This window comes from Triturus cristatus, chromosome 3_2 (genome assembly GCF_964204655.1).
Source record: "Triturus cristatus chromosome 3_2, aTriCri1.1, whole genome shotgun sequence".
Classification (NCBI taxonomy): Eukaryota; Metazoa; Chordata; class Amphibia; order Caudata; family Salamandridae; genus Triturus; species Triturus cristatus.
The window spans coordinates 1,213,534,477-1,213,678,655 of record NC_140584.1 but is presented as its reverse complement, the minus strand read 5'-3'; the positions used below and the strand labels follow the sequence as shown (position 1 = coordinate 1,213,678,655).

Here is a 144,179-nt window from a genome sequence, read left to right as displayed (position 1 = left end):
CAGCAGTAACCCTCCACTACCACAAACACTCAGTGCTATAGACACCTCCCCCCACACTGAGCTCCCTTACTGACACCAGGAGCCCTCTACCAGCACAGACCCACATACATGCTGTAGGAAGGTAGATATCTGACTATGGTTACCCCAAAAATTTTGCCTAGTGTCTAGCTGGTTTTTCGACTTAGTTGGCCTGAGATCCTGCCATTCAGGATCTCAGCCTATCTGCTCTCTCTTTAAAATGGACTCCATGCACCCTAGGTGCATAACCCATTGGAACTAGATCACCCTGTGAGCCCCTGTACCAGTGTACACTAGGTACCCAGGGCATTGGTGTATCTAAGGCCACCAGGGGCTGAAGCATGTATTGTGCCACCCCTGGACTGGCCTAACAAATTTGACACAACTGGCTGATCACTCAGCTGGGGTAAGTTGGTGTAACCACCTCTTACTTAGGTGTAGTATACCTATACCTAACCTTAAATGGGACACATGTTAACCTATAAGTCACTCCTATGGCAGGCCTTGACAATCCTGAAGGCAGAGTGCTTGGTTCCATGTGAGATGGTGCTCTGGCATGAGCTGAGCCTGTCTGCAGTGGTCGGAACAACTTCCTTCTACCGTTTCCAGATATCGTCATACCATATACTCTTAAGTGCATTATGAACCTCGCGGTTAAATGCTATCTTTGGTTTGGCTTTATCAAAACATGTCGAGTAAGGTGTCATACGAATTGGAATACTAACCCCTCGCCAATTCTGGCGACGGGGTTAGCATTCCACCCTTCTAGAGGGACACGACATGTACAGTACCTGAAACCCGGGTAAAATCAGACATAGCCTCAGCTCCACAAAATGGATGCTGCCACCACAGACACAAGTCTGCCCTCCTGCTGCTGGGAGTCCTTCCAGCTTGGGAGACGTGGACAAAGGGTTTCCTGCCAGGGGAGGTGCATGCACCACCCCAGACAGGATTTTGTGTATTGGTCAGGTAGGGCTTGAATGGAATCAGACATGCCTGAGGCTCACAAGGAGCCTCGGTGCATATGCCAGTTCAAACCGGTCCTGGGGCACACCAGCCCCGGACCTGGGGCGAGCTGGACAAAGGATTGGGGGTGTAACCACCCCCCTTCCTGGTCCCACCCTTAGGGAGGGACCTAGCAGGTAGTCTGGCCCCTAGAATCAGCTTAAAGGTAGGAGCTGTGTCCTAAGACTTCAGACATCCTGGAATCAACTTAACTACAAGAAGAAGACGGGAACTTCGACGCTCTGCTGCACAGAGGACAGAAGGAAATCTCCCCTATGGTCAGGGAGTGACCATCTTGCTAACGCAAGCACCAACCAGCTATTCGACGTCTGCTTTGCCGCCACCTCCCGCCGGAGCCCGAGCCCAGAGCCCGACAAGACCTGGACCTCCAGACCTCTCACAGCCCGATCCACAGTCCCTGCAAAGAAGGAACTCGTGGAGGCACCGAGACACGTGGAGCCAGCCATCTTGAAAGACCGACGACAAGCTGCAAGCGCAACAACAGAGGCTCCCTCCAAGTTGTGCTTTGGGTCTTGAGAAGCCCAACACCCGAGTAGCATCTGCTCCAAAGGTGAGCCCTCCAGCATCTCCACGATCTGCGTGGGGCCCCTCTGCATTTTGCATCTCGACGCGCCTGCCCGGTCCCTGGCCCGTTGGCTAGTGGCCATTTTGGCGACCTAACTTGAAATCAACGACGCTGGTCTAGTTGCTCCAGACTGGCCCCAGCTGCTCTCCCAAGGAGCAGCCCCTCTGACCTTGCTGGTCAGAACCATCAGCTTACTTCTCTTTCCATGACTCCTGCCTTTGCCAAGGCTTGTTTGCCTCTTTCGAGTCGCCGACACCGCCGACAGCGAGAGCCTGCATGGTAAAGGTCGTGAACCGACTCCTGGACGTCGTCGACCTTCAGGGACCACGTGGCTGCGGAGACAAGCTACACCTCATCACCTGTTTGCACCCGACATCGCCTGGTACCTACCTGGTGCCACGCCGGTCACTGGCTAGTGACTGTGAACACTGTCCCCTCTGCTTTCAGGTCTTCTACAACTCCGATCCACTCTTGGATCCACCGCATCTCTTCTGGACCGGCCGCCTGCAGCATCTTTGTCATCAGGCTCCATTGAATCGATAGAAGAAACCCGACGCACTTCGAGACCTATGCACCCGCTTCCTGTGGGTGAGGTAAAGCTGGCACTCCGGTGCCCAAGTGTAGAGAAACATCTCTAGTGTCTGTGTTTTGAATCTTAAATTCGTAGTCCATCCAGAAGACCCTTCTAGCAGTAACTTTTGAACTTTTACGCACCCATTGAAAACCTATGGGAGCACGCGTGTAACTTTCCTCACTGCACACGCGACCCGTGGACCTCCTGGTCACTAACTGAAGTTAGCTCCTTGTAGGCCCAGCGATTCTAGAGGCCCTAGGCCTTTTCCCTTTCCTGTTCGTGGTACTTATACCACTATTTTAGTATATGGTTTGATCGGCCACCAGGGCCTATCCATATAAAGTGCAACTTCTCTATATTATAACACTGTCTTGTTTAACGATTTGTGCTCCTGTGCTCATAAAGAGTCTAGGGGATACTTTGAGAAATAAATACATATATATTTTGAATATATATCTGTGTGGTGTCCTTTCATTGGTGTAAAGAGGGGTTACCTATGGTAAAACAGCTTGCTTAACACGCTTTAACGAGTTTAGCCTCAAAGACTGCTTAGCCTACGCTACCACTAGGGCAGCTAGTCCGAAAAGGTTGACTTACAACCACACCATAAGGGTTGCTTGGCATGGTACAAGGTGGTCACATTAACCAGTGAACAGCATATACCAGGCCAACTTCTCACACATGCCTACATTTTAGAAGAGGAATGCGGGAGGTTTTGTAAACATAATCGGGAGAATGTATTTTTCCCCACTGACTTCTATTGAAGCAGAGGCAATACCAGGCGGGAGGCTGTGAAAATAAAACCTGAATCAGGTCTGTTGGAATGTATGTGACATACTCACCTCCTCCACACAAACAACACTTCCTGGCACCAGGAACCATCTACCATCACAGACCCTCAATGACATAAACCCTCTCCCCCAACACAAACCACACTTTCAGACAGGAGAAGCCCTCTCCCACCACAGAGCCTCAATAACATAGTCAAGTCAGCCCTTCTCCCCGGTTCACTCAGCCCTCTCTGAAAACCGGCACAGGTCAGTGGTTGAGGGGCATAAAATATAGTATTGGAACTGTGATGCTGCATGTGATGGGACATGGGCGGGGTCAGTGAATGTGTGGGGTGGCAAAAAAAACATATTCTGGATGTTTTACGGCCTTTCACCTTCACGTAGCTACGTATAAAATAACACACAGCTTAAATGAGAAATAAACAAAAAAAAGGTTAATCAGTGGGAAATGCACTATAGTACATTATGAGGCCGCGATTAGTTAATGCACTGCAGAGGTGCGGGTGTACCAGAGACCCACACAATTAGATCTAGGTTGGTGCAGTGGAGAATAGTGGCTTGTGTATTTTTATTTCTAAGAGGTCACAGCCTGTGGCAATAAGCACTGTATGGAAGTCATTATTTTAACCTTGCATTACACACAGTATAAGAGAGGGTGCTTCAAAACGCATATACATGGAAAGGAGAAGCAGCCGGGTCACAGAAGACTGCACCACCAGAATCAGTCACCAGTAACTTAAGATATTGCCCACCTCAAACGCTCTGCTGCCTGTAGAGCGTAAATAAATACTTGAAAAATAAACTGGATGAGAGGCAATATAATGATACAAACAGTTTCAATACAACACAGAACAAATCATGAAAGAGAGATGTGTTATTTCTTCCGTCTTTTATTGTTCTTGTTGCACTTCGCACAAAACAGTCAGCCAACGCGTTTCGCCCAAACACGGGCTTCTTCAGGGCTGAAATGGCATACAATACAAAAACTTTTTTACGAAACACACAAAATAATCAAAGACAGACAAAATTTCTAAAATGTCAAATGTCCATGAATGAAACGCTAAAGAGGAAAAAGCGAAAGAACCACCATCTTATCCACGTGATTTTAGGAAACAGAACACATTCCAAGAAAGATGTGTATATATAAAGCAAAGAAGAAAACGACCCTAACCACACCCGTGAACAGAAGAGAACTTTGGAAATTAGTGACTCTTGTTCCACGCACTCCCAATGGTGACGTGGATGCTTAAAGACTAAGTGAGAGAAACAGACAACCTGTGATCTAAACTAAACATGGCTATATCACCAATGCGTTATGTATTTAGGCTTACCAAAATTATTAAGAGCGTAGGATAATTCTTTGATGATCAGCAACAAGGAAGAGGTCAAGTCCGTCAAGCTATATTAAGTAGAAAGACCTATCCTAAGTGAGTGACTAATATTAAGATGCCAAAAGAAAAAGTAACAAGATATGAGACAAAGATAATCAAAAAGAAGACATACCCAATGTATGGCGAAAATAAGACACAGCGACCTCAGAGACCCAAGGGTAAACGATCTGTGTCTGAGGTCTTAATTCTGTAAGACAAGAGTATTAACTCAATGGTTGCACTTCTCATACCTCATGAGTGCAATTTTGCAACTGCAGATAATGCATTCCACCCTTCATGCTTATCCAATTAAATCTTCCTAAACTGTATATCAAACACTTCGTTCGAATATCCTAAGCCCATGGTTACACACAAAAGCATTGCATGTCACGAGTGATACGGTTGAGATATAAAACAAAAAAGGAAAGAAAACGGAGGAACAAAAAAACTGCCCGCAATCCAAGTCGGGTTTCCCCAACAACAACGCTTATCCAGATAAATTGCTAAACATGTTTGAAACTGATCAAAAAACCAGACACATGCATGTTCAGAACGGACATTGCGGTGACTAATTCACCAATAAACAAGTAAAAAACATGAATATTTATGTTTTTTAAAAACCCGCATCAAGCAAACAAACCACTCAGTGGTACCCGTATACTTTTTTGACATCCACGCCACACAAGCGTTATACATCAACAACGGGGAATGTGTATACTTTTGCACACACAAAAAAACCCATCAATAAGGAACCGGTCATTGAAAGCTACAAGATATACATAACTCGATGCCCCGTTCACGAAAGACCTACAGCGTGTCAGAGCCTAAGCTAAGTATGAGCACCCTGCTTTATCAGCTCACCGTATAGTGGTATTAACCACGTCCGAAATTGGGTGTCCAGCGCAGTCCCCGTATTTCACGTCCCGTACCAGGACTGACAAGTAGTGAGGAAAATACTTCGCCGTACAAGCGTTTTTAAATACCTCGATCAGCGCCAAACCGTCAAAGCAGGAAGCAATTACACTAAGACGCTTCCGGGTCAAGTTTGTTTGTAAGTGACGTACTTCCGGTTTCACGCCCATAGCGCTTCCGGGACAAATTGATTGAGAAAGAAGAAGAACAACTAGAACGGGAATCTAAATCACTCTGGTATTCACACTTCCGGTTATACGCCCGCAATGAACATCCATCTACTAACCCTATTTTAATAACAGTTTTCAAACCCCAGGATCACCAAACATAGTGCTGTAGGCTGACGCCATAATTATAATGCCAATATTGGCCCTTAGCTATCAATCAGCATTAAAGTAGCGGGTACACGAAATTTATACATTTACTGAGTGATGTACAATTAAGAATGCACGAAACTTTATTAAAACGACACACACAAGAGTCATCTAACATATAGACGACAAAGGTTCATTGATAAAAGCAATTAAGCTGATATTGAAAGTACAAAGACGGCTTAATACCCAAAGAAAACAGTGGATCCCACCTATTTTTACTTGCGAATATAGGCGTCTTCCTACACATATTTCGATATATTTCATTGCAAGTGATATTGGTTAAAAACGAGTGTCCAGCAAGAACAGATAACAATGGACTCTATAAAGAGAAACATTGTTATACAGAAGGGGGGTGAATGTTTGCATTACACTCTTGACGTAGTCAAATACCACATTCACACACAATCCCCTATCTTCGCTTAATTTAAAGCTGCACAGAGAAGCGTCTTATTGTGAGGAAAACTATCAAACAGAAGCAAAGCAAGAGCCACCCTCCACCAATAAGAGGAATTAGGGTGATCAGACTGAATAAGGTGTACATGAAAAAGAGAGGAGACGCAGAGAATATCGACAAGTACGTCATATTTTCAACAATGTCAATAATGGTCTGTTGTCTTACAAATTTGAGTAGATTTGTAAAGAGCAGGAACAACTCATATCCAAAGAATATTTTTCAAAATTACATTCGGTACAACATAATCCAATGTATGTGTACTTAGAACAATCATTGGCACAGGAACACAGTACAGGCTAATCACATTCAGCAAAGCATAAGAGAACCTTTAAGTGATTGTCACACACAGTCCAACGTGTATGTGTACAGGACCAGAAATAGGAGACCAGACGTTATATTATTTAGGGCTATGCACTGTTTAAAGAAAATAATGTAATTCCCTATCCGCATTCAGACCCTCAGTAGACGAACGCAAAGTACAGATCCATCTGGCCTCCAATTGTCTCAACCTGAGCGCCCTATCTCCACCCCTGCTGTTATTTGTGACAGTGTCAATTCCATGGAATTGGAACCGAGCCCGGTCCACACCCACTGTACATTCATGCGAGACTAGGGCATACGAAAGGTCTCCATTAAGTGCAGCTCTTCGATGTTCCTGAATTCTCATCTTAAGTTGTCTAGTAGTGCTACCCACATAGACCTTACCACAACCACAAATAATGACATAAACAACATAAGTGGTGAGACAATTAATAAAATGTACAATCCTGTGTTTAGTCTTGCTGTTATAGCTGAATGTGAGTGTTTTGTTGCACCCCAAATGGCAGATGTTACATGTACTGCATACATAAAAACCAATAGGCTTGCTCAACCATGATTGTGGTTTGGTGACCTTCTGCAGAGTGTAACTGGGGCATAATACATCTCTAATAGTTCTACTACGTCTAAATGTCATTGATGGTTTTTCCGTTAGCATGTTACCAATTCCTGGTGTCCCTTTAAGAAGCGCCCAATGTTTACCCAGAGATTTGAACACCTCATGATTCAAGGTTGAATAGGTAGTAATAAATGACAATCTCTGTGAGTTATGGTCAGTCTTCTTTTTATAGCAATTTAACATAGACTCTCTCTTGATGTTCTGTACCTTACTAACAGCGGTCTTAAGTAGTTGCGCATGGTATCCTCTCCTTTTCAGTCTGTCTATAGTTTTTTTAGACTGTTCAACAAATTTGCCATCTTCACTACAATTTCTGCGAATCCGCAGAAATTCCCCATATGGGATGGCTTTCTTTGTTGAAGGGGGATGCGAGCTAGTAAAGTGCAAGATGCTATTTACCGCTGTTTCTTTCCTATGTAGGGTGCTATGAATGGTATTCCCTTTGACATACAATTCCAAATAGGGTTAGTAGATGGATGTTCATTGCGGGCGTATAACCGGAAGTGTGAATACCAGAGTGATTTAGATTCCCGTTAGATTCCCGTTCTAGTTGTTTTTCTTCTTTCTCAATCAATTTGTCCCGGAAGCGCTATGGGCGTGAAACCGGAAGTACGTCACTTACAAACAAACTTGACCCGGAAGCGTCTTAGTGTAATTGCTTCCTGCTTTGACGGTTTGGCGCTGATCGAGGTATTTAAAAACGCTTGTATGGCGAAGTATTTTCCTCACTACTTGTCAGTCCTGGTACGGGACGTGAAATACGGGGACTGCGCTGGACACCCAATTTCGGACGTGGTTAATACCACTATACGGTGAGCTGATAAAGCAGGGTGCTCATACTTAGCTTAGGCTCTGACACGCTGTAGGTCTTTCGTGAACGGGGCATCGAGTTATGTATATCTTGTAGCTTTCAATGACCGGTTCCTTATTGATGGGTTTTTTTGTGTGTGCAAAAGTATACACATTCCCCGTTGTTGATGTATAACGCTTGTGTGGCGTGGATGTCAAAAAAGTATACGGGTACCACTGAGTGGTTTGTTTGCTTGATGCGGGTTTTTAAAAAACATAAATATTCATGTTTTTTACTTGTTTATTGGTGAATTAGTCACCGCAATGTCCGTTCTGAACATGCATGTGTCTGGTTTTTTGATCAGTTTCAAACATGTTTAGCAATTTATCTGGATAAGCGTTGTTGTTGGGGAAACCCGACTTGGATTGCGGGCAGTTTTTTTGTTCCTCCGTTTTCTTTCCTTTTTTGTTTTATATCTCAACCGTATCACTCGTGACATGCAATGCTTTTGTGTGTAACCATGGGCTTAGGATATTCGAACGAAGTGTTTGATATACAGTTTAGGAAGATTTAATTGGATAAGCATGAAGGGTGGAATGCATTATCTGCAGTTGCAAAATTGCACTCATGAGGTATGAGAAGTGCAACCATTGAGTTAATACTCTTGTCTTACAGAATTAAGACCTCAGACACAGATCGTTTACCCTTGGGTCTCTGAGGTCGCTGTGTCTTATTTTCGCCATACATTGGGTATGTCTTCTTTTTGATTATCTTTGTCTCATATCTTGTTACTTTTTCTTTTGGCATCTTAATATTAGTCACTCACTTAGGATAGGTCTTTCTACTTAATATAGCTTGACGGACTTGACCTCTTCCTTGTTGCTGATCATCAAAGAATTATCCTACGCTCTTAATAATTTTGGTAAGCCTAAATACATAACGCATTGGTGATATAGCCATGTTTAGTTTAGATCACAGGTTGTCTGTTTCTCTCACTTAGTCTTTAAGCATCCACGTCACCATTGGGAGTGCGTGGAACAAGAGTCACTAATTTCCAAAGTTCTCTTCTGTTCACGGGTGTGGTTAGGGTCGTTTTCTTCTTTGCTTTATATATACACATCTTTCTTGGAATGTGTTCTGTTTCCTAAAATCACGTGGATAAGATGGTGGTTCTTTCGCTTTTTCCTCTTTAGCGTTTCATTCATGGACATTTGACATTTTAGAAATTTTGTCTGTCTTTGATTATTTTGTGTGTTTCGTAAAAAAGTTTTTGTATTGTATGCCATTTCAGCCCTGAAGAAGCCCGTGTTTGGGCGAAACGCGTTGGCTGACTGTTTTGTGCGAAGTGCAACAAGAACAATAAAAGACGGAAGAAATAACACATCTCTCTTTCATGATTTGTTCTGTGTTGTATTGAAACTGTTTGTATCATTATATTGCCTCTCATCCAGTTTATTTTTCAAGTATTTATTTACGCTCTACAGGCAGCAGAGCGTTTGAGGTGGGCAATATCTTAAGTTACTGGTGACTGATTCTGGTGGTGCAGTCTTCTGTGACCCGGCTGCTTCTCCTTTCCATGTATATGTCAATTTAGGGTCGATTAGCACACCGGACGCACATTTACTAATTATTACTCAAAGCTTTCTCTTCCATTATGAATTTTGATGATGATAGAGAGGAATTAGCTAAAGACCTATTCAAACCAAATAGTGAGATCAAACAAACCATTTCTAATGGAACACTTAACAAAAAAGAAGGTCTTAAAAATAAGTTTCAAAAGCTTGAAAGGCTTAAGAAAAATGAGCTTTCAAAATGGTGGGATGGGGTAACACTCAAAAGATATCTTGAGAACAAAAAGGTCCCTAGAGGACTAAGAATACTTACATTCCCAAATTTTGATGATCTTGACCCAGACCTCCTACAGGATTGGGAGGATAACTTACATAATTCGTCTTTTAACATGATGAAAATTTTGATCACACACGCTGAAAGAAAATGCCTCAAACTTCAGGCTGAGATTAAAACATTAGAGGAGGAAATTAAACAACTCAACTTAACAGAAGCCACAGCAAAGAATTATGTGATTCTTAAGGAACAGATAAACAGTCATCAAATGGCTGTCAAGAATAGGAAACTTAATAAAATCATGCGTGACGACCGTGATTATGATCTAGGTCGCATCTTCACATTTGCCCCAAAGTTTGACAATATACAAGTTCCCAAAGATAAACAAACAGCACCTTCCAACACTGGTAGTATATCTAGTATCAGTTTAAGTTCGGACGCTTCATCCATTGAGGATGCAGGCAGGGCAGATGTTACGGAACCAAATGCCCCAGGAGCCTGTTCTTCTACTTTTTTAGAGGAGGTTCTCCGCTTTCGGATCGGGAACAAAAAACCAAGAGACAAACCAGGAGAGGGGGTAGGAGAAAAAACGGCAGGAAAGGATCGTGTTTTGACAAGATTTCAAAAAAATCAAATGAACAAACGGTAGAGTTAGATAATGGGGATAGTGAAATACATTCATTTGAAACTGTTAATGATAATGACATGTCACATAACTTTGCCCTTACTTCCAAAGGTGACAATTTGGTCATCAATCTTTCTGATTACAATTTGAATGAACATGAATTCAATGTTTTGAATAAAGGTCTTGGATTTTGTCCCGTGTATGGGGGTTTGTTTTCGGACTTGCATGTCGATCTATTCAAGTTTGTAAGGCTTGCCAAACTCAAATGTCACTTTTCCCTTAACAACTATGAACGGTCGACTGTGTCTGTACCCAATGTATGCACTGATGTAACTGTCTCACATGGTAAAAATGTAGCTACATTATTGTCATTAGATTCAGACAATGAGTCTTCCTATGAACATGTACTGGCTAGTTTGAACATTGCTCCAGATTACACATGTGACAGTGGTCTTCGTAATTCCAGTAAATTCATGCCTCAGGGTGCACACCTAAATTCTTTGGATGTGTTTTACGAGCAGGTCACCAAAGAACTATACAACTTGGAAGACAAACATGGTAGTAGTTATAAGAAACACTTACAAGATAATCTAACCCCTTCAGAAAGAACTGCCATGCAGAATCTACGCAAGAATGACAACATTATAATACGTGAGGCTGACAAGGGGGGCAACGTAGTCGTTATGAATAGAACTGATTACGAGAAGGAGGTTGAAAGACAGCTTAGCAATACCACACATTACACAAAGCTTACTCTTAACCCCTGTACTGCGGCTACTGTTAGGATCAATACGCAACTAACCCATTGGAAGGATTTGGGCCTTATTTCTGATACGGAATATAGGTTTCTATCTATAAGTAACCCTAGATACCCTTGTATCTATTTGCTTCCTAAGGTGCACAAGAACATGCCATTTCCACCGGGACGACCAATTATCTCGGGAATTGGCTCCATGACAGAGGCACTGGCTCAATTTGTGGATACCTTTTTACAGCCGTTAGTCATCAACTTGCCCTCATACATTAGAGACAGCACTGATCTTTTAAACAAACTTATAGATCTGGATTGGGATGAGAACATGTGGTTTGCCACATTGGATGTGGAATCACTATACACGTGCATAAAACGAGAGTTTGGTGAATTAGCTGTCGACTCTTACCTTTCTTCTAGACATGCTAGCCTATTGGATCACAACTTGATGATCTTAGGAATGATAGACCTAATCCTTGATAATAACTTCTTCATGTTCAACACCACCTGGTATAAACAAGAGCAGGGTACTGCTATGGGTTCGAAATTTGCACCATCATACGCGAACCTTTTTATGGGGTGGGTGGAGCGGAACCATGCATGGTCTGTAGCGGCAACAGATTGGACCAAACATATCCAATTCTGGGGCCGCTACATTGATGATATCATTATTATTTGGACGGGTACAGGGCCTCAACTTAAGGAATATCACAACTTCCTTAATGATAACACTCTAAATGTCAGGTTCACTCTGGAAATGTCCCAAACAAGGATTCAGTTCTTAGATTTGGAATTGTATGTCAAAGGGAATACCATTCATAGCACCCTACATAGGAAAGAAACAGCGGTAAATAGCATCTTGCACTTTACTAGCTCGCATCCCCCTTCAACAAAGAAAGCCATCCCATATGGGGAATTTCTGCGGATTCGCAGAAATTGTAGTGAAGATGGCAAATTTGTTGAACAGTCTAAAAAAACTATAGACAGACTGAAAAGGAGAGGATACCATGCGCAACTACTTAAGACCGCTGTTAGTAAGGTACAGAACATCAAGAGAGAGTCTATGTTAAATTGCTATAAAAAGAAGACTGACCATAACTCACAGAGATTGTCATTTATTACTACCTATTCAACCTTGAATCATGAGGTGTTCAAATCTCTGGGTAAACATTGGGCGCTTCTTAAAGGGACACCAGGAATTGGTAACATGCTAACGGAAAAACCATCAATGACATTTAGACGTAGTAGAACTATTAGAGATGTATTATGCCCCAGTTACACTCTGCAGAAGGTCACCAAACCACAATCATGGTTGAGCAAGCCTATTGGTTTTTATGTATGCAGTACATGTAACATCTGCCATTTGGGGTGCAACAAAACACTCACATTCAGCTATAACAGCAAGACTAAACACAGGATTGTACATTTTATTAATTGTCTCACCACTTATGTTGTTTATGTCATTATTTGTGGTTGTGGTAAGGTCTATGTGGGTAGCACTACTAGACAACTTAAGATGAGAATTCAGGAACATCGAAGAGCTGCACTTAATGGAGACCTTTCGTATGCCCTAGTCTCGCATGAATGTACAGTGGGTGTGGACCGGGCTCGGTTCCAATTCCATGGAATTGACACTGTCACAAATAACAGCAGGGGTGGAGATAGGGCGCTCAGGTTGAGACAATTGGAGGCCAGATGGATTTGTACTTTGCGTTCGTCTACTGAGGGTCTGAATGCGGATAGGGAATTACATTATTTTCTTTAAACAGTGCATAGCCCTAAATAATATAACGTCTGGTCTCCTATTTCTGGTCCTGTACACATACACGTTGGACTGTGTGTGACAATCACTTAAAGGTTCTCTTATGCTTTGCTGAATGTGATTAGCCTGTACTGTGTTCCTGTGCCAATGATTGTTCTAAGTACACATACATTGGATTATGTTGTACCGAATGTAATTTTGAAAAATATTCTTTGGATATGAGTTGTTCCTGCTCTTTACAAATCTACTCAAATTTGTAAGACAACAGACCATTATTGACATTGTTGAAAATATGACGTACTTGTCGATATTCTCTGCGTCTCCTCTCTTTTTCATGTACACCTTATTCAGTCTGGTCACCCTAATTCCTCTTATTGGTGGAGGGTGGCTCTTGCTTTGCTTCTGTTTGATAGTTTTCCTCACAATAAGACGCTTCTCTGTGCAGCTTTAAATTAAGCGAAGATAGGGGATTGTGTGTGAATGTGGTATTTGACTACGTCAAGAGTGTAATGCAAACATTCACCCCCCTTCTGTATAACAATGTTTCTCTTTATAGAGTCCATTGTTATCTGTTCTTGCTGGACACTCGTTTTTAACCAATATCACTTGCAATGAAATATATCGAAATATGTGTAGGAAGACGCCTATATTCGCAAGTAAAAATAGGTGGGATCCACTGTTTTCTTTGGGTATTAAGCCGTCTTTGTACTTTCAATATCAGCTTAATTGCTTTTATCAATGAACCTTTGTCGTCTATATGTTAGATGACTCTTGTGTGTGTCGTTTTAATAAAGTTTCGTGCATTCTTAATTGTACATCACTCAGTAAATGTATAAATTTCGTGTACCCGCTACTTTAATGCTGATTGATAGCTAAGGGCCAATATTGGCATTATAATTATGGCGTCAGCCTACAGCACTATGTTTGGTGATCCTGGGGTTTGAAAACTGTTATTAAAATAGGGTTAGTAGATGGATGTTCATTGCGGGCGTATAACCGGAAGTGTGAATACCAGAGTGATTTAGATTCCCGTTCTAGTTGTTCTTCTTCTTTCTCAATCAATTTGTCCCGGAAGCGCTATGGGCGTGAAACCGGAAGTACGTCACTTACAAACAAACTTGACCCGGAAGCGTCTTAGTGTAATTGCCTCCTGCTTTGACGGTTTGGCGCTGATCGAGGTATTTAAAAACGCTTGTACGGCGAAGTATTTTCCTCACTACTTGTCAGTCCTGGTACGGGACGTGAAATACGGGGACTGCGCTGGACACCCAATTTCGGACGTGGTTAATACCACTATACGGTGAGCTGATAAAGCAGGGTGCTCATACTTAGCTTAGGCTCTGACACGCTGTAGGTCTTTCGTGAACGGGGCATCGAGTTATGTATATCTTGTAGCTTTCAATGACCGGTTCCTTATTGATGGGTTTTTTTGTGTGTGCAAAAGTATACACATTCCCCGTTGTTGATGTATAACGCTTGTGTGGCGTGGATGTCAAAAAAGTATACGGGTACCACTGAGTGGTTTGTTTGCTTGATGCGGGTTTTTAAAAAACATAAATATTCATGTTTTTTACTTGTTTATTGGTGAATTAGTCACCGCAATGTCCGTTCTGAACATGCATGTGTCTGGTTTTTTGATCAGTTTCAAACATGTTTAGCAATTTATCTGGATAAGCGTTGTTGTTGGGGAAACCCGACTTGGATTGCGGGCAGTTTTTTTGTTCCTCCGTTTTCTTTCCTTTTTTGTTTTATATCTCAACCGTATCACTCGTGACATGCAATGCTTTTGTGTGTAACCATGGGCTTAGGATATTCGAACGAAGTGTTTGATATACAGTTTAGGAAGATTTAATTGGATAAGCATGAAGGGTGGAATGCATTATCTGCAGTTGCAAAATTGCACTCATGAGGTATGAGAAGTGCAACCATTGAGTTAATACTCTTGTCTTACAGAATTAAGACCTCAGACACAGATCGTTTACCCTTGGGTCTCTGAGGTCGCTGTGTCTTATTTTCGCCATACATTGGGTATGTCTTCTTTTTGATTATCTTTGTCTCATATCTTGTTACTTTTTCTTTTGGCATCTTAATATTAGTCACTCACTTAGGATAGGTCTTTCTACTTAATATAGCTTGACGGACTTGACCTCTTCCTTGTTGCTGATCATCAAAGAATTATCCTACGCTCTTAATAATTTTGGTAAGCCTAAATACATAACGCATTGGTGATATAGCCATGTTTAGTTTAGATCACAGGTTGTCTGTTTCTCTCACTTAGTCTTTAAGCATCCACGTCACCATTGGGAGTGCGTGGAACAAGAGTCACTAATTTCCAAAGTTCTCTTCTGTTCACGGGTGTGGTTAGGGTCGTTTTCTTCTTTGCTTTATATATACACATCTTTCTTGGAATGTGTTCTGTTTCCTAAAATCACGTGGATAAGATGGTGGTTCTTTCGCTTTTTCCTCTTTAGCGTTTCATTCATGGACATTTGACATTTTAGAAATTTTGTCTGTCTTTGATTATTTTGTGTGTTTCGTAAAAAAGTTTTTGTATTGTATGCCATTTCAGCCCTGAAGAAGCCCGTGTTTGGGCGAAACGCGTTGGCTGACTGTTTTGTGCGAAGTGCAACAAGAACAATAAAAGACGGAAGAAATAACACATCTCTCTTTCATGATTTGTTCTGTGTTGTATTTAAACTGTTTGTATCATTATATTGCCTCTCATCCAGTTTATTTTTCAAATGCTTCAAAACGCACAAGAAAGTTTAAGACAAAATGGTGCTTCCAAAATATAGCTTTTAGTAGTACCCAGTCTGTACATAATGCAATTTATTTTATATAACTGTCCCTTAAAAGCAAGTACTTCACAGCTCAGCTGGTAACTCCCTTGTACTACTTTTTTTTTTTTTTTATGTTTCTTTTTATTAAACAGTCGACCAATACACCTCAATTGGTTACAGGCAGATTACTTCAACATTTCTCATTGACATTGTATACAATCCAAAACATACACAGTGATTATATTGAATAGATCAAGTAGATTCAAGCGCTTCAGTCTCTGTTTGCCCATCTGGCGGCAGACAAATATCGCCCTTGTAACGATTCCATGCTTCCCACACCTTCTTCCACTTCCCCGGGCATCCCCTGGCGATGTAGACTGATTTTTCCCTAAACATACACCAGTCTAGATCCTCCCTCCACTACTTGAGGCGGTTGACAGGCGCCCCACAGTTGAGCGATGTTACGCTTCGCTACCATGAATGCTAGCGTTGCCCATTGTAAGTGGTGAGATCTGTGGGTTCCCAGACATTTAATATGCATCTACGAGCCTGTGGCTGCAAGTCGACCCCCAGGACCGCTCGCAATGTGTGATGGACCTCTCTCCAGTATGATTGTATATACTGGCAGTGCCACAATATATGAATGAATGTGCCCAGTTCCCCACATCCTTTCCTGCACTCTCCACCTTCTGAATGACCCATTCGAACCAGGCCAGAACCCGTAACATAGGTTCTATGCAATATTTTAAGCTGCACTAATCTCAGCCTGGCCTGGACTGCTACCACCCGTGGGGAAGAGACCGCCTCCTGCCATTCTTCATCGTCTAATTCTTGACCATCTTCGTTCCAGTGTCTTTTAAGGATTTGCAATGGATCCTCCATATTATTAACTAATTTCCTATATATCAATGAAATGTTTTTTTCTGGGAGATGTCCGTCTACCACCCTGTCTTCTAGGGGAGAGGCGTCTGGTACAGTCGTATCCTTAGGGATCTGGGAGAGCAGGGCATGACGAACCTGGAGGCAACAGAAATACTCGGAATTATGCAAGCTGAATTGCTTTTTCCCTTCCCCCAAACATCCTTGATTTGCGAGATCCCGATGAGATCCCACTTGTCAAAGCCCTTAGACTTCCAGAGGTTCCCCAGCTTCTCCGAGTTCCACAGTGGAGTGGCTAGAGTGAGTTTGTTTTCCCACTTCAGGTGTCTAGTGGCGGCGGGCCATACCTGGACGGCGTGCACCGTTGGGCCGGTCAGCGAGAATCTACAGGGCCTGGCATATAATGCTCTAGGATACTCTCCCCCTGGGAGCTGCCACCTATCCATGGCGTACCCCGGATCATCGGGCGGCCATAGATCCCTTGATTAATAGCTGCATGCTGGGACGCCCAGTAATATTTCTTTAGGTCGGGTAATCCTATTCCCCCATCATACCAATTGAGAGTTAGCTTTGCAAATGCTATTCGAGGCCTACCCTACCAGAGGAGCTGTCTCTGGAGACTTTCAATTTCTCTGAAATAGGACACCGGGACCGGGTCCATTGTATTTTGGAGTACATACAGGAACCGGGCAGAGCCATCATTTTGAAGAGTACCGCTCTACCTAGCATGGAAAGCGGAAGGGATTTCCAGTGGGCGATGTCATTTCTCAGTCTCCGCATGGGTGGGTCTAGGTAGTTGGTAAAGCGAAGTTTCAAATCTAGCGTTATGTAAATACTCAGGTATCTAAAACCATCTAGAGCAATCTGGATAGGGCATGTGCTTGGTATGGCAGGTGTGTCACCTCGTAAGGCGTATACCACTGATTTGGACCAGTTTATTGTGAAACCAGAGTACCTGCCGAAGATTGTCAATACGTCCAGAAGGCAAACCAATGATGCTCTTGGGTTAGTAAAATATAGCAGAATATCATCTGCATATAGGGAGATCTTGTCCTCCCATTCCACCGACCACCGCATTCCACGTATGGAGCGGGCCTGCCTTATCCACACCGCCAATGGCTCCAATGCCAATGCAAAGAGAAGCGGAGACAGGGGACAGCCCTGTCGAGTGCCTCTGCTCAGTTGGAAATCCAGGGACTTGCGATTATTCACCACCACCCGGGCCATCGGGTCCGCATACAAGAGGCGAATCCAGCTTGTGAGCTTCGGCCCGAAGCCCAGTTTGCCCAGGACTGCAAACAAGTAGGACCACTCCACCATGTCAAAGGCCATGGTTGCATCTAACGATACTAAGGTTGCCGGTTCCGTTATTGTAGGGGTTCCTCCCAGCACTCCATATAAATGACGTAGGTTGAGGGCTGTATTCCGATGTGGCATAAAGCCCGATTGATCCAGGTGGATCAGGGTGGTGATGACTTTTATCAAGCGCGTCACTAGCAATTTCGCAAGGACCTTTGGCTCCACATTCAGAAGCGATATGGGCCTGTAGGACGCACAGCTGGTCCTGGGTTTGCCGTCCTTATATATTGCCACAATGTTGGCAACTCGTTGGTCATTAGGGAGCTCCCCCTTTTTCCTGCTTTCCTCAAACATAGAACGGAGATAAGGGGCAAGCCCATTGGACCTCAGTTTATATAATTCAATGGGTAGCCCGTTGGGTCCTGAAGCTTTCCCTGACCGCACGCCTCTGATAGCTTGCGCCACCTCATCATCTGTTAATGGGGATTCCAAGAAGTCACGATATTCGCCCGAAAGCGTGGGTAGTTTAATGTCTCTAATCATTTCACTCTTTTCTTCTTCAGTAAACCTGTTATTTCTGCCATATATCACGCGATAGTGGTCAGCGAACGCGTCTGCAATTTCCTGCGGGTCTGTAATGACACTGGAGTCTTCCCCCTGTATCTCCGGCACCAGTCTCGACGCCCACTCCCTTCTGTCCAGCCAAGCAATCAATTTCCCCGCCTTATCTCCGTGCTCGTAGATTATACTTCTGTCCAGCCAAGCAATCAATTTCCCCGCCTTATCTCCGTGCTCATAGATTCTACTCTGGACCTCTCTACTCTGCGCCCTAGCACTATCTCTGGAAATGCTGTTAAACTCGTCTTGTTTTAACTTTAAGATGCCCTCATGGGTGACCGCTCGGGTCGTTTCCTCTTCTAATTTTAGTACATCCTCCTCTGCTCGTTCTAGTTCAGCTTGTCTTTCCCTCTTTTTCCCTGCTATCAAGGAGAGAGCCTCTCCTCGGATAACAGTTTTATAGGCCTCCCACAGGGTCTGGGCTGATTCAACCGTGCCCCGATTTTCTTGGAAGTATCTATCAGTGGCTTTGGCAATGTTCTTTCTAGTAGTCGGGTCTTTCAAGTACCATGGATTTATTGGGGCTACCCTGCTGACACTTACTAGGTCTAGTTCCATCCTGAGCCATACAGGGGAGTGGTCTGAAATGCCACACCCCAGATGACATACCTCACGGAGAGCAGGGGCCTGCGCAGCCGGGACCAGCATATAATCTATTCGGGACAAACTGTGGTGTGCGCCTGAAACATGTGTGTAGTGTGCTCTGCCTGGGTTATGTGCCCGCCAGCCATCCACCAGTCCCATTGTGTCCACAAATTCAGGGAGCCATCGCTGATCGGGTCTAAGTGCACGAGGCGGATGTCGGTCTAGTTCCCCAGCCATTACCGCATTGAAGTTTCCACCCAGCACTAAGTGTCCCTGGAAACGTCAAGAAGATCGAGCTCAGGTCTTTGAATGTGTCCGTCTGCAGGCCTGGGGGGACGTAAATTGAGACAAACGTAGCTGTCTTCCCTTCCCATTGGCCTGAGATCCCAACATATCGACCACGCTTGTCGGACCATGTGGCTTGTAGTGTGAAAGGGAATGAGTTTTTAAGCAGTATGCCCAACCCGTGTGACCCAGAGATGAATCCCGCGTGCGCCACCAGCTTATATCTAGGGCCATACACTTGTTCCCAATTAGATGCATTTCTTGTAACAGAATCACGTCTGGGGCGTGCCTCCTGATGAACTGGCTGACCATCCATCTCTTTATCTTGTCTCCCAGTCCATTTCCATTCCAACTTAACACGCTAACCCCCAAACCCCGTCTATCGCTCATCACTATGTCTGTCCTGAAATCCATCTTGCCCTGCATTTCTCTTCAGTGGTGTCGAAACAATTAAAACAAAAAACAATTCAAAATCAAATTGAAAAAACATTATACACCCCACCCAACTCACCCCCCTCCCTGCACCTGCACCCCTGCTCGCGGTATCCGCACATAACAAAACTGGCAGAGTGCCTGTCGCCCTACACACCAATACTAACAACTAACTAACGGTAGTAAAAAGGAGGAAGGCCGGCGCTCCGGCCCCCCGCCGCCCAAGTCACTGTCCACATTAGTAAATTATTCCCTGAGGATCGAACAGAGTTTGTGTCCAATTTCGGGGCTCCCAACCCCTGTACTTGACCGGTGCTCATTAATCTTCTCTGGCGGCTCTCACTCCTGTTCCTGTCTCTCTCATTCTCCTCCATTGTTCCGAGTCCCAGCGCCACCGGGCTTACGGCTATTTAGCCAGTCAGACGCCACTTCTGGATTGTTGAAAAACCATGCTCTACCCTCAACTTCGACTCGCAGTTTTGCCAGGAACATCATAGCATATTTCAGTCCTTTGTCCCTGAGTTTCTTCTTTACGGCGAGAAAGCTTTTGCGCTGTCTCTGCACCAGCTGCGTGAAGTCTGGAAAGAAAGAGAGAGTGGCGTTTTCGTAGTGCAGAGGGGGTGCCGCTCGGGCGGCTTGCAGAATAGCGTCTCTGTCTCTAAAGTTGCGGACCCGTGCTATCATCGGACGCGGGGGCATTCCCGGCTTGGGTCGCCTGCCCGGTACCCTATGCGCCCGTTCAATATTGAAGAATTTACCAAGGCCTTTGGGCTTGAGGAGTGTCAAGATCCGCTCCTCTACGAACAGGTCGGGAGCCGGGCCTTCAGATTTTTTACATCAGTGGATGTGTACAGGAGTACCACAAAAATTGCGCAGAGGGCATACACAGTTGAAGCATCGATTTAGTTGAATCATATCACAAAAGCAGATCCGGCGCAGTGGAGCGAGGGTGAATTAACCAAAGTGTCTGTTAAAATGGAGGAGCTTGAGCACCTCTTTGAAGATAGCTAGGCAGGTGGTTAGACGGAGTGAGGGAGGCGGAGATTTCCAGGTTCTAGTGGCACTACCAGTGAAAGACTGGTTCGTGTATCGTTCGTGACTGAAGGTGGTGGGGTTCCAGGAGCCCTCAAAATGAATAAATCTTTGTAATCACAAAGCTTTAAGTGATTCCATCAATTAATGACAGTTCTGGCTTTCAAGCACCCTTTCCTTTTACAGATTAACAAGTTGCAAACATGTATATATTTCTTTCAGGCAGCAGCACCCTGGCACGAAGGCTTGTTTCTTATTTAGCTCTCTGCCCGCCCGTTTCACAGCACAGAAGACTCCTTGAATGACACTTCAGCTGAAGCATTGAAATATCAGAATTAACCATCCCGGGACAGTTGTCTTTTCACAAAAAGTAGGAGAACGATTTTATCATAAATTAAAAATGATTGTGCATATTGTGCCCCTCTGACCCCGCCCACGTCGACTTCTGGCAAAGGTGCTACATTTTCTGAAATGTCCAGGGCAGGTGGTGAAAAAGCAGGACTGTCCCAGCATAGCTTGGGTGTCCGGTCACCCCACTGAAAGCAGATCATCTTCTGGTCACAAAGCCTCTTTAGTGACTTTCCTTGGCGGTCAGTTAATTTGTATTTGTATTTGTATTTGTATTTTATTCTTGTAAAGCGCTACTCTCACCCCACGGGTATCCTAGCGCTGGCGTTAATTGATCTCTGTAAAGGCAGGGGTGGCGCCAGCAACAATGTCTGAATTTGTTCCAAACAGAATAAACATCTATCTCAGGCAGTGCTTTAAATGTAGTTTGCTCTCTGGTACTGTCAAGAATTCCTGTCATACAAGGGAAACACGCCCTTATGTAAACAGGAGAGCTGTTACATAACTCAAGGGAAACACGCCCTTATGTAAACAGGAGAGCTGTTACATAACTCAAGGAAAACACGCCCTATAAAGGGAGGAACCGGGAGGTACAAGGCTGTCGGATATTGTGTTTACACCGACGTACCTGCTTCGTGAAGAGCAGTGTTCCGGAGTGGTGCTCCAGTAAGGCAAGAACGGAGGTAGGTCGAGTCGTTACTCCCTGGGCCGTGTCTTGCCCCATCGTCACCTGTGAAGGACCCGGAAGCTCTACCGGTCAACCATTGAGCTTCGCTTTTTGACTCGGCTGAGTCAAAGCGCAGTGGCGCTTTTGCTGGTTGGAGTCGTTACTCCCAGCCCGACCAGAGATACAGGGACTGCCAGCTGTAACGCACACCAGGAGGTGTTTGCCGCGTTACAGACTCGGAAGTCCACAGGATTGATCGAGCGGCTGCTCTCGGTTCAGTCTTCTTGCTTTTGATTGGGGTATCGGTGACGCATCACCAGGAGGTGACTCCGCGTCCCGGTGCAGTCGGAGGAAGAGGTTGAGCGGCTGCTCCCTTCAGGTAGAGACCCCGGCTGGGTGTTTCCCTGACTCCTCGATTCTCCCCAACACTCGTCGTGCCCCTCACAGCCTACCGATTGGCATTGTCGGCCATTTCATTTCTGCCCTCTGTTGGCATACGCCGGGATCGGCGTATATGCAGAGGACGGTTAGGACCATCCGTGCTGTGGGCTGGTAACGTACTTAGCCTGGAGGATTCCAGTGACTATAACTTTTGTTTATTCGTTGTATTGTTTTTGCCTTCATTAAAATAACTAACCCTTCACAAGTGGTTGCGTCCTCATTATCGTGTCTGTTAAACGATCCTGAGACGTTCCGGGCGTTACAAAATATCCGACCGTAATAACACTAACTGTCTCCCGGTCGATAACAGACATGGCAACACTTGATGATGTGCTGGCTGCTTTAGCGACCGTGCAAGTTGAAGTGGCTGCCTCTAGGCAAGAAACAGCCGATGTAAAAGCCAGACTGGATGCTATCCAATTGGACCCGCTCACGCCCAGCACCTCCCTCACGAACCAGACCCCTGCGGTAGTAGTGGAAATGCCGGTAGCCATCCCCTTGGCAACACCAGAGAGGTACAGTGGGGATCCTAACACAGTGCAGGTATTCCTCACACAAGTGGCGCTACATTTATCGTGCAAACCAAAGGCGTTCCCCACGAGTCAGGCTCGTGTGGCTTTCCTTATTTCCTATTTGGCTGGAAACGCGGCACAATGGGCCGTACCTCTGGTGAGCAGGGACGACCCCATCTTATGTGATTGGGGTGCTTTTCGCGAGGAATTCCTGAAGGTATTCGACAGAAGGGCTGACTCGTACACGGCGGACCGTGAAATGCTTGAGTTGAGACAGGGATCCAACGACCTGGTGCAGTATCTCAACGCGTTCCGACGGCTAGTTGCGGAAACCAAGTGGCCTGTTGCTAAACAGACGGCGCTCTTCCATCACGGGCTGTGCGATGAGCTCAAAGACGCCGTGGCTCATATTGACCCTCAACCCAAGACATGTGAGGGCCTTATCAACCTGGTATTACGGCTGGAACATAGGCTGAGTGAAAGAAAAGGGGATCATGGGAGAAAAGGAAAATCCCTTCCATCCTATGTGACGGTGGGAAGTCCTGAAACTTCCACCGCATCCAAGGGAGAACCCATGGACATCGGCGCAATACGAGCGAGCCTCACAGCCACGGAGAAAGAGTCACGCCGTAAACAAGGATTGTGCCTATATTGTGGCAAAAAAGGCCACTACGTACGTGAATGCCCTGCCAAACCGAAGACGTCACGTTATCGGGCCAACCGGTCGGTAACAGCCGTGGTGGACATACCGGCGGAAAACTAGAGGACTCCCAGACCAAAGAAGGGGCATCTCGGAGTCACTCATCCATCCCTTCACTCTCCAACTCGGTCACTAAGGGACACAGACACCTGTTTCTCACGGTGCACGTGGGAGTGCATGACCAGTGGATACCCGTTGTGGCCATGGTGGATTCAGGGGCCACTTGCATGTTTATGGACCACAACGAGGCATGCAGGCTAGGGCTAGTGCTTCTTCCCAAAGCTGTACCCGAAGACGTCTATGCTGTAGACGGAAGGCGATTGGTGACGGGGCCCATCGGGCAGCACACGGGGGTCCTTCCGATGAGATATGGGAGGAACCATTTGGAACAAATCGATTTTAACATCATCCGAGCGCCCCAATACGGCGTCATATTGGGATTGCCGTGGCTACAGAAACACAACCCCTCTGTGGATTGGCCAACACATCGCGTCGAAATGACGTCACCGTATTGCATCCTGCATTGTGGAAAAAGAACGGAATCCCTTGACGCAGATGAGAGCGGGAGTCAGACGGTGGCTACAGCGGCAGAAAAAGATGTGGCTCTCCCCCAGGCTTATCACAGTTTTGAGGATGTATTTGATGAGGTGAAGGCGGAAGTGCTACCACCACATAGACAGTTTGACTGCCAGATCGACCTGGTGCCTGGGGCCAGCGTTCCCAGCGGCAGGCTGTATGCCCTGACGGAGCCTGAAAACGTGCATCTCCGGGGGTACCTGGATAAACTCCTCAAGCTAGGATTCATCCGCCCGTCCAAGTCTCCGGCCGCCTCGCCACTCTTCTTCATCCCGAAAGCTAATGGGGAGCTGAGAGCCTGTGTGGACTTTAGGGCATTGAATGCGATAACCATAAAGAATCGGTACCCCTTGCCTCTCATCAGTGTACTGCTGGAACAGGTCAAGAAAGCTCGTATCTACACCAAGTTGGATTTGAAAGGGGCATACCATCTGGTGCGCATGAGGGACGGAGACGAGTGGAAGACCGCCTTTAAGACCAGGTTCGGCCTTTTTGAGTACCTCGTCATGCCGTTCGGTCTGTGCAATGCCCCGGCAGCCTTTCAGTACTTTTTGAATGAGGTATTCAGAGAGGAGTTGGATATCTACGTGGTCGTATATATCGACGACATCCTCATCTACTCGTCCAGTGTGGAGGAGCACGTACACCACGTCAATGCTGTGCTCCAAAAGCTGAGGGAAAACAAGCTGTTTTGTAAACTCAGCAAGTGTGACTTCCACGTCACGTCCGTGGAATTCCTCGGAGTGATGCTGAGTCCAGAGGGACAGGAGATGGCAGAACGAAAGATCAAGGCGGTGAAAGAATGGCCGGTGCCCCAAAGCGTGAAGGACGTCCAAAGTTTCATTGGCTTCGCCAACTTTTACAGGCGGTTTATAGATGGATTTTCAGGATTGGTGGCCCCAATCACACAGCTACTGAGGAAGTCCAAGGAGTTTGTCTGGTCCCCTGAAGCGAACACAGCCTTTGAGGCCCTGAAAAGCGCCTTTGGTAAGGCGCCGGTGTTGGCTCACCCCGATCCGGATCTCCCCTACGTGGTGGAAGCGGACGCTTCGGATGTGGCGCTGGGGGCTATCTTGTCCCAACGCAACCACGACACAGGGGTGCTTCATCCCGTTGCGTACATGTCCCGCAAACTCAACGACGCCGAACGCAACTACCATATTGCGGAGAAGGAGCTTCTCGCAATCAAGGACGCCTTCACCGAATGGAGGCACTGGTTGATGGGGGCAAGACATGTGGTATCGGTGTACACGGACCATCGGAATCTACAGTTCATGACGGCCACAAGACACCTTTCTCCCAGGCAGCTGCGGTGGATGATCTTCTTTGCGGGGTTCAACTTCCGCATCACATATCGGCCGGGGACGGAAAACCGGAAGGCGGACGCCCTGTCCCGTCAATCTGCAGTTAAGGAACCATTGCCTGCGACCGAGCGTTCCATCATTTCCCCGAGGATGGTATTGGGGGTTATCCAACCGGATACTTTCCTGAGGGGAATAAAGAGAGGGATCAGGTCATTCGCATGGCGGAGGTGGCTCCTCAGTCACAGAGAATGGCAGCTGAAGGACGGGATACCCCTGAAGGGCAGGTGCCTGTTGATACCCACGCCTAGGCTAAGGAAACAAGCATTCATCTGGTGCCATGACTCTCCATGCGCAGGTCATTTGGGCTTTGAAAAAACGGTGGCTAGCATGGGACGGCATTTCTGGTGGCCAACCATGAGAGTGGATGTCAGGAGGTGGGGACAGGAGTGTCCTACGTGTGCTACCATGAAGGCCGACCATGGCCGAACCCAAGGGCTCTTACATCCACTTCCGACCCCGGATAGACCATGGGATAGCATATCACTGGACTTCGTGGTGGGCCTACCGGTAGACCAGGGGATGACGGCAATACTGGTGGTGGTGGATTACTTGACGAAAATGGGGCACTTCATCCCCTGCAAGAGAGTCCCTACGGCCGGGGAATTGGCGTCACTACTCCTAAAGAATGTGGTACGACTGCATGGATTACCTGGGGTGATCGTGTCGGACCGGGGGTCGCAGTTTACTGCGCAATTCTGGAAGACTTGGTGCACTGCGCTGCATGTTAAGACCGCCCTGTCCACCAGCTACCACCCTCAAACGGACGGCCAAACCGAGCGCCTGAACCAAACGCTCAAACAGTATCTGCGATGTTTTGTGGACCAGGGCAGGGAAGAATGGGTCGACTTGCTATGGGTTGCAGAGATAGCCTATAACAACGCCACTCACAGCTCCACACAGTCATCTCCGTTCTATAGCAACTATGGCCAACATCCCAGGTTCTTGCCATTTCTACATCCGTTCAGAGAGGACAGGATTCCCGCCACAGCGGACAGGGTGGCACACATAAAAGACACGTTGATGTGCTCAAGGGCTGTCCTAATAGAGGCCAAGAGAAGATACAAGGCTGCGGCAGATAGGAAGAGAAGGCCCGGGCCACTGTACCGCACTGGAGACTACGTCTGGATATCCACAAGAAACATGAGGTTTCGAAAGAACAGTGTGTTCCATCCCAAGTACATGGGCCCCTATCAAATTACCAAGTGTATGGGTCCCGTGAACGTGAAGGTGTGCTTGCCCCAGTCATTGCGGATACACCCTGTCTTTCATGTATCATTGCTCAAACCAGCACCCTCCAAGCCGTCTGGGACACCTAGGCCGGTATGCGTGGAGTCGGAGGTGGAGTATGAAGTGTCGGGCATACGGGCGTCCAAATGGCGCAGGGGGAAGCTGTGGTACCTGGTTGCGTGGAAAGGCTATGGCCCGGAGGAGCATTCATGGGAACCGGCTGAAGGGGTTCATGCTCCGCGCTTGGTCTCCTTGTTCCATCGGCGTTTTCCTGCCAGCGCTGGACCCGTGGGGAGCCGCTGAGAGGGAGAATGTACTGTCAAGAATTCCTGTCATACAAGGGAAACACGCCCTTATGTAAACAGGAGAGCTGTTACATAACTCAAGGGAAACACGCCCTTATGTAAACAGGAGAGCTGTTACATAACTCAAGGAAAACACGCCCTATAAAGGGAGGAACCGGGAGGTACAAGGCTGTCGGATATTGTGTTTACACCGACGTACCTGCTTCGTGAAGAGCAGTGTTCCGGAGTGGTGCTCCAGTAAGGCAAGAACGGAGGTAGGTCGAGTCGTTACTCCCTGGGCCGTGTCTTGCCCCATCGTCACCTGTGAAGGACCCGGAAGCTCTACCGGTCAACCATTGAGCTTCGCTTTTTGACTCGGCTGAGTCAAAGCGCAGTGGCGCTTTTGCTGGTTGGAGTCGTTACTCCCAGCCCGACCAGAGATACAGGGACTGCCAGCTGTAACGCACACCAGGAGGTGTTTGCCGCGTTACAGACTCGGAAGTCCACAGGATTGATCGAGCGGCTGCTCTCGGTTCAGTCTTCTTGCTTTTGATTGGGGTATCGGTGACGCATCACCAGGAGGTGACTCCGCGTCCCGGTGCAGTCGGAGGAAGAGGTTGAGCGGCTGCTCCCTTCAGGTAGAGACCCCGGCTGGGTGTTTCCCTGACTCCTCGATTCTCCCCAACACTCGTCGTGCCCCTCACAGCCTACCGATTGGCATTGTCGGCCATTTCATTTCTGCCCTCTGTTGGCATACGCCGGGATCGGCGTATATGCAGAGGACGGTTAGGACCATCCGTGCTGTGGGCTGGTAACGTACTTAGCCTGGAGGATTCCAGTGACTATAACTTTTGTTTATTCGTTGTATTGTTTTTGCCTTCATTAAAATAACTAACCCTTCACAAGTGGTTGCGTCCTCATTATCGTGTCTGTTAAACGATCCTGAGACGTTCCGGGCGTTACAGGTACTGAGTACCTGCACTTCTTTCATTTGAGAGGGAGAGTTCCAGCACTTCTCAGCACAACTGCAAAACATTTAATGTCATAGTATCGGCACTACTCAGCACTGCTGCAATACTGTATGTAGGAGAGTGCTGACACTTCTCAGCACAGATGCATTACTCATGGGACAGTAATTGCATTTCTCAGCACTACTCCAATACATTCAGTGGAGGAGCCCCTGCACATCTCAGCACTGCTGCAGTACTTTCAATGGGAGAGTGCCTGCACTTCGCAAAAGTGCCTGTACTTCTCAGCATTGCTGGAATGCATTCAGTGAGATTGGCTCTGCACTTCTCAGCACTGCTCCAAAACTTTCAATGGGAGAGTGCCTGCACTTCGCAGTACTGCTGCAATAGTTTCAGTGGGTGAGTGCCAGCACTTTTCAGCATTGCTGCAATACTTTTAGTGGAAGAGTGACAGCACGTATCAGCACTATTGCAATACTTTTAGTGGGACAGTGGCAGCACTTATCAGCACTGCTGCAGTGCTTTTAGTGGGACAGTGGCAGCACTTCTCAGCACTGCTGCAGTAGTTTTAGTGGGAGAGTGGCAGCACTTATCAGCACTGCTGCAGTACTTTTAGTGGGAAAGTGGCAGCACTTATCTGCACTGCTGCAATAATTCAATGGGAGAGTGCCAGCATTTCTCAGCACTGCTGCAGTACTTCCAGTGAGAGAGTGACAGCATTTTTCAGCACTGTGGGAACAGTCCAGCCCGAACTGCCAAGCCAGATCCTCCCTGGATCGGAAACAAGCATCCTGGGACCGGTTTCAGAGCATCACCCATAATCAGCCAGGCTAGCTTGAATCCAGTGGTGTAGTGACCATGGGATCCACGTCTGGGCATACCCTTCCCACTTAGGGCAAAAGAAACAATTGATGGACGGAATGCTGGACAATGCAAACATTCATCCCCAGTCACAAGGATCTGGGTTAAATCCATCATTCTTTTGCTCACCACACCACCCCAGTTTGGACCCAGCCATATGCAAATCAGTCTTGATCCTGAGCCTCTTGGGAACAGTCCAGCCCAAACTGCCAAGCCAGGTCCTCCCTGGACCGGAAACAAGCATCCTAGGACCGGTTTCAGGGCATCACCCTTCATCAGCCAGGCTAGCTTGAATCCAGTGGTGTAGTGAGCATGGGACCCACGTCTGGGCATGCCCGTCCCACTTAGGGCGACATATGCAATAGAAACAATTGATGGACGGAATGCTGGACAATGTAAACATTCACCCCCAGTGACAAGGATCTGGGTTAAATCTGTCATTCCATGGATCAGTCCCAGGATGCTTGTTTCCGGTCCAGGGAGGACCAGGCATGGCAGTTTGGTCTGGACTGTTCGCATGAGGCACAGGGTCAAGACTGATTTGCATTTGGCTGGGTCCAAACTGGGGTGGCGTTGTGGGCAAAAGGACGATTGATTTAACCCAGATCTCTTGACTGGGGGAGAATGTTTGAATCATTCAACATTCCGTCCATCATTTCTTGCAGTTTTGCTTTTTAAATAAAGCAGTTTTTTTAAATGCAGCCCGTTTTCCTTAAAGGAAAACTGGATGCATTTAAAAAAGAAAAATGAAACTGTTCAGTTTCATTTTTTAAGGGCAGGCAGTGGTCACTGTGACTACTGCCTGCTCTTAAAACCTATTTTCGCACACACTCACATTAAAGTAGGTTGTAAACTGCGAGTGTTTTGCGAAACAATAGTACATGGCATTGACACTCGCTATTAGGAAGGGACTCTTAAGAGAATCCAAGTTTATGTCCATGATGGTTAGCTTAAAGAGAAGAATGCTTAACCTGGGCGTAGTTCGCTTAGTAGTGCTACACGTAGCTACGCGAAGTGCACTTCGCACTATGCGAGATACGCTTAGCACTACGCAAACTGTGTAGTACGCCGTACGCTATGATTGCACAGTGCCGGATGCTTGTCCGCACTGTGCAATCATTGCAAACGGCATCTAGCACAGTGCCAGCGGTCGTTTTCTGCCACTTGAGTAGATTTTTACTCGAGCGGCAGCTTCCTCTATGCGGACTGGTAGTTTCTCATAGCGAGCGGTCACGAGCATACGCAACCACTCGCAATGAGAAACCTGACCTCCCTGCGTTGAGAATCTCGCCGGGAGGTTTATTTTCCACGCTCACGATTGGCAACTTGATGTTGCTGATCGCAAACGAGGAAAAAGTCTCGCCGGGATGTCATTTTGCCCGCTCGCGGTCGCCAACTTGATGTTGAGGACTGCGAGCGAGAAAAAAATGCCAACTACGCTACGCTACATGATTTTGCACTGTGCTACGTGCAATTCGTGTAGCGCGAAGTAGCCCAAACTACGCAAACTTAGCGAGCGTAGCGTAGTTGTCCGCCCAGGGTTAATGCTTATCCAAACATTCAACCTTTTATCAACATTTTTGATGAACTGTCTGTTTTGTATGGTGTTATGTTGAGAGGGGAGAGATAGGTACCACCCACTGATGTCTGTAAGAAGTTGATTCTGAATACCCATGATGGAAATTTGGGTTGCAGACAACTAAGAAAAAGGTCAGGTCTGTTTTTTTGGTGACCTTCCATGGCTAGTTAGATGGATGAGATGGTCAAATGTTGCATCATATGTAGTAGTTCTGAGAAAAAAGTTAGACTGAGCTGCCCTCCTCTTAATCCCAGTTTCCAACTAGACCTTCGAAAAAGGTTGGCATAGATGTTATTGTTCCTATCCAAATTTTGTCACCACAACATCATTATGCTTCACTTTTTTTTTTTTTTTTTTTATTTTTTTAAAAAAAACCTTTATTTTCAAAAGTCTGGACACAGCTATTCAGCCGACAACCCGGAGGTTCGGCAGCTTCGGTAAAGAGGAACAGAGACGCGTCCACAGTACAGTGAAGGAGGAGTGCAAAGATTCCATTTTTTAAATAAACACAAAACCCACAACAACCCCCAGCAAGGCAAGAACACTGAATGCCCATGGTGATACCCCCCCAGGGGAGGCAGGACCCCAATCATCTACCATTTACAGTACCGTGAAAAGAGGAAGAAGGGGGACAGCAGAGGCCAAAGAAGTCCATTAACCATACTGAGCTGGAAAGAAGGTTAGGAGGAAAGCTGTTCCTCGGGGGGATCCAGATCAGGGGCGAGACAAATTCCCCCCCTGTATTGGTTCCACCGCCCCCAGACGGCGTGCCACTTCCGAGGGCGGCCTCTAGCGCAATATACCGTTTTCTCCCTTAGCATACTCCAGTCCATATTTTCTTTCCACGCGGTCAATGTGGGGGGGCCCACGGATCCCCACAATCGCGCTATATCTCTCTTAGCGACCATGTTACCCAGAGTCACCCATTGGGTCTGCGCCGCATTGTGATCAGTGGGCCCCCAGACATTCAGGAGACAACACCGCGCTTCCGGCTGCATAGCAATGCCCGTCACCTCCCCCATCACTGCATGGACTCTCCGCCAGAATTCCGTGATGACACCACATTCCCAAATGATATGCAGGAAAGTACCCACCATACCACATCCCCTCCTGCATAGGCCGTCCTCCGAGAATCCCATGTGAACCAGCCTTGGCCCCGTCACGTACACTCGATGCAGTATTTTAAGCTGCACCAGCCTCAGACGCGACGGGATCGCAACCTCCTTAGGAGAGGAAACAGCAGACTGCCAATCCTCGTCATCCAACTCGAGGCCGTCCCTAGACCACTGGTCCCTCAGCCCCAGAAGCATATCCGCCCGGACGTTGATCAGTTTCCTATAGATGAGCGAGATCGTGCTCTCGGGCATATGACCATCAAGGACCCGGTCCTCCAAAGGAGAGGACTCAGGCACCTTCTCACCCTCTATGAGGACTGATCGGAGGGCGTGACGCACCTGAATATAGCGGAAAAACTCAGATGGCCCCAGCTCATACTCCTTCTGCAACTCTTCAAAGGACTTCACCCTCCCCTTAATCAGGACATCTCCGACCCTGGAGATGCCGATCAAGTCCCATTTGTCAAAGCCTTTTGTGTGCCAAAGCCTACCCAATCTCTCAGATTCAAACAGCGGGGTAGCGAGGGTGAGCCTATCCTTCCAGCCCAGCGAGTCAGTTGCCATCTTCCACACACGCACCGCCACACCAGTGGGCCCCGTGAGGGACGAGTCCAGGGACCGCGAATACAACGCCCTGTAATAGTTACCACCACGCAGCAACCACCTGTCCATGGCATACCCAGGGCTGAGGGCCGGGCCATAAAACCCATGATTAATCGCACTCAGCTGGGTGGCCCAATAGTACCGTCGGATGTCTGGAAGCGCAATACCCCCGTCAACTTTGCAATAGCTATTCGCGGCCGCCCGTCCCACAGCAACGCTCGTTGGAGGCCTTCGACCTCCCGAAAGTAGTTGGCCGGAACCCAATCCAAAGTATTCTGCAGTGCGTAGAGGAACCGGGGAAGAGACATCATTTTGAACAGGGCCGCACGCCCAACGAGGGAGAGCGGCAGCCTCCGCCAGCCCTCCACATCCCGCCTCAGGCGCGCTAGGGGGGGGGAGCAGGTTCCTCTCATATCGCACGGCAGAATCCATGGAGATAAAGATCCCCAGATACACGAAGCCCTGCTGAGCAACCTGGATCGAACAAGTTCGAGGGATCGGTGGAACCTCGCCACTAAGAACATATAAATACGATTTACTCCAGTTGATAACGAGACCCGAGTTCCTACCGAAAGATGTGAGTACGTCACAGACCACTATAAGTGATTTCTTGGGTGAGGCAAGATACAACAGGATGTCATCAGCATAGAGCGATATACGGTCCTCGTGCTCAGGCGACCATCTAAGTCCCCGTATATCCGGGTGCCAGCGTATCCACGCAGCCAGCGGCTCAAGGGCGAACAACAATGGCGACAGGGGACAACCTTGCCGAGTACCCCTCCCAAGCTGAAACGGAGTCGACGCCCGGCCATTTACCACCACACTCGCAAGAGGACCCTCATACAGCAACCTCACCCAGCTCACAAAACCGTGGCCAAAGCCGAACTTGGTCAACACGGCCCACAAATATGCCCATTCCACCGTGTCAAAGGCCATCGTGGCATCGAGAGACGCCACAATAGCTGGTTCACGCAGCGTGCCCGCCCTGGCGATTACACCATGAAGGCGCCGAAGATTTAACGCTGTGTTACGGTGCGGGATGAATCCGGATTGATCCGGATGGACCAAGTCACCGAGTACCCTAATCAACCGGGCCGCCAGGATTTTAGCCAGAATTTTCGGCTCTGCGTTAAGGAGTGAGATAGGCCTATATGAGGCGCACTTATTTCGGGGTTTGCCCTCTTTGTGTATAACCACAATCGTCGCCAGTCGCTGATCCAACGGGAGGGCCCCACTCCCCCGCGCCTCCACGAACATGGCGCGCAGGTGAGGGGCAACCCTATCCGGAAATAGCTTGTACAGGTCGACCGGCAAGCCGTTCGGACCCGAGGCCTTGCCCGAGTTCAACGCGCGGATAGCCCCCGCCACCTCATCGACCGTTATGTCACCATCTAGATCGTACCTATCTATATCAGAGAGACAGGGCAATGTAATATCACGCAGGAGGTCACGCGAGTCCTCGGGCGGCCTGTCCGACACGGAGGCATAAACCATACGGAAATAGTCCGAGAAACACTGCACAATCCTCTCAGGTTCCACAATCACCTCTCCCCCCTCTCCCGTCAACTCCGGCACTACTCTATTGACCCGTTCTTTTTTGTCCAGCCAAGCCAGGAGTTTCCCGGCCTTGTCACCAACATCATACAGACGGCCCTGCTGTTCCCTACCGAGGGTCTTAGCGGCATTCGTCACCAGGTCCTTATACTCGGATTGCTTCAAGCACAGCTCATGCAGTGAGGCCTCTGTAACCTCCTCCTCCAGCGCTCCCTCCAAAGCCGCGATCTCCTCCTCAACCTGCAAAACCTCGCCATCTCTCCGCCGCTTGGCAGCCACTACAAGGGAGAGGGCTTCCCCTCGCAGCACGGTCTTAAATGCTTCCCACAGCGACACTGCCGAGTCCACGGATCCCTGATTGTCCTTGAAAAAATTATCTACTGTCTTTACCAGCGCGCTGCGCATCTTGGGGTCTCGGAAATACCAAGGGTTGATAGGGGCCACCCTTCCCCCTCCCTCTCGACCCAGATCCAGCCTGACCCACACCGGCGAATGGTCAGATATACCACGCGCCATGTGCCTGGCCTCAGACACCAATGAGGCATGCGCAGCCAGAGTGAGTAGGTAGTCAATCCTAGAAAGGCTACCATGCGCCCCGGAGTGGAAAGTGTATTGGCTCTGTGTGGGGTGCCGGAGCCTCCAGCAGTCTATCAGGCCAAGCGTATCTAGAAAGTCTGGAAGCCACTTCTGAGCCCCCCCCGTGTCTCTGGGCGGGTATGTATCCAGCAGGCCGGAGCCAACAGCGTTGAAATCACCTCCCACTACAAGCATACCCCCCGGGAGATCCAGCAGGGCCCTACCCAGATCTGTGAAAGTGGAGGCCTGCAGGGCCGGCGGGACATAAACCGAAACTAAAACCAAAGTTCTTCCTTCCCACCGCCCCGCCACCGCCACAAACCTCCCCCTATCATCAACAATGGTGGAGTCCACCTCAAATGGTAGCGAGGCTCTGACTAGGATGCCCACACCCCTGGACCCAGAGGAGAATCCCGAATGAGCTATGAATTTATAACCCTTCCTATTCAGGGCATAGCACGTATTACCTATAAGATGCGTCTCCTGCAGCAGGGCGACATCCGGCAATGACCGTTTCAAGAATTGCAAAACAATCCCACGCTTAATGCGATCCCCCAAACCATTCACATTCCAGCTTATAACACTTAAACCCCTACCCCCCATCCCCAAACGTAAAGAGGCCCACCCCACACCCGAAGAGCCCCCATGGAACAGTCCTGGAAATAATCACTATGCCTTGCTGAAACAAACCCCCCAACAACACCCCCAAAATCCCGGAAACCCCCCCCACCCTGCACCCCTGCTGTAGCTTACAAAGCCCCCCCAACTTGCAGTGTGCCTGTCGCCCTACCAAACCCATAATCTACAAAAAGTACCCTAAGGGAGGAAAGAGCTCCCCTCGTCCTCCCACAACCTCCGTGTTTACTGCAAGTCATTATCTAAAGTCAGTCCGAGTCAGTCCGGTTCCGAATACATCAACCTTGTTCATCCCGGCCACTGTCCCCGTCTACGGCAGTGTCCTCTTCCGTGCGTCGTCGAGGCAGAGCGTCCAGCCATTCATCCGCCATGGCAGGCGACTCAAAGAAGAATGTTCGGTCTTCAAACACCACACGTAGTCTGGCAGGGAAGAGCATGGCGTATTTCAGATCCCTCTCCCGAAGCCTCCTCTTCACCCCCAGGAAGCCCTGCCGCTGCCTCTGTACCTGCTGGGTGAAGTCAGGATAGAAATTCACCGACGCGTTCTGGAAGGGGACCGGGCCCGTTACCCTCGAGGCCTGCAGGATAGCATCCCGGTCTCGAAAATGAAAGAGCCGGGCGACGATCGGCCTCGGTGTGGCTCCCAACTTGGGCCGCCCACCAGGCACTCTATGGGCCCACTCAACTGCGAAGAACTTCCCTAGACCCTTAGGCTGCAGATGATTGAGCACCAAGTCCTCCACGAGCAGGTCCACTGAAATCTCGTCCGAGGACTCCGGGACCCCGATAACGCGCACGTTGTTGCGCCTGGCCCGGCTCTCGAAGTCCTCCAGCCGACGGGCTGCGAGATCATGCTCGGTCCGCAACTTACAGACCTCGGTCTGCAGGTCCGAGACATCATCGGCGTGGCCCGTGGTCTTGATGTCCAGGGATTTGACCCGTTCATTTGTTTTGCCCAAATCCGCGCGGATCAGATTCACATCCACCAAGATGGTATCCACTTTGTGCGCCAGGGCATCAAACTGTCTCCCAATCGAAGTCTGCAGCCCGTCAAGTGCACCCATGACATCCTGCAGTGAGAGCTCCGGGGCCAAGGGCGAAGCAGTCTTCTGTGTATCCGGGGACTGGCTCGGTGCACCCGGTGACCCCTTCTGCTGGGCATAGCGGTCCATGTTATTGGCTTGAGTGTAGGCTCCCCGCCTGGTGGCCTTGGGCTTCGGCCGATCCACCTCTGCTTTGCCCGACATGGTGGGCTCGAGCAAGTCGGGTCAAACAGGACTGCCCTCTCTCAGCGAGAGAGAGCAGGAGTGCTCCGTCTTACGATGGGTCGCCAATGTGGCATGCAGAGCGTCCAAATGATAATAAAGCAGACGTGAGCACTCCCTGGGCTGGGCAGACAAAGGGCGAGAAAGTGAAAGTGAAAGGATAGGGACCTCCGTCCGGCAGTTCACACCTCGCCTGGCCGCTGTTGTTCAATTAGAGGTCGAGCATCCTGCCAACTCGAGCCCCTGGCATCCCTCGGAGATGGGCCTCAATCTTCCGCCATGCATAACTCCGGTTCCCGGTGGGCGATTCGACCTCGGGTGGCATCGATCGCCTCCCTGACAAGTCATCTACACGATGCCATGCATACAAACAGGATTATATACAGGATAGACGACGGAGGGCACGAGGGTCTCGGGAGCTCAAAGCTCACGCGGCCATCTTGGTCAAGCGCTAGGCTCCTCCATTATGCTTCACTTTTAATGGATTTTTACAGTAAATGGTCTGAAGTGAGATTTGCTGCCGAGTCCTCTGCTAGAAAAGCAGCTTTGAGAGATGTTTTTGTGGGAAGGGTTCCCAGAGTACTCAGTCTCATATTAGACATGTCCGAACCTGCAAATGGAACCCCATTTTTATGTAGGTTCGGACAGATCAAAATGTTTTAGAAAAATCTGGGGTTAACCATCTCAGGAGTTCTCTCTATCATCCCCAAACGAATGGCCAGATTGAAAGCTTGTGCTGAATGAATGCATAATGTGGGCTTAGAAAAATAAGTATGCTTTTGAAGAGTCCGTCAGGTCCATGTTGTGGTTTTATTGTACAACACCTCAGTCAGTAACTAAAGTGGCACTGTTGGAGTTGTTTAGAGGTTCTAAATCCACGTCTGTCCTTTTTCCAGCATGGGTGACTAAGTGGCTCAAGAAAAGGAATCTACAACACGATGTAGATGAAATTCTCTCCAAAAGAGTGTTTGAAGCTCAGGAGATTCAAAGATCTGATTACAATATTAGAAAACATGTGAAACAGATTGATTTCTAGGTGGGAGATATGGTATGTATCAAGAAACCTGGCTTTGTAAAAACAAGAGGAGGAAGTTGGCCAGTGGTGGAATGTTGAAAGAGTTGTGAAAGCTATGCGAAATGAGAAAGATAAGACTGACAATGATTGTGGGAGAGTTCAGGGCACTTCTTATGAGGGAACACTGGGGAGATCTTCCCGTACGGCATGGGTACCATTGGGTGGTTTGTTGCTGCTCATGTTATTCAGTATCTTTCTAAAGGAATGTATAATTTTGTCAAATTCAATTCATTATATTTTATGTTTTTGATTTGTTGTACGTGTAGTTTTGTTTATGACAATTTAATTTGTTTAATAAAAGAGATAATGTTGTAATATAGTTTGAGCTAATAGCTTTAGTAGCTTTGCAGTATGTCTGTAGTAGTTTTCAAATGTTAAGGGGCAGGAGGTCGAGGGTACAAGGGGAACGATGAAATGGCGTCAGTTACTTCAGAGCTGAACAGCGGTGACTTATTAGAGGCTTCCTGAATAAAAAAGCCTTTTCTACTTACTTGGTGTCACCTGATGATTACAACATACATCCTAAGACCGAAGTGTCGGAGAATGACATATCAGGGCTTGACCCAGACGATCTTCTCCGGCGTGGTTGTCTTGCCTCGAAGGGCAAGGCACCCTTGACACCAGAAACAGAAAGCCGGAGGCCATGTTTCTAGGAAAATATGTTGGAGACCCTAAAAAAGGCATCCACTGTTTATAACTGTCTTGTTAACATAAATTACTTAACATTACTGGCCCCATCACTAGGATTTTGGACATGGTCCAAGTGGGCAAACAATCTAGGTCTTTTATCTCCCTGGATATCCTGTCATGGTGGGCTCAATGAATAATCATATTCTTGGACATCCCGATTTGTGCTTTTCCCACTGAGAGGAGCAGGTCTCGTTTGATTCAAGTTTACCTAAGTTTGAAGCTCTGGCCTCCTCGGAGGCTGGGGTGATTGTTCAAGGGGGGCTGTTTGGGGACCCTTTCATGAAAGAACTGGGGAAGTTTGTGGCAACATTTATAACCCTGAGCAAAGTGCAAGCTTTCATGAGAAAGATTTTCAACCTAAGGTTTTCCCAGATGGCAGTCGTGGTAGAGGCAGCTGGACTGCCTGTTTCCACTTCCAAGTCCAAAGTAGAGGCAAAGGCTCCCAACGTGGTACACAGCAAGAAAAAACTAATTTCAGGGCTTTCCTCCCCTCCATAGGTTCCCAATTTCACCAGGGATCCCAGGGCTGTTTCCAAGGACATTCACAAGGAACCACGTCTGATAAGTGTTCTCCCTTCTTCCCAACTAAAAGTGTCCGGGAGGTTGGCAGGCTATATCTACAGTTGGAGCCGTCTTACTTCCGATGCAGGGGTCCTACAGGCGTAAAAATTTGAATTCTACAGCACTCCCAGCCAAGCCAACAATCCTCAACCTCTCTTCTTTTCTGGTCAAGAAGCAAGTTTATTTCTCATGAGGTTTCGTCCATCCCGGAAAAGGCGCCATTTCTTCAATGGTCATCCACCCAAATGGATTTGTCAGAAATCTTTTTGTGGTGGACAAATGAGATGGAGGCCAACGTCCCATCATAAACTTGAAGGAGTACTTCAAAATGCAGGGTATCTGTGAGAAAGTGCCATCTTTCTTGCATGGTATGCCCCCACTTTTTGCTGAATTGCTGAATGTACTTTGACTGAGTGTGCCCTGGACTCCTGCCAATCAGGTGCCCAGGGCCTGTGTTCCTTCCCTAAAACAAACCAAACCCAAATTGGCAAACCCTGGCCACATGTCAGCCCCTGGTAAATGGTACCCTAAGTACCCAGGGCTTTGTGACCCAGGGAGGCCTCTAAGAGCTGCAGCACTCATTGTGCCACTCTTAGAGGCCCTGTACCCTAAGTACCCAGGGCTTTGTGACCCAGGAAGGCCTCTAAGAGCTGCAGCACTCCTTGTGCCACTCTTAGAGGCCCTGTACCCTAAGTACCCAGGGCCTTGTGACCAGGGAAGGCCTCTAAGAGCTGCAGCACTCATTGTGCCACTCTTAGAGGCCCTGTATCCTAAGTACCCAGGGCCTTGTGACCCAGGAAGGCCTCTAAGAGCTGCAGTACTCATTGTGCCACTCTTAGAGGCCCTGTACCCTAAGTACCCAGGGCTTTGTGACCCAGGAAGGCCTCTAAGAGCTGCAGCACTCCTTGTGCCACTCTTAGAGGCCCTGTACCCTAAGTACCCAGGGCTTTGTGACCCAGGAAGGCCTCTAAGAGCTGCAGCACTCCTTGTGCCACTCTTAGAGGCCCTGTACCCTAAGTACCCAGGGCTTTGTGACCCAGGAAGGCCTCTAAAAGCTGCAGCACTCCTTGTGCCACTCTTAGAGGCCCTGTACCCTAAGTACCCAGGGCTTTGTGACCCAGGAAGGCCTCTAAGAGCTGCAGCACTCATTGTGCCACTCTTAGAGGCCCTGTACCCTAAGTACCCAGGGCTTTGTGACCCAGGAAGGCCTCTAAGAGCTGCAGCACTCCTTGTGTCACTCTTAGAGGCCCTGTACCCTCACACACACACACTGCCTTGGCAGGCTGAGTGTTTGGGTGCAAGACAAAAACAAAGTCGACATGGCACACATCTCTGTGTGCCATGCCCATCACATACACTGCCATGGCATACATCAGTCACCCCTCTAGCTGGGTGCCTTATGCCAATGGTGTGGGCACAGGAGCAAGAGCCCTGTGCCCCTACAGTGCCCAGGTCCATCCCTTAGCCCTGTAAGTGCAGTGCTGCCATTTAAAGAGTACATGCTGCTGGGAGCTCGTCAAACACGAGCTCCACAGCACCATAATGGCAACACTAAAGACTGGGAAGTTTGGTATCAAACTTCTCAGCACATTAAACCCACACTGATGCCAGTGTGGGATTTAATGTACCCAGCACCCCAGAGGGCATCTTAGAGGTGCCCCCTCGAACCTAACCTACAAATCCACGTCTGCTCTGAGGCTGCCTAGGCTGCCACCCAGCAGACATGTTGCTGGACCCCTGGGTAGGAGAGCCCCTGCTCTCCTGGTCCTGCAACAATGCACATCCTGGGCGAGATGCTAAATCTCCTCCCCCAGGATGGGCAGGGGGAAGCTTCAAAGGCATGCCACCTCTGTGAGCTTCCCCAGGCCCCTGCAACCCCCCACTCTGGCGGGAAGCTTTGGCCGGAAACCCCAAATAAGGACAGGGGATGTGCCAGCCTGCCAACCCCACCCCTCAGGTGGGGGAGGCGAGGTGAAGCACATCTCCGGGCTCTCGCCATCTTGAAGATGGGGAGCCCTACCCTATCAGGACTAGGCTACTGCCCCCCTCCCACAGGAGAGAGGCAGGATAGGGGGTGTACCCACCCCAGGACGGGGACCCATTGGTCCCTGCCCTTCACCTACCTGTAACGCCCCTAAATCTAGTATTTAGGAGCACCCTGAACCTTCCTTCCCCAGATTCCAGATCCCAAACTACGAAGAGCAAGAAGAAAGAAGACCTGCCCTGCAGCTGCTGAAAAGAGGAAGACACCAACTGCTTTGGCCCCAGCCCTACCGGCCTGTCAACCCTCGAACCTGCTCCTGCTCCAGCCCGGCATTTCTTGTGGCTAGCAACCTCACCAACCCCGGAGGACCTGGCTACCTTTTGGCTCTAAGCCCCTGGGACTCCCATGAGTAGAGGCTCTACTCGAAACCTATCTCTGACCCCTGGCAGCAGCCCGGAACCGCGAACCCAGCACACTCTGCACCAGCCGAGCCAGGCCAGTGCCGGAGTGAACAAAGACCCTGAGGACAACCCCACGGCGACGGTGACCCCGAGTCCGGCACCCAAGGACCTCCCTCGACACTCCTGAAGAAGCCTGCAGCCTCAGAACCAGGTGCCCCCCCCAACCGCGATCAACAGAGGGTAAGATTTCCCGACACCTAAAGGCACCCCTGCACGCGGCGCCCCACGGCCCCCTGTGCCCAATCCCGGGGTACCTACCTATCCTCCAACTACCCAACTTACCTCTCGAAGTGGTGGTGGCACCTGAAGAGTCCTCGTCCCCGAGCTTGCAGTCTTTTTCCTAACCGGAGATTTCCCAGTGAAATCCATTGAGCGCCCGAAGGCTCAAAAGCACCCTGCACCCAGCCGCCCGAGTGGCCCTGGCAGTGAAAACTCTACTCCTACCTACTTCCCCACTTGCCCTGAGTAAGTGACCAGGAGCCCAGCTCCCACAGCCGCGTGGCTTGCCAGTCAGCAGCCACCAAACAAGGCCCCCCTACCCCTCATAGGATAACATTGGGCCTAACTCTCTCTGCACCCGGCCGCCCTAGAGCCGCTGAGGGTGAACCAACTGTACCTACCTGACCCTGGGAGACCCCTGAGTCTGTGCCCAGAACCTCAACTCTGCCAGTCGAGTACTTACCCTTAAACCGCAAACTCTATTTTCCTCATAGGGTAACATTGACTGGCTTTTTCCTGAAATTTCTTCTAAGTGTGGACTTTTCAAATCTTCAAAAATTCACCAAAAATCAGCCGAGTGACAAAACCGAATTTACTCACCTGCTCTTAGGTGAGCTCCCAGTGCTGGATCTTGGTGCCCAGCACTGACTCTGAAAAATCTCTACAACTGTACTTACCCTTAACTCAATTTTCTTCCTTAGGAAACCATTGACTGTTTTTCTGTGAAATTTCTTCCAAGTGTCGATTTCTGCAATCTTTAAATATTCTTCAAAAATCGTATAATATCTGAAAACGTAATTACTTACCTGTTTTGGATAAAGGTCCCAGTACTGAGTCTAGGCACCCAGTACTGGATTACAAAAGTAACGAGAACATACTGTACCTGTAACCTGCATTTTCTTCCATAGGGAATCATTGACTGTTTTCTCTGAAATATTTTCCAAGTGTCAACTTTTAAAATAGCTAAATATTAGTTAAAAATCATTACATTACTTAAGTCGACTTTCATCACTTGATTCTGAGAACTGACCCAGGACTGAATCTAGGATCCAGTCCTGGAATTCCAAAAGTAATCTAAAAAGTAATCTGTTGCAAATAACTTGAATTTACCATTGAGCTCAATGTATTGTTGTGTTTAAAAATAGAGTTGCCTACTGCAACCACTTGTAACTGTTTACTAAAGTCTATTGCATATTGCAAAAGTATTTATATGAAACATCTACTGTTGAGAAAGTATATTTTAACTCCAAGTGTTGGTTCTAAAATAAAACAAGCATATATTTTTTATATATAAACCATTGGCCTAGAGTTCAGTTATTGAGTGTGTGAAACCATTTGCTGACTGAGTGTGTACAACAAATGCTTTACACTGTCCTCTGGTACTGCCTTACTGCTTGACCAAGCTACCACTTTAGAGAGTAAGGTTATACCTAACTTTAACCTCTGTCAAACCCTGGGGGACTGTGGACTCTGTACACCCAGTACCTATTAAGGAACAGTATATACAGAGCCACTTTCTCACAGTATCCATCTCCACAGATATCTTCTGCAAAGAAGCATACTGAAGTAAGTGATAGTAGTAATAACACTGGAGTCCTCTGAAGATGAATAGTAGATTTATTGTCAGAGCGTAAATAAAGCGCACACCGCTCCAGCTGACCAGACACCAACTGCCTCGTCTGGAATGCAGCTTGGATTCGAAGCAGGTACTTAGATCACAACAAGAATTCCAACAAGAGAATGGGGAACGGACACAAAAGAAGGGCTAGTACAAGAGGGGAAGATCAGTGAGTACATTGAGGATAATAAATATTTACAACACATCTTCTTCCCTTAGAATTAAAACAATTGAAACTACAATAGACAAAAGTACCCATCTGACACATTAACATAAACAATCATTCAAATGAGCAGGAGGTCTGCGAGATCTCGCAACTCTAGATCCATCAGATTGATGAGAAGCATAATTATGAGAAACTTGACTCTGCACATCACTGAGGTTAGAAGCATCACCACCACCTTCCTCCCTATGACGAACAACATCAGGAGAAGAGTTAGAAAACTCCGGGGTAGATAGGAAGTAACCACTGCTGGGTTGGACAACTTTAATTGACTTATTGGTATCACTGGAAGATGTGGACTTGCAATAAAGTGCTACCCTGCGAAGTTTCCACTTCTCACCATTGTCAAGTACAGCATAGTGTGGAAAAATCTTCTTAACCAAATGTGGACCTCTAAATTTGGAAAGACCTTTGGTCACTCTACCTGTTTTAACTTTAACCAAGTCACCTACAGAAATCATTTTGGAGGCATAACCACCTGATTGAGAATGACTATTTTCAACTTGACAATTTTTAATCCAGGAGGGCGCAAGTTTAGTGCCTGGACGTCTGCCACGCATGAGTTCGAAAAGAGATTTACAATCTTCTTTATGGACAGTGGTCCGGTAGGCCCACACCATATCCTTGACCATCTCACTGGCAAACCCTCCCAAAGCACATGTCATTTGAATAATTCCTTTAACCACTCTGTTAGCCTTCTCACACACACCATTAGCTTGTGGGTTATAGAGAGAAGTAAGATCGTGACTCACTCCACACCCAGATAAAAATAATCGCATTTTCTGAGAAGTAAGCTGAGTGCCATTATCCGTGATTAATACTAAAGGGTAACCCTCATTAAGGAATATGCCTTTAAGAAAGTGTATGGTGCAATCAGTGGTTATGTCTTTGACAAATTTCACTGCTAGCCATTTGGAAAAAACATCAACAATAACTATGGTGAAATGTTGACAGACTGGTAGTTCATCCATCGGACCAATGAAGTCAAGACATACACTATGCCACGGTAAATCTGGAGTGACAATGTGGTTCAGTATTGAACTAGAGCCAACTTTGAGTCTCTTCTCACTATCTTTACAAACAGGGCAATTTTCAACCCAGGATGCTACTTGAGCATCCGTGGCTGGCCACCAAAAATCTGCTTTGAGTTTACTTGTGTGAGAGTTTGTCCTAAATGCCCTTCATGAGCTAGTTGCAGAAGTTTTTGTCTTACGTTACATGGAGGAATATACCAGTCACCCCTCGTTAGAATACTATCACCGCATGTTGATAATTCATCCAAGACTTTAAGAAAGGGTCGTACTGGGGGTTGGACGCAGATTTCTCGTCTGGAACCTAATTTTACTAGCTCAATGACTTTAGTAAGGACTACGTCTTTTTCCATCGTGTCAAGCCATTCATCCTTGGTAAAAGTACCATCACTTAGAGCTACTACATCATGAATAATGGCAACAGCACCATCAGAATGCACATCAGCAAACTCATTTGTTGTGTTCTCTACTCTGATTGGGAGTCTTGAGAGACAATCAGCTTGTATATTTCGCCAACCTTGCATATAAGAGATGTTCTACTGATGTTCTTGGAGTCTGGAAGCTAATCTTGCCAATCTTGGTGATCCTATACCAGCCCCACCTGGCGACAAAACCTTTACCAAAGGTTTGTGATCAGTTTTGAGTTGGAATTTTGTACCCCACAAGTATGTTCTGAAATATTGTACTCCCCAGGCAGCAGCTAATGCTTCTATTTCTATTACCGAATAATTTAACTCAGAAGAAGAGAGAGTGCGTGAAGTAAAGGTGATAGTCTTCTCTCCTTCCTGACATTTTTGCAATAGAACTGCTCCTATGCCTGTGGCACTAGTATCAACCATCAATACAGAAGTGCGCCTGATATCAAAGGGAGTCAAAACCTTAGCCTCACACATTTCTTTTTTCATCCAATTGAAACATTCAGCGTGGTTATCATTCCAACAACATTTTGCCCCTTTTTTAAGCAACAATCTCAAAGTCAAAGATTTGTCTGAGAAGTTCTTCACAAATTTAGAATAAAACTCTATAAGCCCCATGAATGACCGAAGTTGTTCTTTGTCTGTAGGACATGGTGCTCGATTTATGGCCTCTAAGAGATTTTTCTTTGGTTTGACTCCCTGAGCTGAAATCTCATAGCCTAAATATTCTGTGTGTTGAACAAGAAAACAGCATTTCTCTTTACGTAGAGTCAAACCAGCTTCATCTATTCTTTGTAACACATTTTTGAGCACCAGATTGCTTTCTGATATGGTATCACCGAACACAAGTATATCATCTTGAAAGAACACAGCTTTCTTTATTCCTTTAAAATTTCTGTGACCATGCGTTGAAAGACACTCGCAGCGGAGATTAAACCAAAAGGGAGTCTCGTGAACTGAAATGTACCCTCTGTGGTTATAAATGCTGTTAAATGCTTTGAATCATCGTGGAGGCGGATTTGATTATATGCACTTTTCAAATCTAATTTCGTGAAGAACTTTGCCCCTTGTAAAGTAGAGACCAACTCTCCTATGTTGGGAAGAGGAAAGGTGTCTGCCACCACATATTTATTTAGAGACCTTAAGTCCACACAGAACCTAATTTTGCCATCCGCCTTCTGCGTGATAACGACCGGAGACACCCATGAAGAGACCTCAACAGGTTCAATGATACCACCCTGTAACATTTCATCAATTACTTTTTTTACCTTATCTTTGACTGATAGTGGAATTCTTCTTACTTTGTGTTGTACTGGGATGGTGCCTGTCTTTATAACAATCTTATGAACATACCCTTTTAATTCTCCTAATTCATCTCTAAACACATTTCTGGCATCATACAATATGTCGCTAAGAGTGTGGTCATCTACTACCATTACTTGGTTGGGTGCTCTTGGATTTACTATTATATGCAGATCATATTGATGGATCCACCCAAGGATTGGTGGTCTATCTATGGCAACATCTATCTTCCCTTTAATTGCCCTGTCTTTGAAGTTAATGTCTGCATCAAAGTACACTAGCAATTCCATACTCTCACCTTGGTACCCAGTTGGAGAGATATCCCTCTCCTTCAAGGCTGTGTCACCCCACTCATCTTTGAATAGGGACTCAGGAATGATAGTGTGTCTTGAACCGGTGTCTACCATCAGAGTTACTGTGCGACCATTAACCAAAAACTCTGCCTTGGTTCTTTTTTCCCTTTTTTCATTGCAATTATTGGTATCACAATCATCCACAATCAAAATCTTGTCCTTTTCTCGTCTCCTTTCTATGGGTTTATCTTCAATAACAGCCACATTAGTATTACCACCTTTACTCCTGCACATTCTTGAGAAGTGACCTAACCTCCCGCACTTGAGACATTCCTTGTTGTTCGCAAAACAACATTTTGCATCTGAGCTATGAGTATTACTACCACATCTTGAACAAAATCTGGTGTTGGGACATTTCCCAAAATTGCTTTTCTTTAGCGGGGTTTTCCCTTTAGACTTTACTATACCAACAGCTTCTTCATTTCCAGACTCACACTCATTCTTTGCCTTCTCAGACACGACCGAAACTGAAACTTGTTGAGAACTATATTTCTCTAACTCTTTCATGCATTTTTCTGACTCTTCCACAACCTTGGCTAAATCAATTGCTAATTTCAGTGATGGATTCTTAGCTGCCCACAATTGCTCTTGAATTTTCCTATTGTTGCACTGTACAATTAGCTGATCGCGTATCAACTCATCACTCATTGAACCAAAATTGCATTTGACAGATAATTCTCTAAGGCGTGCTACAACATCATCGATTGATTCCTCAGGACGCTACCAGTGAGTGTAGAATTTATATCTATTCATGAAAAGAGTCTCTTCTTTGCCAAACCTTACTTCAAGTCTTGTTATGGCTTCCTTGTACTCCTTTGGAATAGGCTGTCCGCTGCCTTGCAACGCTTGGGGAAGATACTGAAATTCGCATTGACCTTCTTTAACCAAAGCACTTGATAATAGCGCTTTTTTGCGTTTAGCAGAAAACTCTTGTCCATCCAAAGCGTCTAAATAGTTGTCGAAGATGAGTATCCAGTCTTCCCACGAGATTGACGGAGTGCCTGGTTCACTGAGAAATTGAGGAGGTAAAGACACAGTGACTTGTTGATTTGATTTTTGAGCCATGGTGTTGTTTTGCAAACAAGACAAAGTATACTGGAAAACATTTTGCACGCAAATTCAAACGTCAATTATAACAGGAATGAGATTGTATTTTGTTTCAATATAATTAGTATACCTTTAACAAAATGTGACCTGGGCAATAAAAAAATAATAATAATAATAATAAACAATACTGTTGCGAATAACAATTCTTTGTCTTTGCTTTCCTTTCTTCTTTTCTGTTGGTGAGTGTATCACCGTGTGAGGGTAACACTCAAGAGTGTAGCACTTGCCGAAGAGTCTGTTTTCTACTGTATATAATTTGCTTATTTTATGATGCGTACTTCGTTTCACTACCTGTTGAGTGAAAGCTTCTTATTGTCTCATTATGCGCGCCTCATTATTGTGTGGGTATGCGCTAGCACAATAATGTTGCGAAACTCAAACGAGCACAATATTGTGGCCAAAGTGAAAGTACCTAGACACTTCAATACGATTTCCTAAACCAAAATGGCTGCCATATGTAAAGAAGGTACTTCAATACGTTGCGTGGCTACGCGGTGAGCTGGAATGCAAACGCGTGTTGAAGCTTTGAGGCGCTGACACCGGCTAACGCTGCTGCCTAGCAACGTTCAGCAATGGCGAAGCTTGATGCGCTGTGAGTGTACAACGCCGTTGCTTTGCAACGACAACAGCATAAAGCGTTCGCGCATGCGGGTAACAAACGCACAGTGACTGACTCACGGTTTGCTGGGTGACATCAGCACTGTTCCGAAATCTCGTGAATTTCCATCAATTTTCTTCGGATGCGTTGATTATGGTCGTGGTATTGGGAAATCGTCGAAAGTGCGGTATGCTGTGGACTCTTCTGGAGGGTGTCGCTTTGTGCGATGTCAGCTCTGCTGGAGATTCACACTCCTGTCTGGTCAGCACCAGAAATCGTCGCCAAATTGAAGTAAGTGATAGTAGTAATAACACTGGAGTCCTCTGAAGATGGATAGTAGATTTATTGTCAGAGCGTAAATAAAGCGTACACCGCTCCAACTGACCAGACACCAACTGCCTCGTCTGGAATGCAGCTTGGATTCGAAGCAGGTACTTAGATCACAACAAGAATTCCAACAAGAGAATGGGGAACGGACACAAAGGAAGGGCTAGTACAAGAGGGGAAGATCAGTGAGTACATTGAGGATAATAAATATTTACAACACATACCTTACTGTCCTTATAGGCCAGTAAACCATTGGTGTATGCTGTGGCTCTCTGTCACGATCCTGGAACGGTTACGGGGGTCAGGGGGAGATGGGGCGTATACTCCCTCTTTCCATGGTTGCGCATGTCAGACAGAGACAGCAGGAACCGGGGCGCCACCAAGGGGTGGAAAGCAGGGCACGGACTACAAGTCCCAGAAGGCCATGGGATGTAGACCTTTGAGCCGGTTGAAGCACCTCCTCCCGTGAGTCAACGGCTACAAAGCCCCCCCCCCCCTTCCTTGGGGCGGGGCTTGACAAACTTCCACATTTTCAAGGAAGCAGCGCTAAGTGGATGGTGTTCCCCACTGGAGGATGAGCGCTTGCCAACACCACGAGTCACCTGCGTGCGGAGCCTTGAACAGATTGAGTCCGCAAGCTCTGGCCCGCATTCGGAGTTGAACGCAACTCTCAGAGGAGCCGACCCGGAAAACTCCGAACTCTCGTCTGGGGCACTGATGCCCCCTCAGGTGTTTAGGTGCGCTGGAACTAGGCACGGTCGCACTACTCCCACGGACGTTGCTGCGACAGTGAGTGTAACTGTCTTGGGCGGCTAACCTGATTTTACCCCACTGTGTAGTTTAACAGCGGATTCCTGGGCTGCGCGGCATGCAGAGCAGGAACTTGGCTGTGTCCAGAACAGCGCTCCGTGTTCGTGCTGTGCAGTAAACAGCACCGTGACATTTTGCCTGTTTATTTTTTGGGAAGTGAGGATTACGTATCTACTGAACCCTGTTCCTCCTAGAAGGTATCCTGTCCCTAGTCCCACGTTTCCCTGAGTGATGGTACAACTGCAGTAAGTACTGGGCCCTAGGGGTGGGGGATATGTAGCATGCCTAGTAATTCCACCTCCCCTGTTTGATGCCTGTATTCCTGTTGTTTCCCTCCTTCTACAGTGTGCCCACGAAGGACCTTATCCCAAGTGAAGTTGCTCTCTCCCTAGTGAGGTCAGGTGACACCGCTGATACCACAGCGTTATTTGCTTTCTCCACTTCCCTTTTTTCCCCCGGGGTGCCCCCTCTACGCTGTGGTGTTTTGTAGCCCATTGCGTGGGGTTGCACACGGGAGAGGAAGAGGGCTCGCTACGCGTTATCGTTCCGGCTGGCAGACCTTTGAGGTTAGTGGCATCTTGGTCCTTCGGCTACTGACAGCCTGACACTCTGTTGTGCTACCTGCCCAACTGCAAACACTGGTTGCTTGTTCTGGTTCTGCGGTTGGGCCTGTGTTTCAGTAGACACAGAGTGGTTGTATCAGGCACTGCAGGAAACCTGCTGCCAACACAGTCTCTGCTGATCTCAGGACAGATCCTCTCCACGGATGTTTCTCCATTTCTAAAGTAATCCTGACCCTTTGTTAGCCACAATTCCTCCACGAGCCTTGCAACTTGTGTGGGCAAGTCTTCCATGGTATTCTGCAAGCTCTCCACTATGGCTACCAGGCATCGGAGCGTTGCTAAGATGACCAGGGTAGGATCATCACCGGTAGCAGGTTCCACCCCAGGATACCCCTGAATGTCCCCGCGCCAGCTCAGCGCTGCACCGGACTTCCACAGCTCAATCTCTTGATTCTTTTTCGGATGCCGAGTTTGGGGGAGACCTTGAAACGGCATGGATGTCACGGTTAGAATGCCACCCATCTATTTCACCTCCTCTTATCTTAGTCCCTTGCTTCCAGCAGCTCCAAGCTCGGAGAGAAGTTCAGGTCCTGCTCGCCCACCAGTAAGAGCAGGTACTGGTGAGACCAGCTGGCTGTTTTGTTCCTACTGTCTCAGGCAAGTGCCGCACAGTCCTGTATGGACAGCTTTCCTACTCTCAATTCTCAGCGGTCCATGTCTCGGGGATCTACAAAGAGGAAAATACGAGAAATTAAAAATAGTTCTGTTGTAACCGAGCTACCAAGATGGAACCATGGCAAGTCAAAGTTCTGTGTTATGACTTGGCTTGCCATAGTTACAGGACAGAATGGTGGGGAGAGTTCCTGAGAGGAGCTGTGGAGGCTGGGCTGCTTCTGCTGGTGGATATTAAAAGAAGATTTGAAGTTATCATTGCGTCCATCGTACTTCTCATCCAGGTCTTTGATCGATATCAGGTATGTTCAATGTTAGATTCACTGCATCTTGCACCTGGTCTGCGTGTTGAATCGATGAAACTTTACTCAGTGTTTCTACTTCAATCCTTGTTCCTTCCTCGGATTGCCAAAGTTTGCATTTATTACATTTTCTTAAAGACTGCAGGACTACTTGTTGAAAGTGGTCCTGCCAAACCCATCCCTCATTGCTGCGTGATGTCACCAGCCTCAGCTGTGGTCCAATGTAGTATGGAGGCTTCCAACTTAGTCAGCAAAAAAGGGGAGCAACATTTAGGGGCTGTGCACAGGTTTAGTCCTGTGCCCTGGTGTTTCATGTATGCCTATACATTTACGGTCCATTCATCAATACCGCACCACCTTTCTTAACTTCTCAGATTTATTGTTCTTTGCAGAGCATAAGGCACTGAGCATAAAAGTACTCAGTCAACTGATGTAACGCCCTAGTGACCGTCAAATGCTTTCATCTCATTCAACCCAGGAACAACTTGCCCATCTGCAATCATATGGAATTTTCACCCGTAGTTTACTTGGAATGAAGCTGGTGCACTCTCCACCAAACTTCATATCTGTGCCTCAGGAGCTCTTCTTGAGCTAAAATGCATGCCTGAAGAACAACTAAACCAAATCAAAGGGAGTTCTGTATTTATATTAAGAGCTCTGTCACACACACACACACAGATGTGTATTTACATTATAGCTCTGTCTCTCACACACACACACACACAGATGTGTATTTACATTATAGCTCTGTCTCTCACACACACACACACAGATGTGTATTTACATTATAGCTCTGTCTCTCACACACACACACACAGATGTGTATTTACATTATAGCTCTGTCTCTCACACACACACACACAGATGTGTATTTACATTATAGCTCTGTCTTCCACTCACACACATGTGCATTTACATTAGGAGCTCGGTCATACACTGGGAGTTGTGTATTTAACTTAAGAGCTCTGTCACACACACAGGGAGATATGTATTCGCATTAAGAGCTCTGTCACACACACACAGGGAGTTGTTTATTTACATTAAAAGCTCTGTCACACACAGGGAGTTGTTTATTTACATTAAGTGCTCTGTCACACACAGGGAGTTGTTTATTTACATTAAGTGCTCTGTCACACACAGGAAGTTGTTTATTTACATTAAAATCTCTGTCACACACAAGGAGTTGTGGATGTACAATAAGATCTGTGTCACACACAGGCAGTTATGTATTTACATTAATAGCACTAACACACAGGGAAATGTATATTTACGTTAAGAGCTCTGAAACACACACAAGAAGATGTGTATTTATATTTAGAGGTGTCTCATGCTCAAAGGGAGATTTGTATTTACATTAAGAGCTCTGAAACACACACAAGAAGATGTGTATTTATATTTAGAGGTGTCTCATGCTCAAAGGGAGATTTGTATTTACATTAAGAGCTCTGTCGCACACAGGGAGATGTATACATACATTAAGAGCTCTGTAACTGTCAACTCTGTGATTCCTCGGGAATGGTTCGATGCTAAAAAGGGGTCCACCGCTGGGCAGTCCCAACCCTAAGTTCTATATTAGCACAGGTATTTGGGATGATCAAGCGGGGGAAGGAAAGGGAAGGGATCAGCAGGGAGGGAGATCTGAAAGGCAAGCAATATTGGTAAGGAGTGGTTTTCTGCAATATCCCTCCAAACATGATCTATATTGGCTTTTCGTACCTGTAAACAAAAATAACAACCCCCGTCCTATTTGGTGGAAGAGTTAACCATCAATGCAGCAATGTCAATAATGGTAGGTGCTGGACTAGGCCCTTTTGGCAGGTTCACCCCTAAACTTTTTGCCTTTTCTCTGACATGGTGTTGGTGGTTTTAGGCCTCTGGGCACTTTAGCACTGTGTTCCAGTGTAAAGTGCGTGCGCTCTCTGTGCACTTTTGGCGAGGTTGGCCTGCCCTCCCATAGAAATGCATGGGGGATTCCCTGATCAGGGTATCGGTGGTAATTCCGGAGATGAGAGGAGCAGCGTGGTCAAGATTCGTATGTATGAAATTGTAATAAGAAATACTGCACAATGGTGTACGCAGATTTATGATGATTATTTAAGAAATGCCACTTTTAGAAGTTGGCATTTCTGTGTGCTGTGTGCCTCCCTGCCTGATGTGAATTGCATGTCTGGCTTGTGAGTGTCAGGTTCCTCGTTCCGATGTCCCCGGTGCTGTGTTGATGCTCTATGGGGGCCCACCTCTGGATGACCCCAAGTCCGGCTATTGAAACCGCGGACTTTTGGGGTGATCGAGCGGGGGAAGGAAAGGGTGGGGACTGCAGGGAGGGAGATCTGTGAAGGCAAAAGAGACAACACAACACAGCATAAGACGTTTTGTTTCCAGTTTCTCTCAATGGAAAACACCCGCGTTATTTTAGCACGAGGGTAAACGCGAGCTTGCCCTCACCTGAAAAGGAAAATAAGGTAGTGCCGGACATATGGGGGAGAGCTACAGGTCGTGGTCTTTTCGTTTGCAGGCACTAATATAAACGACAAGGAAAGGCACATGTGGGGAGAATGACAAGGATCAACATACAGACACAAACACCATATATAACTTTGTGGAGTAATACCCACTTGTGACTGCCCAGCTCACTCCTTGCCTTCGGCTTTGTAACCACCCCTCTCTCCTGTCTCGCACATATGTCTAGGAATATAAGCAGAAGAAATCAAAAGTGTAAACCAGGCCACCGCTGGGTGCGAACGCTCACTGCTAGTGTCTGCCTGGGAACTGAGGTCTGTGAGGCTGGCGTACGATACGCCTATGCTTTCCTATGCCTCCGATTTGTCGGACGATTGCACTAGGTCTCGTTGTCTAGAGTAATGTTCGGGCTCGCTCTCTGCCTGTCTTGAACAGCGAGGCTTGCCCCCTTAAGTCTATTCACTCTCTTTATACTTGGTCGCTCCCCTGCATGAGACCAGCCGGTCTCGCCAACAGAGGGGCGGGTCTGTGATTTCTCTATGACTCGGAGAGCTTGTCTCCGACTATGATGGGTCGAGCTCCGATGGAAATACTGCCACAGTACTCCTACCTCGGTCACGACGAACCTCCGGGTTTCACGGGCCGCTACCTGGGTGATGAGCTCGTCCGAACCTTCGTCTCTCGGCGTCTCCTCGTCTCGTCTCCCTGGTCGAAGAATTATCGGCTCCGTGTGCAATGACCTTTCGCCTTTTGACGTCTTGTGGTGGGGCGTGGCGCGCATTACGCATCGCACCTCCTGCGCTGCCCCTCGGGAAGTGTAGTTCTTCACGCAGTCCTAGTGTGTCGCTAGTATCGGCCGGCGTGCGCTGATAAGTCTGACAGTGAGGGACAGGGGCTGAGTGGTGTGTGTGGCTCCAGGAGGGGCAGGGTGAGTCAGCGCTAGGCTGAATGAGACATCTGCCTTGGGAGTAGTGAGAGGGATAATCCCCTGACTCTGAATAGGACTGTGCCCAGCCTGGACAATTCTGGCTCCGCCCCCTGTGGTGTGTCTGATCACCTAGCCTGCACCTGACAAAGGGGAAGAAGAGCTTGGAAAACAAAGTGCTCCAAATCCCCCCGGAACCAGTTGCATCTAGTTCCCCCAAGCCCTGCACTAAAGTCAAATAGATTATGTGGTATAAGTTAAGGGGCTGTGACCCCATGTTTTTGTGTGCTGGTGTGCTGTTCCTGACCTTCCTGCGGCGTGCTGCTGCTGGGGCCTACGAGGAGCCACCATGAGGGCTTGCCTCCCTGGGCCCAGCATTGCCCCCTTGATCCCTAAGGACTTTTTGCTGCATCTTGCGCCCTGTGAGCGCTGTTCTTTTTATTTTTCATGGACTTCAGGGCTCCTAATGCCTCGGGAGCGCTTTATGTCTATTTGCCAAAGAAAAGGAGCACGAGGGCTCCGCAGCGCTGAGATCTTTCCAGAGGGAATCCCGATGTGGGGATTCCCCCTAATGAAGGGGAGAGAAGCGGGAGCCCACCCCACATTTTGCCGCCGAGCGGGAGCCTACCCCGCTTTATGAGTATTGAAACAGTGGGTGCCCACCCCGCGTTTGGAATGTTACTTCCGCCTTCCCCCGTCCAGGAGAAGGTGACCCGGAAGACAGGAAATGTATAGCGGGGCTCCCGTTAGCTGAGGGAAGCCCCGCGTATGCTGAGAGAAGCTGCGGCCAGAGAGGAAGTCCCGGGTCCCAGGAGGGGGCCCGATGAAGGGAGCAGAAGCCAGGTGGGAGCCCACCCCACACTGGCGAACCAAAAAGGAGAGCCCGAACGGAATCCTGAGGGCTCTCCCGGCCCAGCAGTCTGCAGTGCCGTCGGGAAGGAGAAGTGCTGAGGGAGCCCAGCGGGGCTCCCGGGGTGAAGGAAGAGCCCCGCATGTTGCTGCACGACGAAGGAGACGGAGTCTGCAGGCAGCAGCCCGGTGAGTGGGACTTTCTAGAGGTTCTCTGTGTGTGCCGATCGAAGCACAGTGCGATCTCCAACGATGGGGGCATTTGGATTTAGAGGGCCCCAGAGCGCATTTTCTCGCCACAGCTGTGCGCAGTGGTGGTGCCTGAGCGGTCCAGCCGTTGCGGGCCGCTCCAACAATGGGGGCATTTTTGATAGAGTCCCAGTGGGTGCTGGAAAGGCACAATGGTGCCAGGCCCCTGTACTATATTCACAGCTGCACCACTGTAGTGGGCATCTGCAACGTTGGACGCATTTTGTTGTAGAGTCCCTGAGTGGAACAGAGGAGGCACAGTGGTGCCAGGGCTCATTTCTTTTCCCTGCTGCACCGCACCAGCGCGGGCAGCTGCGACGATGGCGCACATTTGTTGAGAGAGCCCCAGTGGTAGCCCAGAAGGCCCAGGGAGTGCCATGCCTATCGCGATGGTCACAGCTGCACAGCAATTAGCGGCAGCTGCAAAGTTTAGGCTAGTAGTTCTTTGGGGGCATTTTTGTATGAGATAGGAGTGAAGTACACTCCTCTGCCCCAGCACAATTGCACACGTGGATTCTGCTGCATTGGCAGCCGCCCTGACATTTGGGACATAGGTCATTTGAGCCCTCTGAGAAGGCCAGTTGGCCAGGAGCACTGTGAGGTTTGTAGGGCGCCAGGCCCTAATATGATTTATGTGGTGCTAGGAAATGTGATTTACGCACTGTGATTTGTGCCGCTAGTATTTATGTTTAGGAGGTTAGTCCCTAATCTAAGAGTTCTGCATATAAGGTTACTGCATAATGTATTTATGCTTGTGAGGTTATTGTCTACTGCGTTTAGACTTATGAGGTGATTGCATAATGTGTCTATGCTGGTGAGGTTATGGCATAATGTGTTTATGCTTATGAAGTTGGCGCAGAATGTATTTCACGTCTAATGTGATGCTGCTTGCATAATATGATTTATGTTGCAGGAGGTGATGCCAATTACAGTATTTTGCCAGTAGTTACTGGTTGTGTTCTACATTTATTATTGGTTCTACATTTATTATGTGTACTTGTGATGGTTCTGACAGTGGCCCAATCGGCCCTGTCGTGTGTAAATAATCCCCTGTAAATATTGCCTAGTGCCTGTTGGCACAGTGTATATTGTGTGATTACTATTCTAATGTGTTTATGAGAATACAAAGGCTATTTTTGCCTAGTGGGTTGCTGCTGTGTGCCTTCGGGATAAGCCTGACTGCTCGTGCCAAGCTATCAAGAGGGTGAGCAGGGGTTATCTTGGGCATGTAACTCCCTTGCCCTGACTAGAGTGGTTGTCTCTGCCTGGCTTTGGCGCAAGCCTTAGCCAACCAGAAATCCCCTTTCTAACAGTGGGGTTTTGTTCTGAAAAGGGGTTTAAACAAAAGAGAGTCTTAAATCTCTTTTCCAGAGGATTTTGGTATGAAGCACATAGGGATTCTCCTTACATCATACATATATTTTGCAGGTAAACCTACACACCACCATATAATTAGGGGTCCGCTTCACAGGGGGGAAGAGCAGAAGGCCGCCTCTTGTAACCGCTGTTAGGGGGCAGCAAACGGCAATCACTACAATGCCTCACTGTATTGCATATAGCATTTTCTTATTCCGTGGTACCTAATCACCTATAACTCAAGTCAGTGTATTCACATGACAAGGTATTGGCTTTGTAACATTCTGCCATACCGATAAAGAACTCGGCAGCAGACGAGAGCAAAAGCACTATAGTCTAGCATTCCATGCAGAGCCGGTCCAGGCACAGCTAGCGGGACACCAAGAGTTGGCGCAAGTGCACCCTTACCAGAATGGAAGCAGGGAAGGGCAGCGTGAAAGCACGCTGGTCTGTCGAATTATCAGCAGCGTCTTTCTCCTGGAGGCTCCTTAAGTACGGTCCTCCTCTTCCGAGTCAAATGACAAGGTTTCCCAGGCAAATGTGGCTGCTTCCACTTTGCCTCATGGGATATGTAGTTCCCTAGCTTCTTCTTTTTTTTGTTTTTACTGAGTTTTATATAGCGCGAACTTGACCCGGTATCGGGTATCAGAGCGCTTTACATAGCACCAGTTGCGTTACATAAGGACACATTCATTTTTGTTAGGCACGGGGAGATATGGGGGCATATCAACAAGGGCTTTATCTCTGCTTTTTTGGCTTTAAAAGCCAAAAAAACAGAGATAAAACTAGCACCCTATCAACAACAGGGTGCTAACACGCAAATTTGCATGTTAGCACCCTTTTACTCTACGCTTCCCCTTGCATCTCTAATGAGATGCAAAGGGGGCGTTCCAGAGTAAAATAATAGGAGAAATGTCGCTAAGTGACATTTCTCCTATTATCAAGAATGTCGCTAACCCTGTTAGAGACAAAAAAAGCAGCGCTAACCGCGGTTAACGCTGCTTTTTTACGTCTGCTAATTTTCAGACTTAGCCATGATATCCTATGGAAGGAGGATATCATGGCTAAGTTTGCCTGTCCCTATCAACAAGTTAACGTGTGATTATCGCTGGGTTTCCAGCGATAATCTCACGTTAGCCTGTTAGCGTGTAGATTTTTATCGCTATTGAGATAAGCGTTGCTAATAGCACGCTATCTCAGCGATAAAAATTCACGCTAGCCGGCGATAATTATCCTCACGCTAAGAGCGCTGAGCGATAGTTATCGCCGGTTGTTGTTGATATGCCCCTAAGTGATTTACCCAGAATCACAGGATGTTCAGCATCTGTGCCGAGACTCAAATCCGGTTCCCCAGATTTGAGGTCGACCACCCTTGCCATTAGGCTAACTCCTCTCCCCTACCTTTCTAGCTTCCTTCCTACATTGCGCGTAGAACGCCGACTGCCAGGAAGGACAGAGGTTTGTTTGCATTCGTGGGGGCGCCCCACCCTGTCCACCACCCCACTAACAGGGACCACGCCTCTTCATACTGGTTCTCCACCCAGGCTGCATTACAGCCTAGGTGGAGGACATGCCCAGGCTCCCTGTACCCGTCTGGGCGCCAAACCACGGCGATAAGACCAATCACAACGCTGCATTGTGGAGACACAACGTGGGAGAGACGGAGGAGAGACGCAGCAATCCGATAAGTGAATTTTTCATTTTTTCTCACCTAGCGTAGCACATAGAAGTAGGTTTTAGGGTGTCTGGTTTTAAATGAAATTTTAACTGTGTTAGAAATATTCATTTTATTCTCTATGTTCACACCATGCCTATTTGCAGTTTTTATGATATTCTTTGTGATTATTTTAGATGTGCTGAGAAACAGGTTCACTCTGTTGCAATAAATGCTTTTAGTTAAAAGTGTCTACTCTTCTTAGTTCCATTTCTGTGTGATGTTGTACAGAGGAAAATAGGTCTGTTTCTAGTACCACTGTGCCCCAGATCCTGGCTTAGCGATCGTTAGTAACCCAATAGCAATGATTCCACTTCAGCAATCTATTGGGTGGGGTTCTGTAGGGCTACAATAACCTGTCTTTCACATTCAGCGTTAGTACATATTGCGGAGCAACTATCATTTAAGTTCACTCGTGGGTGGAAAAGTGAACCTTGTAGAGGTACGCCAGAGTCGTAGATTACGCAACAGGGGATCATGGAACCATTGACTGCCCATCGATTTAAAGAATCTCGATTCCTTAATCCTTTATCAGAGGCATCTTGTTTAAAATGGATGCTGAATCATATTTATTTTGTTTTTATATTTCACGCTTGACACCACTTGCAGCAAAATATGAATTATTTCTGTATGACACCTTGTTTTTGAAGAACTCGCTAGAGGAAGCCTTTTGCTACAGCTCACGGCTTTTACAGCTAACACACAAAATGGCATTAATTCACAATGGTTCTCTGTTAATTATTTAACCATTTTTTTCTTACACCTTGGGCTGACATTAGCTCATAAGGAGCCAACAATATTCATGTAGTGGGTTAGTGCTAACATGGTAGGATTATGCAATTAAAAAAAAATATATAAATTGTGATTCATTGTAATTATGTTTGTGCCATGCTGACTTTGCACTTTTAATAATTCTCTATGCAAGAAAACTGTATATTAACCCCTGAAATTGGGGGTGAGCCAAAGACCTTTTCCAACCCTCTAGAGATGCTATCCAATTTCATGCTGATTTTGCTGCACATTTGAGACTTAGCCTATTACGGTTCTATTATTTTGTACTATTCCTAATGCTGAGAGCCTTCACAGCAAATGGTTTATATGTATTTTAATGAATTTGCTGCTGCATTTGTATTTTTCAGATTTCTGTATTAGACTTTAAACTTTAATAAACTTATATGGGTTTTTCTAAATTCAAAACTGAACTCCCTTTTTGAGTCCGTCCTTACTTATTGACCGTAGTTTGAAATGCTGATATAAATCTTGTTTCTTAGGACACATAACCTCATAGACTTCGAGATTAACGCCGTCCCCGATTCGCTAAATGTTGACCATGCCACTGTCCTTCAGATTTTCTATGGGTACAGCGTGCACACACACTCTTATTAGTTATTTTCCTAACAGCACCACACTGAAGCATCCCCCCACACGCCTGCCCTCATCTCTCTCACACACTTCATGCAAGTGGAGGCAAACAACTAAGTAGGCAGGACAAAACAACCCCTTATGGATTCCACTGATCAGAACATATTTTAATATACTGAGCCGCCATTTTCTTCTTTACCACATACAAGAGCACCTTCAAATACCCGATTCCAGCATGTCTGCTGTACACAAAACACTTTTGTTTAATTTAATAGACTAAACTTTTGCTCCATATATAATACAAATCTAGCCACTTAAAGCATACACATGACTTCTGACTTTTCTCTTAGTTTGTTAACAGCATTGTCATCAGGAATGTTTCCTTTCTCAAATCATGTTTAAAAACTGTCACTTTTATTAAATACATAACTAAAGCATGAAGTGGGACCACACTCATTTGCAATAAGCAGATTTTCCATTGAAATGGCCACAAAAATATGCACTGACGTGCTACCTACTGATAAAACTGTAGAGTGTACAAACAATGTTTAGAAATTGAGTTTCTTCATGTCACTTGCACATCACCAAGTAACGTGTTCTGATTTGTTTTGTTCCTATTTAAAAATCTTTGTTTGTAACACACTTCTGAGGTACAAAATAATTTGGCTTCGTAATTACTGATATTTTTTTAAATATCTGTACTATTCATTTAAAAGCTTGTCGGAGGGATGGGCGGAAACAGAAGCGAGGAGGCCGTATATGTGTAATATTGGGGTAGTTTATTGTAGTCAAGGAACTCAATTGTGGTTCATGAACTCAAAGTATCAATGATGGTGTCTCAGTCACTTCATTCTTTTGCTTCTTCTCTCTTCTAGGTGTTCTAGCTCTCTGGTGGGGTCCTGAAAGCTTGTGAAGAGGAGCAGAAGAACAAGAGGAGGGGTAAGTCACTAGGGTATATCCGTGGAGGGTAGCATCAATCCCGTCACCACACCCAGGTGGAAAGCAGTGTAAGAAAATGGAAAACAAGACAATTTGTCTGTTCTTCTTGTGCCTGGATCCCGGTTCTCTGTTAGTGCCTGGGTTTTCACTATGGGTCTCTTCCCCTCCCTTGTGGACGATGAACTCCCTTTGATATTGTGGGGTGGAGGGACTGGAGAACAACACAAAAAAATGGTAACTGTTTCTTTCTCTCGCTATCTGGGCTATGGAAGAGAGAGGAATGGAGGAGAACGGGGGGGATGAAACCAAATACAATAGGAGTGCAATCAGAGGGAGTCAAGGAAACCCTTAGACACAGCAACCACAAGAAGAGGATAAATCACCCGCTAGTCCCCAACCCTACTCCCAACCTCCCCAAGGGTGCTCCCTCTTATGCCACATACCACCTCTGCCGCAACTCTTCTGAGTTGCGGCAGCTCCTGCGCATCCACTCCGGGGTAACACCACTCCTCGCACCACTCGTCTGGGGATCCCTCGGTCCCGTTGTCTGCTTCTCGTGATCCTACACTTTCTCCGGTCGTCTCTCCTTCCTATGGGGATGTCTCCTTAGAGCGCCTCACGTCCAACGAGTCTTCTTCCTGCTTCCTCCTCGGCTCCTTTTCTCCTCCCCCGGACTCTTCTGATTGGCCTCTCATTCATCATTCCTTGTTCCTTTCCTGTGGGGCTGAACAATAGTCAGTCTTCACTGTTTGTTCCCTGCTCCAGCCCCTGGGGAACAATCGGGACCGGGAAGTAGCGCAGACCATAGCGGTGCACTAACAGGTAAGTCGGAGTCTTGGGGAGGAATGGGGGCGTCCTCTCACATCCCCCTTCCCTAACTTTCTTGTCCTCATGAAATTGTTCACGGGGGTATCTTGACAGGTAATACGCGTTTGTTTGTTCTTTTCCTTTTCTATGTATGATAGTGAAACGGAAGGGTTGTAGTGTTAGAAACCACCTTAATATTCTGTTGTTGTGTCTTTTGTTTCGTGCTAACCATTCTAACAGGGTATGGTCTGTAAGAAGTAGGAATTCTCTACCCTCCAGGTAGTAGCGCAGTGATTCAATGGCCCACTTGATGGCCAGTGCATTCTTCTCTATGACTGCGTACTTTGCTTCTCGGGGAAAGAGCTTATGGCTAATATATATAATGGGCCTCTCTTGGTTTTGGTCATCTGTCTGAGACAATATGTCCCCGAGTATGCGCTCGGAAGCATCAGTTTGCAATAAGAAGGGTTTTTGATAGATGGGGTTCAACATAAAGGGTTTTGATGTGATGGCCTGTTTTAGCAGGTGAAAGGCACGTGTTTCTACAGGGGATGGTTGGCGAAGCAATTTCTAAGTCCGTACATTCTTTTTTAGGAGATCAGCCAAGGGGGCAGCTATGTGAGAGAAGGGATAAATCTTCTATAATACCCCAGTAAACCCAAAAGGGCTTGGAGATCTTTTCTGGACTTAGGGAATGGTATTTGAGAAATAGTGGCTACCTTTTCCTCCTGGTGTTTGATGTACCCCTCTCCGAGAAGATATCCCAAGTATTTCACGGACCTGGCAGCTAGATGCTTTTAGCGGGGTTGATGGTCAGACCACTGTCATATAAGGCTTGAATTACTTTGGTCTAATGGTCTAGAATTGTAGTTGATTATGTAATCCATGTAGGCGGCTGCGAAGGTTTCACAGGGTCGCAGCACCACATTCATGAGTCTTTGAAATGTTGCCGGGGCCCCGTGCAACCCGAAGGGGAGTACTTTAAACTGATACAATCCCCCCGGCGTAGACAAAGCATTTTTTTCTCAATCCTGTCCCTTTAAAGGGACTTGCCAGTACCCTTTGCATAAGTCCAATGTACTGATATACTGAGCTTTGCCTAATCTCTATCATTTCATCAACCCTTGGGAGGGGGTAAGTATCGAATCGGGATATTTTATTGATTTCCCGAAAATCGATACAGAAGCGAATGGAACCATCCGGTTTCAGAACAATCACTATAGGGGCGGTCCACTCACTTTTAGATAGTTCTATGACCCCTAGTAGCAACATTTGTTGGATTTCTTTCTCTCGCTTCCCGCCGTGATTCAGGGATACCATAAGGGCGTAACCTCACTTTTTTGTCTGGAAGGGTGTGTTTTTCGTGCTCTATAAGGGAGGTTTTTCCAGGCATCAGGGAGAACACTTTTTGTAAAGGGTGTAAGCGGTCCCTTAATTCCTGTTTCTGGGGACCAGGCAACTCTACATCAATGCTTTGTTCGGCTAGGATTATGGTGGTTCCCATTAAGACATGATTTGGCCCTTCCCTTTTCTTTAACAAGTTAATATGAAATATTTGAGTATGATGTCTCACCGGATCCATTTCTAGTTGAAAGGGTACCGGGGTTACCTTTTCTATGACCCTATAAGGCCCCTGCCACTGCCCTAGCAGTTTGTGTTCGGAGTTGGGCATCATAAGGAGTATCATGTCCCCTACAGTAAGAGATCTTTCTTTTGTCTTTTTGTCGTATTGGTTCTTTTGGGATGCTTGGGCCTGTTCGAAGTTGGTTCTTACTACGTGTCTTATTTAGTTTAACTGGGTTTGTAGATTGGTGATGTAGTCCAAAAGGGGTCTGAACTCGTCTTTCTCTTCCTCCCTCCCAATCCAGCATATCAAGTGCTGGGTTGTCTCTCGTATAGTATCTCAAAGGGAGAATATCCCAGGCTCTTTTGCTGACCACACCAAAAAGAAAATAATGCCAAGGGAAACATATCTTTCCTTTTCCGTGCTTCTAGGTTTAACAGTTTTTTCAGGGTGGTTTTCAAAGTTGCTTTGTACCGCTCTACTAGGCCATCCATCTGTGGATGATATGCAGGGGTGTGAATCTGTTTAATTTGAAGTTGCTGGCAGACCTGTGGCATCAGTTTAGATGTAAAAGGGGTTCCCTGGTCTGTGATGATTTCTTTTGCAAATCCCACCCGAGAGAAGATGGAAATCATAGCCTTGGCCGCCTGGGTTGTGTTGGGATGTCTTAAGGCCACAGCCTCAGGAAAGCGGGCGGCTTAGTCCACCAGGACTAACACATAGCTATAACCGCTGGAGGAGGGGAGGAGTGGTCCAAGAATGTCCATCCCTACCCTGGTGAAAGGTTTGTCTATTACTGGTAAGGGTCGTAGAGGGGCACGGGGTGGAATGTACCAACTATTTTTCTGACAGATGGGACAGTCCTTGCAGTACTTCCGAACCTGTTGGTAAATCCCTGGCCAATAAAACCTGTCTAGGATTGCCTTTTCTGTTTTTTCAGCCCCAACAGATGACTGTGTGCCAAAAATAGTACCTTTTCTCTGAACGGTTGGGGAACTAAGAGCTGGGTTGCATGGTTTTTCCCCCTTTCCTATAAAGTAGACCACGTTGGATAAAAAAACTGGGGACCTACTTGATGGGGGTCTTCCTTTTCTATGGCTTGATTCCATGCCTCTCAGACTGTGGGGTCATCTCGTTGGGTTGAGTGGAAATTTCTGTCATGTTCCCACAGATCATATCCAGAATTGGTCAAAACAGTACGGGTCCAGTTCTTCTTCTCTGCTCTCCTCTGTTTGAAGCTTTTGAAGGTCTTTCCTGTATCCCAGTGAGGGTCGGGTATTCGCGAAATGGGTGCCTTTTGTATCCAGTCGGTTTATTCTTTGCGTTCCTCACTGAGTAAGCTATCCATGTGGGGGTAATCATTGCCCACAACTAATAGTTCGGGTAGTCTTGGAATCAATCCTACCCGGAGGGGTACAGGGGAAGCGGTTTGCTATCTCCGTGGATGCACTGTATGTTAATGACCCTCGTCATGTGCTGGATCCCTCCTGGTATGGCTTGGGGTCTCATGACGTTTTGTTCGCATCCTGTGTCAATCAGGGCTTTTTGGGGTTCCCCGTTAACTGTGACCTGCAGATGATACCGGGAGATATCTCCTGAGGTTGCACAATAGAGGGCTCGGGCGTACCCTACATCCATAAGTTCTTCTTTCTGGGGGCATGAACGGGCTATAAGGCCAAAAGTGCCTCAGTGAAAGCATTGAGGTCCTGCAGTAGAAGGAGGTCGGGGAGACCCGGGTAGGGGTCCCAGCAGCAGGGTTACGGTCTCTGGTTTTCTTGTGTTTGAGGGAGGTTTGATCAGTCTGGGTGGGGCTCCCCCTGGGTGTTTCCATGCCCCTTCTTCCCACCCTCTTTGCAACTCTTGGGCTCTATTAAATGCATTAGCTATCTCCACGGCCCTCTCCAGGTTGAGGTGTGTATGTTGGCGAACCCATTGTTGAATGGAAGGGTGTAAGGAGTTAAGAAATTGCCCTAAATAGACTTTCTCCAGGATCTCTTCTTTGGAAGACATTAAAGGTTTTAACCAGTGCTTGGCCAAGTCTCTCACCCTGTAATACAGGGCCCTGGGGGTTTCCTGTGGGCCCTCTCTGATTTGTCTTAATCAAATCCTATATGTTTCCTCATCCACCCCAATCCGTTCCAGTATACTCCTTTTTACTTCTTCTGACAATTTCCCTATCACAGATTCCTGGGTTTGGCTCTGCTCAGTAATGGCCTTATGGAGTTTTTCCCGGTCTTCTTCCACAACGGATAGGATTTTTGCCATAATCCTTTCAAGTCTCTCCTGCCCTGCCGCCATCTTGGTTACAACGTCCTCCATTTCCCCCGATCCCACTTCTGACACCACCTGTCGGGGGGGTTGTTGTCAATTATCGGAGAATATGGCAAGGCATATTGAGTTGTTGTCGGACATCTCCTTTGATGTAGTTAGGGCTTCCATCCTAACTATTGGAGCTTCAATTGCAGCCAGACACAATTTGTGTTTGAAAGACTGGAATACTGGCGCGTCTCAGAGAGCTGCTGAGCTTAAGATACCTTTTGAGGGTCGCAGGGCATTCAGAGGAGAGTTGGAAAACAAACTTATTTGGTTACTCAAAGAAAGGAAACACTTTATCTTTTAACGGGGATACTCCTAAATGCTCTAGAACTTTGAGATGGAAATCTTTTCGGCAGCCATCAAAAAGTCATGCTTTTGACCAATCAGCTAAATTACAGGGTAAATCTTCTCTGTCTTCATTTCAATCTTTTTGGAAGCAGGAGTCACTATCCAGACCTTTATAATTCCTTTGTCTGGAACACCTCTCCATTACAGTTCTGGGTTTGGATCAGACGATATTTCTCAGAGTGGATGAAAGTATCGTGTCACCAACTCCTCAGGATCGGAACGATGCTCAAATATGGTCCACCTCTCGACAGCTTCAAGTCTGTATGCTGTAATAGCACAGATCATTGAAGTGGTCGAGCAAGGGAAGGAAAGGAAGGGGACAGCGGGGAGAGAGACCTGAAATGACAACAAATAATGCTCTGTAAGAGGCACGTTTTGAATACACAATTCGGTATATGTAAAGCTTCTAATGGCAAACTACCTGAAAAGGAAAATAACAAGAACTTGTCAGATGCGCCCAGGAAGGATACACATCTCCTATTCAATCCTCATTGCACCAGACCCAACGTGTTCAGGAAAGGGCACATGCTGCATGGTACACAAATAAGAACAAAAGAGGTGTGTGTGAACAATACCACTCGTTGACTAAAGGATCCTTTCTACCATAACATTCACCATGGTATTATTGGTCTCCCGACCTACCCTTTTTCTCACACGACCTTTCTTCACAGGGTGGTAAGAGATACCAATAAGACTCTTCCACCAGTCCCTGTTCAAACAGCCTGAACTTGGAGAAAAATAATCATCAAGCGATTTGTATACATAAATGATTCGCTGTTGAACAAACGGTGAATCACGAACACTGCAGTGCATAGATACTTATGACTGGAATATTTCCATCACACACATTTGACAATTAACGGACATAACATAGAACATATAGTGACTGTAAGTGTCCAACTCTTCAGGACACCTGCAAGGCCACCTTGATAGTTTGGGCTTGTTTCTTAAAGTAGGGCATCAGATAATAACTCTTTTCCAACACGTGACCTGTGTCTCCCCAACCGTGAAAAAACAAGTGGTACGAAATCAAAAACACTGCCTTTTTGATTACTAAATTATATACATACTGCCGGTATCCCTTCTACCTGCATGAGAACACAAACGTGCGTCTCGCCAACTGGGAGGGACACCGCACGTATGGAATATGAGATTGTTCTTAACTCAGGAAATGCCAAACAAGCAAAGTAGCTCTGTAAGTCAAGGCAACGCCTCCCAGGATTGAGCTGGCGTTTAGGTGGTGTATCAACACCCTTACTGGACCTCCACAAAAAGCACAGTGACGCGTCCTTACTCCAACGCTCCAAAACCAGAACTTCAGAATTATCGGCAGCGCTGCAGGGAGGCGGAAACGCTCTTAAGTCCTTCCGCTTCCCTGGGGAATGCGCGTCTGGGCAGAGGATCATGGGAACTGTAGTCCGGATCCCTGCCTTTCATGGAGATGCTCGCAAACATGCACGCGTCCGACAATCCGGCTGCGGTTGCCGGTAAGACACGGTTCAAGTCAGATGCCCGGGGGGGAGGGCGTGACAGAAAGTCACAACAGACAAATGGCTACGGAACATCATCGTATCAGGTTATCGGATCGAACTTCACTCAACCTTGATCCTGTGCAGATATTTATCTCCTTTGGTTTTTGACCAGGTGTGGGTCGTACAACTGGGTCTACTAGGAAATCAGATATTGTTCAAGGAATAGCTGTGCATTTGGTCCCTCCACACGTTCTAGGAACCCTAAGGCAAATATTATTGCATCTCGAGCACCCTTCAGCATCTTCCGCTCTCAACTTAAGGCTGTTAATGTCAACCCTCATGATCTGCAATTGGGTCTGCACCTCCTTTAGCATAGGGCATGTCTTAGTGATAATGAATTCTGTGTCCTTTAGGCTTTTGGCCAGTTTCTTATGGTCAGCGCAAAGTAAGTTCACCTCTAGTCAGACTGTGTCTTTCTTGATCTCAAGGACGTTTTTGGGTTTCAATGATTGCTTATTAAACTCCTGTCGAATTGCCCAAGTGTTTTTTTCAGGGTGGACCCAAGTTGACTCCTAGGAATTGACGGCTTGGATAAAGAGGTTTTATAGAGTGCGAACGTGATCCGTTAGGGTATCAGAGCACCTCACAGGGATAACACGTTATGTACAGGCAAAACACAAAGATGGGGATTAGGAGTCTTGTTCAGCATCTGCATGAACCGCTCTGCCTCTCCATTTGTTTGTGGCCATTGAGGCGTGATTTGGCAGTGTAGGATCCCCAGGCGTTTTAGCAAGTCTTGGAATTCAGATCCGTGGAATGGCGTCCATTGTCTGTCTTTTTACTTCAAGTTAGGCCAAAGAGTGTGGATGCCCTTTCCATCCGGGGCTACATTATTAAAGGCTGTGGAGTCAACAACTTCGACAAGAGGGTACTTGGAGTAACTGTCGACTATGACTATGGTTGTTCTCCATCTGGGAAACTTCCTAGTCTGGACTAACTTTGGAGCCCGGCGTGGCACTTGGCTCTTCCATCATGACAGGTGCAGGCACCTCTTGAGAGCTGGTAAACCGGCCTGAAGGAAACTGCTTTACCATCTGGTCACCCGCAGCTCTGAGACCAGGGAACCAGGCTTTTTCTCTCATGCTGGATTTCATCTTCGCTGTCTCCTGATGTACACCGTGAGCCAGCTCTGTCACGCTGTGCTGTAGTCTCTCCTGGATTACCAGGCATTGTCCTCTCAGGATGAGCCCACCTGCTGTGGCACATAGGTCATTGCACCACCCAAAATATTTTCCTTCTCCGGGCCTTACCATCTATTGGAGTCTCGTAGGAAGTTGTGACATGAGCCATTTTGTAGCACACCCATCACTTTCTGTAGCACTGGGTCTGTTGCGGTGGTGTGTCTGATTTCCTGTAGGCTTGGAGCTTTTGGGCAGGCCATTTGGGATACTATGCTGACGTATGCTTTGGTGGCATCCATGTTGTCATTGTTCTTGTTAACTGGCTGGATTGGATGGTGTTAAAGAAAGTCTGCTGGGTTTGTTCTGCTTCCCCTGTGAGTTGATGGCATCTGCATGCTCAACTTTCACTGTGGGAATTTTCCCAGGCTATTGCATGATTGTGAAATCTATTTTGGCTGCTCGTGCCGCAGATAGGTCTGGGTGTGGAAGCTTGCTGTGCTGTACTCTGAGGCTGTGGGATGGTGCTGGTTATGGGCCTACCTCATGTGGGGTCTCTCTGCAGTGTTGAGGCTGGGAGAATTGTTGAATGTATTTAACATGGGCACTATTGTGCCTTGCTTGTCTGCCCTCTGCTCTCCTCTATAATTTGTGTTGTTCTTCTTTTTTTTCTACTTTACTTTGAGTTCTCAGGCTGCAAATCTCGTTGGGGCTAACGCTCAGGCAGTGCAGACGAGCAGTATAGAAGGGAGAGTTAAAAATTTGCGAATAAGTCGTGACAAGAATTTTCAATTCTATTAAGGACACGGAGGCGAGGATTATGCTTCTCATTTCTTTGCATTTATTAGACAGCAGCCAATAAAAACACTTTTTTATTCATAAATTACAAATCCCGTGAGCACTAGGTGCCCTATAACCATAGAGAGTACCCTATATAAGGTCTCACAGAGGTAATCACTTCCTCTTTCTGTGCGTGATTCTTTTGAAAACCATTAAGTCCAACTTCTTTGAGATAACCATTCAATCTCGAACACTGTCCTTAACCAGACAATCCAGCACTATAACCAAACATTCTGAAGTCCAACATGGACACTTCATTTCTCAGGGAGGAAATACTCCACGTCTTAAGATCGGCGATCGACTGCAGAACCTCAAAGGAGAAAGAACACTCCCAACAAACCATTGAAGAAGAAGGCAGAATTCCTTACTTGCCATTCGTATCTGAAAACAAAGAGAAAAATCCCGTAATAACGGTCACTCTAGAAAGTATCGTAGATATTAAATCCTTCAAGACCAGGGTGGGAAATAAGTCAATAATACAATCAAAGTAACATTGACAGCGAGCACTGTAATTCATAACATATGATTCAGTTTAATACATAATCGTGGGTGGGATAATCCTCGCCTCCGTTTCCTTAAAATAATTGAAAATTATTGTCACGACTTGTTCACAAATCTATAATTCTATGTCAGGACCGGAGGCTCCGATTATGCTTGCTCAAAGCTTAGCCACCACTACTGATGCCACATCCACCACCGGTTTCTAATAAAAAAGACTTAAAGGTGGACTCTGTTGACCAATCAGCCGCCGTCATTATATCAGCAAGCGTTACTCCCAGAGCATGTGACTTAGAGGCCATTGCCCCTCGAACAGAGTGAGCCCCAAATTTAGAAACATCAATACCTGCTTCGCTCATGAGCCAACGCATCCAGCGAGCTAAAGTGGCCGGGGTTACTGGACGAAAAGGCTTTTGTAAAGCAATAAACAGTTGACCTTGCATATTAGAACAAAACTCAGCTGTACTTACCTCGTACGCTTTATGGCATTAGACCACACATAACCTTGGATTATCCGGAAAACTAGGATATGAAACAGAGGTGGTATTACACTTGGTACGCCTGGAGATAGTAAAAATGAACTCTTCAGGGGAAATACGGTGACCTGCCAAATCCAAAGCTCGGATATCAGACACTCTCTTGCAAGAGACCAAACATAACAACATGGCCAATTTGGTGGAGATGTGCATGCGTGATAGATATTTGTTAGCAGACGAGGTTTCTAAAAATCGTAAAACCACTGTGACGTCCCATAGGAGCGAGTACTTTGGACACGGAGGTTTGACCATCCTAATTCCTCTAAGCAACTTGCAAACCAAGGGATGTTCTCCTACAGGTTTGCCATCCAGCTGAACATGTCCCACCGATATCGCAGACCGAAAGGTATTAACCGTTCTGTACGCGAGACCCAATGAGGCCAGGGAAGACATGGAGACATTTGCTGTAGTGGGATCGATATCCCGTTGAGCACACCAGCTACATCATTTGTTCCATGCTGATGAATACCGCTTGTGGGTATTATCGGACCATGCCTGTTTAATGAAGGCGTTAGCGTCTCTCGAAAGGCCATGGATCTCCCATCTATCCCTGAAACTCACCATGCCACCAGAAGGAGTTGCCCTGCTATTACCAAGGGATGAGGTTGCTTGTGAGGGTCCAGCAACAGGTTCCAGAACTACTGGGAACCAAGCTTGCGCTCTCCACAACGGAGTGACTAGAGAAAGTTCCGTTTGCTGACGCCTGGCCTGCGCCAGGACTCTGGGTATCATAGCAAAGGCCGGGAGGCCGGACCTGCAGAAATGCATCTGAGCCGATCGCCTCCGGATCCGGACGCCAACTGAAAGATTTCGGGAGTTTATTTGTTCAGGCGAGATGCCAACAAATCTAATTGACAAGGACCCCATGTTTGATTCAGTAAGCGAAACATTCGAGGATGAAGCCTCCTGTCAGGACTCGCTATGAGCGCTGTCCTGTTTATAGCGATTCAGCGCGGGAGCCACTAGCCTTGGGGATCGAGGGGCTACATATCCCATGAACCCCAGCGGCGGCACGTCACACTTCGTCCCGGTGGCGCTGCCGAGTATTCTTTGTTTGAAGCGAGTGGAGGTTCGGGTTGCGTCTTTCCCCCACTATTGGTTTTTGGAGCCCTAGCACGGAACTCAGCTATTGGCGCCCTGGTGCGGGGACGCATTACTGGAGATTCTGGCGTGGAGTTCGAGTATCGGAGCCCCGGTATGGGACACAGGCTGGGAACCTTTGAACAGTAACAAGTCCAGGTCCGGTAAGGGTGCGGCTGCACCATCTCTGTTGTTCAAGTTGTTACTATAGTCCTACCGAGAAAGAGTATACATTTGATCTACCCTTGGGAAAAAGCATCACCGACTTACCTGTGTTTGATGTAATTCTTTTTATTGACACGCCTAATGAATCCCTTGTGCTAGGTGTTCCTCCTCGTTGGTGAAACACACGTTTGTGGTTTCTTGCGAGTCGTAGGGATACCAGTACTGGGTTTAAGGTGTGTGAGGTACACGGATAGTACCAGCCACTTACCGGATGTGTACTTTGCCGGTGGGCACTGGTGCAGTGCGTTTCCCTCACGTTGGAGAGTCAAGAACATCCTTTGACTCATGCGGAGGGGAACTTCTACATTGGTCCCAAACCTTGCTATGTTCTGAAAAGTTGTTTCTTATGCCATGACCGGCAGTTACCCAGTTGGGTAAGAATGTACAGAATTCCGATAAGTTACTGAGCACTGATCAGTAGTTACGCTATATGATTTAACCTTGAAGAATATTTCTACTCCCAAACTTGGGTCCATCTAAACTTCATTTTGTATTATGTATTTAAATAGCAGGGGAATGTGGCAGAGCCAGGTTCGATCTCTTACATCCTCTGTGAAGCAAGGCTCGAAAGGAACTTGGGAATGTGTACATATGTTTATTGATTCACAGAGGGGGTTGATGTAGCCATGCTACTAGTGAGATACATACAGGCATATGTATGACAATATGACATCTCCTTTTCTGTAGTGCCTTCTATGGTACCTTGCTCACGCTGGGTCTGACGCATACCCGCGTTCTGTTCTTGGGAGGTACACGTTAAGCTGGATCAACTAGATGGAACCCGTCGTTCTTTTCCTTTCCAGGTAGTTTGTTTGTTCATATACCTAATAATTACAGGAAGGAGAAGAGTAGTGAGTTAGAAGATGTATATTGATGCCTTTTTGTTTCGTGTCATTTCAGGTCTCCTTCCCCGATGTCCCCTTCCTTCCCTTCCCTCGCTTCACCGCTTCAATGATCTGCGCTATAATAGCACTCAGACTTGAAGCTATTGAGAGGTGGACCATTTAAGAGCATTGTTCCAATACCGAGGAGTTGAGGAGCCCGACAGAATACTCGGCCCACGGATTTAACTCCTCCTGATCGATTCCTCTGCTCGGACATGGCTACCCTTGAGGATGTGTTGGCCATATTACAGGTAGTCCAACAAGAACTGACGGATTCTAGGTTAGAAAATACGGCATTACAGGCCAAGGTGGATCGCATACAGTGAAACCCTTTTGACGTTGAGGTAGGTTTTCCTTACCAACCCCCTCTTTTTACAGTAAAGGGGCCTACTCCTATCCCCTTAGCACCCCCTGAAAGGTATCATGGTGACGCAAATAAGATTCAGGTGTTTCTTACTCAAATCATGTTACATTTCAATTGCAAGGTCAAGGCATTTACCACTAACCAGGCGCGGGTGGCGTTCCTCATATCCTATCTGGTGGGGGATGCAGCTTTATGGGCGGTCCCGTTAGTGCAGAGGGATGATCCTCTCCTTTATGATTGGGAGGCTTTCAGGGAGGAATTCGAGAACATTTTTGATCGAAGAACCCACACACTTTCAGCAGACCGAGAATTGCTTGAGCTTAGGCAAGGAAATAAAGAACTTGAGGTATACCTAACCACGTTTAGACGGTTAGTGGCAGAAACCAAATGGCCCGAGGAAAAGCAGTTTGCGATATATTATCAGGGCCGGAGGGATGAGTTGAAGGATATAATTGCACAGATCAATCCACAACCAACCTCTTGTACCGATCTCATCAACCTAACGTTGAGACTGGAACACCGAATGAGTGATAGAAAGGGCGATGCCCGGAGAAAGGAACGGCTACCTCCGAGATACGGACGCCCAAGTTCAGGGGAACCTATGCGGACCAGTCAGGAACCAACGGAGATAGGCACGGTGAGAGCGTCTCTGACCTCCGAAGAGAGAGAAATGCGTAGGAAGAATGGTCTATGTCTCTATTGTGGGAAAAGGGGCATTTTGTCTGAGACTGCTTACAAAAACCCCAAACCAACAGAGGAGGTTTCAGGAGAAGCGGGATCAGCCCTACCAAAAGGGATACGGAAAACTAGAAGGCTCGAGAGCAAACAGAGGGGAACCCTCGAGCAAAACATTCCTACCCTCTTTGGGCGCTGCAGACACGAAACACTTCTTTTATATCTCTATCAAGATGAAGATCCGGGAGGATTGGAAGGAGTCCCAAGCTTTGGTTGATTCAGGAGCGAAGGGGACTTTTATTGATGAATCGGTAGCCACGACAATGGGGTAGGGCTACTCAAGAAAACCGTTCCAGAAACCGTGATAGCAGTGGATGGACATGCCTTAGAATCTGGACCTATTCGCTATGTATCCAACCAGTTGGAAGCCTTGTACAATCAGGAACACTGGGAACGCATGATTTTCATTAAATCTCCCCAACACAGGATTATTTTAGGTCTCCCGTGGCTACAAAAACATAACCCGACAATAGACTGGAGAAACAAAACGTTACAGTTCAACTCCGAGTTTTGTAGTAACCATTGTTTCTGTCAGCATGAAGTACCCTCACAAGCTTTGTCCACAAGTCATTGGATCGCCACCACTGCTGAAATAAACATAGTGCTACCTGATCAGTATTCAAAGTACCAGGATGTCTTCAATGAAGAACAGGCTGAAACCCTTTATTTATTTATTTATTTATTTATTTAGAAAGTTTTATAGAGCGCGAACAAGATCCTTGCGGATATCAGAGCGCTTTACATAACAGCTGGATGTAAGTAGAACAATACAAAATATGCAGGTAAACAATAATAACAAAAAAGCATAGTTGGTGCACATAAAGTAGGAGGATTACAGATTGGTGCTGCCTATTATAACGGGAAACAGGAGAACTCAGGTCTGAGAAGAGAGAGCTCATGTAAATTTAGCCATGAGAAACGCTTTGACTTCTTTTTTGAAAGCGGCGTAGGAGGCGTTCCGTCTGGTTGCGGGGGGCAGAGCGTTCCAAATTCTGGGCGCCATCCCCGAGAAGGATCGATTATAAGTTTTCTTTTTGTTGAACCTTTGGGGTTTCAGTAAAAGATTTTCAGCACTCCTGGAGGACCTTAAACCCCCAGAGATTGTCAGTTTCTGCGCGAGGTAGCTGGGAGAGCTGTGGTGTAAAGCTTTATGGGTCATGCACGCCACTTTTAGGTGGATTCTAGCTTCAAAAGGAAGCCAGTTCAGGGATTTTAAGTCCGGGGTAATGTGTGCAGTTCTTTTCGAGCCAGTGATGAGTCTAGCTGCAGCGTTGATCGACGCTCTTAAGGGTGCTGTTGCAGCTTTTGGGAGGCCACACAGGGAGACACTTCCGTAATCAACACAAGGGATAACTAGTGCTTGTACTGCTAACTTGAGGTCCTCTACTGGCAGGAAGGGTTTCAGTTTCCTTAGGATACTTATCTGGAAGTTAGCTCTCTTAGTGGCGTTACTGATGTGTTTTTGCATCATGAGGTTGTTGTCGAGAGTGATCCCCAAGGATTTTGCTGAGTCCACGATAGTTGGTTGTATGTTGAACGCGGTGAGCTGTTTGATCAAGTCATGCATTAAAGGGATCTTGGCCGGTGGTGCTATGAGGAGGAATTCTGTTTTTGATGCGTTCAGTTTGAGATGGTTTTCTGATAACCAAGAATGGGTGATCGTGAGTGTGGAGTTGAGCATATTAATGTCTTCGATGGAATTGATCTTGAGGTATAGTTGTGTGTCGTCCGCATACATATGAAATTGCACATTGGATGATTGCAGGATTTCAGTGAGAGGTTCCATGAACAAGTTGAATAGGGATGGTGAAAGTGCGGACCCTTGCGGCACCCCCAGAGATACAGGAGAGGAATTGGAGAGCGCGTTGTTAACCTTGAATTTTTGTGTACGGTTATGCAGGAAGGATGCAAACCATTCTAGCAATGTGCCAGACAAACCCATCCTATGCTCCAGTAGGTCTAATAGTTTCTGGTGTTAGGATGAGTAAGCGCGCACCATTCTGGTCAAGGATTTGTAGCGCATCATTAAGAATGTGTGTCATGACCGATTCAGTGCTGTGACCCGCTCTGAAGCCTGATTGGTGTTTATTTAGTAGGTTGAAGTGATCTTTGTGAGTGGTCAGTTGTCGGAGAACACATTTTTCCAACAATTTGGCCAAGGTGGGGATATTGGAAATGGGGCGGTAGTTGTTAAGGTCGGTAGGGTCAGCAGTGGGCTTCTTTAGAATAGGTGAGACTTGGCCTACTTTGAGGGAGTCCGGGATACAGCCTTGTTGGAGTGAGCTGTTAATGATTTTGGTCCAGGGTGGAAGAAGCCAAGGGGAGAGGGCTTTGACTGCATTGGCCGGGAGAGGGTCAGTGAAGTGATTGGCCGGTTTCAGGTTGTTGAGAATCTTGCCTAGGGTGTCTTCAGTGTACGTCTCAAAGGAAGACCAGGCTGCCTCGTTTTTAAGGCAGGCCTTGGGGGGGAATGACATGTGATGGGTGTAGGTAAGGGGGTGGTTACCGTATGAGGGGCAGTGTGTAGTGCTCTGTCATTAAGGAGATCCTTTATGATGTTGTCAGTCTTCAGATTGAAGAAGGTGGAGAATTCTTGACAATTAGGATGTGGGCAAGCTAGGTCTCGAGCCCGTTGGGGAGCTTCCTTGGATTGATTTTTGACCAGCTCGAAGAGTTTTTTGGGCCGGTTCTTAGCTTGGTCTAATTGGTGGCTGAAGAGGTCAGCTTTAGTGTGCTTAATTTTTTTGTAGTAAGCATTTCTCTTTTTCCTAAGGAGATTGAGGTGGAGAGCCGATGGGACTGCTCTCCAATTGCGTTCAGCGGACCTGAGGGCTCGTCTGTCCTCATTAAGTAGAGCGTTGAACCAGGGCTTGGAATCTTTAATGGGAGCTCTCTTAAGTTGCAGGGGGGCTGCCTCATTAATTATTGAGGTCATGGCGTTGAGATAAAGATTTGTGAGAACATGGACGTCTGAGGTGTTTACAGGGGGCTGGAGCAGGTGATAACTGGAGGCGGGTAGTGAGTTGGGGTTGATTTTTTTCAAGTCTCTTTTCCAGATCTTAGGTTTCGTGGGTTGCGATGAATTGAGTTTAAAGGTTTCTTTGATGTGGAAGGCAATAATGTGATGGTCCGACCAGTCACATGGTTGGATCGAATCCACCTGGATGACGTCAGCTTTGGAGATAATGAGATCAAGGGTTGATCCTTTGTTGTGAGTCGGGCTACTACAAGATTGGGTGAGGGCTAGATCATCCAGGAAGTTTTTGAAGCTGTTGACCCCTGAGTCATTAATGTCATTCCAATGGAGGTTGAAGTCACCTAGGAATATTTGGGAGTTTTGACGCCCGTTGTTAGCGGAGATCAACTCCATGAGGTGTTCGATGAAGAGGAGGTTGTCACCTGGGGGATGGTAGATGATGTGGAGTGAGCATACCGGTTTGCCCTTGCAGCAGATGTTTAGGCATAAGTATTCGCAGGATGGGAAAGAGGGTGAAATGGCTCTGTTTATGGTGATGCTGCTGCGATGTATACAAGCTATGCCACCCCCTATCTTGTCCGATCTATCGAGTCTAATGATGTCGTAGTTCGGTGGTACAAGGATGTCGAGGAGCGGAGTGGATGAGTCTGTTAACCAGGTTTCAGTAAGAAATAGGATGTCAAGATCCTGTGAGATGATGAGGTCAGCTATGTCGGCAGCATGTCTAGAGGCTGATCGGCAGTTTAGAAGAGTGCATTTCAGATGGGGAGCAGTGAGGGAAGAAGAGGGGTCTTGAGGGACAAGGATTCTTCTAAGGTTATTAGCACAGACTCCTCTGTTGTTGTGTGTGGCGGGTCTGCCAGGGTTGAGGGGGATAGTCGGGATGGTTGTCTGAGAGGGCGGAAGTGAGATGGGGGGGGGGGAGGTTCGTAAGAGTGCAGAAGAGAGAGGAGGTCGCTCTCCGAAAGCAGATTGGAGGTGCGAAGAGGGCGTGTACGAGCGTTGTGTGAAGGAACTGTTTTCCAACAGGGAGGGGGCATTTTGGAGGCAGGAGGAATGAGGTCCAGGTGCTCGTGTGATTTATAGAACTTAGATTGCGTGTAGCGCAACGAATGTCTCGACAGCATCATCTTGAACGAATGTAGCTCCGCTTTAATTTGGTGCAAGGTGATCATAATTTCGTCTAATCTGGGATCTGATGCGGCTGAATGAGAGATAGGGGGGTATGTTGTGCCTGAGGGAGGCTGAGTGGGGGGATGCAAAGTAGTGGATGCGGCCTGTTGTGCAGGCATGGTGAGAGGATGGCGGGTGGTTTGTTCAGAGAGAAGAGTAGTATCCGAGAGGGGGTGGGGTGAGACAATATTATCATGCAGTCTCTGTGGAGGAGGGAGACCGTGTTGAAGGGAGTAAGTGTCCGGTGAGGCCGGGTCATGCGATAGGGAGGTGGCGGAAGAGAGCGTGTCAACGGGATAAAGATTGTGAGGGGGGAGAGGAGCGCTTCAGAGGAATAGGTTCCTCAGCTAAGGGGGGCATATAGGTAGATGCATTCGTGCTGGGCAGTAGTGGGGTTAGTGGGTCAGGTGCCGTGCCAGGGGGGGTGTGGATGGGAGGGGTGCACGGGGGGGAGAGCTATAAGGCAAAGGTGTCAGTGGTGACTGGGGCGTGAGTGGGGCAGGGGAGTTGAACGAGATAGGCGTTGAAGGTGAGGTTAAGTGCTGAGTGTGGGAGAGGGGTGTAGGTTGAGTGTGGGGGAGGGGGGTAGGTCGAGTGGGGGAGGGACTGGAGCCAAGCGGAGAAGGGGAGATATTGTAAGTAAGGATGGGGGGGTTAATCCGGTCAGAGATGCCACGGGGGGCGGGTTGAGAAGGCAGCTGTGATATAGACACCCGGTTTTTAATGATGGGGAAGATGGTATCGAAGAGATTTAGATTATGATCCGAGGCCTGAATGAGGATGGTGCCGTTATTGTAAATGGTGATGGTCGCTGTCGCATTAAATAGTTGGGAGGGGGAAGTAACGAAGGCTGTTCCATGTGCGGTTTTCCTTGTAGAGGAGATCGTGAGAGAGGCTAGGAATGCTTTTCTCCATTGAGCTCTTCGTTTAGTGTGGAAAATGAAATCTGTGGTAGTGACTCCACTACGAGGTGAGAAATAAGGGTCCGCGAAGAGCGTTTCAGGGTGGAGTTTAAAGAATTATGCTTGAAGCGTTTGGCTGATTGTTTAGATAGGTTAGGGGGATAAATTATGCTGTAGGTTACCCTACCACCAAATCGACAATACGATTGTCAGATTGACCTCATCCCGGGAGCCGCGGTACCCTGTGGGAGGATTTATGCCCTTACAGAAATAGAGAACGAACACCTCCGTCAATACCTAGAGAAATACCTGGAGCTAGGTTTTATACGCCCTTCTAAGTCACCCGCAGCTTCCCCTTTATTTTTTATTCCTAAAGCCAACGGAGAGCTCCGCGCATGTATCAATTTCAGGGCATTAAACGATATAACAGTCAAGAACCGCTATCCGCTACCGTTGATACCTGTTCTGCTGGAACATGTTAAGAAAGCTGTGATTTATACTAAGTTGGATCTCAAGGGAGCTTACCATCTGGTCAGGATGAGGACTGGAAAACCGCTTTTAAGAAGCAGTATGGGTTGTACGAATATCTAGTGATGCCCTTTGGCCTTTGCAACGCCCCTGCGGTGTTTCAATTCTTACTAAATGAAGTGTTACGAGAATTCATGGACAGGTATGTGATCGTATATATCTATGCAATATTGGTCTATTCGTCCTCCAAAGAACAACATGTACACCATGTCAGCACAGTTTTACAGGCGTTGAGAAATACTAACTTATACTGCAAGTTTAGCAAGTGTGAAGGAATGGCCGGAGCCGCAGAATGTTTGAGATGTGGAGCCGCAGAATGTTTGATCTGCGCAATACTTGTTGGGGTTCGCAAACTTCTATAGAAAATTTATCAACCAATTCTCTAGGATGGTGAGCCCCATTGCCAAGTTGTTACGTAAGAAGAACAAGTTCTTATGGTCATTAGAAGCCCAACTCGCTTGCGATGAATTAAAGAATGCCTTCATATCCGCTTCTGTTTTGGTACATCCCAATCCCGACAAACCCTACATCGTAGAAGCAGATGCTTCCGAAGTGGCCATTGGAGCAATTCTATCGCAACAAAATGAAACCACAGGACAGATGCATCCTATTGCTTTTATGTCTCGGAAACTGAAGGAAGCAGACAAAAACTACACTTTAGCCGAAAAAGAGATGCTGGCTATCAAAGCAGCTTTTTCCGAATGGCGTCATTTTTTGCTAGGAGCTAAAGAAGCGGTGACTGTATACACAAACCACAGAAACCTACAATATATGCATTCAGCCAGGCATCTTACACCCAGACAACTGCGTTGGATGTTGTTTGTTGAAGAATTTGATTTCATTGTAACGTTTAGACCAGGAAAAGAGAACAAAAAATCAGATGCCTTTACTAGACAACAGTCCATCAGAGAGGAAGAAGGACACCAGGAACATGCTATCATTCCTCCGCAGAGAGTAGTTTGTGCCATACAAACAATTACCTTCCTACAAAAAGTGCCGAGAGGAACTCGGACCTGCAAATGGAGAACATGGCTGAAATATCATACAGAATGGAAAGGGAAACAAGGCGTCTTCGTCAAAGGACATACGATTCTGGTGCCCACAACAGAGTTACAGAAACAGGTCTTCCGTTGGTGTCACGAGGTACCTAGCGCTGGGCATCACGGGTTAGAAAAGACCTTGGAACGAGCTGGAAGACAGTTCTGGTGGCCTAGCATTAGAAGAGATATTGCTATATGGATCAAAGCATGCGAAACCTGCATGCACATGAAAACCAACCACGCCAAATCACAAGGACTGCTCCAACCTCTCCCCACACCTACTGTTCCCTGGGAGAACACTTCCATAAACTTTATAGTAGGCCTCCCCAAAGATCAGGGTTGAACCACAGTCCTAGAAGTGGTGGATCACCTTACGAAAATGGGGCATTTTGTTGCCTGTCGTCAAGTACCCACAACAGGCCAACTAGCAAAGCTTCTATTACTACATGTCGTCAGGTTGCACGGTCTCCCTAAGAAAATTGTGTCAGACAGAGCTACACAATTTACCGCTCAGTTTTGGAAGGTGTAGTGTTCTGCTCTACAGGTTCAGGTAGTTCTATCAACTAGCTTTCATCCACAAACTGATGGACAAACAGAAAGAGTAAACCAGACGCTTAAGCAGTACTTGCGCTGCTATGTTGATTCCAATACAGACGCATGGGTGGATCACTTATGGATAGCGGAAGTGGCCTATAACAGCGCCAAACAAAGTTCCACAAAAAACACTCCCTTCTACACTACATATGGGTTTCATCCACGGTTCCTTCCCTTTTTGCACCCCTGTTCTGAGGTTAACGTACCAGAAGTACACAATAGGGTTGCCCACATCCAGGAAACATTACGGGAAACACAAAAACAGTTAAAAATAGCAAAAGAAAACTACAAAAGAGGGGCAAACAAACATCGCAGACCAGGTCCTGTGTATAATATAGGGGATGTGGTATGGCTGTCCACCAAAACCATCCAGTTTAAGTAGAACTCAGTGTTCAACCCCAAATACATTGGACCCTATAAAATTGTGAAATGTATCAATCCAGTAGCAGTGAAATTAGCCCTGCCTGCTTCTTTGCGTATACACCCTGTGTTTCACGTATCTTTACTTAAGCCCTCCGTAACACCTGTAAAGAAATTGCCTATTCCCATCTGGGTTGATAATGAGAAAGAATATGAAGTCTCTAAGATCCTAGAAACCGAAAAGAGAGGCAAACAAAGGTTTTATTTGGTTGCATGGAAAGGTTATGGGCCGGAAGAAAATTCATGGGAACCCGCCAGTGGTATGCACGCCCCACGATGGCTTGCCGCTTATCACAAAAGACATCCGCTGCAGGAAACATGACAGGGCTCCCCATAAGGGAGATGTACTGTCAGGGCTCGCGATGAGCCCTGACCTGTTTATAGCGATTCGGCGCGGGAGACACTAACCTTGGGGATCGAGGGACTACATATCCCATGAACCCCAGCGGCGGCACGTCGCGCATGCAGGGCAACGGAAGGGATTTATACACACTTCGTCCTGGCGGTGCTGCCGAGTATGCCTTGTTTGAAGCGAGTAGAGGTTTGCGTTGCGTCTTTCCCCCACTATTGGTTTTTGGAGCCCCAGCACGGAACTCAGCTATTGGCGCCCTGGTGCGGGGACGCATTACTGGAGATTCTGGCGTGGAGTTCGAATATCGGAGCCCCAGTATGGGACACATGCTGGGAACCTTTGAACAGTAACGAGTCCGGGTCCGGTAAGGGTGTGGCTGCACCATCTCTGTTGTTCAAGTTGTTACTATAGTCCTACCGAGAAAGAGTATACATTTGATCTACCCTTGAGAAAAAGCACCACCGACTTACCTGTGTTTGATGTGAGTCTTTATGGACACGCCTATTGAATACCTTGTGCTAGGTGTACCTCCTCGTTGGTGAAACACGTTTGTGGTTTCTTGTGAGTTGTGGGATACCAGTACTGGGTGTAAGGTGTGTGAGGTACACGGATAGTACCAGTCACTTACTGGATGTGTACTTTGCCGGTGAGCGCTGGTGCAGTGCGTTTCCCTCACGTTGGAGAGTCAAGAACATCCTTTGACACATGCGGAGGGGAACTTCTACATTGGTCCCAAACCTTGCTATGTTCTGAAAAGTTGTTTCTTATGCCATGACCGGCAGTTACCCAGTTGGGTAAGAATGTACAGACTTGCGATAAGTTACTGAGCACTGATCAGTAGCTACGCTATATGATTTAACCTTGAAAAATATTTCTAATCCCAAACTTGGGTCCATCTATACTTCATTTTGTATTATGTATTTATATAGCAGGGGAATGTGGTACAGCCAGGTTCGTTCTCTTACGTCCTCTGTGAAGCAAGGCTCGAAAGGAACTTGGATATGTGTAAATTCATTTATTGATTCACAGAGGGGGTTGATGATGCCATGCTACTAGTGAGATACACACAGGCATATGTATGACAATATGACATCTCCTTTTCTGTAGTGCCTTCTATGGTACCTTGCTCACGCTTGGTCTGACGCATACCCGTTTTCTGGCCTTGGGAGGTACACGTTGAGCTGGATCAACTAGACGGAATCCGTCATTCTTTTCCTTTACAGATAGTTTGTTTGTATGTATACCTAATAATTACAGGAAGCAGGAGAGTAGTGAGTTAGTAGATGAGTATTGATGCCTTTTTGTTTCGTGTCATTTCAGGTCTCCTTCCCCGCTGTCCCCTTCCTTCCCTTCCCTCGCTTGATCGCTTCACTGATCTGCGCTATAATAGGACTCCGACTTGAAGCTATCAAGAGGTGGACCATTTAAGAGCATTGTTACGATTCTGAGGAGTTGAGGAGCCCGACACCTCCAATCGCTGTAATCGCGTAGGTACCGAGAGTACCAATCCGCCACCTTGTTGTTGCGCCCCGGGAGATATTCCGCCACGACTGGTATTTTGTGTTGCTGACAATAGTGCCAAAAATCCTTGGCGATTTCTGCAAGAATCCGCGACCTCGTTTCCCCCAGCTTGTTCACGTTTCGGACTGCCGATACGTTGTCCATCCATAATAGAATACAGCAATTCGTCTTCTGGGGAGAGAGACTGCGAATTGCAAACCAGCAGCTCCAGACAATTTATGTGCAGGGAAACCTCCTCCGAAGACCACCGACCCCCCTATCAAAATTGGACCGCAGCGGGCTCCTCAGCCCCAGCTCCTGGATTCCGATTCGATCACTATCTCAGGACTGGATCCGAATATGGCTATTGCCATTCCACGACCCCATGTGGTCCAACCACCACAACAATTCCCACCTCGCTTCCTCGGAAAAAGGAATCCGTTCTGCATATCCGAGGCCTTTGCGGAGATGTTGAATCTTCAAACGCTGGAGTGCGTGATAATGCAGAGGTCCCGGAAAGATAGCCTGGATCGATGAGGCTAACAGGCCCACCACTCAGGCCACCGACCTCAAGGACACAATCCGCTTGTTCACAACCAATCTCAATTCCTTCTTGATTGCTCTGATATTTTGCGTGGTAAGGAGAAGTTGGCAGCTTCGAGATTCGACCTGAAAACCCAGGAATTCAATAGATTGCGTGGGGAACCGAATGGACTTCTGAGGGTTCACCACGAAGCCCAGGCTCTAAAACAAATCGATGGCCCATTCTAGGTGCATGAGTGCTATGCGAGGGAAACGGGCCATGATAATGATTTGTCTAGATAGACGATAAAGCAAACTCCTCGAGCTCGCAACGACTCCATGACCGGGCGCAGGAGTTTCATGAAGCACCAAGGTGCTGACGAAAGTCTAAAGGGAAGAACTTTGTACTCGTAGCAGACACCTTGCTAGAGAAACGGAAGAAACCGCCGGTGCGGAGGGTAGATGGGCACTGGAAGATATGCATCTTTCAGGTCCAGACGGCCCATCCAATTCCCTTCCTGCAGAATGTCCCGTAACAAATGGATGCCCTCCATTTTGAAGTGTCGGTAAATGATCCACCCGTTGAACTCCTTCAAATTCAGAACCAATCTGGATCCGCCCCCTTTTTTCTGGACTAAGAAAACCATGCAGATGAAACCTCGAGGATGGCCCTGAGTGACAACGATAGCTCCCTTCTTGAGGAGGGATTGGATTTCGTCTGTAATGAAACTTTGATCTTGACAGGAAAAATGTATGGGAAGGGAAGAGGAACCCTGGGAGGGAGTACTGTACAATTCCAGTTTGTATCCCTAAACCGTCTCCAAAACCCAAGTATCCTGTGAGATCGTCTGTCAGACCTGTAGGAAAGATTGAATCCGTCACCCCAGAACTACTTCTGAACACAGAATTAGTCTCACCTGTATTTCCGATGTCTTGGTGATTGCCCTGGTAGCCATCAAATCTGCCTCTTCGGAAACGGTTCTTTCCTCTGCAAGAGGGATAGAAGGAGGAGTTGCCGGAGCTATGATCCTGATAGCCTCTTCTTTGATTCTGTTGGCCAGGTGGGGCGCCTTGATTGTATCCACGGCCGAACGACCGCCCTCGATTTCGTCCGGCCCTGGTGAAAACCGGGCGAAAGGCGCGCTTGAGTGATTCCTGTGCATTATCCAAGCCACTAAAGGTGGCCACGAACTTTGTTAATTCCTTCAAGAAAGGCTGTCCGAAAAGGAGACCCTGGGCTACAGGTCCCGCCTCCATAGAGGACAATTCTGCTAGCTTAGGATCTAACTTGAGGATAGATTGCCACCTCTCACTCGACATGGCGCAGTTGGCGTTGCCCAACTGGCATACTGCCCCGCTGCGTCCATTCGATCAAGTCATCTGGGTCTATCTGAGAACCGGTCTCTTTGGCCTGAAAACCCATTTTGAGTATTTTGGTGAGTGGTCCTGATAGGTCTAGTAATTTATCCTGGCAAGACCGCCAGGCACAGTCTATTCTTTTTTTGGGGTCTTTTGCGTATTTCTTTAAGTAGGTGATCATTGTAGGATCCACCTCGGGGGTTTCTGCAACTCGAGCCGCTAAATCCGGCCTTGGGCACTCTGACCGCAGTCGTGCCCTGACGTCCTTGTCAAAGGGACGTCGGAGGTGCGATTGCACGTAATCCGCCACCTCCTGCCATGGGAGCGACGTGGTGGAATTAGGGTGGACAATGTCTACCGGTTCAAATGTAAGGAGCTATATCTTCGCCAGCCTGGGCGCTTCATCTTCGTCAGAATCCCTGTCTGATGAGGAGTCTCCCTTTTCTCCCTGAATGGAGTATGTAGACTCCTTTGGCGCAGTATATGCGTGATCGTTCGCTAAAGCTCTGGAGAGCCGTGCAAAATCCTCAGAGTGAGATTTGGAACCCTTTTTGCTACTGGTTGGTGTTCGGGCACTTGTTGCAGGGACCCACCCTTGCTGGAGCGCGTATTTATTTAAATGGCGCTTGAGGGGTGCAATCGCTCTTATTAGGGCTGTGTTCACAGAATGTTGCACCTCTGCATCTAGGGGCTCTACGAGGTCGCGTTCCAGAAAGCCAGACGGCTCCTCCTCCAAATAGTCGTCCTCAAAAAAGAATTTGGCCATTGTGTATGAGCCGTAGGAGTAGGGCACTATTATACACCCAACCGAGTGTGTCTCAATTGTTATGGAGGAATCAGGGGGAGAGGAAAAAACATTAGGCAAGCCAGGCAATCAAAGTATATTTTGTGGTGGAGGGAGGGCATGCCATACCTCTCTAGGCAGAGTCAATGCTGTATTATGCTGCCCTCAGCATCTCTTGAGCGTCGGGCGACAACGAAGTATAGGACCGACCGAAGTATTTTTCAAATCGACAGAGTTATCCCGCTCTGGCAATATCTCTAATTTTGCGCCAGAGAATGAGTTAAAATGGCCGCCGCACATGCGTGGTAGTGGCCGTCCGTCGTTACAGAAAGAGGACTCACGCAATCGTGCGACGCGCGGTCCTCGCCCCTGATGGAGCAAGGTTTCGTATTCTAGAAACTTGCTTGTATGCAATCCTCTCAAATAACATGTAACAACGTAACCAACAAGTCTTGTAAATACTAATATTGCATTACATACAAACATACTGTATCTAGGGGATGCTTGCCTATGTGTAATACTAACAAGTAACCCGAGTGTCCTAAAAATGGCGGCAAAAACGCGGAAAAGTCTCTGCGCATGCATCTACTGCATCTACATATTATGATGTCTTCTTTCGCTTGGTGGGAAAACTTTATAGCTGCGCAATAGCTTAAAAAAATAGCCGCTCGAAACTCACATGATAATGCACATGCTATCGCTTAAACTAAACCTATAAGTTCTACTAAGCACTAATGCGAAAAGATTAAAATAAGTAAATGGGGATAGAGTAGAGATAAGTGGTATACAGTGAAATCATGTATTGTCACATTCTAATGTGTCTTTTTCTGACTTCATTAATAGTTCATATTTGGGCCTCGGAGGGTGACTGAAATCCCTACCCCACCTGATCCGCACGCATGTGCATAGAAACCTGTCGGAAACTATGATGGCACATTTGAATCACAGTTAAAAGAAATGTTCCCTTTGGGTAGGACCTGTATTCGCCTGATCACTCTCAACAGTCTTTCATACTTGTACACCACACACAAAGGGACTCAGCAATGATTAAGGCACTTATAAATCGACTGCTTATTTTAGTCAAAATATAGATATATTTTAATCAATAAAAAAGGTTTTCCAAATTTATATAACATACAATATATTTTTGATCACATCATTAAAAACACATACATTCATATATATTGAAATGCAATAGTCTAAAACCACAACTCAAAAAGGAGACCTATAAAAAGACAATCCACTATGTCTTTAGTATGTTAGTTTGGCTTCCTATGTAGACAGCATAAAGCATGGGTCAGAATTCCCTGTCTGTAATTTGATGCTGACGCTTCCAAATCTAACAACTTCTATTGTGGGTGTTGACACGTTTCAGTGGCACATTCGCAATAGGACCACCTTCCTCAGGACATTAACTTTTTTTCTCTCCTTTACTTTAAAAAAGTGATCATATATCAACCTTATTTCAAACTGGTGCCATAGCACTCAGTTCTTAGGTATTTGAAATCACTGCAACTGCTGGTTGAATTTGAATGATTGTTTTTCGCAGAATCTCCATATCATGTTCAAGTGAGTCTTCAATATGGAAGAGGTTAACTCGGTGTGTTCACTCTACCTCCAAGGTCATAAATCCCTTGAATTCATGAGTCCAAGACCTCTCTCCAAACGAATGGGTTCTGTTTTTAAAAACCGAAACTGCCCTTAGTTGCGTTTCGTCTTTCCAATCACGGGTATCATTATTTTCCCAGCCTTCCTAACAATAGGGTAGATTGTTCATGGCTTTTGATTCTGACGACACCGCTTCCCCTAGAGTTTTCCTTCCACCAGGTTTCATTTGAATCACAGCCAAGGCCACATTGGGCGAAGATGTCTGGGAAACCAAACTAATGACCTGGACAAAAGCAACAACTTTGAATAAAATGTATAACTTGTATTGATCATAATGTGAAATGCGGGTGGGAATAAAGCTCTGGGAAAGTAAATTAAGGGGCGGAAACATAGAACAATGGTCCAAAGAGAAAATATTACTTTTTTTTTTTTAATTTTTTTTTTTGGAAAACCTTTATTTCGAAATTCAGGACACAGCTATTCAGCCGACAGCCCGAAGGTTCGGCAGCATTGCAAGTTAGATACAGTAATGCGTCCCGGATACAGTACGAAGAGTAATGCAAAGGTCCAATTTTAAATAAACAAAGAAAAAACACACAACAAACCCCAGCAAGGCAGAACATTGAAATACCATGGCGAAAGCCCCCAGGGGAGGCAGGACCCCACTCATCTACTAAGTATAAGACTGTGTGCGGAGGAAGAAGGGGAACAGCAGAGGCCCAGAACGGGTACCAAAACCAAACTGTGCTGGAAGGTAGGTCAGGGGGAAAGCTGTTCCTCGGGAGGTTCCAGATCCGGGGCAAGACATATTCCCCCCCTGTATAGGTTCCACCGCCCCCAGATGGCATGCCACTTCCGGGGGCGACCTCTAGAGCAGTAGACCGTCTTCTCCCTAAACATGCTCCAATCCATGTTCTCCTTCCACGCGGTCAGTGTAGGCGGACCCGAGGAGCCCCATAATCGCGCGATATCCCTTTTAGCTACCATGTTACCCAGAGTCACCCATTGGGTCTGTGCCTCATCGAGATCAGTGGGCCCCCAAACGTTCAGGAGGCAACACCGCGCTTCCGGCTGTACCCCAATGCCCGTCACCTCCCCCATAACTGCATGGACTCTCCTCCAGAACTCCACAATGACACCACATTCCCAAATGATGTGCAGGAAAGTACCCACCATACCACATCCCCTTCTGCACAGGCCATCCTCCGAGAATCCCATGTGGACCAGCCTTGGCCCCGTAACATACACCCGGTGCAGTATTTTAAGCTGCACCAGCCTCAGACGCGACGGGATCGCAACCTCCTTAGGCGAAGAAACCGCTGACTGCCAGTCCTCATTATCCAACTCGAGGCCATCCCTGGTCCACTGTTCTCTCAGCCCCAATAGCAAGTCTGCCCGGACGTTTATCAACTTCTTATATATGAGCGAAATCGTGCTCTCGGGCATATGACCATCAAGGACTCGGTCCTCAAGGGGAGAGGACTCGGGCACCTTCTCACCCTCCACTAGGACTGATCGGAGGGCGTGACGCAGCTGGGTATACCTAAAATACTCTGAAGGCCCTAGCTCAAACTCAGTCTGCAACTCCTCGAAAGACTTCACCCTCCCCTTATGCAGCACATCCCCCACCCTGGATATACCTATCAGATCCCACTTATCAAAGCCCTTCGTATGCCAGAGTCTTCCCAACCTTTCCGATTCAAACAATGGGGTAGCGAGGGTTAGCCTGTCCTTCCAGCCCAGCGAGTCGGTCGCCATCTTCCATACGCGCACCGCCACACCTGTGGGCCCCGTGAGGGACGAGTCTAGGGACCGCGAATACAACGCCCTGTAGTAGTTGCCGCCGCGCAGCAGCCACCTATCCATGGCATACCCAGGGCTGAGGACAGGGCCGTAAAACCCATGGTTGATCGCGCTCAACTGCGTGGCCCAGTAGTACCGTCGGATGTTGGGAGCGTCAACTTTGAAATAGCTATTCGCGGCCGCCCATCCCACAGCAACGTCCTTTGGAGGCCTTCGACCTCCCGAAAGTACTTAGCCGGTACCCAGTCCAAGGTGTTCTGGAGGGCGTAGAGGAAGCGGGGAAGAGACATCATTTTGAACAGGGCCGCACGCCCAACAAGGGAGAGTGGCAGCCTCCGCCAACCTTCCACATCTCGCCTCAAGCGTGCCAAGGGGGGGAGCAGGTTCCTCTCATAGCGCACAACAGGATCCATGGATATAAAAATCCCCAAATACACAAAACCTTGCTGGGCAACCTGTATCGAACATGTTCTAGGGATCGGTGGGACCTCGCCACTAAGAACGTACAAGTACGATTTGCCCCAATTAATCACAAGCCCCGAGTTCCTACCGAACGATGCGAGCACGTCACAGACCACTATAAGTGACTTCTTTGGTGAGGCAAGATACAGCAGGATATCGTCGGCATAAAGCGAAATACGGTCCTCGTGATCAGGCGACCACCGAAGGCCCCGTATATCCGGGTGCCAACGTATCCACGCAGCCAACGGTTCAAGGGCGAGGGCGAACAACAGAGGCGACAGGGGGCAGCCCTGCCGAGTACCCCTTCCAAGCTGAAACGGAGCAGATGCCCGACCATTCACCACAACATTCGCTAGTGGCCCCTCGTACAGCAACCGGACCCAACTCACAAACCCGCGACCGAAACCAAACTTGGCCAGCACGGCCCATAAATATGCCCACTCCACCGTGTCAAAGGCCATCGTGGCATCGAGAGATGCCACAACAGCCGGTTCACGCAGCGTGCCCGCCCTGGCGATGACGCCATGAAGACGCCTGAGGTTCAATGCTGTGTTTCGGTGCGGGATAAAGCCAGATTGATCCGGGTGGACCAGATCGCCAAGTACCCTAATCAGACGGGTAGCCAGGAGTTTGGCCAGAATTTTCGGCTCAGCGTTGAGGAGTGAAATGGGCCGATAGGAGGCGCATCTATCTCGGGGTTTACCCTCTTTGTGTATGACCACGATCGACGCCAGCCGCTGATCCAACGGAAGGATCCCATCTCCCCGCGCCTCCAAAAACATGGCGCGCAGGTGAGGGGCGACCCTATCCGGGAACAGTTTGTACAGATCGATCGGCAGTCCGTTCGGTCCAGAGGCCTTACCCGAATTCAGCGCGCGAATCGCCCCCGCCACCTCGTCAACCGTGATGTCGCCATCCAAATCGTCCCTATCTATGTCAGAGAGGCAGGGCAACTCTATATCACGGAGGAGATCAGACGAGTCTTAGAAAATATTACTTTTAATATGGTGTGATGAACTCACCTCCTCGCCCTGACCAATCAGAATAAGGGAAAACACGAATATTGAAACTTTTGGGGGTGGTACACAAATACAGAATAGTATAATTGAGGTAAGTTAGCTAGAGACTTTGTCAGACTTGTCAGATCCGTCATTCCAACTCGTCACCGACCCAACACGTATGCTGCTACAGATTCTGTCCAAGATGCTGTTTCAGACCCTGCTGCTGCCAGAAACTCTGCTCGAGAAAATGAGATACTGATCGATAACCTAATCTAGAAGGGGATTTCGGAAGAGGGACATTCGAGGAGAGTAGCTCTCTCTCTCTCCCTCTCTCTCTCTCTCCCTCTCCCTCTCTCCCTCTCTCCCTCTCTCTCCCTCTCTCCCTCTCTCTCACTCTCTCACTCTCTCCCTCTCTCTCACTCTCCCTCTCCCCCAGGTACCGTCTTCATTGGTCATAATAAATCATTATTATGACTTTGCTATATTTGACTTATATCTTGCCTCTTGAGAGAAGGTGTTCAAACTGTATTTGATTCTGACTCACAAAATTATTGATTTAGATGAAGATTTTAAAAAACTTTGAGTTTGTGGTGATTTCAAGCTCAAGTTAAATGTCATTTTCTCCCTTAAACTATCTCAGCAACCTGATTCATTGAGTAAAGGAATTATTAAGGAGATCAAATTGGTAAGACTTGGAAAAGGTGAATATCAAATTACAGGTAAAAATCAAAATTGATGACAGCAGGGTTTACTAGCTTATCTGTGTGAATGTTTTGGGCCCAGGTGAGTATTAGGTATGTGTGTGTGTAACCCGAGCTGGTAACCCACGCTCCATCACCCCGTACTCCCACTTAACCTGCCTCGGGCACAAAGTGCCCGGCAGGGGAGGCCAACGCGCTCCCAATGATATCGCAGAACAAGCGCTACAAGTAAGACGATGCGCTGACCAGCGCCGCTCTGAAACAATAAAACCCCACAAGGAGGTAACTAGTAACTGTAAACCTGCACTCGTGCAAACAACATCACAATCACCTTACATACAGTAAGCAGAGATAAGCATAAATACTCAATCTTAACGCTATGACCCAAACCCATACACTATCACACAAAAGAGAGTAGTAAGGGAAAGGCACTTAACTGGCTGCGGAGCTGCAAAGAAAGAGGAAGTGATTACCTCTGTGAGACCATATATAGGGTACTCTCTATGGTTATGGGTCACCTGAGCTCATGGGATTTGTAGTTTACGAATAAAAAAAGTGTTTTTATTGGCTGCTGTGTAATAAATGCAAAGAAATGAGAAGCTTAATCGGAGCCTCCGGTCCTGACATAGAATTCAGGGCTCAGTTAGGCCACTCTCCAGGCTGCCGTAGCGAGGAGGAACCCTCTGAGGCAGGTCAGAATGCGAGGGAGGCCTGTGACGCCAGGGCGTGTCACGCAGTGCACATAGAGGCACGGTGCCTCACAATGATGTGGAGGTCAGTTGAATAGTGGCATGGTGGTGGGTGACAGTGCTCTTAGGTGCCGCAGGCCGAGGCGCCAACAGCGGGTCAGCGCAGACGGTGCAGCCAGGCGGGTGAATACTGTGAGTCTCGGGGGCACATCACCTGGTACTACAGGCATGGCGAGGTCCACCGTCGTCCCCAGTGTCATGGTGCTGCAGAGTCAGCATGCAGGAGGTCCTAAGCGCTTCACGGGCCCAAAGAAACACACACACACACACCGCTCACTGTGTGGGCCGAAAGATCTTGAGCGGTCTCCGCCTGTTTATTATATAACCTCTGGCCATGTCTGGCTAGAGGACGTACATGGTGCACTTCCGGGACAGGCCGCCACCGCAGGGGAGGATCATGGTGGCCATTACAGACAGAAGTCACTTTAATTTGTAATGACTGTGACGAGTACAAGTTTATAGGTAAGTAATCAGAGCATGCAGAACCATTAAGGGAGCTCTGGAACTAATTTAGAGTGATTTCTTGTTATATTTTCGGTTTTTAAAACGTGTACTCGTAACAAAAAAACATAATATCATCTGGTGATTTTCCTTATTTGTTTACCGGCCAGGACATTAAAATACTGATGAAAGTAGTAACAAGCATTTACAATGCAATGGTCTCGGCATTGGTAAAGTTAGAGCTATTGGCATTGCTCATGACATTATTTTTGTTTATGTTTTTGTTTTTAAAACATTTAAAGAAACGGCATTGTCATGAGCAATGCCAATAGCTCTAACTTTAACAATGCCGAGACCGTTGCATTGTAAATGCTTTTTTTTGTTAAGCAGGGGGTTGGAGGGTTTAAGTGATTTGCCCAGAATCACAGGATGTTGGGCGTCATTGCCGAGACTCGAACCTGGTTCCCCAGATTACAGATCGGCCGCCCTAGCTGTTAGGCTACATCCTCCCCAGCTGATCGTTTATTGGAGTTTTGTGATGGCATATCGTTGAAGCATCTTAGATATCATTAATAACTATACTAATACGTGTAACAAGAGGGCCCTTGAATTAGGTAACAGTAGCAAACGTCACACGGGTGCAAGGGCGCTGACACAGTGGCATGTTCTAGGGCAAAAATGTAATGCTATTATTTATTTTTATATTCTTGATATTGTCATCAAATGTATTGCAGAGACACTGAAATGAAAAGGGCAGTGAAAGGTAAAAAGGAGAAGAATACAATTAAACCACTGTGCCGCTTACACCTGAGCTAGGTGCCACGTGCCGCCGGTCCCCGACTGTGAATGTTGAATTACTCCGAGATATGTACCGGTTTATAGCAAAATGTATATTTGTGGTACAGAGCAGGTCGGTCGCAGGAGCCGTGCTCCATTAGGGGAAGCAGCATGAGCCCGGTGCACTATCTGACCACAGCCTGCTGCATAACACTGGGAAGCACTGCAAACGAATGGATCAAATGTTAAGAGTTGCCACTCAACTCATGCGCTACGGTCTATGGCCTGGCGGCATTCAATACACAGTCTCACTCTCAACACGCCTGCTGGGGGCGCAGCCAATCAGTGAGAGAATCACGTGCAGCAGGTCTGCACTGAATGTATTGGGAGGCGGCGCGGTGCGGGGGGGGGGGGGCCTGCGCACGACCATCAGTGCTGTGAGTATAGCCAATGAATGAGTGGCGGGCAAATGAAACTTTCATTTATGTTTTCTTATGCCGCTGCAGAGTGAGAGAGTGTGGGGCTTTCATTCTTAGGTGCACGTGACACGTAATTATTGGAAATGCACGCAATGTATGTGCTAATGTAAAGAAGCCTTTCCAGGTCGTTGGCGCACGTGACTAGCATCCCTTGTTTTGCTATCAAGCCAGGAAGGCATCACTGCTGGTTAAGGCGGGCCCGTGGCCGGAAAACAACACCCACTCTCGGTGAGTGCCACTGACATCTTTTGGTTGTCACTTTCCGCCTGCCGCATAATGTGCAGAGCTGTTCTGTGTATTGATAAGCAGTTGCAGGTTTGGCTGGGACCGCTTACTTTTGATTTGCCGGTTCCGTCTGCGAGTGCGAATGACATGGCCCTTTTAACTACAACGATGTAGGGCCGCCTTTCTCCTCAAGTGCTGTGTTTTCACAAATAAAAAACACCTTCTGCCGATTCTTGTGTCCCCAGGAGTTTTCCGGCAACAGTTAAACAAATGCCAACATAACTTTGATGCCCCCATTGTTTCCGACACACGCTTAGGTTACCCCCTGCACAAAGGGGCCGGGTCATTTGTATTAATTAATTCAGGGCACAGTGAAAACGAGGCACGTTCCCCATCTGTGTACTCCGAGCAATAATCTCCCTTACCACCGCCCCAATCTTTCAGGACTTTAACAAGCACACCACCGCCTTTCTCCGAGGCAAAGCAGAAATGCCTCGGAGAAAGGCAGCGTCGATTTCGGATTCGGGGGCGTGTTCTCCTCTTGCCATTGGCTGGAGGAGATAATTAGACTTTCTGAAAAAAACACGCCCCCCCCCGATCCGAAAAGGACGGGGCCTAATCGGAGTGACGGGACCTCTTCTCCAATGGCTGGCCAGCATTGAAGAGGCCAGCCAATGGAGAACAGGGGAGAAGAGGGGCAGGTTCAAGCCCCTCTTCTCCAAGTCATTAAATCTCGGATTGAGACTGCGCAAGCGCAGCCTTCGCGCCGAGACCTAAAAAATGGCCAGGTGTCACCCCTCTTGCAGGTGTCTGCCCAGTAGAGAGGGGGGAGGGGGTAGAAACAGTTTGAAGTGAAATAAATACACCAGCTCTTTCTAAGTGATTCAGGTTTACAAACGTAAAGGAGAGAAAGAGGATGGCTATAAAAGTGCGCGCATGCGCAATTAAAGATACAGCTGGCACTAGGATCGAGGTGCCCTCGCGGCGGCCATGTTTGATTGGGAAATGCACTGCTCCTTATAGGCCTCAGGCGGAGCTCTGGGGGGCTCGCGGCTTCACCAGAACGAATGCCCTCATTGGAGAGCGTGCGGGGAGTGGAATCAACTGAAACGAACATCACACAGAACTGCCAGTCCCAAAACAAATGGAGAGTCTCTCCTCAAACCTGCAAGCGCCGTTGGCGCTCCGGGCGGCGTGACGTATAGCCTCGTTTTCACCCGCCAATGGCGGGCGGTCCTGATGCTGCTGAGAGGTGCTCTTTTGGGCCCGGGAGCGCGCGGCGCGTGCACGAGCATCCTTTTGTGTCTTTCACCCCTGGCGGTGTTCACTGACCTCAGCGGTTCGAAGCGCCGCCAGCAGGAGGCGCTACATGCCTGAAGAGGGCAGAGGGCAGAGGGCAAGGCATCCCTCCCGAGGGGTGCAGCAGCAGGTAACCGATGGCTGTGCATGAAACCAGGCCCCCAGCAGGCCTTGAGTGGGCCGACAGGAGCTAAAATAGACTTTGAAACGGGTACCTTTCAGGCACTGCTATGATGGCCTTAACTGGCAAACGACTCAATAGTGACTACAAACACTCTTGAGGCATAGCATCTCAGTGATGCAATCTCTGTTTACATTTCACCTTTTATTTAATCTTGCATTCCATTTTTATTCAATATGTTTTTTGTACTCTTGTATAGTGCATTTTTTAAACTGAGCAGCCTCCAGGTGTCTGTGTGAGTTCAGATTGTGGATAGATACGTATCAAGGGCCACAATTGAGAATTGACAGAAGGGTAGTGTGAGATTCTTTAAGGTCGTGTCAGTTGATCATAGAAGAGTACAAACTATATGCACATACAATCTTGGGCCTCTCTGCAGAGTGCACAGAGTGATAGTTGCATATGCGCCAACAGCAGTTGTGGGAAAGAGTTTGATTGGCACATGGAGAATTTGAGAAAGATGTACAGAGAAAACGGAGAGACTGTAGTAGCAAATGGCATTTCCCCAGGACGCTGGAAGGATGTGGGGGGAGGCGGTTTTGTAGCAGTGCAGCAGTTTTGAAAGCACCCGCTGCAGAGTTCCTTGTTTATCCTGTAGTTTTCAGGCAACCATAAAAGCGTCACAATAACTCTGTTGATCAATGTACCCGCTTGTCTAGTGGAGGTTTTGACTCATCTAAGGTAGCAAAGGGGATCCATATGCCTGGTGCAAAGGATGTGTACCATGCAGATCACAGAATGTGCATAGCTTAGTAGGTTACTGCTTTGTCACAAAGACCCTTCTGTTAGTGTGCACGTCATAAGTTACAATCATAATCTAGCTCGGTGAGCTATGAAGTGTCATCAAAGAGCTGCATGCAAACTACATGGTATATGTTGGAAAGTTATATTTTTATAGAGTCTTTCATTATCCCAATGGTGCTGAAAAGGATTTGTTTAAGAAGAAATAATTTCTTATTAATAGAGCCAATCCTAACCACTGTTACATACAGAATTCAGAGTTTCTTCCTCTCCAGAAAAAGCACTCTCAAAAAATGTCTACTGGTATAGATGACATGAATCCTAAACCTTATGTAACATTTACTATACACTGATTTACACACATATAAATCATTGTCTCTGTATTTGTGTAACGTAAAGTCCCCTGACACCCTACACTGGTATGAGTGGCGCTATAAAACAAATGAAATACATGTGAGAGATGGTTTTATGAAGAACTGAGGGACACCATTGGAGCATGATAGTGAGGGAATCCTTGAAGAGCCCTAACAAAGATAGTTGGATTCTGGTGCACTGTCGGGTCATTATTTACTATGCTTTAAAAGTTAATACAATTGAATATATAATGAAAAATTGGCTGTAGATTTTGCCCTTTTTGCTCATATTTTCTGGGGGTCCAGCCCCCCACCCCACCCCCACAAACACTCCTTGTAGTGGTCAGGCTTACTCGTTGCACTCACTATGCACCGTACGAGGGCTGGAGTGACCAAATTTGCCACGGCTGCTTTGGGTTCCCAGTCCACCCTGGTGTTTACAACCCTCTAAATGCCCACGCTCCTTCCACAGAAGCTAGTAAGAATTACATTGTTATTCATTTGTCTCATACAGCTAATATCCCAAAGCAAAGCCAATAGAGTTAGCTTGCTTTAGGTATATGTGTTGTGTGACTTGTCTGGGTGTATTAATAGAAAGTTCACAGAAAGGTTGCCAAATATTGGTCAGCCTGCACGCTGTGTGAAGCACATGAGTTTAGTTTACATGTTGTATGCCACATGCCTAATTAAATTGACTTCACCTCTGGGATAGGATTCCTAATTATGTTTTTCTGGCCACACCCCTTTTGGAGATCCTCCTGCCCACTATTTTTATCCCCTTAAAGTTCTGCCCCTTCGGACCCAAGCACAGGAGACTGGGATGGAGGTGCGGAGGACATTATCTGTACCTATGTCTGCATTGTGCATGGATGAAAGCGACGTTATCTGTGTCTGCATTGTGCTTGGAAGGCAGGGACGTTATCTGTACCTGTGTCTGCGTTGTGCATGGAAGGCGGGGATGTTATCTGTACCTGTGACTCCACTGTGCATGGAAGGCAGGGACGTTATCTGTACCTGTGACTCCACTGTGCATGGAAGGCAGGGACGTTATCTGTACCTGTGTCTGCACTTTGTATGGAAGGCAGGGACGTTATCTGTACCTGTGACTGCACTGTGCATCGAAGGCAGGAACGTTATCTGTACCTGTGACTGCACTGTGCATCGAAGGCAGGGACGTTATCTGTACCTGTGACTGCACTGTGCATGGAAGGCAGGGACTTTATCTGTACCTGTGACTGCACTGTGCATGGGAGGCAGGGACTTTATCTGTACCTGTGACTGCACTGTGCATGGAAAGCAGGGACGTTATCTGTACCTGTGACTGCACTGTGCATGGGAGGCAGGGACGTTATCTGTACCTGTGACTGCACTGTGCATGGAAAGCTGGGATGTTATCTTTGCCTGCACTGTGCATGGAAAGCTGGGATGTTATATGTGTCTGCACTGTGCATGGGAGGCAGGGACGTTATCTGTAGCTGTGTCTGCACTGTGCATGGGAGGCAGGGACGTTATCTGTACCGGTGTCTACACTGTGCATGGAAGGCAGGGACGTTATCTGTACCTGTGACTGCGCTGTGCATGGAAGGCAGGGACGTTATCTGGACCTGTGACTGCACTGTGCATGGAAGGCAGGGACGTTATCTGTACCTGTGTGTGCACTGTGCATGGAAGGCAGGGACGTTATCTGTACCTGTGACTGCACTGTACATGGAAGGCAGGGATGTAATCTGTACCTGTGTGTGCACTGTGCATGGAAGGCAGGGAAGTTATCTGTGTCTGCACTGTGCATGGAAGGCAGGAACGTTATCTGTGTCTGCACTGTGCATGGAAGTCAGGGGCGTTATCTGTACCTGTGACTGCACTGCATGAAAGGCAGGAACGTTATCTGTGTCTGCAGTGTGTATGGAAGACAGGGCCATTATCTGTGTCTCCACTGTGCATGAAGGATAAGGGTGATTATCTGTAGATCTGTCTGCACTGTGCATGGAAGGCAGGGACATTATCTGTGTATGCGCTGTGCATGGAGGATAAGGGTGAATATCTGTACCCTTGTCTGCACTGTGCATGGAAGGCAGGGTGATTATCTGTACCTGTGTCTGCACTGTATATGGAATCCAGGGTGGTTATCTGTACCTGTGTCTGCACTGTGCATGAAAGACAGGGACGTTATCTGTGTCTGCACTGTGCAAGGGAGGCAGGGCCATTATCTGTGTCTGCAATGTGCATGGAAGGCAGGGACGTTATCTGTACCCATGTCTGCACTGTGCATGGAAGGCAGGGACGTTATCTGTACCTGTGTCTGCTCTGTGCAATCAAAGGCAGGGACGTTATCTGTACCTGTACTGTGCATGAAAGGCAGGGACATTATATGTACCCTTGTCTGCACTGTGCATGGAAGGCAGGGACGTTATCTGTATCTGTGTCTGCACTGTGCATGGAAGGCAGGAACATTATCTGTGTATGCGCTGTGCATGGAGGATAAGGGTGAATATCTGTACTTGTGTCTGCACTGTGCATGGAATGCAGGGACGTTATTTGTACCTGTGTCGGCACTGTGCATGGGAGACAGGGACATTAACTGCATCTGTGTCTGCACTGTGCATGGGAGGCAGGGCCATTATCTGTGTCTGCACTGTGCATGGAAGGCAGGGTGTTTATCTGTACAAGTGTCTGCCCTGTGCATGGAAGACAGGGACATTATCTGTACCTGTGTCTGCTCTGTGCAATCGAAGGCAGGGACGTTATCTGTACCTGCACTGTGCATGGGAGGCATGGACGTTATCTGCATCTGTGTTTGCACTGTGCATGAAAGGCAGGGTGATTATCTGTACCCTTGTCTGCACTGTGCATGGAAGGCAGGGACGTTATTTGTACCTGTGTCTGCATTGAGCATGGAAGGCAGGGACTTTATCTGTACCTGGGTCTGCACTGTGCATGGAAGGCAGGGTGATTATCTGTACCTGTGGCTGCACTGTATATGGAATCCAGGGTGGTTATCTGTACTTGTGTCTGCACTGTGCATGAAAGACAGGGACGTTATCTGTGTCTGCACTGTGCAAGGGAGGCAGGGCCATTATCTGTGTCTGCAATGTGCATGGAAGGCAGGGACATTATCTGTACCCATGTCTGCACTGTGCATGGAAGGCAGGGACGTTATCTGTACCTGTGTCTGCTCTGTGCAATCAAAGGCAGGGACGTTATCTGTACCTGTACTGTGCATGAAAGGCAGGGACATTATATGTACCCTTGTCTGCACTGTGCATGGAAGGCAGGGACGTTATCTGTACCTGCGTCTGTACTGTGCATGAAAGGCAGGGTGATTATCTGTACCTGTGTCTGCACTGACCATGGAAGGCAGGGTCCTTATCTGTACCTGTGTCTGAACTGTGCATGGAAGGCAGGGACGTTATCTGTACTTGAGACTGCACTGTGCATGGAAGGCAGGGACGTTATTTGTATCTGTGTCTGCACTGTGCATGGAAGACAGAGTGATTATCTGTACCTGTGTCTGTGCACCTGGGTGGGGTAGATTAGGGAGGAGTAGATTGGTGTAGGATAGATTGGAATGGGGTAGATTTGGGTAAATTGGAGTGGGGTAGATTGAAGTGGGACAGATTGAAGTGGGGTGGATTGGTTTGGAGTGATGTGGATTGGGGTGGGATAGATTGGGGTAAATTGAAGTGGGGTAGATTGGAGTACATTGGAATAATAGATTTGGGTAGATTGGATTAGATTGAAGCGGGGTAGATTTGAGTAAATTGGAGTGGTTTAGATTTTAGAGTGTACATTGGGATGGGGTAGATTGGAGTTGGGTATGTTGAGGTTGATTGGAGTGTCGTAAATTGGTGTAGTTTGAGTGGGATAGATTTGAATAGAATGAAATAGATTGGGGTATATTCGAGTGATGTAGTTTGGGTTAGATTGGAGTGGGGTAGATTGGTGCAGACTCGAGTTGGGAAGATTGGAGTGGGGTATATTGTAGTAGGTGAGATGGGGTAGATTGGAGTAGGGTAGATTGAAGTGGGGTGGACTGCAATGTGATGAAGAAGAGGAGAAGTAACGCGGGGGGAAGGGCAGAAGCAGTGCCATGAAGATGGATTAGCAGTAGTGTGATGAAGAGGGAGGGGCGGCAGTGCCATGAGGTAGTGTGAGCTTTATTCCGATTAAGTGCACGTTCCGCTCTATTATTCATAGCTGTGCAGCCAATTTAATTTGAAAAGTGAAAAAGACCGACTTTTCCGGTCCAAGACACATTTATCCCATTGCAGGTACACGTAGAAAAACCCAACTGTCCAGTTTCAGATGCTTGGCAGCTGTTTTAAATAGATGCATTTTATAATAAAACTTGTTCATTTTGTGTATTTTTTTTGTTTTTGCATAAAATTTGTGTTGCTCCAGACGAACAACTGCAATATTGACAAATTCTGTTTCACTGCAAGTCCGAATCATTTCTTATAAGTCTGTAACTGCAATGTCGAGAAAGCCATTCCAGGGTAATTTGCTTGCCCATAATACCATTGGCTCTCATTGCTGGTTTAAGATGCTTCCTCCTTTTTTTTCTTTTAGCCATGCCAGCGATACGTTTTAAAGTTGCCAGTAGGCAGCACAGAGTGCATGGGCAGTGGACCGTAGTTTTCAAACTCACTCTCCATTTTAAAATCTTTTTAGATCAAGGCATTATAGTCTGTTCTGTTCTAATTTGCTGATGCTCATGTTCTGCCTGCAAAACATTGCAGCTTCTCCCGTTAGTGCTCTCTGTAGTACGAAGGGAAAACAACAACCGTGATTGAGAAGGAGGGTATGGGGGTTGAGGGGAGCAACACAGAATACTGAGTCAGTGGCATTTGCTTGTTATTGTAAAAGAAAGAGGAATGGAACCTAAGTAGCAAGAACGTATGCAGTGCTTAAACACAATTCTAGGGTTGGAGGTGGTGGGAGAGGTAAAGAAGAAACAGATATGGGTAAAAGGGGGAGACAGAAAAGGAGCAACAGGGATGGGATGGGAGGGGAAAAGAAGCAGCATGAATGGGGGCTGGTGGGAAGGGAAAGGAGCAAATCAAAACACAAGCATTCATATGTAGAGCTTGAAGCATTTTTAAAAGTAGCTCCAAAAACGGGAGCAGTGGATGGACAAAGGTGCTTGGTCCTTGCTCTAGGGGCGGGCCAAACACAGGAAGAGGCATGACACGTGCATGCAATCACAACCTGCAACAAAGGAAATGAGAGCGACGTTGAAGCGAACATATGGTAAGCTATGGGCGGGCTGTAGCCCACTAACTGTAAACAACATGTCTCGAAGAGACAGCGCATGTGCTGTCTAACCGAGATCTAAAAAGGAGAAGGAACATTTTTATATGTAAAAGAAGCCCAGTGGCACCAGTTGTAAGTTAGATTTTGCAACTGAAATTAGCTGTATCATGATTATTATTATAATGCAACCTTTTCTAACATCCTCTTAAAAGTTATTCAGATGTTTTTAAATAATAATTGTTTAAAATATAAGTGCACGAGCATTCGATTTTAAGCATGGTAGTTTGGGTCTAATATTTTGATAACATTGCGAGTATGTGGCAAGGTAGCATAAAAGATTAATTTTAGTATTGCAAAAGACAAAATGCCAATTATTTGATTACCACTTTGGCATTAAAATACAGTGGATAAAAATGTTTTATTGGTTCTTGAACTTTCAACTATAGACAAGAACACAGTTCAGCTGATACGACACAGCTAATTTCAATTAACTGCAGCTTGATGTAGTCACTGTTGATTCCCTGGCAGCTTACGTTGATTTGAAGCCATGAGGAAGCACAATTATCTCTGAAATGCATGTCTGTAGTCATTAAGGTAATTAATAATTGAATTTAATAAACATTAAATTCACTTGAACCTGGTGTCTCTGGACAATTTGACAATCTAGGTACTTTGGGCCTCTTGTGCCCCCAGACAGACTGGCGCCGGGATAGGGAGGCAGGCAATTTCAGGCACCTCTGTATGGGGAACTCCAGAAGCTTCTCCTACTTCATAGGTGGCACCAGATATAAAAATAGGACCCTCAGACCAACACTGTGCAAGACTTAAATGGACTGCCCTGCTGCCCTGTTGCAAGAAGGTCTGCCCAGCTGCTCTACTGGACTGCTACCCTACCTGTAAAAGTTGCTCTGTCAGCAGAACTGTGTTTCGATTAGAATTGATGCAGTGCTATGTAACCCGATGCAGAACCTTGCATCGCGGCCCTCACTACTCCCCATCTGAGCCGACGCAGCTCAACTTGATGCGCACCTCGCCTTACAGCTCCTCATTGGAACTGACGCAGGGTGATGCAATTCGACATGGGACCTCTCATTGCTAATCGGAAGTGACGCTGCTCGGCACAACGCCCCACAACAAGAGCATATGGTACAGTTCTCAGTGGACCTAACCTGGTCCATGTATCCGGCTCACGCTCCATCGCAGTCGGCCTGAATTTGTGACTTTGTCCTGGTCTGGTGCGACCAGATGAAAACAGTTGGTGCTTTGTGCTTCTAAGCACTATGTTTTACCTAAAGCTTTAAAATTACATATCTCCGATTCTAAAGATTGGGTTTTTTTGATGTTGAATAGTTTATTGAAATTTAATCTGTTTTCCAGAGTTGTGCATTTATTCTTGTGTTGTGTTTTCACTTTATTACTGTTTGCGTGCTGCATAAATGCTTTACACATTGCCTCGAAGTTAAGCCGGACTGCTTTTGTTCCAAGCTAACAGAGGGTTGAGCACAGGTCAATTTAGTGACTTTTAGTGGTTCACCCTGATGGGGATAGTGGCTGTTGCTTGAGAAGGGCTCACACCCTCCTCATCCAAAGACCCTATTTTCCACATTGGGGTCAGCAGTGGGATACACGATTTGTGTTTGTGCAGTACCATACAGTGATTTTGTGTAACACTAAAATCCCATATAAAACATTTGATAACATAGTCCACTTCTTTAAATTCTCCCTGATTGACTAGTTTTTGCTTTTCCACACTCACTCTCATTCTACCTTACTGACTGCGCTTGTGTCCCTAACTGCAAGGATGGGCTGGAGCTCCGCCACCCGGAGAGCAATGCTGCAGCTGAGCTCAGGACATTCTACATTGATAGAGGGCTTCCAGCCAAGAAGAGCTACAAGAAGGAGGAGCTCCAGAAAACCCTCAGAGCCTTTGAGGTACATCAGAGAATAAGGAGGGGGCAATAGGGGAGCGACCTGGAGACGGGTCTGGAGCTATAGCACCCAAAGGAAGAGAACAGCTCACTCCTAGGAGAGGTTCCCTTTGTCAGGAAGGAGAGCAGTCAGTTTGTCTGTCCGTGGTCTGCCCCCAAAGGTGCTAGAGGACAAAAAGGCAGAGAGGGAGCTCAATGTATAGCTGGCCAAGATGAAACTGGAAGCAGAGTTGGCCATGGAGAAGGCTGAGGCTGAGAGGGCCTAGATTGAAAAGAAACTACTGCTGGAGTATGAGATAAGCATCAAGGAGCTGGAGCTCAAAGCCAGGCAAATCTCAGAGCCCAGCAACAATGTTAGCAGCAGAACCCCAGTGTCCAGTGGAGAAGAGAAGGTTCACATCCCCAAGAATCTGGTACCTAATTGTGTTGTAGGGGATGACATAGATACTTGGTTTGAGGCATATTTGGTTGCTCTGGAGTTGCACAGGGTACCTGAAGAGGATTTGGGGTCAGCCTCTGTAAGAACATTCCCAATGAAGGGAGAGATGCCCTGTTAGCCGTATGGAATGGGGACAAAATGATGTATCCCCTCATGAAGGACACTCGCCAAGAAATATGGGCTTACCACAGAGAGAGACGGGCAAACATTTAGAGACAGCCAGAGGCTACTTCAACAGTCCTGGGTAGATTTTGTAGACCACTTTTGTTAGGCACTGGATGGTTGGGCGAAGGGAAGAGATGTCAGTGATTACAAACAGCTATGCAATTTGATTGCCAAGGAGAACATGTTCAGCCTTTGTTTTACAGAGCTGCACCCACACCTAGTGGATAGTCGGACCTTTGACCCCAGGGAGCATGCTAAGGAGGTAAACTGCTGGCTCAGCACCAGGCTTCACAAGAAAGGATCTGGAGGGGGGTCTGAAAAGGGTGGTTAGGGTTCCCACCAGAATAAGGAGGGGGATATAAAAACAGGAACGATTTCTCGCAAGGCCTCCAAAATGGTTATCAAATTTAAGGGTGTCAGCCCGAATATGACTATAAGCAAACTGGGCTTTGGGACAGGGGTAATGGGAACTTTGTGCTATGAGTGCTAGACGTTTGGACACTCAAAGGGTGATCCCAGGTGCCCTAACAGGGCACAGCCCCCCTGTGGTGGACAGACCTAGGGGTTGGCCAGTGTAGTCCTTGAAGAGGAAGAGCCCCCAGTTAGTATGGGGAGACAGCTGAAGTTACCCTAGTGCCCCTGGGTGACAAGAGAGATAGTGCCAAAGTTTACAAGCCTTCCAATACTTCAAGTATAGGCAGTAGATCACCATCAATGGGCAGAGGGTGGAGGCTCAGAGACACAGGAGCCAGCATGGAATACAGTAAGGTGTCATCTGGTGTCCTCAAAGCAGGTAATACCCAATACATTCCACACAGTTGTAATAGCAGACGACCATAAGAGGCATTATCCAGTGACTCTGGTTCCCTTTGAGTGAGGGGAGGGTCTTGGGTTCTCTTAAGGTAGCTCTGAGCCCTGCCATGCCTGTGGAGTGTCTGTGAGGCCATGACCTAGAGCACCATACCTGGAAGGAGGCGAAACTCAGGTCACATCTGGAGATTTTGGGGTTACCCAAGTGGGTATGCATGACCACATGATCCATGGTGGCCACTCCTACAACACCCATGGAACGGGATGGTGGGAAGCTGGAGCCAGCTGTCCCAGAACCTACAGGAGAGAAAATGTGCTGCCCTGGGAAACCTGTCTGAGCTTGCTGGATGGCAAGTTGGGAGTGGGCCCACCAGCGAGGAATTCTGTAAGGCATAGGGAGAGTTCCCAACCCTAGAGTACGTGAGGTGGCAACTTGGAGTCCAGGTAGCTAGTGACACCTCTCGAGATAACCTATTTTATTGGGAGAATGACCTCCTGTAGAGTGAGCCTAAGCCACCTATGCATGAGGCAACCCGTGTGTTGTGGATCCCTAATGCTACAGAGCCTTCCTACTATTGCTAGCGCATCAAATACCTTTTGCAGGCGTGTCTCCCCCTTTTACTGGCCCCGGATGAAGACATCCTCAGATACTTTCTGCAGGACTAGTCTCACCTGCCTGGCCAGTGGGAAAACAGGGAAATGACTTAAGGCTCTCCAAATCCTTTACTTGTCCTTGGCACTCCTTTTGAAAGGATGGGCATCGACATTGTTTGGACCCCAAAACTGCTTTAGGCAACAGATTCATCCTGGGTTTGGTGGACCATGCCAACAGGTACCCAGATTTCAACTATCTGAGGACTGTGACTGAACCTGCAGTGGCTGGGCCTTGATGGGGATTTTCACCCAGGTGTGGTGCCCCAAAGAAGCGGTGTCTGACGGGGCACCAACATCATGTCAGCATACATGAAATAGATGAGGGAAGAGTGTGGGGTACTCTACAAGTTCTCCAAACCCTACCATCCCCAAACCAATTAGCATGTTGAGGGATTTAACAAGGCCCTAAAAGACATGATTATGGGCCTGCCTGAGACCATAAGGCGGAAGTGGCCCATCCCCTTACCATGCCTACTCTTTGTCCACAGGGAGTTATCAAAGAGAGGAGTTGGATTCAGCCCTTTTGAACTCCTGTATGGACACCCTGTTAGAGGACTTCTCAGTCTAGTCAAGGAGGGGTGAGAGCCCGCTCCCAAGAACCTTACCACCCTTCATCCGCCCCCCTGCCTCCCAGCAAATGGTTAGCCATATGCTGTCTTCAATGCAGAAGTTCTTGAAAAAGGCTTTTGGGAATTTAGAAGGCAGCCAGGCAGTCATGATTCTCTGGTGTGACCAGAACGTCACTCCGGTGGAGTTTCCGCTTTGCCAGCAAGTGTAGGTGATGGAGCCAGTGGAGCCAGAGGCCCTCCAAGACCGTTGGACAGGGACCTATGAGGTGAGGAATAGAAGGGGGAGTCCACTTACTTGGTGGACTGCAAGACCCCAAGAAACCCCTTCAGGCAGAGGTCTTCAAACTTTTGTAGGTTGAGCCCCCCCAGCTGTTTTCTTTTTAAATGTCGGGCCCCCCCACCACCTGACAGAAATTTCTGGAATCTGGTACACTAAATAGCCGATCGCCACCCGCATATCCCGGGCCATATCCTGCAAATAATGTTCAACACAATAAGAGTGTTTAGTTAATTGCATGTTTGTGAGTGGGTGTGGTTAAATGACAGAGGCTTATTACACAGCTCAAAACAACATTTTCCAAGATTACTCTTCTTACTCGGAACATTAAGGACAGGCGCGGACATTCACATGAACGAGGAACGGGCTTCTGGTGATTTATCAAGGCAATGCTCCGTCAGGGGCAGTAAACGCCATATAAACACAAGGCTTCTGGCCAATAATTTGTGAGCGATGCATCACGGAAAGGAGTCACTGAACAAACAGCTGATAATGTTCACAAACATGTCCATGAGTGCGCTGTGTGTGCACAACATGGGGCAGTGAGCAGCTATTGTAAAACATTGAATGATTATGCAAAGGACAAACAACCCGCCTACCTCCACTGGCCCCGCCCCTTTTCTTGTGCTTTTCCGTGAGTCGTGCCCTGACGATTGCACAATTGTTTATGACAAATGATAGAGGTTTCCAGAATTATACAAAACCTGTGCAACTTGGCGCTCTATTCTTTGGAAAGTGATTATTAACTCAGTATTAAAATACATTGACAATAGTCAGGAGCCTCACACCTAGATGCAAATGAAGCGGAGGGGAAACAAAGGTTAGCACTTCACACATACTTAAGAAATGCAGCTTTTCACTTTGTTCAGTCCCTGTTTAGGAGATATGCATGCACTGTAAGAATGTCAGATGCGTTGGTCTTTCCCAGTATTTACACACAGCAAATTGCATTTATATAGAGCTTACTACACCTGAGCAGGCGTTGTAATAATTTAAGTACCACAATCTTTTCTTGTATCGCCCTACTCATCCCAATGCAGGGTGTCAGAGTACTTTACATAAATACACACATATTACATGTGCAATACATTATATAAGTGTGTAAATGAATGTACAGGATGTGTTACATAAAACTGGGGGATTGCAAGGTGTAGAAGTCGCATATCATCTTCCATAGCTCACTGTGCTTGAATCTGGTCGTGTAGCGAGCACGGGGTTCACGTCTGGGCATACCCTTCCCACTTCGGGCGACAAATGCCAAAAGAACAGATGATGGACGGAATGCTGGATTAATCAAGCATTCACCCCCAGTCACATATCTGGGTTAAATCCATCTTTTTTGCAGCCACACCATTCCAGTTTAGACCCAGCTTTATGCAAATCAATCTTGTTCCTGTTAACAATGGTAACAGTCCAGCCCGGACTGCCAGGCCAGATCTTTCCTGGACCAGAAGCAAGCATCCTGGGAACGGTTTCGGGGTAACACCCCTCATCAGCCAGGCTAGCTTGAATCTGGTGGTGCAGCGAGCACGGGACCCATATCTGGGCATACCCTTCCCACTTAGGGCGGCAAATGCTAAAAGAACAGAGATGATGGACGGAATGCTGAATTGATCAAAAATTCACCCCCAGTCACAGATCTGGGTTAAATCCATTTTTTATGCACCCCACGCCATTCCAGTTTAGACCCAGCCATTTGCAAATCAGTCTTGACCCTGTTCCACATGGGAACAGTCGAGCCCGAACTGCCAGACCAGGTCTTCCCTGGACCAGAAACAAGCATCCTGGGACCGGTTTTGGGGTAACACCCCTCATCAGCCAGGCTACATTGAATCTGGTGGCATTTTTATAATTGTGATTAAAAAAGCAGACTTTACAATTAAATAAAACTTTACGCCACAATTCCAAAGACACCAAACAGGACACCTACCAGCTCCCAATTGGGAATTCCAGCTTATTATAATTTAATAAGGAACCCCCAATGGGAGGGGTATGCCTCACAGTAGTGAAAAATGAATTTAGGAGTTATTCACTGCCAGGACATGTAAAACTTAAAAGCACACGTCCAACCTTTTAATTACACTGCACACTGCCCTATGGGCTACATAGGGCCTACCTTGGGGTGACTTATGTAATAAAAGGGGAGTTTAAGGCTTCGCATGGTGATTTTAATGCCAAGTCGACATGGTAGTTTAAAACTGAATTCAGGCTGCATTGGCAAGCCTGGGACATGTTTTAAGGTGCTGCTTAAGTGGGTGGCACAATAAGTGCTGCAGCCCCCCCTAGTAGCATTTAATTTACAAACCCGGGGCCTATGGTATACTGCTCTCCAAGGGACTTACAACTATATTATATATGGCAATTAGGTGTATGCCAATAAAACCAAGTTTAGGGGAGTGAGCACAAACACTTTAACACTGGTTAGCAGTGGTGAAGTGTGCCAAGTCCTAAGGCCAATAACAATAAGTCCAGTGAAATGTGGAGGGTTAAAGGACAAAAAGTTTGGGGGTGACCCTGTAGCCTTGTAGGTGGTTCTGTCAGTGGTTTTGTGGCTTGCTCTCAATTTTCTTGATTGCTGTTTGCAGTGTTGTTTGGAGACTAAAAGTTCCTCTGAGTTCCAGCTGCCCTACTTGTTGCTTCTTCTTCTTTGCCTGTTAGGTTTGATGGGTGCGAGAAGGTCTGCACAGTTCTTGATCCAGTTGGTGATGTCCTCGTTGAGGTGGTCTGTGGGGTTTGGTTGAGCCATGCTGAGGGCGTTTAGCCAGTCTGCTTCAGAGATTTTGCCCCAGCTGCAGCAGGGTAAGCTGACACTTGTGGGTTTGTTTACTTGCGGTGTGTTGATTTGAAAGTGAACGATGGAGTGGTCGATCCATGTGAGCAGTGAGGTTGAGTTGTTCTTGAAGCTTCACTGGTGGTGAAAATGGGGTTCAGTGTGTGTCCTGCAATGTGTGTGAGTTCTGTGGTGAGTTGGGTTAGTTCAATATTGTTCAGGCTTTCAAGCAGTGCTGCGGAGCCAGGGTCTGTCCTGTCTTCTAAGTGGAAGTTGAGGTCGCCAAGGAGTATGAAGGCTTTGGAGTCGATGGTGAGAGGGATAATAGAATCCATGATGAGGCTAGTAAAAGTAGCTTGCAGTCCGGGTGGTCAGTAGATGAAGGTTCCGTTCAGGGTGAAGTTTTTGAAGATTTGCAGCTTGAAGTGCAGATGCTCCATGAATGGGGTAGTGCACTTTGTGGACGCAGAGGACTTGACAGAGTCTTGGTAGATGACTGTGAGTCCTCCTCCTCCTGGCTTGCGAAGGTGGTCTTGTTGTGCAATCTTGTAGCCCACTGGGATTCCCGTGGTGATATTGGGTGCTGATCTGGAGTTGAGCCAGGTTTCCATCAGGAAGAGGACGTCTGGTGCATCAAAGCCTTAGGGCACATGAGTAACAAGCGCTTAAGATAGTACTCCGAAACCTTTTTATAATGTGCACAAGAGGGCCAATATAGATGTTAGAAAATACAGATTAAAGTGAGGAACCCTGAACCAGTCAACCTGGAATGGTTTGGAACGATAAAGAGGATGAAAAAAGGGACTGTTTTCTGTCTGAGGGAAAAGGTGTGACACAGGCTCGGGCAATCTGTGATATACCCACATCTTTGATTTCGTTGGCTACAATAGACCGATCAACTTTATAAAATATGGCCTACAGGTCAAGTACAATGATGTTGGTGGTAGTAACTTTGGTATAGAGTCATAATATCGATGTTTAAATATTGATATGTCGTAATATCTATGTTTAAATATCGATGTGACACAATATCAACCTGCAAGAATATCGTTGTCCAGAATATCGACATGCAGGTAGGAAATATCGTTTTTGCTAATATTGAAGTTAGTAATATCGTTAGTCAAAATATCGTAGTTAATAATATCGAAATTTATTTTAGTGTTTTTTAGTTTTTTTTTGTTTTTTTATTGATGTTCCACAACAAACATTCAATTACAAATTAACCAACAGAATTAATATAATACAGAAAACAAAAGAAATAAAAAAACATAATAATTAATCATATGCTTATCATATATAGCAGGGCTAAACATAATTATTTACTCATCAAAATAATCTTTTAACGGACGCCAGATAGTGAGACCAAATCGCCTCTTGCGTGGTTTTTTCAACAGATACATACTACTTTCAAGATTATACAAATTAAATAACTTAGTACGCCATATATCAAAACTCGGCGCCTGTGGCTGCAGCCATGCCGTGGCTATTGACAAACGTATCACAGCTGCTATAATAAAGAGAAAAAAACGGTACTCAAAAAGAGGATGCCCTTGGGTAGCTTCATCCCCAATACCCAATAAAATTAAGTTCGATGACAGTGAGATAGATTTACCAAGAACATGAGACAAAAAGCTTGAAATTTGATTAAAAAAAAATATTAAAGAAGGACAAGTATAAAAAATATGTACTATATCAGCATTACAAGCTCTGCAACGAAAACATTCACCCGAATTAGAGTATTGAGAAGAGCTACCCCACTTCATCATCACCGCCGGAGTACGATATAGATTAAAAATAGTTTTATAAATTTGGGCCTTTAGTGACGCAGAATAAAGAACCATGTGGGCCATCTTAATGGATTCCTGAATGCTAATGGACGAAGATAAGAGCCGGCATGACCACTTCTCATTTGTTTTATCAATATCATCTGTACGACGTTCTAAAAGCTCCTTATAGATAGTTCCAATTCGTGATTGAGATCTAATAGCGTCAATAATGCGGATTGATAACAGCTGCGTAGTATGTTTATAGAGAAAGTCGTGGATCTGTAAGAATTAAAAACATTGGTTATTAGATAAATCAAATTTCTGTCTAAATGCATCAAAAGAAAGAAAAAGACCCTCCGCAGAAACAAAATCATCCAAACATGTAATACCTTTAGAATACCAACATCGCATAACTGAATCACCAAAAATAGGGGGTACAAAATATGGTGCACTAAGAGGAGTATATATTGTAAATTTAGGTATATTACAAATTTTCCTAACAGATTTCCAAACATTAAAAGCAGACATAATAATTTTAAACCGAGTGCGTTTGTAATAGCTGCCTTCGATATTAGAGATCGAGCATGCACTGCTTAAATTGCCCTCGGGTAAGGCGGCTGGACCTGATTCTCTTCCATCAGAGATTTATAAGATCTTTTTTCCAGAACTTCGAGAGGATTTGTTGAACACTTTTCAGGCAGCTAGACTAGGATTCCCTCCCCAGTCATGGGATGCAGCTCATGTAGTTGTATTCCCGAAGAAGGGGAAACCTCCTGATCAGCCAGGATCTTACCGCCCGATATCTCTGGTCAATTGCGATGGTAAATTATACGCTAAATTGCTGGCAAACCGTATGGCCCCGCTTGTTGCTGGTTTGGTATCGCCGCAGCAGCATGGTTTTGTGCCAGGTCGGGGGACGGTTGATCACATTAATAGGGTCATTGCACTTCTCGACGTCGCGCAGGTTGATTCCAGATTTCTGGGTCTTGTCCTGCTCGACGCCGAGAAGGCATTTGACCGTGTGTCTTGGGGCTTTTTATGGGAGATCATGGCACGCTTAGGGTTTAATCCAGGTTTTCCTCGTGCCCTTCAGATCTTTTATCGGTCCCCTACGGTAAAGATATGTGCTATGGGTCTTAAATCGGAGGAGGTTCAGATTAGCAGAGGGACCCGTCAAGGCTGCCCCTGTTCCCCAATTCTTTTTGCTTTCTACATCAATCCTTTCATTAAAATGCTTGATCTTAATTTACAAAACCCTCCCTTTATAGTTCAAGATACGCAGTATAGCGTTCTCGCTTACGCGGACAATATAGCTGTCACGTCCAATTTAAATATCGCTCTACCCGTTATAGAACAACTAGCGGAATGTTTTGGTAGATACTCCGGTTATAAGCTCAATAAAGCCAAGACACAATGTTTGTGTACGGATCAAACGACAGTTTCTGACAGTAGGATTGTTGAAGAAATTTATTTTAGTGTTCTGTATTTTAATATATGTGTTACAAATATAGTTTATTTTTCTAATGTATGTTTGAAATTTTTAGAAGTAATTAATTTTATGTTAAGTAATTTCTGCATATTTTAGTTCCGTAGCGGGTTGTGGATTTATAGGGGGATAGAGTAGGAAGTAATTTAATTATAATATATTTATTAATACATTTTTAGATATACATTTTTTAAGAAATTAAATATTGCGTTTTAGTTCCGTAGTGGGTTGTGGGTTTATAGGGGAATAGGGTGAGAAGTAATTTAATTAATTATAAATGTTAATTAATATTTTTGTATTTATATGGTTAATTGTGTTGATTTGCTATTGATTATTAATTGGTTATTAATAATTAACTGGTAAATATGTTAATTGTGTTATTTTTTTAGGAGCTTGTGGGTTTATAGGGGAGTAGGTTGGGAAGTAATTTAATTATAATTAATTAATAATTGTATTAATTTTTAGGTATTTAATAATTTGTTTGTGTTAAATATTTTGTCATTAATTAGTTATTAATTGGATATTAATTATTAATAATTAATTGGTAAATATCTTGTGTTATTTTTTAAGAGCGGGTTGTGGGTTTATAGGGGAGTAGGGTGGGAAGTAATTTAATTATAATTAATTAATCATTTTTATTAATTTCTATTTGTGTATTTAATATTGATTGTGTTAAATAATTTATTTATTATTCATTCGTTAGTAATTATTAGTAATTGGTAAATATGTAAATTGTGTCAATTTCTTATGAGTGAGTTGTGTATTTAGAGGGGAGTAGTGTGACGAGTAATTAAACATTAATATAATAAATTGTTTCAGGTGATATTTATTTATTGTTATTTTATAGTCTTAATAGTATTAATTAATTTCTTACTCATTTAAAAAAAAAAAGTATATTGTTATTAGTTAATTAATTGTTAAGCACTTATGTTAATTGTGTCATGTTTTACAATAGGGGTGGTGTTATTTATAGGGGTATTTGGTGAGAGGTAAATTATTTTTTATTATTTAAGTATTTGTTAATTAATGTTTATTATTTTGCTGGAGTGGGAATAGTAAATTTATTCACCTCCGCTATCCAACATTTTCCCTATTTTTGCAATTGTTGGATTGGGAATAGTAATTTTATCCCCTCCACCATCCAACACTTTCCCTACTGTTGCACTTGCTGGAGTCGAATAGTTAATTATTCCCCTCCACTATCCAACACTTTCCCTCTTGCTGGTGTTAGAATAGTAAATTATTCCCTTCTGCTATCCAAAACTTACCTTACTATTGCACTCCCTGGAGTGGGAATATAATAGTAAATTATTCCTCTCCGCTATCCAATCAAATCAAATCAGGTGTTTGTTAGGGTCTCAAGGTGCTGGGAGTGTGGGGGGTGTTCGCAGGTTCCAGTCCATCAAGGAGGGGGTCTGTCGAAGAGCCAGGTTTCGAGGTTTGTTGCGAAGATGGCGAACGATGTTATCTGAGATGGAGCGGAAGGTCGTTCCAGGCTCTGGCCGCGAGGAAGGAGAAGGAGCGGCCTCCCGATCTGGTCTTTCTGGTGCGGGGGACCACTGCGTAGGAGGGCTGGGCTGATCGTAGGGTCCTTTGGGGTGCGTGGAATTTGAGTCGGCTGTTCAGGTATGCTGGTCCGGTGTCGTGGAGGGCCTTGTGAGCGTGGGTTAGCATCTTGAAGGTGACTCTTGCTTCGATGGGGAGACAGTGGAGTGTTTGCAGGTGCTGGGAGATGTGGCAGTGTCTTGGAAGGTTGAGGACCAGTCTTGTGGCAGCATTTTGGATGTTCTGTAGCTTGCGGGTGAGGTTTGTGTTTATTCCGGCATAGAGTGCTTTGCCGTAGTCGAGCCTGCTGGTGACCAGGGCGTGAGTGATGGTCTTTCTGTGTTCGAGGGGGATCCATTTGAAGGTCTTACGTAGGAGGCGGAAGGTGTGAAAGCAGGAGGACAAGACGGAGTTGATCTGGCGGTCCATTTTGAGTTCTGAGTCCAGGATGAATCCCAGGTTGCGTGCGTGGTCCGTGGGGGTAGGCGGGCTTCCGAGGGCGGGGGGCCACCAGGTGTCATTCCAGGCATCTGGGTTTGGGCCCATGATGAGTACTTCCGTTTTGTTGGTGTTTAGTTGTAGGCAGCTGTTTTTCATCCATTTGGCGACAGCTTCCATGCCTTCTCGAAAGTTGTGTCTGGAGGTTTTGGGTTCGTTGGATAGGGAGAGGATGAGTTGGGTGTCGTCTGCGTATGACACAATGTTGAGTCCGTAGGTTCTGATGATGGGGTCGAGCGGAGCCATGTAGATGTTGAAGAGCAAAGGGCTGAGGGAGGACCCCTGGGGGACTCCGCAGGTGGTAGGTGAAGGGTCTGAGAGGAAAGGGGGGAGTCTGACCCGCTGCGTTCTGCCGGAGAGGAAGGAGCGGATCCAGTCGAGGGCCTTGTCTTGGATCCCTGCGTTGTGGCTTCTGCGTATTAGGGTGCGGTGAGAGACTGTGTCGAACGCCGCTGAGAGGTCGAGAAGGATGAGGGCTGCTGTTTCTCCTTTGTCCAGTAAGGGATGGATGTCGTCTGTTGCGGCGAGAAGGGCGGTTTCCGTACTGTGTTTTTTTCTGAAGCCGGATTGGGAGGAGTCGAGGATGTTGTGCTCTTCGATGAATGTGGTGAGTTCGCTGTTGATGGCTTTCTTGATGACTTTCACTGGGAACGGGAGCAGGGAGATGGGTCTGTAGTTTTTGAGGTCGGTGGGGTGCGCCAAGGGTTTCTTCAGGAGGGGGTTGATCTCAGCATGTTTCCAGTAGTCGGGGAACGAGGCGGTTGCCAGGGAGCGGTTGATGGTGTGGCAGAGCATGGGTGCGATGGTGTCGACGGCTCTGTTGACAATGTGGTGGGGGCAGGGATCCGTGGGGACCCCGGAGTGGATTGACTTCAACGTCTTCAGTGTGTCTTCGGTGGTGAGGGCTGTCCAGTTGTTGATCGCTGGCTTCAGGGTGTCGGGGTGGTTGGTGAGGGTTCAGTGTGTTGGTTGTCTTCGTCGAAGTTGTCGTAGATGCTCTTGATTTTGTGGTGGAAAAAGGTGCTGAGTTTGTCGCAGAGGTCTTGTGAGGGAGGGATGTCGGTGGACTCGCTAGTGGGTTGGGCGAACTCCTTGATGATGTTGGTGGTGGGCGTTTGTGGCGGCTCTGAAGTTGTTGTGGGCTTCTGTGGATTTGGTGTTCCTCCAGGCCTTTTCGAGGCAGCGGCAAGTGTGTCTGGACTCTCGAAGTTCGGTGGTGAACCATCTAGCTTTCTTGGCGTGGGTGTTGTTGTTTTTCTTGAGGGGGGCTATGGTGTTGGCGCTGTCGGAGAGCCATCTGTGCAGAGTTTGGGCTGCGGTGTTGGCAACGTCGTTTTCTGCGATGGTTGGGGTGGAGTTGCTGAGTGATGAGGTTAGCTGGTCATCGGTAATTCTGGTCCAGTTTCTTCGTGGGAGCAGGTGCTAGTGTCTGTGGATGGTGGGTGTTCTGAAGGTGAAGTGGACGCATCGATGGTCAGTCCATGGGAGTTTGGTGGTGTGGCTGAAGGTGATGGAGTTTCCTGTTGTGAAGAGGGGGTCGAGGGTGTGTCCTGCTGAGTGCGTGGGTTCGGTCACGATCTGGCGAAGTCCAATGTTGTGGAGGTTGTCCAGGAGGGATGTGGTGCTGGGGTCCAGTTTGTTGTCGAGGTGGAAGTTGAGGTCTCCCAGTAGGGTGTAGTTGGTGGACACGATTGCATGCGGGGAGATGATGTCCGTGATAGAGTTGGTGAAAAGTCCGTGGGGTCCAGGGGTTCGGTAGATGAGGGTTCCTCGGAGGGTGGAGGTAGGGCTGGCCAGTATCTTGAAGTAAAGGTGTTCCATCAGGTCTGTGGGCTCGTCTGGGAGGGTGCTCAGGCGGAGGGTGGATTTGTGGACGATGGTGATTCCTCCTCCTGGGCGGGTGGGGCGGTCCTTCCTGGAGATCTTGTATCCTTGGGGAATGGCGAGGGCGATGTCCGGTCCCGAGGTGGTGTTGGTCCAGGTTTCGGTAAAGAATGCTATGTCTGGGGTAGTGCTGTCGAGGAGGTCCCAGATTTCGGTGGCGTGTTTGTGGAGCGATCGGACGTTGAGGAGGATGCATTGCAGGGTCTTCGGTTCGGTTGTGTTCTTGCGGGCGGATTGCGCTGGGTCCGTGGTCTTGGCAATGCTGCAGGTGTGCCGGCAGCAGTGACAGCTGAAGGGTCCGTGAGTGTCGGCTGGTGATGCTAGCTTGCAGTTGTTGTTGCGGCCTGGGTTGAGAGCGTGGAGTGCCGCTGGGTCGCAGCGTTGGCGGTGCAGAGATCCAGCGTTCCTGGCGCTGGTCGCAGTCGGGTCGCGGACGGGCGCAGACAGGCTTGCCTTTGGCGCCCCGGCAGCGCGGCCGCGCAGGGGCCGCCATTAAGTAGGGGACAGGGAGGGCTGGACAGCTGGGAGGATGAGAGCTGGATTTGGCAGGTCGCACTAGTCGTGCTGGGGGGGAGGGGCCGCGGGGGCAGCAGCGGCGCGGAAAAACGGGCTGAAAAAGGCAAAAGGAAAAAGGCAAAAAGAGAGAGAAGTGCAAATAAGGCAGCAAAAGTGCAAGAAAGAGTGGAGGAAAGAGACAGAGGACACAGGAGAGTGAAAGGGGGAGATTGAGATGAGGGTAAAAACGAGTGAAAATGGAGGAAAGACACAGAAGGAGAGTGAAGGGGGGAGCTTGAAATGGGGGGAAAACGACAGAAAAAGTGCAAGAAAGAGTGGAGGAAAGGCACAGAGGACACCGGAGAGTAAAAGGGGGAGATTGAGATGAGGGTAAAGAACGAGTGAAAAACGGAGGGAAGACACCGAAGGAGAGTGAAGGGGAGAGCTTGAAATGAGGAGAAAACAGAAAATGGAGGAAAGACCCAGAAGGAGGGTGACGGGGGGAGATAGAAGTGAGTGAAAGAGGAGAGAAAAAGCAGAGCGAGAGAATGGAGACAGAGGTCCACTGGACCGCCAGGGATGAGGCGCAGTTGAAACCTGCGGGAAGAGGAGGGTCTCGAGCACAAACACTCGAGAGTGCAGGAGGTCGGGGGAAGGCCTCACTTAATGGTGGAGCTGGGAGGGAGGGAGAGCAATATCACTGCTAATGAGTCAGTGGTCTTGCTATCCAACACTTTCCCTATTGTTGCCCTCCTTGGAGTGGTAATAGTAATTTTATGCCCTACGCTATCCAATATTTTCCCTACTGTTTTAGTTAATGTGGTGTAAAATGTTGTTTTAAAGATAAATATTTATTTTAATATTTTATTTTATTATATATATAATTTGTTATATTTATGTTACAGGTTTATGTATATATATGTATGTATTTATAATTTTTATTATGTTTGTAACATTTTATTATTTAATAAAATAATTATTTATTAATATTATTAAGGGTGTATATATATATATATATATATATACTTTTGTATATATGTATATTAATGTATTATATTTATTTATCATTTTTAAATAATTCTAACTATGTTATATTATATTTATTATTTCATTTATTTTATATTATTTTTAAGACTTTAAAAAAAAAACAATATTTTAAACAACGATATTTTGGTTTTGATATTTTTATACATACCTTTGTAGAGATAGGATGTCGATATTTTGTCCATCGATATTCTGGTAGGTCGATATTGTTGTTGTCGATATTATGTCAGTGATCCAGTAAGTTCATCAACGTATATTCTGAGATCTCTTCTGGGTCTCTGTTCTGAAAAGAAAATGTAACTGGAACAAAATGTGGTGGTTTGGGTCTGACATTTAAACTCTTTTAGCAGATAGGGCATCTGAATTCACGTTCAAAGGCCTAGAACCTACTTAAGTTTGTTTATATATAATTTTGTTGCTGCAGCGCAGATACAGCCTTTGTGCAAGATGATGGCTCTAATGGTCGGTAGTTTACGAGGCTGGCTCCCTGCAGATGTATGCAAAATATGGCTAAAATGAAGTTTAAATGCAATGTGCCCTTTTGGTTACAAAGTCCATATTATTCCTTGGGAAGACCTCAAGCATAGGTGGCTTGCTTTCTCTTTGCTCTTTGTCCAAACTCTCTGAAACAAGTTAATTGTTTTGTTGCTTGCTGGTTCAGTTGTGTTTTTGCCACCTCTTCTACCCACCTTTCTTTCCATTAAGAAGCATTTTTTGCCTCCATTTACTACTTGTGATCTGCTTTCTCCTTTGGGTATACCTCCTCCACTGTGTCACTCCCTTGTGCTGTGTTTTGATCCCCTATCCTGTAGCAAAAAATAGAGCTAGTCTAAAAGAGTGACCCCACGCTTCGCTTTTTCTCGTTTCTATTTGTCATTGAATTGTCGAGATCAAAGATTCCATGTATCATATATCACTCACTTCCAAACTCGTTTCCGAGGTGCGTTCTTTTTGCTCTGCTTATTCTGAGCACTTTCCTGAGCCGATTAAAATAGTTCTGAAATAGGAGCACTCACCCTTGCTCATAGTCCTGTTCGTCATGATTGAATTGCCTCAGTTTTCTACCTTTCTTTTCCTCCTCAGATTTTTGTAGTCTTTTTTTCCTTGCCATCTTTAATTTGTGTCATGGGCAGGATGTTGCTTTATCACTTCCTTCAGTGCTTTAATCTCCTTAAGGGTTGCATTCTGGTCAATTACTGCATACATAGTTGATATCTTCTGATATCTCGCTGAACAGCTGTTGGTCCTCTCTAGCCACTCCTCCAGCATAGCGAGATTTGTGTTTTTTATAATGGGGGCTCGTCAATATTGTCAAGCCTCCGTGTACGCAGTGTACATAGACATACTCACATCTGCCAACACTGCAGGTGTCTTTGCTGCAAGATACCCAATGCACTGCTGGTCGCACATTTCTCAGAGAAAGGACATATGGAGGATGAAATATATTGGCAAGTCATCCCCGTGGTCAAGCCACTACCGAGAGGAGCCGACATAAGCTTTATCCTGAATAAGGAGGAACTGAAATTGATACTGCGAACCAACAGCCTTAAGCCATGGCTGAACGGGCTAGAGGATTGGGCCTCATTAATCTAATGTTGTTCAGGATAATTTGGCTCTCTCACCACATTTGCATATAAAACTACATGGATGTTATTCTATTCCTGGTTATTGCCACTTTGTATATTGGCGTGTGGTTTTAATTTTACACCATGCACCCTGAGTGTAGATCTTCCTTTCCCTTTTATTCTCGACCAACTTCTCTGGCCCTTTACCCCATACGTGACTCTTTGCCTCAAAAACACCTCTGTAGGGTTTCTCACTACCCTTCTGATCTCCATGTGCCCCATTGCATGTTGCCCCCAATACTACTCCACGGGTCCTAACCAATATGACCACCATTTTTGAGGTTTCCTGTGCCTGTTCGTATCTGACTGCTGCTATCACCTATTTCTACATCCAATATGTCCACCGCCGCTAATTCTGCAACGTATTAGCACGGCCCGCGACAGCATCACAAACCACCACATATATGATACTAATCACTTTCGTCCGTCAGCATTTTCCCCCGGACCTCTGCGAGCCAGCTTCGCATGGACTTACCCGCTGTCTGCACCGCTGGTAAGTGTTCGGCAATTCACACAGGCCACTGTGGTTACTTTTAGGTGCTTTCATTTCTGATATAATTTTCCTTCATGCCCATAGGTACCTTAATTCCTACGTTGACTTCATCCTGCCCATCATAACCCATTCCTACATATTGAGGTAATCGCTTGCCTGTCCCTTTCTTGTTTTTCCACACGCATTACGGTTCGTCATTTGAACTTCAGTTTGCCTTACTTCGCAGGCAACCCATAGGACACCAATTTTCGCACAGATTCAGGTATCCCTTGTACACCACCACCAACGTCCATATTAATTTCTGTATTGCCTGGCATCAGACACACAATACGCCACGAGGAAACCTCCTTTCCTACTATCAACTTCAGGCCCTCTGTGCTTATTTATACATATGACCACTGACACACCCTGGACCACCGTGGTCTTACACACTGCAATTTCTGCTTGATAAGGTCAGTTACCGATCACCAGGCATTATCACTACCCACCTGATACTATTAATTGCGATTATATCACAGAATCTGGGACTCGATATCCCAGTTGACTACCTACACTGTAGACACTCTCCAGCATGTTTGTACCCCATGCCTCACCTGCTTTGCTCCCGCAATCGATTAATTTTTAAAGTCTAACTTTTTCCTTCCTTTTTCCCCTTTCCCCTCCCCTTTTCCCTTTTCTTTATTCCTCATTTCAGCAGGCATTCGTCTCAGGCAACACACCCTTTTGTCATGATGATGATCCCTCTATCCTTCTATAGGATCGAAACGCTGTCGACTCTAGCATCTTTACACAAAATTGTTCAAAATAACTACTACATACTGGGGCAATGGTGCTCTTACTATGCTCTTTGGCCTAACTTTTGATTGTGTCTTGGCCATGTTTGTTTGTTTGTGCCTAAGTTTGTCTAACTCTATTTTTCGACACTACCCTACTTTCTTTTGTGGTTTTTCCTTGTTCTTTATGATGTAAAATAAAAAAAAATTACTCTCCCCTAAGAATTATATGACAGTCTTTATTATCTCTGTGTTGATTTGTTCTACATATCTGTGTTGAAAGGGACCACTGTTCCTTGTAACTAGTCGTAGCCAAGGTCCCTCTCAGAACCATTGGATTCCCTTGTCTCTTGAAAATATATTTTTACTATGTGAGCACCAGCCACTACTCTGTGATTCTGCCACTACAGTCTGATTCTACCACATTTGAAAAAACTATTGTTAATTGCTTTTTCAAGGCGTATATGTCCTTTATTAATCAGATTTTTACTGTTCATAACTGAGAATATGCTAATTAATGCAAATTAATTAGTCCATAGTGAAGCATTGTTCCTGATTTAACGTTTACCCAGGTGCCTAGCTGACATATTGGGTCGCCCTTTTGTTGTTGTACTTCTGTACTATGCTGAAGCCTACTTTCTGTTGACCACGGCCTTCAGCTGTGTGCAGCGGGGGTTGGCGACAGAGCTTGTGAAATCTACCTCGAAGTCAAGCATCACTGCATGTGTCTGTCTTTTCAGGCCAATTTGTGTGACGAACCAGAAATATCTGGGTTTGGATGTTACTGGAAGCCTGCTAACTCTAGTCGGAAGAGACTGCCAATGGGCTCACTTTGATAAATAAGAGCCTAAAATAGTGCTCAAGAATCCCTGTGAATTGAATGGAAAAAGAGTATGGATATGTACATGTTAGGGGAGAAGAAGACTTGTAAAGCATGGGGCTATCCCAAAAACGTTTTGGAAAATATGGAAGCTGTGGCTCACACACTATGGGTGCTCGCTCTTTGATTCACAATGATTTCCTAAGATGGGGTGTACAGGTGGAGGGAGAGGAAGGGGCCCGCAATGATGTTTTGGTGCATGGCACAGCTATTTGATTGTCTGCCCCTGCTGTTTGGATATGATGCTGACATCAAACTGAACATGCTTATATGTTTTGCTGATGAACAATGTTTCTGTAATGCAATGAAGAAAATGCCAATAAACATATTCCCCAAAAAACAAGAATTCCTGTGAATGTGTTGGTATTTTTCAGATCCCAAACAACAATATGAAGTATTATGCATCAATTGGTTGTTTGGTGGTGGTTTGACGCACACAAGACAACCCCCATGTGGTCTTTCACTAGCTGCACAGGCTTTAGTAAGTTAAACTCAAATCTGGTAACTCCGTTTTCAAGCAAATTCATCACACGCTGCTAGCTATTAGCAAATCAAAGCATTCTACCAACCTCCCCCCTAACTATACCCCTTATTATCAGGTCTGCATGAAACATGGGGATGCCTTCACTAGGCTTAACTTGTCATATAAGTAGAAAACTAAATATGTAAATTCCCAATAAGTTTTGTGCAAACTTGTCAAAGTGATTAGCAAAGTAAAATATATTTTACTTTCCTTAACCATGCCCACCACCAACGGATCACAATAAAACTCAACATATTAGAAGTAAGTTAAACATCCCAAGTGTATAGCACATTTTCTGCAGACATGAAATGACACCTAATTTATTACCAAAACAAAGATTTTGTTGATCCCTCCTTCCTTTACACTTGCCCACTCCCCCATCATGTTTTATTAAAACCTCAAATCCCAGCACTGGGCTGAACTTGCGAACGGTCTGCAGAATTTGATGCAGATTCATCAAACATTGCCAGCAAACGAACACTTTAGTGACTCCTCCCACCCCCTTTTTTAACAATGCCCTCCTTTGTTGGAGCTGTACAAATTTAAGTATACCAAGCGTAAGATAAACATGTTAAGTATCAGCAAATTTTGTGTGAAAACAAAGAACACCCCCTTTCAACTTTCAAGATAGCTCTACCTTTTATTCCTTTGAAGCCCATCCAACATATTTTTTGTAATTATAACTTCTCATAAACTACTGAATGGACTTGCACGAAACCAGGCAAAGGCACTCCTTTGAGGAAAGTTCTAGTTTTATGCCAAGTTTAGTGTTTTTTCTGTAGCAGAGTAAAGCTCATATGGGAGTAGTATTGAGAAAATGTGCTTTTTGGAGTGGCCCCTTGTTCTAATGTCCACCCCAGTACCAGCCCCGCATCTCCATTGTCAAATGTATGTTCTTACTACTTTTCTAGGACTTTATAACAGATCTTTTTTAACAGCTAAAGAAAGTTTGAGAACTAATGATTTTTCATTTTTAGTAGTGGCCAAGACTGTAAGCTGCTTTTTATCCCTTCTTCTCCCACTGCCCAACCACTTGTATCTAAATACTAAATGACTGATTTTTCATCTCTTTCCATCCAACAGAGCGGACCCATGAATATTTCTACCAATGGTGAATTATAATGCAAATCCATCAGACATCTACAGGAACAAGTAAGGACAACACATTCAGCTGTGAGAAGGATAAGACTCTGTTTAGACATCAAGAAATTCCAATTCGAGGAGGAGACCACCGCAGAAAGAAAGGAAAAACAATATAGTGGCTATAGGAGTCAGAGTACAGCATCCCTTGGACTCGTGAAAGACCGACAAAATACAAACAAGGCAATAACGGGGATGGGCTCATGCAGTATGAGCAGTTGCCCAACACCAATCTTGGTCCCAAGATCTGTAGAAAGTGCTAATTTCTAAATATGTTCATAACCCTACATCTGGCTACATTTACAATGCATAATAATAGCCTTGCATGCACTGGCTCTGCAGCAAATTCCTTCATCGCTCACATGACATGCGTTTGATAAGAATTTGAGTGACTATTAACCAATAAAGTTAAATTACTGAAAACACATCATAAAATGGCAGGCTCGTGCAGCGAATGGGAAAATATTTTCCGAGTTTCACCAACCTTGATGGTCCATCAGAAAACACAGCCCTGGGATGTATACAAAGACATACTTGACCACAAGGTGCTACTTCCAAAAGAAAAGCCATACGCCTGTAGTGAATGTGGCAAGAGTTTTGGGTGTCCATCAAATCTAAAACGCCACCAGGACACACATACCGGAGAAAAACCATACAGTTGCAGTGATTGTGGGAAGAGATTTAATCAACCATCGTATCTGAAGGCACACCAGCGAAGACACACAGAAGACAAGCCCCATATATGCAATGAATGTAATAAGGCATTTAGGTCTTTATCACATCTTAAAGTTCATCAGCGAGTACATACTGGAGAAAAGCGTTACGTATGCAGCGAATGTGGAAAGGGCTTTAGTCGGTCTTCGAGCCTATTGCACCATCAGCGAGTACATAGTGGAGAAGAACTTTACTGGTGCTTTAAGTGTGGGCTAGGTTTCAGTGACTCTATAACACTAAAATGCCATCGACAAACACATGCACAAGAAAATAAATATAGGTGCGGTGAGTGTGAGAAGACCTTTGATCTTCCCTCAAAATTGAGACTGCATCAGTATATACACACAGGAGAAAAACCATACAGATGCAGTGAATGTGGGAAGAGCTTCAGTCAGCCATCCTATCTGAAGGCCCACCAGAGAACACACACAGAAGAAAAAACCCACATATGCAGTGAATGTAAGAAGGCATTTGGATGCTTATCACATCTTAAAGCTCATCAGCGAGTACACACAGGAGAAAAGCGATACATATGCAACGAATGTGGAAAGAGCTTTAGTCGATCTTCAAGCCTATTACATCATCAGCGAATACATAGGGGAGAAAAGATGTACAGGTGCTTTAAGTGTGGAATAAGTTTCAGTGACCCAACAATCCTAAAATACCATCGACAAGAACATGCACGTGAAAAAAAATACAGGTGCAGTGAGTGTGGGAAGAGCTTTGATCAGTCTTCAAAACTAAGGACACATCAGTTTATACACACAAGAGAAAAACCATACAGGTGCAGTGAATGTGGGAAGAGCTTTAAAGTCCCAGCCTATCTGAGTGCACATCAGCGTATACACACAGAGGAAAGACCGTATAGATGCAGCGAATGTGGGAAGGGCTTTAAACTGCCATCCAGTCTTGGGGTGCATCAGAGAATACACACTGGGGAAAAACCATACAGGTGTAGTGAGTGTGGCAAGGGTTTTAAACGAGTAGCTAGTCTAAATGTGCACCGCCGACTACACAGAAGGGAAACAACTAGACCGGTACAGTGATTGCGGTTGATGTAATTAATCTTCATAGCTACATTGGCACCAACAGCCTCATCCGCATTAGGTCATCTCAGTACCAGACCAACCTTAGGACGTAGAACCAGTCAGATATTCAGGAAACGTAAGATGTTCCACTAAAATGGAGTATTGTAACCCACCTGATGGAAAGATTGTCATTGATAAACCAGTATGTTATAACAACAGAGGCTCCCAAGTTTCTATAAATATTCATTTCAGCCAACTGCTCTGTCCTGGAAGGGAAAGCTCAAGTTAATAACATAAGCAAATAAGGAAAAAACTCACAATGATGTAGCAAAACCAGAACAGCACAGGAAAACTTAAGATGCTTATATTGACAAATTGTGGCTCCCAGGTGATAAGAGTAAATCCACGTTGTGCCATCATGGTCATTAATTCAGTGTAAAAGCCAATAATGGTTATTTTGATTGCATATTCCTTCCCAGTGCTTCATTGGAGCCAAAGGAAAAGAGCCATATTAACTTTGTGGGACTACAACAACTTAGTTCACAGTATTACCATGAACCCAAGAGGACCAACTCATTTAAAAAAATTAAAAAAAAATTACGGAGTTTTATATAGCGCAAACTTGACCCCATAGTATTGAGTATCAGAGCGCTTTACATAGCACCAGTTGCATTACATGAGGACACATTAGTTTTTTTTAGGCACGGGGAGATTAAGTAATTTGCCCAGAGTCACAGGATGTTGCATGTCCTAGCTGAGACCCGAACCTGGTTCCCCAGATTCGAGGTCTCACGCCCTAGACGTTAGGCCAACTCCTCTCCCCTAATTGACAGGAGTCTAGCTGGAGGCTGCAGTGCCTTTCAGCTTCCCCTCCCCTTCAAAACACAACCAAAGCAAAAGCCCCGCATCCAGCACACTCCCTGCATTGGATATGGTATGTCCTTAGAACACTACTCCTCTCCTCTGCGCCTCCCATAGATGATCCTCTTTGGCTCCTCCCATGGATGACCCTCCCATAGACCCACAACTAAAGACACAAACTTCTGCAAATCAAAGTGCCAAGTGTTTGAGTAATGGACTATTGCAGGCAAAATAAAAACGGCATTACATTTTATTGAAAAGTATATGCAGTAATAGTTTGCATCTCTTGTGCATAAAACAAAATAGGTAACCGTGTATGGTCCCTGTAGGCATGATATGAGTAGGGAAGATTTGATTTATAATACGTTTGAGAGATTATTGACTATTATTTAAACCTATTCTGACTCTGGAAAGAGGTTCATGCTTGCTGAGGCCTATCTGTATGTAGTTTTATATATAGTAATTATATGGTGCCAATGTAGCCTGAAGGTAGGAAAGTGCTCTTCGGGGAGGCATAAGCAAAGATAAAGTCAGTGAGTAACTGGAGAGGTACCTGGGCTCTGAATGTAGAGGTGGACTGTTACTTCGTTGTGATTAGTGCTCTTCGAAAAGATGTGTCTTCCGTTAATTCCTAAATTGTAGCAGGGTAGGGACGGTTCTGAGGAATACAGGAAGATCGTTCCTGATCCTGTGCTTAAATAGAGAAGTGTAACAATGTCCTGGCTGCTAGTGTGCTCAGAGCCACAGGGCGTGGTGAACGTGTCCGCAAGATAGACTGGACGCCGATGGTTCTGGGTTGTAAATGGTGCAGTTGGTATTGTACATGGTGCAAGTTGACAAGGATAGCGAGTGGAGTTCCATCAGGGTTGAGGTTTTGTAGTCATATGAAGCCTGTTGTAGCATCCAAGATGCCTTTAAAGTTAGAAGTGTGGAATCTGGGATGTGTGGATCAGGGCTTGAAAAGCAGTTCTGGAGCCACTTTCTGTGACAAGCGGTTTCAATTTATTTTGCTGGTACTACTAAGCTGTCTTGGTTTTCTTTGAGATTGAGGCTACTGTCAGGGTAAATCCAAATGAAATGGCATTGAGTGAAAGTTGGGCTTCAAAGTCCAGGAAGGTTAATGTCATTGTGTCAGGTTTGAAGTAGTATGTATCTTTAATTTCAGAGCTTGGAAATCTTTACACTGCATTTGAAAGGAAGTCCATCTTTGGTGCAGTGTTTTAGTTCACAGATTAGCGGTATCACTGATTTGCAGATAGAGTGAGACCAGGGGTTGAATCCTGCACAGTTTCTCCCTATCTTGGCGGGCTTATCCATCTTTTGAAATGGCCTGCTGTACATGATTGACAGTTACTGCTGTGGACAGGTGCGTGGCAGTAGTGGTCACAACAGGAGATGTGAAAGGAGGCACACACTGTTGGGCTGCTGGCTTTTGTGACTACCTGTGTTTCCCATGAGCTTCATTTAGACTGCCCCCCCCCCCCTTATATGACAACGGTCAACAACCTCACAGAACACTATGTCAAAACTATATCTAACATACTGGATGATCTTGCTCCGCTCACACTAAAAGGAACCCAAATCAAAGACAGAAACCCCTGGTTTAATGGATCCCTCAACAACGAAGGGAGAACCCTCAGGCAGGCAGAAAGAATCTGTAGCAGCACCTGTCAGCTGCCCACTTAAAACTTCGCCACCAGACCAGAAATGCCTATAATAAGAACATCCTCAAGTCAAGAAAATAATCCTTCAGATCAGAGCTGGGGGACGCCAAGAACAGACCTCGCAAGCTCTTCGAAATGACCAATCCAATAAACTGGCCAAAACCTCTAAAGAAACCCCTAAATCTATAATAACTTGCGAGGAATTTTCCTCCTTCTCCGACAAAATTACTGCCCTAGGAAACTAACTTAGATCTGCTACCTACTCCCAACCCCCTCTGGTATTGCCTCAACACTCTGCGCTGCATCCCCAGACACCACCCAAAAACCATGCACACTGGTGCTTCTTCAAATATTATGACGACGTCTCCGTCTCAAATTCTAGCCTCCTTAAACCCAAACAACCACTTTAATGACCCGCTCCCCTCTAACTGCTTAGCTGCTGCCTCTCAATCTATTATTCCTAGTTGGACGGCAATAATCAATGCCTCCCTCCGTCAGGGGTCGATACCCGACTCTGTAAAGGCCAGTCAAGTCATACCCATCTTAAAAAAACCCACGCTGAATCCTGCCTCCCCCGACAACTTTAGACCTATATCCAACATCCCACTTCTGGCCAAAGTTCTGGAGAAATGTGTACAAGAGCAATTAAGCCAACACATCACCAACTTCCACCTACTTGATGACTTCCGATCTGGATTCAGGCCAGGGCACTGCACTGAAACCACCATTCTCCACATCGTGGATGAGGCCCTCCAAAGCCCTTGACCAAGGCAAAACCTGTCTCCTAATCCTCTTCGATACGGTCAACCACGAAATACTCCTCGAATGCCTTAAACTCAGGATGGGACTGGATGGCCCTGTTCTTGAATGGTTTAGGTCCTTCCTACAAAACCTCTCTCAGAGATTCCTAATCAATGGTTGTCCGCTCCCTCTCTGATCACGGTCGGAGTCCCCCATGGATCAACCCTGTCCCCTAACCTCTTTAATCTTTACCTTGAACTGCTCACAGAAGTACTACGCACTGCCAATATCACCTACCACATGTATGCCGACGACACCCAGATCTACATCGGAATCTCTTCTCCCGAAGAGATCCTCTCCCTGAACGAGGCCTTGAAGTCGACTGTCCAATGGCTCATATCTAACCTGCTCAAACTTAACACACAAAAAACTGAATTTCTTCTAAACTCCCCACCTAAAAACAACCCCCACATTCAGGAATGGACCAAAGTGATCACTGCCTTAAACTCACTCCGACCATAGTGGAATAACCCTAGATTGCAGTTTAAATATGCGTGGCCACATCAACTCGATGGCCAAAACCGCCAGATTTCACCTGAGCTAGCTAAGAAAGCTGAAACCCTTCCTCGATGTTCCCGACCTCAAAATGGCAGTTCAGGAACTAGACCTCTCCAGACTCAAATATGGCTGCTCTACTCTCTCGGTCCTCCCCAAGATCTCCCTGGCCCCCTTAAAAGCCTGCCTAAACGCTGCCGCCAGACTCCTAACAGGCTTGAAGAAATTCAACCACATTTCACGACCCCTGAAAGCTCTTAACTGGCTTCCTCTCGAGGCCAGAATCCAGCTTAAACTCGCTTGTATCTCTCACAAAGCTCTATAAACTAATTCACCTGCGTTTCTCACCCAGAAACTTGTGGTATCTGGAGGAACCAGAAACTCCCGGTTGGCCAGAGACCTCCTCCTCCAGCCTCCGCGCTTGCGAAAGAAAAAAACGTTCAATCAGGCTTTCTCAGGGGCTGCACCAAGAATATGGAACTCACTCCCACCCGCCATCAGAAACATTCCATCGCTGGTACGCTTTAAAAAGGAGGCCACACCTTCCTAATGGGCAAATTCCTTGTCTAAGTCCTGCACTGCACTCACCTCAGCGACTTGTTCTATACCTTACTACTGCCACACCTTGGATTCACCGGATTGTATCCACCGACACCTCTGGGCATCCCTCCCTTAGACTCTTGGACCTCTCGCTCTTGTAAAATGTATATATTTGTTTTCTATTCCCGAATGTTCCACCCCCTTACTAAGTTCTTTTGTATACAAGTTTTAATCCTGTAAAGCGCTCTGATACCCTAACGGGTCAAGTTCACACTCCATAAAACACCAAAATAAATAAATTAGGACAATCTGCACTCATGACCATAATAATCTAAAAGCTTCACATTGTCCATAGTTCTTTATTCAGGCCATTAAGGTCTTTATTCCTAACCTTTTTAGTGTGGTATGATATAGACACCATGAAAATATTTATTGGGTTGATATCCTTGTAGTTTTGAACCATCATAAGCCGTATTGACAGCCCCACAACAACTGCCTGAAGAAGTACATTAATCACAGTAGTTAAGTGGTACGAACAATCCAGACCATTATTCGAAGGTTAGAATGTTCTTTACTCAGAATGGGATTTTAAACCCCCTGCCAGGTAGAATGGAGGGTATAGTTTAATTTAGCAACTGCATATCTGTAAAAAAAAAATTAACTTGCTAGTTGTCAAGTCGTGTATTAGTAGCAGCGATCCTGAGAACTGGAATAGCAGAGGATCTGTAGTTAGTGGCAGTGATCCAGAGATCTGGGATAGCAGAGGATCTGTAATAAGTGTTGCAGTGATCCTGAGAGCTGAGATAGCAGAGGTTCTGCAGTAAGTGTGACCGCGATCTTGAGAACTGGGATAGCAAAAATTCTGTAATCCGTGTCAGCAATCCTGAGAACTGGGATAGTTAAGAATCTGTAGTTAGTAGCAGCGATCCTGAGATATTGGATAACAGAGGATATCTAATAAGTGGCAGTGATCCTGAGATCTGGGATAGCAGCGTATCTGTAATAAGTGTGCCAACAATCCTTAGAACTGGGGAGGGTAGATGATCTGTGATACGCCTGGCAGCGATGCTGAGATCTGGGATAGCCGAGGATCTGTAATAAGTGTAGCAGTGATCATGAGAACTCGAATAGCAGAGGTTCTGTAATAAGTGTAACGGCGATCCTGACAACTGGGATTGCAGAGGATCTGTAATAAGTATGGAATTGATCCTGATATCTGGGATAGCAGAGGATCTGTAATAAGTGGCAGCTATCATGAGAACTGGGATAGTTGAGGATCTGTAATAAGTGGCAGCGATCATGAGAACTGGGATAGTTGAGGATCTGTAATAAGTGTGGCAGTGATCCTGAGATCTGGGATAGCAGCGGATCTGTAATAAGTGTGGCACGGATCCTGTGAACTGGGATAGCAGAGGATCTATAATAAGTGCGGAAGCGATCTTGAGTTCTGGGACAGCACATGATCTGTAATAACTGGCAGCGATCCTGAGATCTGGGCTAGCAGAGGATCTGTAATAACTGGCAGTGATCCTGGTAACCGGGATATCAGAGGATCTGTAATAGGGGTGTGGAAGCGATCCTGAGATCTGGGATAGTAGAGGATCTGTAATAACCGGCAGTGATCCTGAGAACTGGGAAAGCAGAGGATCTGTATAAAGTGTGGCAGCAATCCTGAGAACTAGGATAGCGGCAGATCTGTAATAAGTGTGGCATCGATCCTGAGATCTGGGATAGCAGCGGATCTGTAATACGTGGCAGCAATCCTGAGATCTGGGATAGCAGAGGATCTGTAATAAGTGTGGCAGCGATCCTGAGATCTGGGATAGCAGAGGATCTGTAATAAGTGGCAGCGATCCTGAGATCTGGGATAGCAAAGGATCTGTAAGAAGTGTGGAAGCGATCCTGAGATCTGGGATAGCAGAGGATCTGTAATAACTGGCAGCGATCCTGAGATCTGGGATAGCAGAGGATCTGTAATAACTGGCAGCGTTCCTGAGATCTGGGATAGCAGAGGATCTGTAATAACTGGCAGTGATCCTGAGAACTGGGATAGCAGAGGATCTGTAATAACTGGCAGTGATCCTGAGATCTGGAATAGCAGAGGATCTGTAATAAGTGCGGAAGCGATCCTGAGATCTGGGATAGCAGAGGATCTGTGATAATTGTCGCAGAGATTCTAAGAAGTTGGTAGGAAGAGAATCTGTAAGAAGTGTGGGATAACTTCAGTTGCAGACCTAAGGCCTCATTCATTGATTTTATGTAAAATATACCGGAAAGGGCAACAGGAGTTGATATTACCCGGAGAAACTTTGCGATATATTTGAAACTTGTTTTATTAAAAAACTACCAGAGACATTTGTTTTTGTAAAATTATGACAGAAAATCTATGCTGGCCACAAATGGCTTTTAAGGACATCATAGTTAATTAGGGAAATTAGGATTAAGAGAGCGGTATCAGTGACACACTTCTTCTTAGTTACCAGAATTCTTTGCATGGTAAACTGATAATCAGGCATTTTTGCATCAGTGGACATTACAGGTGAGTTTACCCAGAAGGGAAAAAATGAACTTGACTATTTTAAAATATGTGTTGAATATGAAGTCTTTCTGTGGACCGAGCAGTATTAATAAAGTTTTATTTTCAATGTGTTTACAATAAAGTAAGTAGAAAATAATTTTGTGCAAATTCAAAATGAAAAGTTTTGATTTTGCTAGTGTATCTAAAAAGCGCAAGAGGGATCATTTTTCAGATCCAGCAGCAATTGCGGAAATGTTATAGAACTGGTGCGCTGCAGTCAAATTGCGACAAACACAATCAATAAATCTTTAGTCCTTTAAAATCAAAATGCTTAAAAACCTGATTCTATGAAATAATACAGAAAAGTATAATTTGCTGCATTTTTCACCAAGTACTGTAGGTTTCAGGTCTGTGCTTCCTTGTGCTGCAGAAAGGACAATCGGAATGGATGGAAACTTTAGCATACTGTCCTAAAATCTCTACAGAACAGTGGTTTGGGAGACTTGGCACACTGCACAGTTCCTCATTTTCTCAGTCACAGCGAAGTAGCGTCCTTAGTAGAAGGGATACCTTTGCTCGGAGTATTTCAGGGATACCCGTTGTGCCCCTGGGAAGAAATCGGCCTCAGGATGCAGCAAACATATTTACTTTGTTATTTTTAGATGAACATTCTTGGCGTAGCTCTAGGAGTTTTCTGTGTAGCACTTTGAGCTGTAAAATGTTGTGCTCATGGGCACTTTATCCATAAAGATTTCACCTGAAGAGGATGTTCCAGCCATCTACAATTCCTCTCTCGTCTTCATCGTCCTGCAGTTGTATCACGCCCAGGTCGTGGATTAGACCTTTCCATGGGCAGTCGAAAGGACCCTGCACCTTTTCCAGAGTGCAGCGTCCATATGGCGACATTGACTGGTCCTTTCGACATAAGCTGCTGTGCTCCTACTGGATGTCATGGGAGACGCTTCAGAGACTGTTGAATCCTCTGAAGATGTGCAAAAGACTCATAAAGCAGACAAAGGGCTTATGAGCCCGATCACCATTTAGATGGCAAAATAATGACAGAAAGCCAGAAATCTTTCCTTTGGGAAGATAGCCCAGTCTCTGAGAGAAAAGGATGAACTGATGAGTTCTGTACATTGGTGTTAAAAGTACTTTATATGCTATAGACTGACAGCACTTTTCCATTATTTAAGGGTTTTCCACTTCACAAATATGCAAAAGAGAGGTAAACATGAGGGTGATTCCCACCACTTGGGGGATGGGGGGGTCTGTGCATGTTGAGTAGAGTTTTGGCACTGGAGAAGAGGTGCTGAGAGGGAAATTATGACTGTTGCTTTTGATGCTGAGAGCATCGTTTTTACACACATGTAATTGTTGACTCTCCCCATCCCTCTGCTCTCTCGTCTTTTAACCTTGCCATCTTCAACAATGCTCTCTATGCCTCCACCCTGGTCCTCATTTTCCACGTGCCTCCTCCTTCTCAAGCTCTTTTTCAGTTTCTCTTCTGCCTGCTTTCCGAAATCCTATTTCTCACTTCATCCCTCAATTTCTCTCACTTTTTCTCTTTTAATTATTTTTGATCCTATATTTGGAAATTATTCCAGTTTTTAAGTTGAACATTGTGGTTCAGTAGGTCTCATACTTTTGTTAGACAGATAAATATTTGCTACGCTTTGTGATTCATGTTTTTTTCTGTTTATTCTTTAAAATATGATATCATTTGTTCTTGGCAGTAATTTGTATCCTCAGTCTTTGAATTCCATTCTCAGTTGAGAACGAGGCCAAACATATTTTCCTTGCTATAATGATGATGATATAATATTCACACTTGGATTTCCATCAAGATTTCTTTTAAGAGTCCATTTTCTATCAAACAGCTCAATAAAATATAAAGAATTTCTTTTGTTATGAATACCCTGAATGGACACTGTCGCTCACCTTTGTATCGCCCTCGTAATGATTATTTTATTTAAAGCAGAACATGGGACTGTGTATCGTTCAAGAGCTCCTCGACACAATCCCATCACCAGTTCCTTTATACGTCCCCAAGTGGCTCTGTTCTTGCTATGTCTTCTTTGGTAATGGTTGTTCTCTTCTGTGCATACTCTTGATATCTTGTTCTTTAATTCAGGGCCTGCTTTTCTCTATCACTCTTGGTTCTCTCTTTTGATTCAGATCTGGCTTTCTGATGCATCGGCTCTCTGTGTCCCTCCACTTTTGGCAACTCTCCTTTGATTTAATATGGGCCCTCTCATTTATGAGTTTTTGCCATCTCTCGTTTGGTTATGGTAATGGTTCTCTGCTCTCTGTATCTCTCCCCTAGTTCAGAGCTAGCTCTGTGCTGTATGTGTTCTCTGTATCTCTCCCCTGGTTCAGAGCTAGCTCTGTGCTGTATGTGTTCTCTGTATCTCTCCTCTGGTTCAGAGCTAGCTCTATACTGTGTGTGTTCCCTGTAACCCTCCTCTGGTTAAGAGCTATCTCTGTGCTGTGTGTGTTCTCTGTAACCCTCCTTTGGTTCTGAGATAGCTCTGTGCTGTGTGTGTTCTCTGTAACCCTCCTCTGGTTCAGAGCTAGCTCTGTGCTGTATGTGTTCTCTGTAACCGCCCTTTGGTTCAGAGCTAGCTCTGTGCTGTATGTGTTCTCTGTATCTCTCCTATGGTTCAGAGCTAGCTCTGTGCTGTGTGTGTTTGTGTAACCCTCCTTTGGTTCAGAGCTAGCTCTGTACTGTATGTGTTCTTAGTAACCCTCCTTTGGTTCAGAGCTAGCTCTGTGATGCGTGTGTTCTCGGTAACCCTCCTTTGGTTCAGAGCTAGCTCTGTGCTGTATGTGTTCCATGTAACTATCCTTCGGTTCAGAGCTAGCTCTGTGCTGTGTGTTCTCTGTGACCGTCCTTTGATTCAGAGCTAGCTCTGTACTGTGTGTGTTCTCTGTATCTCTCCTCTGGTTCAGAGCTAGCTCTTTGCTGCATGTGTTCCCTGTAACCGTCCTTTGGTTCAGAGCTAGCTCTGTGCTTTATGTGTTCTCTGTATCTCTCCTCTGGTTCAGAGCTAGCTCTGTGCTGTGTGTGTTCTCTGTAACCCTCCTCTGGTTCAGAGCTAGCTCTGTGCTGTGTGTGTTCTCTGTAACCGTCCTTTGGTTCAGAGCTAGCTCTGTGCTTTATGTGTTCTCTGTATCTCTCCTCTGGTTCAGAGCTAGCTCTGTGCTGTGTGTGTTCTCTGTAACCCTCCTCTGGTTCAGAGCTAGCTCTGTGCTGTGTGTGTTCTCTGTAACCCTCCTTTGGTTCAGAGCTAGCTCTGTACTGTGTGTGTTTCTGTAACCCTCCTCTGGTTCAGAGCTAGCTCTGTGCTGTATGTGTTCTCTGTAACCGTCCTCTGGTTCAGAGCTAGCTCTGTGCTGTATGTGTTCTATGTATCTCTCCTATGGTTCAGAGCTAGCAAGGATGAACCAGCAGGGGGCGGCGCTGCAGACCTACAACAACGAGCTGGTGAAATAGAGGCCAGACTGACGTAATCGGGAAAGGGGCGGAGCCGCGAGCGCGAGCGCGAAACGCTGTGGACAAGGAGCAAGGAGCCGCCGCGAGCTGTGGTTGCCGCGAGTCAGCGGCGTGGCGGCCCTTGCGGTGGAGACTCGATCCCTCGGAACCTGGCAGCGGCCTTCGCACTGGATGTGAGGCGGTATAGGACTGGAGGCAGCTGAATCCGGCTGGTGCGTGCTAGCCTCCTTGATCGTCCGCCCGTGCGACCTCCTATCGATAACGCCGCGGTGAAAAGTGGTGCACCGGATGGTTCTTCCTCCCCCTTCCGAGTAGAGGTGAGGTGAGGTGAAGTGAACTCGATGGATGGATGGAAGCCTGCTCCGAGCGGAAAGATATGGAGTGGTGGTAGCAGGTAGTGAATAGGGAGGGGCAGTAGCGGGCGTTAGAAGCCTTGACCCTACAGCATCAGAGGTGAATCTTTGAGATTGCTGGTGTGTTGCTGGTGTGTTGCAGCAGCGGAACCTCGGGCACACCGCACCGCTGGGGGGGCCCTAGTTACCTGGAACTCCTGTTGAGCTTGAACTTGAAAAAAACTAATTGAGTCCCCAGCTACCTGGAACTCTTGCTGAACTTGAAAAACTAATCGACCCCCGAGGCGCTCATGTGATGGTTACATGGTGGTAGGGCTGCATACTGGAGGCGGCTGAGATTTGTGACACGGTGCTTCACGGTGCTGCACTTGATATCGCTCTCCATTTTGCCCCACCTGGGGCCCTGACGCTGTGAGCCTCCCCTACCGCCGCTCCACACCATCGCGCGGCCACAGCAGGGGGGGACTACAGCTCCTAGGTTGCCTAGCGGGCAACTCCCGTTCTCTTCGCGCCCGGAGGCGCAGAAAAGGGAGAGGCTTCCTCCGCGTCGCCGGACGAAGCCCGGACCAAGGGCGGACCCGTTTAAGCCCGTTCAAGGACGGGACGGGCCACCCCCTTAACGCCTATATAGAGATAAGGTTGCTGTGTCATAGTCGCACTTGTTGAGTGTAACCTGTCTACCGGGAATCCTGCCGACACATTGAATTAGTTGTAATTAAAGGACGGCTAGGTATTTGCAATGTCAGCGTCTACAATGCCTAATAATAGTGGTTCTATTGCTCCAAACGTTGGTGGATCGCTCATGGGTACCTTAGATAATTTCATCCTACGGGTATCTACAGCCTTGGCCAAAGATATTGAACTGACTGAGAAAAGGTTATCTTTAGACCCCCTCTGTGAAAAAAGGTCGTCTTTGGGAAGTATGGCTGGGGCTAGGTCCCCAGCATTGTATGAAGTCGATTCTGATGACACAATATGTTCTTTGGCTGAAGCTTTAAGTAGTCCTATTGTTTGTACTGAAACTCTTGTCATGGCTTTGGATAATCAAACAGCATCTACTTTAGGGAAAAAATGCTATAGCACTTCTAATAGAATTCTGCCATTGCCTACTATAAAAACTAGGTCAGCGAATATTGCAAAAAAGGGTTTGGGCTGCCAACCAAATGTATCTATGACAGAAAATAGTAGTTTTGGGTCTAAAACCAGAACACAAACACAAGCTAAAAAAAAAATTGATAAAGGAAAGAAAGGAAAAGTTAAAGAACAACCCAATAAGGAGAATACTGCACCTATAGTTAGATACGATTTTTCTTCCTTAGCAAGTGAAGAAATATTGCCATTACCAATAACTGAGCTTAATCCTCCAGACGAGTCGGGTACCCTGTTTTGGAAAAAATTAGAAGCTGTCCTCAAGAAGTCTATTCACCCTATAAATGGGAGGCTAGATCGTATTGAATCCAGATTAGCATGCCTGGAACTCTCGCTGGCATTAGTCCAGAAGACGATGGGTAAACAGAATAATGACATAACTAGAAAGCCGGCAATGTCTATACCCCAATGTAAAAATGCCGGGGATGTGGGTGTATCTATGAATGATTTGCAAATCTGTAACAGCAGTTCTAAAGGAAAAACGATAGAAAATGTTAGACCTGATAATTCATCAGCTAGGGGTCTAGACTTGAGTAAGTTGGGACAGATATCTAAGGAAAATAATGAGGTGATTACTAAACCAGCAACGGGCAGGCGCGGATGGTCCATTGGGGCGTTGGGGCGTAGCCCCCCCGCCCGCGCCCGCAAGTTCAAAGTTCAGAGACGCCGCGCCCGCAAGTTCAGAGACGCCGAGGCCGAGGGTGGGGGAGAACTAACTGACAATGCATGTCAGTCAGCATGACGTCGGACCGTGGGCGGTCCGGCGTCATGTTGACTGACATGCATTGTCACAAGCTAGGGAAAGGCAGCACAAGTGCGCATGAGTGGGCATGGAGATTAATTTTTTACTCCGTGCCCAGTCATGCGTACTTGTGATTTTACTGCCTTGCGCATGCCCATTAGGAGCCCCTCGGTCTCCTAATGGGCAGGCGGCGGGCGTAGCGTAAGCTGTGCCGTCAGCCAATCCTGGCGCTGCTGGCAGCGCCAGGATTGGCTGAGAGGGGTTGGCAGGCCCCTCCTCCAGTACCGTCACTAGTGAAGGCGCCCAAGGGATCAGAGGTCTGAGAGCGAGGTGGCGTGGACGGGACCGGCTGTGAGGTAAGTTTTTTTTTTTTTAATTAAAAATATTTCATTTCCCCCCCCCGTGCGCGACCCCAACACCCCCCCCACCCCCCCCCCCCCCCGCGAGCCGCGACTGCTTCTGCCTGCATTTTTTACAACTCTTGACGGCCCGTTTTATGGTCTTCAAAGTATGTTTCTTATCTTCGATTCATTTTAATGGAGATGTTATTGCGAATCGATTTATAGACTCCTCCGCGAATCTCAACCCTGTAAAGTTATTAATGTGAAAGCGCTATCTGCGTCTCAAAGTCTCTTAAGTGAAAACACAGCTCTGAGAAATCTGATATCTTACCGCCGTTTCTTTCGACATTAGCATGGTTATCTAATAAAAAGGAATCATTACAAAAATATGCGATTTCGAAGCGTGTTAATATTTTCACAAGTTCTCAGTGGGGTAGCGTGGCTATCCAATAGAACTCGTCACACAGGTAGGGTTATTGAAGCTTGCCGTGTCTGACTGAAAGAAAATACCAGTCCGCCAAGCGACAATGAAATCATGTTTAGTTTCAACTTGAAAACAGATAGCAAACCCCATCGGAAAGAGAAACTTTTCGTGAGGAAGGGATTTATATGCACTGAAGCTTAGGCACCAGCTGAAATATTCAGAGGCGAACAATGGATCTCAGAGCACGTGGGCCGTGGCTTGACTGTAATCTGTGGGGAAGCAAAATTCACTTTCATTTCTGGCGTTGCCACAGCAATTGAGCACCAAGTAGAGTAAGGAAGCAGCCTCTGTGAGCCCTGTTTACTTTCGGTTGTTTGCACTCGATGCCCTTCCCCTGACTCCCCCCCCAGCAGGAAATAGCGGGCTGCTGGGCACATATTGTGATGCAAACCCAAGTTAGAAGGTGTGAGATTTCCCTTCTGCGGCCCTTGGTATTTTGGTGAATCGGTGTCCCGAGAGATAATTCTCTCCGTAGACTTCAGCAGGGGCCTGAAAGATACGTGTATACATCCCTAGCAAGGCAGACTCCGCTTTCCATCCTCTTGTGGTTGGTAAATTGTCTACCAACCATTACATTGGGAATTTACATTGCTTGGAAAGTGTAGAAGTGTGGTATGAAGCGCTATTTAAAAACAAGCATTTGCAATACAATAAGTCTCGCATTTACGCGAGATATTCACATTGCAAATAATAATGCCTGTTATTTTTGTTTTTGTTTTAAAAACATAAATAAAAGGCATTGTTATTTACAATGTCAATAGCTGAAACTCGCGTAACTGCGAGACCTATTGCATTGCAAATGCTTTTTTATAGTTTGGTTTTGGATCACAGGTGTTATCGCATGTGCTTGCTGCTGGCAAAGTTTCGGTTTTACAGGAGGCATAATCTTACAGGTTGCTCGGGGGCTCGCCAATCATAAATAACAAATGGAATAACTTTATTGTTCGCAACAACAGGCCCACGATTAAGTAACCGAGACCCCCTCCACACATCTTTGGAGGGTCTGTGCAGGGGTTGGTGTGTATGTAGGACAGGCTTGCATTAAGCAGATGAATATTCCCATGTGTATAAAATGTTTGCCCTCTGACTCACACGTTTTACGGTTTTTTAAAAGGGTGTGTTCCTTAGTAAAATTGCGAAAAATCGTGATAATATACGACTGCAAAAATGTGATTTTATTTTTAGCTTTGAAATTGTTTTGGTCCGTAATTAGTAATGTGGATTTTTCGAATGTTAAGAGACGTGTAGGTTTTATAGTGAAGCAACAAGGCCAGCAATAAGTAAAGCAGACATTTCTTCAGGGTATGGGTACATGTCAGTTTGTGGTGTGCCTGTGTTAGCAGTAGACACATTCGCACATGTACGTCACTAGATTGACTGTGCAAAGTAAATGGCGGCAGCGTGAATGCCACTGGTGTCTGACAGACGTGAGCATGCGCTGAGACCTTTGCATTGCTCTTGGTGGTGTTTAATGGTGGAGGTGGAAATGCACTTTGGGGGGTGGGGGTTATTCTGGTTGCTGAAGGTCTGGGGGACTGACGGGGTGGGGGAGGGAAATTGTGCAAGTGATGCGTGCTTCACATTTGCAGCCCCCTGGGAGTGCCAGTTTTGAATGAGAGCCAGATTTGCTGCGAGTCGGTTGGTCCCTTGTACCAGAGTTGCTCAACAGTATGCTTTTGGCAGTGTGGTTGTCTAGTCTATTAATGTCATAACTGCACTTTCACAATTGCTTCATTAACCTTCTTGCTTCTCAAAATTGCTTGAAAATGCACTGTTTACCCACTCGCTCGCCACGGTGCACTCCGACACAAAGTTTGCGCCCCACCACTTTCAAATGTCACTAGCCGCCCCTGGCAACGGGTGCTTGCCAACCATTATCTAAACAACGGGACCAAGTGATTCTAAACTTGCCAACTATAGAACTTCCCCCTGAATCGGCCCCTTATGTGGTTATATTGTCAGGGGTACCATCTCTAGTGGCGGGTAAAAAGGAGACTTATGTAGAACTAAAAAATAAGTGCACATTTTGGCTTAATGCCAACAGGCCTTTACCTGTACATTGTAGGGCAGAGATTCTTTCTGTGAGAAGGGTTAACTGGATAGGTAGAAATGTTAAGACAGTTGGGGGGGATTGTGTTATTGTCAATTTTAGAGACAAACGATGTGTAGAACACATCTGTAATTGGCCACAAATAGAAAATAGATCTACAATCCAACCCTTGCCATTGACCTATTTTTATGCCCCAGTGCAGGATCAAAGTAGACAAGTGTCCTCATGGAATGAACAATCTAGTTACTCTGCCACAAAAAATTTAAGATTATTTAACAGGTTCTCAGTACTGTCGGGATTGGAAGAATGTGATTGACAGCAAACACAGGACGGGGGTAATGACATAAGTGTAATTGGTTTACTAAGCGATAGCATCGCTGAAGGTGAGGGACAAACAAGTGAAGGTGTAGCTCTGGCAGGTAGAGTATTGAATCTTAGGGAAAACAAAGGTGGTGACACTGCCCTAGGATCAGGATCAAGCACTAATAGCCCCTACTCTGGACCCTGTTTCCCCATGCTGGCTAGGCTTCATTAATGAATTTGATATTTGTCTCTTCCAAGAGTCCTGGTCTGTGGAACCTGTCTTCAACCCAGGATATTTGAATTTCTATGTCTCTGCTGTGAGAGGGCAAAGGGGACGTCCAATGGGGGGACTGATAATCTGGGTTAAACAACATTTAAGTTGTAGTATTCAATTACTTCCAGTTAGACATTGTGATATTTCTGCCATTAGACTCAGTATCGGGGATAGTCTGAAAATTGATCATTTTAATGTGTATGTTAGAGGAATCCCTGGAGGGAAAAAATCTGAGGTGCTAATGGCATTAGAATCATTGATTGAATTGGAGCCAGAAGGGGTCCTACCGATAGTTGCGGGTGACTTTAATACAACTTTCGAACCCTTTGGGTTGGAAAACGTAAATATGTTGGAAGAGGCAGACTCCAGGTGGGGTGTCCATGAACTAGAGGGTAGACCGATAGTTAAGTGGACCGAGGCTGTGATTACCTTGAATGGGTTTTGTCTAGCTAATCAGCTAAGGGCTGCCAATGGTCGGACTTTGTCTGACGGAAAGAGAGTGAAAACCTTTGATAATGGTACACGGTCAAGTAACATCGATGTCCATTTGAAACTTTGGTATACTTTGGTGGACATGGAGGTTAAATCCCGTGTCGAGGGTGATCATAACCCCTTAGCAGCATTAGTTAGGTTAGGAAAAGAAGGATTGTTCAACTCTAGAGAAGAACTGACAGACCCTGAAATCATTTTAACAAATGATGAACGCCATCTTAAATGGTGTAATGTCGTTAATCAACCGGATGTACTTATCGCTATTAATGACCTAATAGTAAAAACCCTAGAAAAAATTGGAACTGGTGCTACTAATGAAGAAAAGTATAGCCCAATTGAGGACGAACATAAAGAATTGTTTCTTAATCTTAAAACCCACTTTTGCAAGTTATATACTACTAAGTCAAAGAATATGAAAAAATCTGATAAGTGGTACAACAAAACATGTAGGGAGGCTCGTGCTGCATTGAGTACAGCCTTAAAGACTAGGAACCATGGGATAATAAGAATGGCACGCAGTAACTATAGGAAAAAGATCCATGAGGCAAAAAGGGAGTGGGAGGACCTTAAAGTTGCATGTAAAACTAAGAATCAGGCATTGTTTTGGAACACTTATAAATGGGAAGGAGGAGGTCACGCTGAAACTCCGCGAAACAATGTGCCCATAAATTCTTGGGTTGAATATTTTAAGCCCCAGTATGCCTGTATAGAAGGAAACCTAAGTGAGATAGCTCCAGGTTTTAAATTGTATGAAGGAATCGTTTTTAGTTTAGAGGATGTGGATAGTGCCTTGAACTCTGTGACCAAGGGGCGAGCTCCAGGGATAGACGCTATACCCGCGGACCTTTATCTTAGTGACAGAGAGAGATGGAGACAGTATATATGTTATCTCTCTAATGCCATTGCTCAGGGGATGGCTATTCCTAACACTTGGAAAGGTGCCGAAATTGTCCCTGTTTATAAAAAAGGGGATAAGGCCCTTGCGGCTAATTATAGACCTATTAGCCTGATCGATTCGTTACAGAAAATAGTGGGGCGACTGGCTCTGGGAAAGATACAGGCCTGGATGGACGAGGAGGATATCCTGAGCCTACTGCAGGCAGGTTTCCGACCTAGGACCAGTACGATAGATCAGGTCTTTAGATTGGTTGTCCTATACTGGCGTACAGTTGTCTTGGACAAAGGGGTATTGTACGCAGTCTTCGTTGACCTCAGGGCAGCGTTTGATCTTGTCCCGCGAGGGAAGCTTTGGAAAGTACTGGAGGAAATGGGCATGTCCTTGGAGTTGGTGACTTTGATTGCCCGCTTACACGAGGATACTTGCGCCAGAGTAAGATGGGGCAAGCCGGGTGAGGTAACAGATGTATTCCCGGTTAAAAGGGGAGTGAGGCAGGGGTGCGTTATGGCACCAATCCTGTTCTCACTCTTCATAAATGGGGTGGCAAAATATCTTTCCATGGTCCCAACTGATGCCTCCATGATCTCTGGAGAACGCGTCCCGATCCTTATGTTCGCGGACGATACACTAATAATTTCAAAGACTCCAAGTGGTCTTCAAAGAGCGCTCCAGCGTTTTACTGACTTTTGTGATATGCGTGGTTTAGAAATAAACTGCGCAAAAACAAAATTTGTGGTCTTTTCTGAACCGAAACGTCACAAGTCAGTAAAACGGTTTAAGGGAAGGCTGTATATGAACAATAACCCTCTAGAACAGGTTGAAGCTTTTATGTATCTTGGGGTTAACTTACAGAATGATATGTGTTGGAATGTCCAGTTAGAAATGATGATACTAAGGCACAAACAACAGGCGGGCATTTTACTTAAAAGATATGTCATCTTTTACAAAACCGATTAGACCATTACTTGAGATCTATGGGATGAAAGTCTTAGGCTCCGTCCTATACGGTGCAGAATTGTGGGGGTTCACAAACGTCAAGCAGTTGACGGCACTAGAAAATGAGGTCCTGAGGAAAGCTACGTATGTACCTCGTAGTACTCCTTTAGTTCCTCTGTTTTAGGATCTTGGTAAAAGATCAGTCCAAGATCTAGCCATGCTGCGCCCAATATTATATTGGCGCAGACTTTGGATAACCGAGGAACTACATCATTATGCTAAGGGACTAAAGGGCCTTATAGAGAAGGACCACTTTCACAAAATCAGTTGGCTAAACTCAATAAGGATCCTTCTAGGGAAAATGGGACTGATGGACTTATGGGAAGATCCCACAAATGCTGTCTTTCCCTCTAAAATAGAAATTAAGAGGATATATTGGGAGATGATTACTTCAGAAAAATGCGCTGCTAATGCTTCTTCCCATCTCGCAGGGCGTTTTCTTCAATTTAAGCCCCTTCCTGCACTGGAACCGTATTGGGATGCAATCGAAAAACCATTGGATCGTAAGCTCTATTTCCAATTTAGGATAGGTTGTTTACCAATAAGGGCATTTACCTCAAGGTGCACAGGTTTTGGCGACGATAAATGCCCAAAATGTAAAGACAAGATAGAATGTTTGAGCCATTTTTTGTTCTTTTGTCCCTTATATGTTGCCCCAAGAAACAAATGGATAAAACCTACCTGTCGTATAATCGGATTTCGAAAACATGATGAGGCATTAAGAATACTGTGTACAGACCCTAGCCTCCTAATAGCAATAGCCATGGCAAAATTCTTGAAATGGGCATGGCTTATTCGATTAAAAGAAATTGAGCAGCAAGATAAAAGTCGTATCGGAGTTGTCTGTAATGAAATTAGTGATGCAAGGTGATCTATCCCCTATATTTTATTCTCAAAAGTACTTCGGCAAAAAATTTATCTAGTTTAATTAATTTTTAAACATGGTGATAAAGGTTTTAACTATTTATATAACTGTTTATTAACATGTATAATGTATTTGTATAT

The 144,179-nt window shown here is 46.3% G+C and overlaps 1 protein-coding gene and 1 long non-coding RNA gene across 2 annotated transcripts; both read left to right on the top strand.

Moving 5' to 3' along the window:
* Positions 1 to 48,551: 48,551 nt before the first annotated feature.
* On the top strand, positions 48,552 to 123,059 carry LOC146859477 (uncharacterized). The gene is made up of 3 exons (XR_014980128.1): positions 48,552 to 48,682; positions 60,083 to 60,146; positions 122,922 to 123,059. It is a non-coding gene; the product is annotated as an uncharacterized LOC146859477 (long non-coding RNA).
* Positions 123,060 to 123,268: 209 nt separating this feature from the next.
* On the top strand, positions 123,269 to 125,293 carry LOC146859476 (uncharacterized). The gene has a single exon (XM_085650203.1). It carries the CDS (start codon positions 123,413 to 123,415, stop codon positions 124,736 to 124,738), a length of 1,326 nt encoding a protein of 441 aa, XP_085506329.1. The 5' UTR covers positions 123,269 to 123,412; the 3' UTR covers positions 124,739 to 125,293.
* Positions 125,294 to 144,179: the final 18,886 nt, after the last annotated feature.

Coding starts and splice junctions, on each gene's coding strand:
- LOC146859476 (XM_085650203.1), top strand. CDS start 123,413: ATGGCAGGCTCGTGCAGCGAATGGGAAAATATTTTCCGAGTTTCACCA.